Source organism: Stegostoma tigrinum, chromosome 3 (genome assembly GCF_030684315.1).
Source record: "Stegostoma tigrinum isolate sSteTig4 chromosome 3, sSteTig4.hap1, whole genome shotgun sequence".
Lineage (NCBI taxonomy): Eukaryota > Metazoa > Chordata > Chondrichthyes > Orectolobiformes > Stegostomatidae > Stegostoma > Stegostoma tigrinum.
In genome coordinates, this window is record NC_081356.1 from 132357225 (window position 1) to 132501403 (window position 144179).

General features: G+C 44.3%; 2 protein-coding genes across 4 annotated transcripts in view; one reads left to right on the forward strand and one right to left on the reverse strand.

Moving 5' to 3' along the window:
- Positions 1-3347: 3347 nt before the first annotated feature.
- si:ch73-337l15.2 (glutathione hydrolase 6) lies at positions 3348-56004 on the forward strand. The gene is made up of 4 exons (XM_048527799.2): positions 3348-3611; positions 36034-36299; positions 49903-50016; positions 53614-56004. Exons 1-4 carry the CDS (start codon positions 3520-3522, stop codon positions 54882-54884), a joined length of 1743 nt encoding a protein of 580 aa, XP_048383756.1. The 5' UTR covers positions 3348-3519; the 3' UTR covers positions 54885-56004.
- A 62411-nt stretch (positions 56005-118415) lies between these two features.
- Positions 118416-144179, reverse strand: part of tmem8b (transmembrane protein 8B) — a 126559-nt gene continuing 100795 nt past the window's right edge. For 2 of the 3 annotated variants that reach the window (XM_048527549.2, XM_059644924.1), the window contains 8 exons: positions 143609-144006; positions 137097-137193; positions 136104-136227; positions 133701-133843; positions 132355-132533; positions 130870-131016; positions 122039-122155; positions 118416-119057 (listed from right to left, as the gene is read on the reverse strand). In XM_048527549.2, the coding sequence (XP_048383506.1) occupies positions 118707-119057; positions 122039-122155; positions 130870-131016; positions 132355-132533; positions 133701-133843; positions 136104-136227; positions 137097-137193; positions 143609-144006 (1556 nt within the window). In that variant the 3' untranslated portion in view covers positions 118416-118706. The remainder of the gene's footprint in view (positions 119058-122038; positions 122156-130869; positions 131017-132354; positions 132534-133700; positions 133844-136103; positions 136228-137096; positions 137194-143608; positions 144007-144179) is intronic. The other variant, XM_048527550.2, reaches the window with a different exon arrangement.

The following is a 144179-nucleotide window of genomic DNA, read 5'->3' on the forward strand; positions in this document are numbered from 1 at the left end:
AGCTCCAACAATTTGCTCAGTGCCAAATGTTGATCTTGCCAAATACTTGTCCTGTGTGATGGCCTAGTGATATTATCACTGGACTATTAATCCAGGGATCCAGATAACATTCTGGGGATCTGAGTTCGAATCCCACCACTGCAGATAGTGGAATTTGAATTCAATAAAATATCTGGAATTAAGAATCTAATGATGACCATGAATCCATCGTTGATTGTTGGGGAAAACCCATCTGATTCACCATTGTCCTTTCTCTGAGGCACCAGGTAATAAAACCTTTCAGGAGTTGACACATTATTTAAGGGGTAATTACAAGCCTCCTCTAATTCTCAGATGCGATCGGTTTTAAGCAGCAATTTGATAACCAGAGCATCTGTATCAGGATTTTTAATGAGGTTAGTGTGACTGGCAGAAAAATTTGACTTTGGTTTCATCCTTAATGAGATGCTGAAAAACTGTTTGGAATGTGGAATTAATGATGTAACCATGCAAAAGCACCTACTAGCTGAAGCCCAACTGGACTTCAAATTGGTACCACAACTAACTTTATTATTGGAAAATGCAGCCAGTAGAGCATCTGAGTTGCAGGGTATTCAAATGGAAGTGGACACCCTCGCCAGGCCGACTTGAGCTCGGGTGCACCACTTAAGTAAAGGCAATTGCACAGCCTGGCTCAGGACATATCCTGAACAGAGGGACTCTAGTTCGGCCCACGGCAAAAACCCCAAGACATAATCAAGCCTCGGCCAAATAGTTAAAATTTTCTTCACGATCTGGGCCAGCAAACCATTGTAGTTGCTGCCGATATGTGATCTCGAGGCAGCAAAAGAGTTCCACTGGACCTAAATTTAGTAAAGAATCCTTGGGTCGGAATCCAGGAGAGTGCACACCGTAGAAAGCCCATCTACATCTGCTTAGCAACACCCAAATCTAAGCTAATAAAAATAAAACTCTAATTAAATGGTCACCCAGTTCTAATGAAGTTTGATACCGGTGCAGCCACTTCAGTGATCGCAGAACTAGTTCTTAACAAAATTCACTCTGAACTCCAACCATTAAGTTTGCCCAAGACCTCAGCTCGACAGAGAACTTATACCGGGGAACCGTTAATGATGAAGGGTGCAACTTTGATTCTGGCCCTTTATGAGAAGCAGCTGGTTCAGTTACCATAGATTGTAGTAAAAGGCTTGGGCCCAAGTTTGATGGAGAGAAATTGATTGACAAAGACTCATGTAGATTGGCTCAACATTTTTGATTAGAAAATGGCTGCCTGAGCAAAGTCCAAATTAAATACCTGGAGTGTTTTCATGAAGGCCCAGGGACTATAAAAGGGGCCAAGGCCACCTTGCATGTTGACCAGAAAGCAATTCCACGATTCTGCAAGGTCCACCCATTTGCCTTACGAGCATAAATCATGGCAGGAATCGGAAGGCTGGAAACAGGAGGAACCATCAAAACAGTCCAGTTTGCAGAATGGGACTGCACTGGTCATACTGATTGTGAAGCATAATGAGGGACTTTAAACAAACAGTAAACCGTTTTCCACAGCTGGATAAATACCTAATCCCTCTCAGCCTGTGCAGGGAATCATGCGACAGGATCCACCCTCTCCTTTTCCATCAGGGTCTCAACAACACTACGTGCTGACCACTTCCTGATGGACATGTGGTCAAAGCTGTTTTACCTTGTAAATTTCTTTATGAAGAACAGGTGATACAGAATGGTGCATTCTGTAGCAATGAGACCAGTCTCATCCTTTGCAACACTGGGGACAGATAGAATCTCAGCACAGAGCAACTCTTGGTATTTGTGTGCCGAAGGTCTGCACATAGCTTGCTGCAGCAGTGCACAAAGGTGGCCATCAGGACAAGGGGTCATTGGGTACGTTCTCCCCTCCGTTTCCCTTATCCGGAGTTTTGTACATGGAGTCCCTGCGGACAGCCCATCTTAGATCTCCAGATGGAGTGGAAGATGGCTCAAGTGACTGAAACAGCGCAGTTTTGGGGGATGGATCAGACTTACATCACGTACAACAACAGTGCCTCACACCTGATGTCAACATTTTTGCCCACAATGGTGAGGGAGCGGGGCTCCCAAAAGACCAGTTTCTGCTTCACTTTAGCAATGCGCTCCTCCCAAGATTTTGCCTATGCCCCGCCCCCTCTGAACCATATTCCCAGCCCCTTCAGGTAATTTTTCCTGACAGTGAAAGAATAAAGGATTGGTCAGAACAAAAAAAAACTGCAGATGCCAGAATCCAGGTAGACAAACAGGAGGCTGGAAGAACACAACAGGCCAGGCAGCATCTGGAGGAAAGCAGCAGTCAGGCCCAGTTCCCAAAGAACATTGCCTCAGTCTTGCCTTGATTTTTACCTTGCCTCCCCAGGCCAGTTTGAACTGGTTGTGGATGCTCATGAGTCAGCACATTGACAGTGGATCCAGCCAGAAAACAGCGACATTGTCCATGTAAAGGGAGGCTTTGATTTGCAGGCATCCACTGCTTGGGATAATCGACCCTCTCAGGCTCCAAATCTGTTTGGGAAGCTTTCTGATTGTTACCCATTGTTTGAGACTACACTAATGATGCTGGTATAGAGCAGTTGGATCCATTGCCGATACCCTGCCCAAAGCCTATTTTGGAATGCACGTCCTACATGTACATGTGCGATATCCTTCTCTTGGTCAAAGCTGATGAGACAGGCATCCACCTTCCCCACCCCCTTGCCCTACACGTGGGCTATCGTATCCCTGAGGACTGTGAGGCTTTCAGAGGTCCATCCTACATTGTACTGCACAGGTTTGGTCTGGGTGAATCACTGATCCCAGAGCTGTAATCTGCATTCAGCAATGGGATTGGTTGCCAATTTCTAATTTCACCCCTCTTCCCCTTCTGCTTGTAGAAAAGATGATGATACTTTTACTCATGAATTTACACGCAGTACCTGACAGAAGCATGCTGTTGTACACTTCCAACAGGTCCTGGCCAATTAAGTCCCACAGGCTTGAGGGGCTGAATGGCATACTCCTGTTCCTATATTTTTAGGTCTCCTAGCAGCTCTCTGAAAATGGCCAAGCAAGCCACTCAGTTCAGGGGCAGTTAGGGATGGGGATTAAATGCCCGCCTGGGCAGTGGATGCCCACATCCTACGGATGGATAAAGAGGGTTGGATACAGCTGGTGGCTCTTCACTTGTTCCCTGTTGCTGTTGTGGTGAGGCCATACAGTATTCAGGTTGCGGGGTGGATGTCACACTGTATTCAGAATTCGGGCAAGTGGTGTGAGTTGGGTATTCAGATTCCGGGGCCGGCGATTTTGTGTGATATTCAGATGCTGGGGCGACTTGTCCCTTTGCCGTCCGCTGCCTGTCGCAGGTGTGGCCTGACTCACCTGTCGCCGCCTGGCAGTTTCCTGAATTGGCCAAGGCCCGGAAAAAGACAAAAAAAAAGGGCAAGTGAGCGGATTGAGACCCCCAGGGAAGGGGTCTGAGGGGGTGGCAGCGACCAGGGACCACCCGTCAAGATGATTTCGGCCTCCGGGGCCCGTTACCAGAGGGTCCAGGCCGAGGACTGGAGTGAAGAAGAGGAGGAAAAAGTCACCGTCTACTTGCACTCGTAAGTTTGAGTCTCTCAAATAACAGTACAGTCTGCTCAAAAGAAAAGTAGGAGAAAATGTTTTGGGTGCATTGCTTTCTATAAATGTTAAACTAACACCATACTTGCATCAACAAATAATAATGCATAATATTTCCTGAACACCATCGTGTTTAAAGTCTAGTATCGCACAGATGATTTTTGGACTGAGAGACGTAAGGTGGATGGTGGTGGCTGTGGAGGAGGTGACAGGTGCTATGGCTGCGGACAGAGTGAGAGGAAGTGAAAGAGGGACTTATATGTGGAGAGAAAGGCTGATTACAATGTGCCTGTTTGAGGCTGAGCAAGTGATGTTTATTTGCTGTTTAACCTAAGAAAATGCATGGAGTTCATTCCAGTCATAATTGTCAGATTTTTGAACAGAGACTTCTTCCAATAAATTTAAATCAATAAATGTCAGCTCGGCTCCTTCCGATTGAAGACATTGGGACTGTTTGCTTTGGAGAGAAGAATGTGGAGAGGAGATTTGACAGAGTTTTTCAAAATCATAAGCAAGTTGGATACAGTAGTCTGGAGGAAGCTGTTCCCGCTCATTTAAGGGAACAAAAATGAGACAGATTCAAAGTGATGTGCAAAAATAGCAATGGTGATAATAAGGTAAAAAATCATTTTCTCACACCAAGTAGTTAGGGTCTGGAATGCACTGCCTGAAAATGTGGTGAAGGCAGGTTCAATTGAGGCATTCAAGAGGGCATTGGATGATTATTTGGATAAAAATTATGTTTAGGGATGAGGAGAAAAGCCAGGAGATTGGTACTAAGGCAGGCGATGGGCACTCTCTGTGCTTGAAAGTCCTGTGAATGTCTGATCTCGTTCTGGGATCTATTCATCATAAATGAGCAAAAACATATTATGCATAGATTTCAAGTAAAAGACATAGTAATGTGCTGTATCTACACAATCCTCGGTATTCATGCCATCTTATTTAGTTTAAGAAGCAAAGCATAAAACCATAAAAATGATACAGCATTATTCATCCCATCTTGTCCATGCCCATGCCAACCCAGATACACCCAGTGCCCTATTTAATGCTATCGTCCTGCACATGGCCCATAGCTGTGCAGCTTACAGCATTTAAGGTGCAGATCCAGCTACTTTGTAAGAAGAGTTAAGGGTCTCTATACCTCCATCACCAAGAAAGAAACCCTGAAAGAAAATCCGAAGAAATGCATTATTACGTGACAGCATCATCCAAGAAATTAATTGAGGAGGATGTCAAAGGAGCCCCTGAATAAAATCAATATTTACTCCTCAAGAATATTTTTCAGACTGTTGGCCTGTGGCCAAGACTGTGCTACAAGATCCAGTGCTGATCTACTGTTTTTTGGCATTTATATAATAATGATTTGTATGTAAATTTAGGAGGTATGGTTCGTAAGTTTCCAGATGACACCAAAATAAGTGTTGTGGTAGACAATGAAGAAAGTTGTTTCAGAATACCATGGGGCCTTGATCAGCTGGGCCAATGGGACATGGCAGATGGAGTTTAATTTAGATAAACATGAGGTATTGCACTTTGGTCAAGCAAATCAAAGCAGGACTTATAGTAAATAGCATGGCCTTGGAGAGTATTACCAAACAAAGAGACCGAGGGATGGAGGTTCATAGTTTCTTGAAAGTGGAATCAAAAGGTAGACAGCCTGGTGAAGGTGTTTTGCACGCTTGCCTTTGTTAGTCAGTGCATTGAGTATAAGAGTTGGGAGGTCATATTGCAGTAGTGCAGGACATTGATTAGGCCACTTGTAGGATACTGCATACAATTCTGCTCTCCTTGCTAAAGGAAAGATTTTATTAACTTGAGTGGGTAGAGAAAAGATTGATAAGGATAGTGCAGGGATTGGATGTTGTGAGCTGAACGGAGAGGCTGCGTAGGCTGGGACCTTTTTCACTGTAACGTTGGAGGTTTGTAAAATCATGAGAAGCATGGAAAGTGTGAATAGCCAAGATCTTTTTCCCAGGGCAGGGGAGTTCAAAACTAGAGGGTATGTTGAGTGGGGAAAGCTATAAGTGGGATCTGAGGAGCAGCGTTTTTATGCAGAGGGTGGTATATGTATGGAATGAGCTGCCAGTGGAAGTGGTGGAGGCAGGTACAGTTACAACATTTGAAAGGCATCTGAATGGGTACAGGAATAAGAATTGTTTGGCGGGATATGAGCCATACACTGGCAAATGGGACTGGATTAATTTATAATATCTGGTCGTATGGACAGGCGCACTAAAGCTTGGGGCAGTCACCACCAAGGCGCGGTGGGGAAAGACCACCATGTAAGACCCCTCGGCCGGAATGTAGCAGGGGCCCTATTCAGTAACTGGGCCTAGCTGGCGCCTTCCCCAACTGGTCAGGGGGCTAACTGGGACTGCGCGGAGAGACACCGCCGGTGTTTTGTTTTCCTTTAGTTGGTGTACGTACCCCCAGGGTAACCCGGAGCAGCTAGCATAACTGGGTGAGTGTGCAAATGTGTTTTTTTTTGTATTTTCTACGAATAAAGTATAATTTTTTAAAATTAAAAAGATCTGGTTGTATGGACAGGCTGGACTGAAGGGTCTGTTTCTGTGCTGTATGACTCTATAATGTGTGTGAAAGAGCTCCGCTGCTGATTTGAATATTGCTGAAAAAAAAGACATGTTTATTGGGAGAGAAGCAAGAAATTTCAAAGGGGGCAACAAGCTACACTCCATGAGGAAAAGGATGCCTGTTGTTTGGGCAATTGGACTTTTGCCGTGGCATTGCACCTGGGATGTGTGGGATATAACTTCCCAGGTGCATTCTTCCTGAATACAAGACAAAGAGCAATTTTTCAGCCCTGTTCCTCTCATCTTCCTATTCTCTCATCTCGTCTGTCCTTGCTCTTTATCTGCTCTCTTAACAGTCTGCTGTGAAATGGACTAAGTGAGCTAACCAATGCTTGCCCAGCATTGTGGTGGGAAGCTGATGAAGGGATACAGAGGGAGTGGTCATTTGGTAAATCTGCAAAAACTGTGGGTGCAGCTCGAACCCTGTGGTGTTTGAGGACAAGGGAGGAGGGAAATCAGGCAGGAGCCAAACTGTAGTCTTGGCTGTCTTGCTGGAGGCTAAGAATAGGTAGGGAGTGCTGGGTCACCAATACAAAGGTGACCATGGAAACAATTATAAAGTTACAAATAAATATAACTTTTACAACCTTGTAAAAACTTAACTGGAGATCAGATTGGAATGACAGCTGAGGTATCAATGGCAGATGCGCAATACTGCCACCTACCTTGGAGGTCAAATACTGCAGGACTCAGGAAGGATAAAAATGAAGGAAACAGAACGTGAGTATGCCATTCAGCCCCTTGAGACTGCTCTGTCATTCAATCAGATCTGTGGCTTAACTCCATATGCCTGCCTTGTGTCCATATCCCTTGATAGCCTTGCTTAATAAAAAAATGTCTATCTCATATTAAAATTTAACTACTGAATTAACATCACCTGCTATTTGAGGAAGAGTATTCAGAACCTCCACTACATTAATTTAATGTGTAGAAGTGCTTCCTGACATTTCTTCTGAATGGCCTGGCTCTCATTCTTGGAGTATTACCCCTGGCTGTAGAATCTTCATCCAGTTGAAATCATTTACCTTTATCTCCCCAGTCTTACCCTGTTAATATCCTGAAGATCTTGATTAGATCATCCCTCAACCATCTAAATTCTAGAGGATAAAGGCCCAATTTACCTAATCTCTTCTCATAATGTAACCTCTGCAGTATTTGGTATCATCCTTGCAGACCTGTGCTGAACTCCTTCCAGGGCCAAAACATCCTAAGATGTGGTGCCCAGATCTGCTCACGCTGTTCTAAGTGGGGTCTAAGTAGGGTTTTTGTATAACTGCAGCATAGCATCTGCATCCATTTCTCTAGCCCTTTAGATATGCAGGCCAACATTTCATTAGCCTTTTTGACAATTTTCAGCACCTGTTTATGGCATTTTAAAGAGCTGCGCACCAGAACCCCCAAACCATATTGGGCATCCGCTGCATTTAAGGGAAAAAGTCTAGAAGATAGTAGTAGTTTTTGTTTATTCATTCATGGGATATGCGTGTTGCTGGCTGGGTCTTTGAGACCTCATTCCTACATTACTTTGGTTGGCCAATAAAATAAGGTCCCATCTCCCTCTTCAGTGAATGCAAAATATAACAATTCAGAAGTCCAAAGATGTGCAGGCTAGGTGGATTCGCCATACTAAATTGCCCATTGTGTTCAGAGGGTGTGTGGGTTATGGGGGGATGGGTCTGGGTGGGATGCTTCAAGGGGCGGTGTGGACTTGTTGGGCCAAAGGGCCTGTTTCCACGCTGTGGGGAATCTAGAAGAAAAGCAAAGACATGGTGTCCTCACAAACATTTATTAGTCAACCAGCATTAATCGTCATTTATTTCATTATAGACAATAGACAATAGGTGCAGGAGTAGGCCATTCGGCCCTTTGAGCCAGCACCACTAATTTGCATGAACATGGTAATGTAACTTGTGCTAACTGTTCTTCCCAATGTTCTGGCAATGTCTGTGCTTCAGGAGTACTTCATTGCTTATGAAATTCTTTGCGAGGCCATTCACAGCCTAAGCGCAGCCAAAGTGTCAGTTTGTTTTTAACAGCACTTTTGTGATCAGACAGTCAGACTCTAACACTTTATACAGCTGCCTTGCAAATTAATCTGCTGTGTTACTATGTCCCAATACTTACACCTCTCCTGTGAATAGATAGTTGCAACATTTATTCTATATTTATACATAAAGCCTCATGGCTCCTGTATTAGTCACATTTTGATGCATAATAAGTGCCACTTAAATCACCCAATTTTATTTTGATAAATCTGTAAGCTGCCTGATGAAATGGATTAAAGAGCATTTTACTAATTATGTTGGTTTAAGAGCGTTCATTACCATTTCTGGAAGTGCCAGGAGCCTCTTGAGTTTATCTAGCATGGATTATTAATAGCCTCTGAGAGCATCTAGATTCATAAAATGTCTAATCTTTATAAGTCTATTTGAAAATTGTCTTGAAGGTGCTCACAATTTCCTCCGTAAAACACTCGAAACCTCCTGATGTATCAAGTTCTTTTGTCTCATTCATTTTGTCATGCAATTCCTATTGTGACTGGGTGTCACAGTCTTTGCATTCCCTGTGCTTTGATTTTAAGATATATGGTACCATTACACTCATCTGTTTCACCTCCCCACACTAGATGGCATTGCTCTTATTCCAAGGTCCATCTTCCAAGATTGTATTCTAGGATTTGTCATCTATTTGTGTGACTTCCTTGTAAAGTAAGCCTCATTTTAAATCGCCAGAGTTTTCTTCTTCCAGTAGCTTGCAATGCGACTCTATTGAGAAAGAATTCCAGTCTGACCTCTGACTTGATCTTAACAATGCTTGGAGTATTACCCCTGGTTCTAGAATCTTCAACCAGTTGAAATCATTTACCTTTATCTGCCCAGTCTTTCCCTGCTAATATCCCGAGCCATCATATTTGAACGATTTTGCAACGACACTGAAGCAGCAGAGTTACACATTACACCATTGTATGTAATAATGTTAACATGCTCAGGGGCAAATGACCATAAGAAGCTTCCGATGCGCAAAGTACAGAAGGAGGCTCCCTGGCCCATTGTGTCCATAGTGGTTCTGTGTAAGAGCAACTCCGTTAGATGCACTCCATGTGTTTTGTCAATAAATGTGAAGAACATTTTCCCTTCAGATAATTATCCAATTCCTTTTAAAGGTATCAATTGAATTGGCCTTCATCATAGTTTCAGGCAGTGCATACCAGATCCTAACCATTAACATAAAAGAGTTTCTTCATGTCAAAGTTGCTCCTTTTGCCAGTTTCTGTCCATCTGCTCTTCCCATAACTCTCATCATTTTGAATGCCTACGTCATCTTTTCTTAACGGTGAACATCTCCAGCTTCACCAATATCAATACAATCGATTCCCTCAGCTCTGAAACCATTCTTGTTAACTTTTTCTGGGTTCCTGTTCTTTTAGCATGTGGTGCTCCGAGTTGGATGCAATGCTCAGCAAAAACCGATCTAGAGTTTTATACCATGCATGATGAAAGTAGGCGAGATTATATTCACTAGGCATGACTCCTCTCCATTTGTAACCAAAGGTTGTGATGGGAACCTTTATGTTTTCAGAACTGTAGGAAGGAGGTATATCGCAAAACCTGCCCCACCGTCATTTATCAGATCTGAATAAATGGCTCATGGGCTGCACTGAGATCGGAAAGGTGAGAAGGTGTTTTTGTTTTTTTTTAAAAATTCATTCACACACAGGACATGAGCATTGCTGGCTGAATCAGCATTTATTGTCCATCCCTACTTGACCCTTGAGAAGCTCATGAACTGCTTCTTGAGCCACTATGGACCACGTACTCTAGGTAACAGTGATGTTAAAGAGGGAATTCCAGGATCTTGCCTTTCAAGATGGTAGTGGTTCAAAGTTTGGAACGTGCTGTCTAAGGAGTCATATTGAGTTTCTGCGGTCATTGATGAAGCAACTGAAGATGGATGGATCAAGGACACTACCTGAGCAACCCTTCCAGAGATGTCCAGGACCTGAGATGACTGGCCTCCAACAACACAAACAACCGTTTTCCTATTTGCCAGATATAACTCCCAACAGCAGAAAGTTTTGGCCCTGAGTGCTATGCCTGCAGTTTGGTTACAGCTGCTTGATTCCACACTTGGTGAAGTTCAGCTTGATGTCAACGACTGTCACTCTCATCACACCTCTGGAATTCAGTTGTTTTGTCTATGTTTGAACCAGAGCTGTAGTCAGGTCAGGAGTTGAGTGGGCCTGGCAGAACCCAAACTAGCCACCAGCGAACAGGTTAATAAAATGTGAGGCTGGATGAACACAGCAGGCCAAGCAGCATCTCAGGAGCACAAAAGCTGACGTTTCGGGCCTAGACCCTTCATCACCACCCTCTGATGAAGGGTCTAGGCCCGAAACGTCAGCTTTTGTGCTCCTGAGATGCTGCTTGGCCTGCTGTGTTCATCCAGCCTCACATTTTATTATCTTGGAATCTCCAGCATCTGCAGTCCCCATTATCTCTGATACCAGCGAACAGGTTATTGCTGGGCTTGATTGCACTATTGATGACACGTCCAACACTTTCCCGATGATGGAGAGTAGACTGATGGGATGGTGATTGATAGGAAACAAAAATGGAAGTTGCTGGAAAAGCTCAGCAGGTCTGGCAGCATCTGCGATGAAAATATCAGAGATAATGTTTCAGGTTCGGTGACCCTTCCTCAGAATTGATGGTAGCTGGGAAAACACCGGTTTACATGCAGAAAATAGGGTGGGGGATGGAGTAGGGAATAAACAATAAGATAGAGCCCAGTGAGAGAGAGAAGAGTAGTTGGATAGACTAAAGAGGCGATAATGATCTGGCTAGGAATGTGAATAGTTGTTAATGGAGACTGTTAATGACTAACAGCAGGTAGTGGATAATGGCAGGCTATGTGAGAACAAGGCCTCGTGTGTGGGGATACGGCTAGGACATGGGAGAGTTTAGGCCCTAAAATAATTGAACTCGGTATTGAGTCCAGAGGGTTGCAAGGTCCCCGAGTGGAAGATGAGGTGTTGTTCTTCAAGCTTGTGTTGAGCTTTGCTGGAACACTGCGGCAAGCCAGAGACAGAGATGTTGGCCAGGGAGCAGGTTGTTGTGTTAATGTGGCAGGCAAGAGGTAGCTCAGGGTCTTTTTTGCATAATGTTCTGCAAAGTGGTCACCCAGTCTACACTTTGTTTCCACATTGTAGAGGAGACCACACTGTGAGCAGTGAGTGCAGTAGATTTGATTCTGCGAAGTGCGGATGAACTGTTGCTTCACCTGGAAGGTATGTTTGTGCCCTTGGATAATGGGGAGGGAGGAGGTAAATGGGCAGGTGTTGCACTTTCACTGGTTACAGAGGAAGGTGCTGTGGAAATGTGGAGGGGTGTTGGGTGTGAAGGAAGTGTGGACCAGGGCATCCCGGAGAGAATGGTCCCTGTGGAATGCAGACAAGGTGGGGGAGGGGAATATGTGTCTGGTGGTGGCATCTCGCTAGAGGTGGCAGAAATGGTGTCTGATGGTCTTCTGGATGTGGATGCTGGTGGGATGGTAGGTAAGGATAAGGGGAACCCTAGCGCTGTTGCGGGAGAGAAGACAAGGGGTGACGGCAGAAGTGTGGGAGATGGGTCGGACCTGGTTGAGGGCCCTGTCAACAACGGAGCTGGAGAATCCTCAGTTGAGAAAGAAGATGAACATTTTGGAGGCTCCCTTGTTGAAGTTGGCTTCGTCTGAACATACGCAATGAAGACGGAGAAACTGAGAGAATGGGATGGAGTCTTTACAGGAAGTGGGGTGTGAGGATGTATAGCCCAGATAGCTGTGGGAGTCAGTGGGTTTGTAATGGATATTAGTGGCCAGTTTATCCCCAGAAATGGAAACAGAGATGTTGAGGAAGGGAAGGGAGGAGTCAGAGATAGACCATGTGAAAGTGAGGGAAGAGTGGAAATTGAAAGCAAAATCAATGAACTTTTCCAATTCTGGACGAGAGAGGAAGGCAGCACCAATTATATCAACAATATTCCAGAGAAAAAGTTGTGGGTGGTGGCTGGAATAGGACTGGAACAAGGAATGTTCCACATACCCAACGAAGAGACAGGCATAACTGGGGTCCAAACAAACATGTTTCAAGAAAGGGTCACTGGACCCGAAACATTAACTCTGTTTTTTCCTTCACAGATGCTGCCAGGCCTGCTGAGCTTCTCCAGCAACTTTGTTTTTTTTCCTGATTTCCATCCACACTTTTTTCGTTTTTTTTATATAACTGGAGCCGACGCGGGTAACCATGGCCACCCCCCTGACCTGATCTGCTGCTAATTGACTCAGTTGGATTGTCCTGCTTTTCATGCAGAGAGATGTAGATAAGCTGCAGAACTGGGCTGAGAGGTGGCAAATGGAGTTTAATGCAGACAAGTGTGAGGTGATGCACTTTGGTAGGAGTAACCAGAAGGCAAAGTACAGGGCTAATGGTAAGATTCTTAGCAGTGTAGATGAGCAGAGAGATCTCGGTGTCCATGTACACAGATCCTTGAAAGTTGCCACCCAGGTTGACTGGGCTGTTAAGAAGGCATACAGTATTTTAGCTTTTATTAATAGAGGGATCGAGTTCCAGAACCAAGAGGTTATGGTGAAGCTGTACAAAACTCTGGTGCAGCCGCACTTGGAGTATTGCGTACAGTTCTGGTCACCGCATTATAAGAAGGATGTGGAAGCTTTGGAAAGGGTGCAGAGGAGGTTTCCTAGGATGTTGCCTGGTATGGAGGGAAGGTCTTACGAGGAAAGGCTGAGGAACTTGAGGCTGTTTTCATTAGAGAGGAGAAGGTTGAGAGGTGACTTAATTGAAACATATAAAATAATCAGAGGGTTAGATAGGGTGGATAGGGAGATCCTTTTTCCTAGAATGGTGACGGTGAGCACGAGGGGGCATAGCTTTAAATTGAGAGGTGAAAGATATAGGACAGATGTCAGAGGTAGTTTCTTTACTCAGAGAGTAGTAAGGGAATGGAACGCTTTGCCCGCAACGTTAGTGGATTTGCCAACTTTAGGTACATTTAAGTCATCATTGGACAAGCGTATAGACGTACATGGAATAGTGTCGGTTAGATGGGCTTAAGATCGGTATGACAGGTCAGCACAACATCGAGGGCCGAAGGGCATGTACTGTGCTGTAATGTTCTATGTTCTATGTATAGGATATACCTGGGCAATTTTCCACATACTCGGGTAGACAATGACCTCTTTTCTTTCTCTTCTCCTTCTCCCAGTCTTGTCATTCTCCAAACTGTAGCCTCCTTTGCTATTGGATTTTACAATCAACTCGCCAAATGTGATGACAACAGTTTTGTTCTGTGCCATTTGATAGACTGAATGCAAAATCTTTCAATTACCAGTCTCATGTGCCATAGTACATAAAGGTAATGGTGTAACAGGGAATAGACTGAAATGTTACGGACAGCCCCTTCGGGGTGATGGGAAGCATTTCAATGCACACAGCCTGTTTGCTCCAAATTTGCCTCTGGTTCTTTTGCCATTCACCTTCAATCCATGTCCTACAGATACGTCTTGCCTCTGTAAATAGTCTGTCCTCATCTACTGCGCTAAAACTCTCCTTGATTTTGAACACCTCTTAAATCTCCACCTAGCCTTCACTGCTTTAAATAACAATAAATTATTTCTAAAAAAAGCAAAGAATTGTAAATAAAATTTACAATGTACTGAGCTTCAAGCACTGCTGGCAAATGACTGTCAAATTTAAAACCAGGGCTTCAGTGGTGGAGACAGCAAATATAAACTGAAATGTCTTTGCTTGGGAGGTTTACGGGATTATCTGAACCACTCAATTGGATTACTGCCTTGTAATTCACTGAGATATCTATTGTCCTTTGTGTAATGACATTTTTACTGCTGTATTCTGACTTGCCCATTTGCAAATATTTACATACCCTGTTCCATATCAAAAATCTAGTGGCTCCCCAGAGTTTAGAACCAAGGTTTACACCTGCTGTCCTCATCACACCCCAATGTTTTCTCAGTTACTCATTTTGGGCGAGCTGGGGGAATGTCAGTCAAGTCCATATCTCTGATTTTGTAAGTTGGCTTTGACAAAGGGTTGTTGAGCACTCCCTACTGAAGTAATGCTTATAATTTAAACTGGGGTTTGGTTGGTTGGTGGGTTGATATTATGAGGGATTTAAGTAGAGAGGATTAAATTTATTTCAGCTGGCAGGGATGTGTGAAATAAGTAGCTGTTTTTTAAAATTATCGTCCAGCTGCATTCTGCAGCTGTCTCTGTTTTTGATCATTTAAAGCATCTATTAAATTGTGACGTTGAGCACTTGGAATTAATACAGGAAGTCCGCTGATGTCATCTTCTAAAGGTTACATTGGATCCTGGGAGTGAACATCGAACCCAGAATTAAACCAGGCAATTTATAATTCATGCTCCCTTTTTCTGTGTCATCTGACAGGGCCATAATTTTGGCACAAATCTAATCAGTAAAAAGCTGTCAAATCCCAGTTGAAACATAGAAAATAATCAGAGGGTTAGATAGGGTGGATAGTGAGAGCCTTTTTTCTAGGATGGTGACGGCGAGCACGAGGGGGCATAGCTTTAAACTGAGGGGTGAAAGATATAGGACAGATGTCAGAGGTAGTTTCTTTACTCAGAGAGTAGTAAGGGAATGGAACGCTTTGCCTGCAATGGTAGTAGATTTGCCAACTTTAGGTACATTTAAGTCGTCATTGGACACGCATATGGACGTACATGGAATAGTGTAGGTTAGATGGGCTTGAGATCGGTATGACAGGTCGGCACAACATCGAGGGCTGAAGGGCCTGTACTGTGCTGTAATGTTCTATGTTTTATGTTCTTCCTTTCCTGTGCCAGTCAGTGAGGTGACCTGCTGTTTTGAAATCTGTGACACCCTTGTAAGAAGGTCATTCTTGGGACATTGCCAGGTCATGCCTCGAAATCTGTGCCATTGCCCTGACAAGCCTCCCAGAGACAGAAGCTTTGAGGCTTTTGACCACTTGGCATCTGCTTGACCAATTGAGAATAGATTGCCTCCACTCTGATTCAGTGGGTTCTGATCAGTTCAGTGAGCAATCTGGCACAGGTATATAAATAAAGAGGGTTTAGAGGGATATGGGACCAAATGCTGGCAAATTGAACCAGACATATTTAGAATATCTAGCCAGAGTGGACACGATGGACCGAGGGGTTTGTTTCCATGTTGTACATCTCTGTGACTCTAAGTGGGGCACCTGGTGTTTGAAGTATTGGATAGCTGTGGTGTTTGGAGGCTTGGCACTACTTCGATGCCTTACCTTTAGTAATTCCAGAGTCAGTGGAGATCATTTAACCTCTTCAGAAATGGTTTAAGGATATCGCTGAAGTGGCCCTGCTGTCCTCCCAGGAGTCTCTTGCCTCTACTGATATCAGAATAGAGCGTCTCCTTGAGTCCAGTTTCAGGCGTCTGAACTGCAAGGCCTGCCTGGGGAGAGCTGATTTTTGGGTAATTAGTACTTTACCACAGAACAAGGTATCATGGGAGAGGACGTTGTTGCTGGGCAACATTTTTCTTCTCACTGGGTTTGGAGTATCTTGCAAGGCCTCTGCTGATACTTCTCCAGGGCTTTAAGTGCTCACTAAAGGTTGTCTCCATCTTTAAAAAACATGGAAGTGCAGAGTATGGATTGAGGATTACTCTTTTAAAACCTTGACACCGTGTAGCCTTTTTGACCAGATTTAAGTTAGAGACTTGGAATAGGGGGGAGGAGAAACTTTTTTTTTCTCTCACAGAGCTGACAGACAGTGGAACTAGAAGTAAAGGCACAAAATACATCAACAGCAAAAATTAAATTGGAGAGGGCCATGAAGTAGCAGGTAAACGTAATTGAGATTTGAGAGGAAGGTGATTTTTAACATATTGGTTGGGCCAAATGGCAAGTTTCTAGTCTGTAGTTGACATGTTTTCAACATGTATTCATTCAATCCCTTGTAGGAAGTGGATGTCACTGGCTAGGCCAGCATTTATTGCCTATCCCGAGTTATCTTTCCAATGGTGGTGGTGAGCTGCCTTCTGGAACTGCTGATGTCCATATGCTGCAGGTTGACCCATATGCCCTAAGAGAGGGAATTCCAGGATTTTGAGCAACGCTGAAGGAATGGCATTATGTTTCCCAGTTGGGATAATGAGTGCTTGGAGGGGAACCTGCAGGTAATGGTGTTCCCATGAATCCGCTGCTCTTGTCTATCTAGATGGAAGTTGTTGGGAATTTGGAAGGTTCTCAAAGGAAATTTGCAGAAATTCTGCAGGGCATCTTGTAGATAGTACTCACCAATGCTACTGAGCTTCGGTGGTGGAGGGAGCGAAAGTTTGTGGATGTGGTACCAGTCAAGCAGCTGCTTTGTCCTGTATGGTGTCAAGCTTCTTGAGTGTTGCTGGAGCTGCACCCATCCAGGTAAATGTGCAATATTCATATTTCTAACAAAACATTAACCATTTATCCCACACATTTGCTCTGCTGGAGCTATTTGGAGAAGGGCATGGAAGGTGTCCCACAGTGTCCTGGATGTTTATCCTACATCCATCATCAGTGAATTGGATTATTTTGTCAATATTACCATGTTGGTTATGGATGTTTGCTGGCTGTAAATTAACTGCCACATTTCCTACCTACAACAGTAACTAACCTTCATAAAATACTTAATTCGCTGTGAAAAGCTTTGGAGTGTGAAGTGGTGAATTGTGTACATGTGAACAGATCTGTTTTCATCTTCCTCTTTGTATTTTCCCCAGTTTGGCTCTTTACCAATATGATGAGTTCAACAAAATTAAAACCAAAAGAACTGTGAATACTGTAAATCAGGAACAAAAACAAAGTTACTGGAAAAGCTCAGTAGGTCTGGCAGCATCTGTGAAGGGAAAAACAGAGTTAACGTTTCAGGTCGGGTGACCTTTCGTTAGTAGTTGAACAGTGAGTTGAACGCTGTTCTCTCAAAAGTCTGTCGACTTTTTTTCAAAAAAAGTTCCTGAAAAAATGATTTTGAATTTGTATTTATACAATACGTCCAGTCTTTTTTAAATGGTCAGAAAATCAATTTGGGTCGATGACTAAATACATCAGATCCAAGAAAGCATGTGACTACAATGGGATGCCTGTAAAACCTAGCTGTATTATTAGTGGATTGAATATTTATACTTTTGGGTTTATGGTAGGCCCAGCAAATACATTAAGATGACTAGATTAGTTTAGATTTTAGAACAGAAACTTTTCTATTCAGAAGGTAGAATATTTTCTCCCCAGAAGAAAATCAAATTCTCTCAGGGAACAAGCTATCTCGGCAGAAGTGATTTCTAGTCTGTGGAGCTTCTAAGCCAGGAGAGTTTGGATGGAAATCTTTAATTGGTTACAACTGAAAAAATTTGGGCCTTCAGAACTTGAGAATTTCATGTCAGCAGACTGCAAATGGAATCATAGTAAATAGTGTTAACAGTCCAAAGGAAAGAAACTGAATGCGTTAGTTTTAAAAAAGCATAAATAGGAGCGGTATTTCACTACAAGTGAATCTCTGTGAAGAAGTCTGTTCAAAAGCAGGTTGAAACTTTGTTTTCATGCTTATATTTAAGATCTTTGATCCTACAGCTTTGTTTATTTTTCCTTTGTTTGAAAAACATGTGTTCTGTTGTAACAGATGTTAACCAACTGTTAAAAAAAATTAAACCTATGATTTATCAAACCGTGTTCCATTCTGTGACCTGGCTTTTACATTGTCTGGTATTATCATCAGCTGGGATCATAGTGATGGCTGAGAGTAGATGGATGAGGAATTAGTTGACCAGATGAATATGTCCTAGTTTTGTGACCAGTCACACTTGCAAAATGATCCACATTTGTCAAGTAGATTCCAATTCTCAAGATTTGCTGGAACAGCTTGATTAAAGCCATTGGTTAGTTCTGGAGCAATACTGACTGGATGTTTTTGAGAGTCCTTAGCCTTTGTTATATCCATTTCATTGAACCCTCAATATCAGGGGAGGTGATCACCTGGTGGTATTATCGCTGGTCTGTCAATCCAGAGACTCAAATAATGTTCTGGGGACCTGGGTTCAAATCCCACCACGGCAGATAGTGAAATTTGAATTCAATAAATATCTGGAATTAAGAATCTAATGATGACCATGAATTCATTGTTGATTGTCAGAGAAAACCCCATCAGATTCACTAATGCTAAATTCACTAAACCTGGTTTAGCCTACATGTGATTCCAGCAATGTGGCTAACTCTTAACTGCCCTCTGGGTAGGCCATTTAGAACAGTGTTGAGGAAAAACTTCTTCACCCAGAGAGTGGTGGATATATGGAATGCTCTGCCCCAGAAGGCAGTGGAGGCTAACTCTCTGGATACTTTCAAGAAAGAAGTGGATAGAGCTCTTAAAGATAGTGGAATCAAGGGTTATGGGGATAAGGCAGGAACAGGATACTTATTGTGGATGATCAGCCATGATCATAATGAATGGTGGTGTTGGTTCAAAGGGCTGAATGGCCTACTCCAGCACCTATTGTCTGTCGTCTATTGTCTATTCTAAATATTGTGTTCAGTTCTGAGCACCTCATTTGAAGAAAGCTATGAAAGATCTCAAGGGAATGCAAAGGAGATATAATAGAACAGGAATGAGGGGAATGAGGGATTTCAGACACCAGGAAAAATTGGAGAAATTAGGCTTATTCTCCTTGGAGCAGAGAAGATTAACAGTTATCTTCATGCAGCGTTCGGCTCAAAAAATGAAACCAGATCAATAAGAATCGATTGTTAAGGATTAATTGGTCATGGCAATAAGCAGTTGAAGGTAAATACATGAAAAATTGGTTTAGTGTAAAAGCAGCCTATTTTGGCAGGAATTTGACTGCAAAATCAGGTGATGCTGTGGCTCAGTGGTTAGCACTGCTGCCTCACATTGCCAGGGACCCAGGTTTGATTCCACCCTCGGGCGATGGTCTGTGTTGAGTTTGCACGTTCTCCCTGCGTCTGTGTGGGCTTCCTCCGGGCACTCCGGTTTCCTCCCACAGTCCAAAGATTTGGAGGTTTGGTGGATTGGTCATGCTCATTTGCCTGTAGTGCTCAGGGATGTGTAGTTTAGGTGCATTACAGGGGAATGGGTCTGGGTGGGATGCTCTGAGGGTTGGTGTGGACTTGTTGGGCCGAAGGGCCAGTTTCCATACTGTAAAGATTCTATGATTCTATTAAGAAACCTTAAACAGAAATAGCTGGAAAAACTCAACAGGTCTGGCAGCATCTGTAGAGAGAAATCAGAGTTAACATTTCAGATCCAGTAATCCTCTTCAGAACAGATGGTAGCTAGGAAAAGGAAGTTTATGCAGAAGATGGGGTGAGGTCAGGGAGGAGAGTAAATGATAGGTGGAGTTGGAGCTCAGAAACAGAAAACCAGCTGACGAACAAAGTGGGTAAAGATCAGTCTGGGAGAATGAATAGCGGCTAATGGAGACCATTAGTAGCTGACAATGGATTGTGAGTAGTAGCAAGCCATGTAAAGACAAGAGTTGGGGTGTAAGGATATGGGAGATGGTATCTCAAGCCTTTCAGTGATGAATTTAGAGGGCCTCAGAGGTAGATCTGGAGAATGGGAATGCTGGGTAGTTGTTCTGGGATACGGTACAGACATGATGGGTTGAATGGACTCCTTCTGTATCGTAAATTCTGTGATTTCTTTTTCCTTTATTCATTCATGGGATGAGGGTGTCACTGACCAGGCAGCATTTATAGCCTGACTGTTTGAGGAGAAACAGATTCAAAATCAGACTTTTCTTTCAGGTCAGATCTTAAACCAAGATCTGATGTGCCCCCCAGATGACTAATTTTAAAGATCATGGGAGTTCTAATGGTGTATTAGACAGTATTTATCTCTAACCAATATTCTTAGAAAAAAGATAATCTTTGATTTTCTTCTTGCTGTTGGAGATACCTTGATGAGTTCCTGCAATTCCTACAAGACAACAAATAAAGTTGCCATAGTTCCATAGGTTGCTCTGTCATAACAGCGAGGTGAATGGTGGTGGTTTATCCTGAGGTTCAGCCAGCATCAGGCCAGGGGTGAGGTTGAGGAGGACACTCCTTCGTGCTAACGTTAGCCAGTGCATGAGTTGAACCCATGACGTTGTATTGCTCTGCATCACAACACAGCTGTCCAGCCAACTGAGCTATTTGATGTGACAGCTGTCATACTCCCAAAGTAATTAATGGGCTTTTTGCGATGTCCTAAGATCTCAACAGGTGCTATAAAATTGGAGGTCTGTCTGTCTTCCAGGACCAGAAACATTTTCTGCTAAATCTGGTTGAGGCTGAAGTGTAGTGCATAATCCTCCTTGGGCTACAATCGTTACGATATAATTACATCAGATAATGAGTATGTTGATATCGCATTAGGTTTGGCTGGGGTTCACTTTGTACTTGAACTTGTAGTTCTCACAGCTCCCAGCACGTGCTATTTCGGGTCAATGTCGCTATTCGGATAGGACAAATGGGTAGAGCTGATCTTGTTTCTTAAAGAAGAAATGTACACAGGGAATCTGTGTCTGTAAATAGAGCACAAAAACATTTAAAATATTTGCAAGGGCACCTGCAAGAGAGGAAAAGGGAATGAGAGAGACAACTGGTGTTGGGTTTAACCTGAGGGTGTTCATACCTCAGCTGAGGGAAGAGGTTGAGGAGGAGCAGAAAGCGAGAGTAAGAAATCTGATTTATAATGACTAGTGGGTAAGGTTGTGTATTTGGTTCCTAGATTCTTTCCTGTAGTTTTTTCAGATTAGATTCCCTGGAGTGTGGAAACAGGTCCTTCGGCCCAACAAGTCCACACTGCCCCTTGATGCATCCCACCCAGACCCATCCCCCTATAACCCACACTAACGGCAATTTAGCATGGCCAATCCACCTAGCCTGCACATCTTTGGACTGTGGGAGGAACCCGGAGCGCCCGGAGGAAACCCATGCAGACACGGGGAGAATGTACAAACTCCACACAGACAGTTGGCCAAGGCTGGAATCGAACCCAGGTCCCTGGCGCTGTGAGGCTGCAGTGCTAACCACTGAGCCACCGTGAAGGCAGGTTCAAAATGGCAGAAGAATTTGGACCCATGGACTACTCCTTCTGCAATATGTGGGAAATTAGTCTCCATGGTGACGATGAATGCTGGAAATCTTTTCAGCTCCAGCTCCTGATTTGCTGCATGAAATGGTTGGAACTGCGGATGGACTCACTATGGAGCATCCGAGAGGCTGAGAATGGTGTGGATAGCATGTTTAGCGAGCTAGTCACACCAACAGTAAGGGCTACCCTGACTGGAAAAATGTGGGTGACCACCAGGAAGATGACTAAGCATGGGCAGGTGAAGGCCCCTCAGAGGAAAACCAGATCAGTGGCACCGCGACTGGCGCTGTTGTACAGCAGGGAGGGTCGGAGTGTAGACGAGCAGTAGTGATGTGGGACTTTACAGTCAGGGGCGCAGATAGGCGTTTCTTTGGTATAACCAAGACACTGCTATGGTGTTACCTCCCTGGTGCCAGGATCAAGGATTTCTCTGAGCGGGCACAGGATATTCTGAAGGAAGGAGGAGGGTGAGCAGCCAGACGTGGTCCATATTGGTAGGAATGACATAGACAGGAAGAGAGATGAGGTCCTGTGAAGAAAGTTTAGAGAATTGGGGGAAAAAGGTGAAAAGCAGTACTTCTTGGGTTGTAATCTTTTTATTCTCTGTGCCACATGCTAGTGAGGCCAGAAATAGGAAGATGATGCAGTCGAATGTGTGGCTAAAGTGTTGGTGTAGGAAGGAGGGATTCAGATATCTGGATCAACGGATCCCTTCCAGGGCAGGTGGGACCTCTACAAGAGAATGAGTTGCACCTAAACTGGAGGGACACTAATATTTTGGCAGGGAGGTTTGCCAAGTGTCTCTGGAAGGTTTAAATTCGTGGTGAGGTGTGGGAACCAGACCAGTAGGTCAGCAGATGAAATGTTTGAAGAGATGGGTTAAATAAAGTAAGTCGAGTAGGAATGATGGGTGGGGCTAGGTTAATGAACATGGTGGAACTGGTGGTCTAAAGTGCATTTATTTTATTGCAAGGAGTATAACAGAAAAGGCGGATGAGCTCAGAGTATGAATTAATACATGAAATTATGGCATTATATCCATTACTGATTTTTGGTTGAGAGAACGACAGGACTGGCAGATCAATAAAACCATTGTCAATTGTGGAAATAACCCATCTGGTTCTATCATGTCCTTTCATGGAAGAGAATTGCCATCCTTACCTAGTCTGGACCTGTCTCCAGACCAACAGCAATATGGTTGACTTTTAACTGCCCTCTGGGATGGACAATAAATGCTGACCTAACCAGCAACACCCTCATCCTGTGAATTAATTAGAAAAAATGGTATAAGACTTTGGTCAGGCCATATTTGGAATACTGTGCGCTGTCTGGTTGTTACATTATGGGAAGGGTGTGGAGGCTTTAGAGAAGGTGCAGAAGAGGTTTACAAGGATATTGCCTGGATTGGAGTGTGTTAGCTATGAGGAGAGGTTGGAAAAGCTTGGATTGTTTTCCTTAGAACGTCAGAGGCTGAGGCTTGACCTGATAAAAGCATATAAAATTATGAGAGGTGTGGATAGGCAGATAGTCACACTTTTTTTTCCCAAAGTGGAAATATCAAATACTAGGGCACAGGTTTAAGGTGAGGGGAAGGCAAATTTTAAAGGAGATGTACAAGATATGTTTTCTTACACAGAGGAAGGCAGGAACATGCTGCCAGGGGAGGTGGTGGAAGCAGATATGATAGCAATGTTTAAGACAGACACATGAACAAGTGGAGAATGGAGGGATTTGGATCATGTGCAGGCAAATGGGATTGATTTAGAATAGCATCATGATCAGCACAGACATGGTGGGTCAAAGGGCCTGTTCCTGTGCTGTACTGTTCTGTTTTCCATGAGAGTCCTTCATGGTAATCTCAGCTGGTGCAGGAATTGAACTTATGTTGTGGGCGTCATTCTGCATTACAAACCAGCTGTCCAGCCAACTGACCTGATGGATCCCCTCTACGAAGTGCAACTATAATATTATGTACAATTCTGCTCATTACATTTTAAGGATGAATGTATTGTGCCGAACTAAAATTGAGGATGAACGATCTCCATCATGTGGTGAGGCTAGAGTAGTTCCCTGTAAGCGTAGTAAAGGCAGAAATCCTCATAATATTTAAAAAGTATTTAGATGTACACTTAGGATTCCAAGGCATACAAAGCTATGGGCCATGTTGGAAAATGGGATTAGAATAGCTAGGTGCTTGTTTTTGACCTGCTTAGACTTGGTCGGCCAAAGGGCCTTTTTCTGTGCAGTAGACTTATGTGATTTTGTGACTTTAAGTTGAAGCTGTTCTTCTTGGAGCAGAGAAGATAAATAAGTGATTGAATGGTGATAGGCAAGATCCTGAAAGTCTTTGAGGAAAAAGTAGAGGGAAAACTATTTCTTGTGATAGAAGAATCAGCAATGCATATTTAAGGTCAACAGCAAAGACATAGAGGAGATGTTAGAAATAATTGACGCAGGGAGTTAGTGTGATCTTGGATGCACTGTCAGAAAGAATGGAAGTAGATTTAGTTGTAACATTTGAAAAGGAATGAACAATTGAAGGTGAGATCTGGGACTAATTTAGAGAGGTCTTCCAAAGAGTCTTGAGTCGTTTGCACCTGCATACCAGGCTGCACAATCATTAAGAATTGACCTGTTTTTCCAGCGGCGATAGCATCACTGCAGGGCCCCACACAGCAATGATAACTCCACATTGCAAGTACTTTGGGTTGTTTTGCTCATTACAGGTGCTATAGAAATGCAGGTTTATGTTCATGAGTGTCACTTGCGCTGTATGGTTCGGTGACAGCGCATAGTGTAGTGTCACTTGCAGGAAAGTGGCCACTTGTCAACTTGTAGGAGCTAATGGGAGGACCTTGTGTTACGAACTAAAAACAGGCTTGAGAGAGTCATAACCTGGAGATTTCCACATGTAATGTATACCTCAACTTGTCACAGCTTGAACTGTCCCAGCCTTACCTTCAGCAATTGCTGGGAGCTGAGTGTTTGCAGTAGCGATTACGTGCATTGTAGTACTATAGTTACGCTCTAGTGATTGGTTTAAGTTCAGGAGAGATTAAATTCCAAATGTCCCTGAGCATTCCCTTATGACAGGATGGGGCAGGATGTGTGTAGTTGCCAGGGTGATTGGTTAATGTGAAATATGTGCTTAGGTGCAGTTCTCAAGTGTCACAGTAAACTGGGGTATATGACAGTTAGAAATAATTGCAGTTACAGGAGATATGTAAATATGAACGTGAGAAATAGGAGCTGGTGAAGACCGTTCAGTCCCTCAATCTACAAGATGCTGAAATCTGAATCAGTAACCGAAAATGCTGGAAATACTCAGACACCATGCGTGGAGTGAGAAACGTGGTTGATGGTTTAGATCAATCATACTTTGTCAGAGCTGGGCAAGTTAGAGATGCGTCAGGCCATAAGATTTAGAAGAAGAAGTCGGCCATTCAGACCATTGAATCTGCTCTCCCGTTCGATGAAATCATGCTTGATCTGATAATCCTCAATTCCAGTTTCCTGCCTTTTCCCCATAACCCTTGATTCCCTTTCTGATTAAAAACCCGTTGATTCCTACTTTGAATTTACATTTACTTAACGACCCAGCCTCGACAGCGCTCTGCAAAAAAGAATTCCACAGATTCAACACACCCTGAGAGAAGAAATACCTCCTCCTCGCTGTCTTAAATGTGAAAGCCCTTATTTTGAGATTCTACCCTCTGGTCCTAGACATTCACAAAAGGAAAAACAACCCTTCCACGTTTACCCTGTCAAGTCCCTAAGAATTTTGTATATTTCATATTCAATAAAGTCAATTTGTAGTTGCCCTGGAGAAGGTGGCAGTGAGCTACCACCTCGAACTCCTGCAGTCCTTTCATGTGCAGGAGCACTAACAATGCTGTGAGTGGGGAGTTACAGAGTTTTGACCCAGGATGGAGTGACCTATTCCTGTTCCTTAGGCCTCTTTTGGCACAATGGTTGTGACCCAGTCTGTGAGCCGGGAGGCGTGGATTGCTCTGGAGGTCATAGAGCCAAAGCTATATACAGCGTAGAAACAGGCCCTTCAGTCCAACATGTCCGTGCCAACCAGATATCCTAAATAAATCTAATCCTATTTGCCAGTATTTGGCCCATAGCCCTCAAAACCCTTCCTATTCAGATGCCCATCAGGATGCTTTTTAAATATACCAGGCTTCAACACTTCCTCTGGCAGTTCATTCCATATATGCACAGTATATACCATATATTCTCTCTGTGAAAAAAGTTGCCCCTTAGGTCCTTTTAAAATCTTTCCCCTCTCACCTTAAACCTATGCCCTCTGGTTTTGGACTCCCCCTCCCCAGGGAAAATACCTTGTCAATTTACTCTATCCATGCCCCTTATGATTTTATAAACCTTAATAAGATTGCCTATCAGCCTCCAACTCTGGTGAAAAACCTTAAGTCTTTTTCTTGAACCCTTTCAAGTTTAAGAACATCCTACCTATAGCAGGGAGAACAGAATTCCACTTCATAACATTCTGTATGATAACATCATTGAACAGTTTGATCAAGAATACCTATTCCTGTTCCTATCAGTCCTTTAGTTAGAGTGGGAGACAGTGAAATGATTTCTACCTGATTTCCTTCCTTTCCTTTCCTTGAAAACAAAATTGACTGACTCTTGATTTTGTATCTCTGCTTTCTGCACTGTTTCAGAGCAGTTATGTGTGACTGTAACCTCTTGCAACTCCGAGTGCTCTCCAGGGGGCACTGCAATTGGTCTGCTGGCCACAGGGTGACAGTTGTCGAACAAACTGGTGTCTATAGAGATAAATAAAGGCAGAAAACACAGCATCTGTGAAGAGAACAATATCAACAGCTGGTCTAAGTATGATGAAAAGCTTCCATCCAGAATGTTAACTTCCTTTAGTTACTAGCAGTTGCTTGGGTCAGCTGTAGTTTTGTAGGTAGCACTCTTGCCTCTGAGTCACAAACTCCATCTCCAGGACTTGAGCAGAAAAGCCAAGACAAATGCTGCAGTGCAGTACTTGTCACTGCTGTCTTTAGGGTGATCTGTTGAACTGGGTTCCAACTGCTAACTCTGGGAGATGTAAAATATTCCTTGGCACTATTTCAAAGTCCGTCAAGGGAGTTACCCTCGGTGTCTCAGTCGACATCACAAAAACAGATGCTGGCTGTTATTATGTTGTTTGTTTTGGGAGCTTTCTGTGCTCAAAGCGGCTGTGTTTCCTCAATTTGTAAGTGACTATGAACTACTTCATTGGTTTTTATAAATGTAAATCTTTTTCCTTGTCATCTGTGTAATGTCTGGCATTTCTTCATTGAGCTCATTGTCATACAGCATAGAAACGGGCCCTTCAGTCCATTATGTCTATGCTGACCAACTGCACTTACCCCAGTTGTCTGCACTTGGTCCGTAGCCTTCAGCAGCCTGGCATTTTAGGTGCTTATCTAGAGTTCCTCCTTGTGTTCTTTTATAGCGTTTACAAACTTCGCCAATGGGAAATGAACTCTGCTGTTATGACCAGGCTTGACTTAAGTGATTGTATTTCTAAGACTGAAGGTGATTTGGATAAGATGGTCAAAGTTAAATGCTAATCGAACCAACTGCTGTTAAAACCTCATCAGCACAGACTGAAATGATCAGGGTTTATTTGGTGAAGGCTAAAATTTTCAAAGTGGAGATGAAGACAGTTTGTTCAATTAAATGTTTGTATTTGCATTGTTGACTCATGCAAAGTAAAAGGAAAAGTTAGATTCATTGGTAAATAATAGATGGGGGTCTGTACATGAATAGGTCATTGAATAAACAGCCTCCAAACAGCGCAGAATGCCACACAGACTGTGCTGCCCATCACAATAGTCCTTAAGAAAAGGATGATAATAACATGCTAAGTCTTTAAATTCTGTTTGATTTCCTGCGCTCCACACTTTCATCTCTAGCTACCAGATAACAAGAAGGAACTCTGACATGGACTGTCTTTATCGGCTTGAACTTCACTTTCATTCAAGCTGCACTTCATTTCCTTGTTTCATGTATGTATTCTGAAAGCACAGTTTTGTTGACACCTAGTTTAATCCCACTGTCTCCTACTTGGAACTCCAACGCAGATCTCTGCAAATCCTTACTTGTCTTTCCCAGGTATCTGTGACCTTTTAAATCCCAAACATGGTGTTGCCCAGTTTACCTAGACTTCCCTTCTACTGTATTCAAACATGGCACTTATGTACTGATGCTTTGATTCTTTGATCCTTCAGAAAAGAACATAGCAACATAGAAACCAGTAGCAGGAGTAGGCCATTCGGCCCTTTGAGTCTGCTCCATCATTCGCTATGGTTATGGCTGATCATCCAACTGAGTACCCTGGTCCCACTTTCTCCCCTTACCATTAGAGCTCTTTAGCCCAAAGAATTATATCTATCTGCTTCTTGAAAGAATTCAGTGTTTTGGCCTCAAACACATTGTGTGGCAGAGAATTCCACAGGCTTACAACTGTCTGGATGAAGAAGTTTCTCCTTATCTCAGTCCTGTTTCTAGGCCTACTGCAGATCTTTAGAATGTGACCCCTGGTTCTAGATTCCCTGGTCATTGAATATTGTCCCAACCAATCCAGTCTCTTGCTGTACATCAGTCCTGCCATCCCAGGAATCATTCTGGTAAACCTTTGTTGCACTCCCTCCATAGCTAGAACATCCATCCTCAGATAAGGAGACCAAAACTACACACAATACTCCAGGTGTGTCTCACCAGGGTCCTGTACAGTTGCAGCAAGACGTACCATTACCTGTACTCGAGTCCTCTCATTATGAAGGCCAACATGCCATTTGCTTTCTTCACTGACTGTTGACCGACATGCCTCCTTTCCCAATCCATTGCCATTCAGATAATAATCTGCCTTCCTGCTTTTGCTATCAAGGTGGAAAGCCCTCACATTTATCCTCACATCATACAGCATTGGTCACGTATTTGTCCACTGTCTCAACTTGTCCAAATTGCGCCGAAGAATCTGCATCCTCCTGGCTGTTCACCACCAAATTTGTGTCATCTCTAAACTAGGAGATGTTGCATTTAGTTTCCTCATTTGGATCATTAATATATATTACAAGTAGCAGGAGTCTAAGCAGTAATCCATGAGGCTCCCCACTAGACACTGGCTGCCACCTGGGGGGAGAAAAGGCCTGCTTATTAGTGCTGTTTGTTTCCTGTCTGCCAACCAGTTCTCTATCCATATCAGTACACTACTCCCAATCACACAAGCCTTAATTTTACATATTAATCTTTTATGTGGGAGCTTGTTGACAGCCTTCTGAAGATCCAAATAAACCACATCCACTGGCTGCTCTTTATCAACTCTTAAAACCTCTCTGCATACTCTCAAAACATCAGTAGATTTGTCAGGCATGATTTCCCTTTTGTAAATCCATGCTGACTCTGTCTGACCCTATCATTGTTTTCCAAGTGCTCTGCTTTTATAATGGACTGCAGCATTTTTCTCCTGCTGATGGCAAGCTAACTAGTCAATAATTTCCTGCTTTCTCTCTCCCTCCAACTTTTAAATAGTGGGGTTACATTAGTTACCCTCCAACTCATCTGAACTGTTCTAGAATATGTGGAATCTTGAAAGATGACCACCAATGTTTCTAGGCCACTTCCTTAAGTACTCTGGGATGTAGATTATCAGGCTTTTAATCCTATCAATTTCCCCAACATCATTTGCCTATTAATAATGCTTTCCTGCAGTTCCTTCCTCTCACTAAACTCTGTGTTCCCCAAAATATGTGGGACTACATTTGTGGCCTACTTTGTGAAGACAGAACCAAAATGTGTATTTAATCACCTACCATCTTTGTTCTCCATTCTCACTTCCCCTGTTGTGATTGTAAGGGACTTATCTTTGTTTTCACATACCTATAGAAGTTTTTGCAATCCGACTTTGCATTTATGTCTTGGCCTGCTATCTATCAAAGATTTGTGAATATACAGTTCTAGGCCCTTCTGTCCTTCCAATCTCCTCTTCAGAGAGGTCAGAGACTAGACCTGGAGCAAGTGACTCACCTTCTGCCTCCCCAAAATCAGTACAAGGTGTAAGTCAGGAGTATGATAGTACATACTCCTAATAGTGACCATGTAAGCCACTGTCACTTGTTATAAAACCCCATCTGGTTCACTAATGGTTTTTTTAAGGATGTAAATCTGCTGTCCTTACCTGGCCTGGCCTGTGCAAGACTCCAGAACCATAGCAAATTTGGTTGACTCTTAACTGCCCTCTGGGACAATTAGGGATGTGTAATAAATGGGCAACAGCTTCCATATCCCATGAACAAATGAAAATAAAGCACTGCGGTTCTACCTACACCACACAAATGCAGTTATTTATAAAAGGAGCACCCCACGACCTTCTTGAGGGAAATTCAGGTTACACAGTAAATGCTAGTTTAGCCTGCAGTGCTCAAACCCTGTGAATGAATGAAGAAAAGTACCATTCATTTTATACTGGCTGTCTATGTTCCTTCATCCAGGGTACATCACTTGCACAGATGAACGAATTTAACTTAGCAAAATGCTTATATTACTGCAATAGTAATCCAGAGGCTGGTACTGATAATCCTCCAGAGACTTGAATTCAAATTTTATGGCAGCTTAAGGATTGAAATTCATTTAATTGAGTAGGCCTGAAATTAAAAATGTAATTATCAATAATCATGACTATACTTACTGGAATATCCTAACGTTACAGTGGGCTCACTGATTGCTTGAGGTGGGGGGAGGCGCCGTTTGTGGAATTTGCTATCCTTATATGGTCTAGCCCATGTGTGACTCCAGACACACAGCAATGTGCTTGATTCAACCATTTTCTGAAATTTCCTAACAAGCCACCATGTTGTCATTGAATGCACCTTCTGGAGAGCAGTAATGGATGGGCAATAAATGCAAACTGTCATTCACATTTTTAAAACAGAAGTTATTTTGCTTTTGGTTCGTGCGCTCATATTGCTTATTTTGAAGGGAAAATATTGATACCAAGCCGAGAAAGACCTCCGCTACTCCTCCTTGAAATGCTGGCATGGCATTTCACCAGCCTCCCAAAAGAGCTGTTGGAATCCCTGGACACGAAATGTCAACTTTTCCGCTCCCCTGCTGCTGCCTGGCCTGCTGTGTTCCTCCAGCTCCACACTCTGCTATCTCTGACTTCAGCATCGGCAGTTTGTACTATCTCGTAGTGTAACCCCCAACAGGATTCCCTCAGTATTGCACTGTGGCTCCCTCAATACCACATTGGGACTGTAAGTCTGGATTTTTGCTGAAAGCTCTGAACTTGCTTAGGCTTCTGATTAATACTGTTCAAACTTGGTGCAAAAAGTACAAAGGAGCCTGATCTTTCACCTAGTTCACAACTGAGGGGAATAAATGACAGCACATGATATAAGAAAAATTTATCTTCCATGACAGATCGTCAAACTGTCAGTGAACACACTCTGGGTGCACATTAATTTATACAAATGGCTTGCCTCATCAGATATATTTCAAGAGGACTATACTCTTGCAGTTCACCAATAATTTTGTCATTGGTCCAAGTATTTTGAAGAAATTTAATGGCAGATGTTCCCTTGACAAATCTGTAGTTGTTACATTGTAGTTGATAATCCAGGTTCCCTGACAAAATGTGATTACTTGAGTCTTGATTTGTACTGACTGCAGGGCTCCTCATGAGTGTTCTTGCTGAGTTCAGGGAAATGTGTGCGCTAGATAAGAGATCCCGGCCGAACAATGCACCTACTGGGGTCCAGTGCAGAGAAATGATTTAGTTTGCATAATGGCCATGAGCGATTCAAACCTAGCTCTCTAGATTTATGGCACTATTTTGATTAGATTTCTGCCATGTTCAGAAAGCTTCTTCACTTTGATAAAGGTACACATATAGATTTTAGCATGTACATGCTTCCGCGTATCGATTGTATATAAACTGCATAAACTGTTCAGTTAGGTTTCATCCTCCAAGAACAGAGTTCCCTACCTTTATTTTACCATTCGTCCCTGAGGTAGAAACTCATGAGATCACCCCTGCTTTGGAGGCTTGGAATGATAGAATCATGCTGTGCAGAAGAGGCCCTTCAGCCCATCAAGTCTGTACCCACCCTTCTAGCAATAGTTCCATAGTCTCAAGTTCTCAATCTCAGCTGCCAATCACAGACCAGCGCTGAGGGACTACTGCAGTGTTAGAGGCGCTGTTTTCCAGGTAATGCATTAAACTAAGGCTACTTCTGCAACCGCCCCCCCCCCCCCCCCCCCCCCCCCCCCCGCGAACCTCTGGTAAATGATCCTGTGGTATCGTCTCCAAGAAAAGCAGAGGGTTTCTCAGTTAAATTTATGATCTGATCTATCCTTCACCCAAAGGTCACTAAGTGTGCCTTCTTTCTCAGTCTATGCTATTAGATCTCATTTCCATTTGTGGTACAGATTTGCAACAGAGACGACATGTCAAACTTACTCTATTGGCTCGGGAATGTTCTGAGAGACACAATATCAATTAAAGGGAGGTGGTGGCACAGTAATAGTGTCACTGGACTAGTCATCCAGAATCCCAGGTTAATGTTCTGGGGGCTGTGGGTTCAAATCCCACTATGGCAGATGGTGAAATTTGAAATCAATGGGAGCAAAATCTGGAAAAAAACCAGCTCACATAAACAGAATCAATTGTTGTAAAATCCCATCTGGTTCACTAATGTGCTTTAGGGAAGGAAGTACACTATCCTTATCTGCTCTGGATTACATGTGACATCTGGGCAGTTAGGGATGACAAACAGCGACTGGCCTGGCCAGCGATGCCTGTACCCTGTGAATAAATTCAAGAAAAAGTTTGTTTTTCTTCCCTCAGCTCTCACCTCTTTCTTACTTTGAGATTGTTTCCCTTTGTCCCAGATATTACACTTCTCTCTGAACTGCATGGCAGCCGCTCAGAGGTTCAGCATACACTCATTGGCATGCCAAAACCATTTGAGTATAGACTTTTGGTTTTGGAGGTCACTCTCTCTGAGGTCTATGCAGCAAACACGTTACCTCGAACTCCACTGGGTGGGGTATTGTACTTAATGTAGAGACCTAGTTTTCAAAAGTGGTTCCAGTGAAAGACTTAAAGAATGCATGCTGTTGGATGTAATTTTAAAAAAAAATCTACATTATACCCCCCCACAGAATGTGAGTGTGAATGACTCGTCAGCGTTTTCTCCACCTAAAACTGCGACAGTCCACTTGATGTGGCTATGCCCTCAGTGCCATTCAGAAGAGAAATCCAGAATATTGATCTTGCAACAACGAAGTAATGTCAAATAGTGAGTGACTTGGATGGATCTTGCAGTTAGTGGTTTCCTACGTATCTGCTACCCTTGATCTTCTAATTAGTTGAGATTGTGGATTTGGAAGGTGCTGTACAAGGAGCTTTAGTGAATTTCTGCAGTGTTTCTTGTAAATAGTACACACAGTTGGTGGAAGGAGTGAATATTTGTGGATATGGTTCCAATCAAGTGTTCTGCTTTGTTCTGGATAGTGACAAGCTTCTGGAGTGTTGTTGAAGCTGCATCCACATCTAAACAAGTGGGGAGTATTCCATCACACTCCTGACTTGTGCCTTGTAGATGGTAGTTAGGCTGTGTGGAATCTGATCTACTTGCCACAGAATTCCGAGGTTCTGGCCTGTTCTTGTAGACAATGTCATTTTATGACTGGTCCAGGTCGGTGTTTGGTGGATGTTAATACCCAGAAAGTTGACTGTGGGGAATTGAGCCAAGGCATGCTACTTAGCTGGAGTACTGTGTCCTGTGTTGTAATGCTTGCAGAAGGATGTGAAGGCTTTCAGTAAAGTGCAAGAAAAGTTCATGCAAATGTTTTAAGGAATAGGAAACTTCGCTTGTGAAGATAGATTGTAGACATTAGGACTGTAGAAGACAGGAAGCATCCAAAAGGGAATTAGACTGTTAACTGAAAATGAAGAATGTGTCAGAATACAAGGAGAAGAAAGGAGAATGGCACAGAGTAAATTGCTCATTTGGAAAGTTGGTGTAGATACAGTGGACTGAATGACCCCCTTCTGGAAAGCAACATTAATGATTAGATGGTAAGATGTAGGAACAAAAGTGGGCAATTCATCACATCTGCTCTGTCAGTCAATGAGATCATGGGGTTAATCTGACAATCCGCAGAATCTAAGGATTCTTGGAAGGTTCCCACAGCTATTTCTGCAGCTTTTTTTCCATATCCTAGGATGTATCCCGTCAGGTCCAGGGGACTTGTTGATCTTTAGTCCCTATTGGTTCCTTGAGCACTTTTTCTCCTGTGATAGTTAGTGTATTTATTTCCTATCTCTGTTTACATAGTATCTTTGAAATGCTATCTGTATTAAATATTTTCCTGAAAAGTCTGATGCAAAGTATTTATTCAATACCCTTGTTATTTCCTGATTTCCCCATTTATTATTTTTTCCAGTCTCATTCTCTACAGGTCTGTGTTCTTTTTGGGCCCTCTCTTCCTTTTTATGTATTCAAGAAGCTCTTGCTCTCTGTCTTGATTTTACTTGCAAGTTTCCTCTCAAATTTTATAGAGTTGTACAGCACGGAAACAAACCTTTCAGTCCAGCTCATCCATGCTGACCAGTTTCTCAAACTAAACTCATTCCACTTGACCGTGCTTGGCCCATATCCCTCTAAAGCTTTCCTATTCATGTACCTATCCAAATGCCTTTTAAATTTTGTAAGTGTACTTGCCTCTATCACTTTGTTTGGCAGGTCATTCTACAAGACAGCTGCCATTTATGTGATAAAAATTGTCCCTTGGGTGCGTTTTAAATCTTACTCCTCACAGCTTTAAATTATGCCCTCTAAGTTTGAACTCCCCTACTCTCGGGAAAAAACCATAAGACCATAAGACATAGGAGTGGAAGTAAGGCCATTCGGCCCATCGAGTCCACTCTGCCATTTAATCATGGCTGATGGGCATTTCAACTCCACTTCCCTGCACTCTCCCCAGAGCCCTTGATTCCTTGTGAGATCAAGAATTTATCGATCTCTGCTTTGAAGACATTTAACGTCCCAGCCTCCTCTGCGCTCAGTGGCAATGAATTCCAGAGGCCCACCACTCTCTCTGGCTGAAGAAATGTCTCCTCATTTCCATTTTAAATTTACCCCCTCTAATTCTAAGGCTGTGGCCACGGGTTCTAGTCTCCCCAGCTAACAGAAACAATCTCCCAGCGTCCACCCTTTCTAAGCCATGCATTATCTTGTAAGTTTCTATTAGGTCTCCCCTCAACCTTCTAAACTCTAATGAATACAATCCCAGGATCCTCAGCCATTCATCGTATATTAAACCTACCATTCCAGGGATCATCCGTGTGAATCTCCGCTGGACACACTCCAGCGCCAGTATGTCCTTTCTGAGGCATGGGGCCCAAAATTGGACACAGTATTCTAAATGGGGCCTAACTAGAGCTTTATAAAGTCTCAGAAGCACATCACTTTGCTTTTCACCTTGTCCATGCTCTTCATGATTTTAGAAATCTTTATAAGGTCTCCTACACTCTAGGGAAGAATATCCCAGCCTTTCCAGCCTCTTCCTATAACTCAAACCCTGCAGTCCAGGTAACATCCTTATGAATCTTTTCTGTACCTTTTCCACTTTAATGCTATCCTTCCTATAGCATGGTGACCAGAACTGCACGGTCTACTCCAGAAATAGTCTCACCAACTTCAAAATGATATCCCAACTTCTAAACTCACCAGTGTGCCAAACCCCATCTTGACCACGCTGTCTACCTGCGATTCCACTTTCAAGGAACTGTGCAGCTGCACCCCTAGGCCTCTTTGTTTGGTGACACACCCCAGGGTCCAACCTTTAACCATATGAGTCCTGTCCTGGTGTGCCTTACCAAAATGCAACATCCCACATTTATCTAAATTAAACTCCATCTGCCACTCATCGGCCCGTTGGCCCAACTGTTCCAGGTACCATTGTATTCTGAGGTAATCTTCTTCACTGCCCACTACACCACCTATTTTGGATGGCGTCTGCAAGCTTACTAAGCATGCCTCTTATATTCACACCTAAATCATTTATGTAAAGGATGAAAAGCAGTATATTGTAGTATCCTGCCTTATCCTTGATGTCAGGAACATTTGTAACATGCCACCTATAAGACTGAGGCTGAATGAAATAAACAAAACTCAGTGTTGCCAGTGTTTGAGCACTGAAATTGGCCTGAATCCTAACAGCAAGGATAAGGTTTTCATGGTGCAAATAGCAGCCCAGAGCTGGAAGAAAGGAACAAAGTGTAATCACTTCAAGGCTCTATCTCACTTCACACATTTTCTTAAAGTGAAAAAAAACTCTTATGCAGTGAGTCGTTGTGACCTCTAGTACATTGCCTGAAAGGGCGGTGGAAGCAAGTTCAATAATTTCAAAGGTATTTCAATTCAGCATGTGAATCAGAAGGGAAAGATGTGCAAGGGGAAAGAATGTCGAGGATGCTTCCAGACACTAACACGATGGGCTGAATAGAAGTCTTCTGTGATATCTGAATCTATTTCCCTTGCCCACTCCTTCCCTCCCCATCCCAAATAAATTGGGCTTGAATGCAACAAGAGTTTTCTCTGTTTTTAGGGCATCAGCGCGCTCCTTACTTTCTCGTCAGAAGCGGGAGTCCTGCGTCCGTATTAGTGCGTCGATGGTGTTGCTTGGCATTGGCCTTTATTTTGGGTTCCAAGTTTTAAGTTACGGCAGCGTGGAGTTTCCTGGGAAAGGCAGCAGTTCCAAAGATGAGAAAGTTCATCGTGGGGAAGGCCACCATTACCATGGCAACAAGGGGGCTCCTGCTCATCACCACGAACGTGGAGTCTATCACCATGCCGCTGTGATTTCTGATTCAGGTCAGTGAAGAGATTCTCCACCCTTCACTTTAAAGCCGTTCCTGCTCACTACTTGCTCGTTCACGCTGGCTGCCATGACCTGAGGATCTCTCAGGCTATGATCCTACAGTGAATGCAATGAAGGCCAATGAACAAAAAGTGCTACATTTTTGCAAGGATTGGCGGTTAGCTTATGAAGGAAGATTTGATGTAGGCCCAGCTTTTCTGTTGGACTTTAGAAGAATGAAAAAACACATAAGACCCTGAGCAAAATTGACTGGATAAGCTCAGAAGAGGTGTCTCCCCTTGTGAGAAAGACTAGATCTCAGGGACACAGTTTGAAAATAAAAGGTTTTCAATTTAAAATTGCGTGGAGGAGTTTGTTGTCCCCTCTGAGGGTAGATGAGAACATGGAATCGAAGATGCGGTCAGATCAGTTATTATCTCATTGAATAACGGAGGGGTAAACTAGCTTAACCCTGCTCCCTACCTTGTATGTTCATATGGTTCTGCTGGCTGAAATTAGTAAATGAGTGTTTTAAAGGTCTTGGTGTGCTCTTGCTGTGCTCTTCCACGTCTTCCCTGTGCTGATCATCTCAGGGTTAATGGGTCACTGGCGAGGAGTTGCAAAATCAGTAACTTCGTTGAATGTCCTTGATTAAAGCCATTAAGCAGGCGAAAACTCGAGTAATTAATCCGCAGAACCATGAAATTGAATTACTTGCAGTCTTGAACACCCTGACAGTTGGTTCACTTCAGGGTCTTTGCTTCAGTTTTAGTTTTGCTGGATGAAGACATTGTTATGACACCTCAACTCTCAAGTGTGACAGGATGTACACACTTTTTATTTTGCACACTGCCAATATTTAATATATAGATCAGTAGTGAACAAAACACCATCCTCTATTACATAACATACATTTTATGAAGAAGGCTCAAAGGGTTGAATTCTGAGCACCAATCGTATAGATTTGGCTAGAATTCTCCTGAAAATAAAAGATTAATGGATGCTGTAATTGAGGTATTTAAAAGAATTAGGGGAATTGATAAGGTGGAAAAAGATAAACTATTTCCTCTGGTATTGGAATCACGAGCAAGGCAACATAATCCTAAAATTAGAGTTTGACCATTCAGGGTAATGTCAGCATGCACCTTTTTTTAAAATTCATTTGTAGGATGTGAGCATCGCTGGCTGGGCCAGCATTTCTTGCCCATCCCTAGTTGCCCTTGAGAAGGCGGTGGTGAGCTGCTTTCTTGAACCAGTGCAGTCCTCCTACTTGTGTTGACCCACAATGCTATTAGGGAGGGAATTCCAGGATTTTGACCCAGCGGCAGTGAAAGAACGGTGATGTATTTCCAAGTCAGGATGGTGAGTGACTTGGAGGGCAACTTGCAGGTGGTGGTATTCCCAAATGTCTGATGCCCTTTTACTTCTGGATGGAAGTGATTGTGGATTTAGAATGTGCTACCTGGAGATCTTAGGTGAATTTCTACAGCGCATTTTGTAGATAGTACACACTGCTGCTACTGAGCGTGGGTGGTGGAGGGAGTGAATGCTTGTGGATATAATGCCAGTCAAGCAGGCTGCTTTGTCCTGGATGGTGTCAAGCTTCTTGAGTGTTGTTGGGGCTGCACTCATCCAGGCAAATGGGGAGTATTCCATCATGCTCCTGACTTGTGCCTTGTAAAAGGCGGACAGGCTTTGAGGAGTCAGGAGGTGAGTTATTCACTGCAGTATTCCTAGCTTCTGGCCTGCTTTTGTAGCCGCTGTGTTAATGTGGGGAGCCCAGTTGAGTTTTTGGTCATTGGTAACCCCCAGGATGTTGATTGTGGGGATTTCAGTGACGTTAACACCATTGAATGTCAAAGGATGTTGGTTAGATTGTCTCCATCTCTTATTGGTTATCGTCATAGCCTGGCATTTGTGTGGCACGAATGTCACTTGCCATGTGTCAGCACAAGCCTGGATATTGTCCAGATCTTGTTGCATGTGAACATGGACTACTTCAGTACTTGAGGAGTCATGAATGGTGCTGAATATTGCACGATCATTGACAAATATCCCCCATTTCTGACCTTATGATGGAGGGAAGGTCATTAATGAAGCAGCTGAGGATTGTTGGGCCTAGGAGACTACCCTAAGGAACTCATCCACAAAGAGTAATGGAAATCTGCAACAGTGTTTGTGAAAAGGCTTTGGATCCTAGAGATCAGTTGGAACTTTCAAGACTGGATAGTTAGATGAGGGCGTCACCATTAAGGTGTGAGGAGGGCAGATGTTGTATATAAGATAATAACTTATGGAGCAGACTCTGGGCTGCACCTGTTCTCCAGTTCTTTGAGAATGTCACTCAGATGGGTCTTTCTCATCATCATAAGTTCAAGAACAATCCAGACATTTGGTTCAGGTAGGATATTTAAGAAATATTTATATGAGCACTTGCAACATCATAACATACATATTATCAAGTGCAGTAAAATAGGTTTAGAAGCTTAATTTCTGACCTGCTGTTGTAGCCACTGTTTCTGTTGCAAGTCCAGTTGAGTTTCTGGTCAAATGTAACCCCAAGGATGTTGACAGTGGAGGGTTCGGTGATGATAACACCATTGAATGTAAAGGGATGCTGGTTAGATTGTCTCTTAACAACAATGATTGTTACTTGGCATTTGTGTGGTGTGAATGTTATGTACCATTTGTCAGCCTTAGCCTGGACATTGCCTGGATTTGAACATGGTCTGCTTCACTATCTGAGGAGTCATGGATGGTACTGAACATTGTGCAATCATTGGAGAATATCCCCAGTCTGGCTGTATGATGGAGAGAGTTCACTGAGGAAGTAGCTGAAGATGGCTGTGCCAAGGACACTACCCTGAGGAACTCCTGCAACGATATCTTGGAGGTGAGATGATAGACCTCCAACAACCACGACCATCTTCCTATGCGCCAGGTATGAGTCCGACCAGGGTATAATTTGCCCCTTGCCGATAAGCTTTGATTTCAGTTATGCCAGGGTTCCTTGATTCATACTCAGTCAAATATGGCCTTGGTGTCATGGCCTGTCAGTCTCACCTCACCTCTGGAATTCAGCTCTTTTGTCCATGCTTGAACCAAGGCTGTAATGAGGTCAGGAGTTAAATGGCCCTGGCAGAACCTAAGATAACAAGGTATGGAGCTGGATGAACACAGCAGGTCAAGCAGTATCTTTGGAGCAGGAAAGCTAGTGTCCAATAAAGCTGAGTAGAATTGTGAGTTCAGGTTGTGGATCCTACGAAGAATAAAAAACAGGAGAGGTCCTGCTCCTAAGATGCTGCTTGGCCTGCTGTGTTCATCCAGCTCCACACCTTGCTATCTCAGATTCTCCAGCATCTGCAGTTCCTATTATCTCTGGCAGAACCTAAATTGGGTGTCGCTGAGCAGGTTATTGTTGAGCAGGTGTTGCTTGATAGCACTGTTTCTGACGCCTTCCATCACTTTACTGATGATCAAGAGTAGACTGATTTGGGTGGTAATCGGCCATGTTGGATTTGTCCTACTTTTTGAGTACAGGATGTACCTGGATAATTTTCCATATTGTCAGGTAGATGCCAGTGTTGTAACTTTGCTGGAAAAGCTTGGCATGGAGATCATAAGTTCTGGAGCACAAGCTTTCATTACTATTGCCAGAATGTCAAGTATGTATTTCCCTCTTGTTGGTTCCCTTACCACAAGCTGCAGACCCAGTTGAGCAGCTATGTCCTTTAGGACCCAACCAGCTCAATCAGTAGTACTGCTGCTGAGCCATTCTTGATGATGGACATTGAAATCCCCCACCCAGAGTACATCTTTTTTGCAGTGGAGAGCGGCGTGAGCCGGGCGGATGTGAGGTCAGGGCAGAGAGGCAGTTGGGAAGGTAAGTGAGTGCTATTTAAGCACTTAACTCAAAGCCAGCGGGTCTTTTTTGCAGTGGAGTGCTATTTAAGTAGGTGTGTTCTCAGCCCCAGGTCCTACACGGTAGGGCCTCCCTCCCACCCTCCTCCTCTAACCTAATTAAAAGTCCACAGACTCACAGCAAACACACAAGGGCTGAGGGAAGTGCCTGGTGAGTAAAGTGCGAGTTTTTGGTGAAGAGGCTCAGTGAGGAGATTACGCCACTGTTGAAGAGGGTGAAGGCATGACTGCCAAGCTCATTCAGTGTGCTGCATGCATGATGTGGGAGGTCAGGGACACTGATGTTGTTTCTGGCTCCTATAGCTGTGCTCAGTGTGTACACATTCAGCTTCTGAAGGAGGTTGTTGCAGCACTGAAGAAAGAACTAGAAGACCTCAGGCTCATCCGAGAGAACGAGAATTTTCTGGACAGGACCTTCAACGAGGTCACTACACCTAGGATACCTGAAGAGAGAAGGAGGATGCCGATGACAAAGGAAGACATGAATGAAGTACAAGAGACCCCAGGGGAAGCACCTATTGTAAACAGGCTGACTGTCTTGGAAACTGCCGAGACAGACGACACTGCCAGTCCGAGAGGTGGACAGGTCTGCGAGTCAAAAATTGCTGTAGAGGCAGAGCCGAGAAGTCAGACATCATGGGGAGCTGTGGTAATAGGGGACTCCATTGTGAGAGGGACTGACAGGGGTTTCTGTGGCAACAGGCAGGATTTGAGGATGGTGTGTTGCCTTCCTGGTGCCAGGATCCAGGACGTCACTGATAGAGTGCAGAGAATCCTCGAGGGTGAAGGTGAAGACCCAGAGGTGATGGTGCATGTCGGCACTAATGACGTCGGGAAGAAAAGGAGGAGCATTCTACAGCGGGACTTCAGAGAACTCAGAAGAAGGCTGAAAAGCAGGAATTCCAGGGTGGTTATCTCTGGTTTGCTTCCAGTTCCTCGGGCTGGATAGGGCAGGAACAGAGAGATAATGGACCTGAACGTGTGGCTGAGGGACTGGTGTCAGAAGCAAGGATTTAAATTCTTGAATCACTGGGGTATATTTTGGGGTAAGAATAAATTGTACAGGAGGGACGGTTTGCATCTTAATAATTGGGGGACCAGCTTTCTGGCAAGCAGGTTTGCCACTGCAACACAGGTGTGTTTAAACAAAGTAATGGGGGGGAGGGGCCAAACTGGAAATTTAAGAATGAAGTTAAAGGGAAAGTGAGAATAAGAGAGGTTAAGAAGGACAACAGAATCAACAGAGCAGAAAACTCAAGAAGGGATCTTACAGTATGGCCAAGTGAAATAGGGATTGATAGGAAGGGTGAGGCGAGAAACAAATTAAAAATATTATATATGAACGCATGAAGCATAAGAAATAATGTGGATGAGCTTGAGGCTCAGTTGGAAGTTGGCAGGTATGATGTTGTGGGGATAACTGAGACGTGGCTTCAAGTGGACAGGGCCTGGGAAATGAATATTCAAGGCTATACGTGCTATTGAAAGGACAGACTGGTGGGCAGAGGGGGTGGGGTAGCCCTGTTGGTGAGGAATGATATTCGGTCCCTTGCGAGGGGGGACATAGAGTCAGGAGATGTAGAGTCAGTATGGATAGAGCTGAGAAATTCTAAGGGTAGAAAGACCCTAATGGGAGTTATCTACAGGCCCCCAAACAGTAGTCAGGAGGTAGGGTGCAGGTTGAATCAAGAGGTGAAATTGGCCTGTCACAAAGGTTTCACTACAGTTGTTATGGGAGATTTCAACATGCAGGTAGATTGGGAGAATCAGGATGGTACTGGACCCCGAAGAAAGGGAGTTTGTGGAGTGCTTCTGAGATGGATTCTTAGAACAGCTTGTACTGGACTCTACCAGGGAGGAGGTAATTCTGGATCTGGTGTTGTGCAGTGAACCGGATTTGATTAGGGACCTCAAAGTAAAGGAGCCATTAGGAGGTAGTGACCATAATATGACAAGTTTTAATCTGCAGTTTGAGAGGGAGAAGGGAGAATTGGAAGTGTCAGTATTGCAGTTGAATAAAGGGAACTATGGAGCTATGAGGGAGGAGCTGGCCAAAGTTCAGTGGCACAATACCCTCCCAGGGATGGCAGTGGAACAACAATAGCAGGTATTTCTGGATATAATGCAGAAGGTGCAGGATCAGTTCATTCCAAAGAGGAAGAAAGATCCTAAGGGGAGGCGGGGGCAGCCGTGGCTGACGAGGGAAGTTAAGGACAGTATAAAAATAAAAGAGAAGTATAACATAGCAAAGATGAATGGGAAGCCGGAGGACTGGGAAGCTTTTAAAGAGCAACAGCAGATAACTAAAAAGGCAATACACAGAGAAAAAATGAGCTACGAAGGAAAACTGGCCAAAAATATAAAGGAGGATAGTAAAAGCTTTTTTAGGTATGTGAAAAGAAAAAAAATTGTTACGACTAAAATTGGGCCCTTGAAGTCAGAAACGGGTGAATTTATTATGGGGAACAAGGAAATGGCAGATGAGTTGAATAGGTACTTTGGATCTGTCTTCACTAGGGAAGACACAAGCAATCTCCCAGATGCAGTAGTGGCTGAAGGACCGAGGGTAATGGACGAACTGAAGGGTATTTAAATGAGGTGGGAAATGGTGTTGGATAGATTGTTAGGTCTGAAGGCTGATAAGTCCCCGGGACCTGATGGTCTGCATCCCAGGGTACTTAAGGAGGTGGCTCTAGAAATTGTGGACGCGTTGGTAATTATTTTCCAATGTTCTATAGATTCAGGATCAGTTCCTGTGGATTGGAGGGTGGCAAATGCTGTCCCACTTTTCAAGAAAGGCGGGAGAGAGAAAACAGGAAATTACAGATCGGTTAGCCTGACGTCAGTGGTGGGAAAGATGCTGGAGTCAATTATAAAAGATGAAATTACGACTCATTTGGATAGCAGTAACAGAATAGGTCAGAGTCAGCATGGATTTACGAAGGGGAAATCGTGCTTGACTAATCTTCTGGAATTTTTTGAGGATGTATCTATGAAGATGGATAAGGGAGAGCCAGTGGATGTAGTGTACCTGGACTTTCAGAAAGCCTTTGATAAAGTCCCGCATAGGAGATTGGTGAACAAAATTAGGTCACATGGTATTGGGGGCAAAATACTGAGTTGGATTGAAAATTGGCTGGCTGACAGGAAGCAAAGAGTAGTGATAAACGGGTCCCTTTCGGAATGGCAGGCAGTGACCAGTGGGGTACCACAAGGTTTGGTGCTGGGACCGCAGCTGTTTACGATATATATTAATGATATAGACGAAGGCATTAGAAGTAATATTAGCAAATTTGCTGATGACACAAAGTTGGGTGGCAGTGTGAAATGTGAGGAGGATGTTATTAGAATACAGGGTGACTTGGACAGGCTAGGCGAGTGGACAGATGCATGGCAGATGCAGTTTAATGTGGATAAATGTGTGGTTATACACTTTGGTGGCAAGAACAGGAAGGCAGATTACTATCTCAATGGAGTCAAGTTAGGTAAAGGGGAAGCACAACGAGATCTAGGTGTTCTTGTACATCAGTCAATGAAAGCAAGCATGCAGGTACAGCAGACAGTGAAGAAAGCTAATAGCATGCTGGCCTTCATCACAAGAGGAATTGAGTATAGGAGCAAAGAGGTCCTTTTCCAGCTGTACAGGGCCCTGGTGAGACCACATCTGGAGTATTGTGTGCAGTTTTGGTCTCCCAATTTGAGGAAGGACATTCTTGCTATTGAGGGAGTGCAACGTAGGTTCACAAGGTCAATTCCTGGAATGGTGGGACTATCATATGTTGAAAGATTGGAGCGACTGGGCTTGTATACTCTTGAGTTTAGAAGGATGGGAGGGGATCTGATTGAGACGTATAAGATTATTAAGGGATTGGACACTGTGGAGGCAGGAAGCATGTTTCCGCTAATGGGTGAGTCCAGAACCAGAGGACATAGTTTAAAAATAAGGGGTAGGCCATTTAGAACAGAGTTGAGGAAAAACTTCTTCACCCAGAGAGTGGTGGATGTATGGAATGCTCTGGCCCAGAAGGCAGTGGAGGCCAACTCTCTGGATGTTTTCAAGAAAGAGATAGATAGAGCTCTTAAAGATAGTGGAATCAAGGGTTATGGGGATAAGGCAGAAACAGGATATTGATTGTGGATGATCAGCCATGATCATAATGAATGGTGGTGCTGCCTCGAAGGGCCGAATGGCCTACTCCAGCACCTATTGTCTGTTGTCTATTGTCTATCTTGTGCCCTTGCCAACTTCAGTGCTTCACCCAAGTGTTGTTCAACATTGAGGAATACTGATTCATCAGCCAAGAGAGGATGGTACATCTTTGACCTGAAGCCATGAGACGTCATGGGGTCCAGAGTCAATGTTGAGGACTCCCACAGCAACTCCTTTCTGACTATATACCACCGTGTCATCACCTCTGCCAGGCCTGTCCTACCAGTAGTACGACAGGGTATATCCAGAAATGGTGGTGTCTGGGACATTGTCTGTAAGATATGATTCTGTGAGGTATGACTTTGTTAGGCTGTTTCTTGACTGCTCTGTGAGATGGCTTTCCCAATTTTGGCACAGATGTTAGTGAGGAAGATTTTGCAGAATCGACAGGGCTGTTTCTGCCATTGTCTTTTCTGATGCCTCGGTTGGTGCTAGGTGATCTGCCTCGTCTCACTACTTTGTTGATACTTCATAGCAATTGATACAACTGAGAGGAAGGACAGTTTTTCAGATTTCAGAGGGCAGTTGAGAATCAACAATGTTACTGAGAGCCTGGAGTCATATGTAGGATAGTGCATTTTCTTCCCTGAAGGACATTAATGACCAAATTTTTCTGATGATCAATATTATATTCTCAATTTATTTCAGATGTTTCTCGTTTAGTTAAAATTCCACTGCCTGCCGTGATGGATTTCGAACCTGGGTTCTCAGACATCAGCTGAGTTTCTGGGTTAATAGTTCAGCAGTAATACCATCACCTTCCTAAATCTGATCTGATTATGGCCTTAAATTCCCTTTCCTGCCTACTCTCATTTTTTTCCCCTTTGACCCCTTAGACAATTAAAAATCTATCTACCTGTGCCTAAAATAATATTCACTGTCTTCACTGCTGTTTAGGAAGAGGCTTCTCAGAGTTATGGCTATCTAAGCAATCAAACCTTGATCCCACTCTTCTACTCCCAATTTTTGTGATTCCAGTTTTGAGAATACTGAGCAAGCAAGCCTTTACTAAGACCTGGCTTCATATATCATGATAATTTGAAGAATAGAATACATGGAACAAGGAAATGAATGGCAGGGTTCCAGGCTTGAATCGAAAGCTAAAAAAAATCCTTATTTTTTGATCAAAAAAGGAGTCCAAGGTTACAGGGAACAGGAAACAAGAGTTAAGGCTGCAGTGAGCTCAACCCTGATCTTATTGAATGTTGGAGCAGGTTTTATGGGCCAATTGGCCTACTCCTGGTCCTGTTTCATGTGGCTAGAGGAAGTAAAGGACTGAAATGACAGTGGGGTCTGTCAAGACTGAATTTTGAGCCATTGTGCTGAAGACATGCAGCTCTGCAGTGGGCAGCAGTGACGTAGTGGTAATGTCACTGATCTCATAGTCCAGAATCACAGGCCAATGTTCTGGAAGCAGGGGTTTGGATCCCACTGTGGCAGATGATGAAATCTAAATTTGTAAGAGACCATACGTTTTATTTTTGGGACTACAAGCTGAAATGGAAGTTGAACTGCTGCAACTGAACAAACATTCAGAGCCTACAAATAGCAAATTTGGATCCTCTCTCTCTGACACTGTTTGGTCAAAGACATTAAAACCAAGAAGGCTTTAGAGAGAGAAGTCTAAAACAAGAGAAGACCTAGGTCAAACTGATCAACTGTGAAATCGAAGAAAGACTGTCACCCTACAGACGACTGAGAAAATAACTTTGCATCTTTTTGAGATAGCAGGAACTGCAGATGCTGGAGAATCTAAGATAATAAGGTACATCTGTTGTCTGGATGCTGATCGGAAATCCTGTCTTTTGCTTTTGTTGGAGTTAACTGTTAGAATAAAAAGTTAATTTCTATGGAACTTGGTACAAATTGCTCTTGTCCAGAGCAGCAGTCAATCAGGCTATTTGGTCGTCTAAGTTATCTCATTTATGATTTTATACATTTTTGGACTGCCTGTGGGACATTTGATAATGCTTCCCAGTTAAGTGGGATTAATTATTTAATTGGAAATTAAGTGACAAATTCATTTGAAGTATTTGATTAAAAGGTTAGTCTAATGGTAGCCACATAACCACTATCGATTGTCAAAGCAAAATCTAGTTCACTCATGGGGAAGGGAAGGAAATTTGCCATCCTTACCTGCTTTGGTGTCTGTTACTCCAGACCTGCACTGGCTGATTCCCTTTGGAGAAATTAAGGATTGGCAACAAATGATGAGATAACAAGATGTAGAGCTGGATGAACACAGCAGGCCAAGCAGCATCATAGGAGCAGGAAAGCTGATGTTTTGGGTCTGGACCCTTCTTCAGAAAACATATGAAGGGTCTAGGCCCGAAACGTCAGCCTTCCTGCTTGTCTGATGCTGCTTGGCCTGCTGAGTTCATCCAGCTCTACTCCTTGTTATCTCAGATTCTCCAGCATCTGCAGTTCCTACTATCCTTGGCAATAAATGTTGGCTTAGACAGCAATACCCACATCCCATGAATAAATTTAGAAAAGAATGTCTGCATGGGGTGCACAGTGAAGTTGGTGTGGGTGAAATATTTCATAGCTGAGTAAAAGAGAATCCTTGCATTGATACAGCACCATTCACAGCCTCAGAAAGCCCTAAAGCATTTGCTACCTGTTAAAATCATGTTGAAGTGTGTCGCCACTTTTGCAGTATTAAACATGTGGTAACCAGACTCTGCACAGCAAACTCCCAGATATAGCAGTGAGTTAATGAGCAGATAATCTGCTCTTCAGTGTGACAGGTTAAAGGATAACTATTATCCAGTACACTGACTGAACCATCCCTGCTTATCTTCAAAATAGAATTCCACAATTGTTATGGAGCAGAAGGAGGTCAACTGCCTGCACCAGTTCTGTTACCAAATGCCTTTTCTCCACATCCCTGCACACTGCTTCCAATCTTGCCCTGGTCAATCCCAGCTGTCCAGCCTAAGGATCACAGGTTCTCTCAGTGCTGCATTGGCAGTGTCAGCAAAAATGGGTGCGGTTTATAGATGAAGTGAACAAAAATAGCAGATGTGATTTCGAGGGAAAGCTCTCGGGGAAAGTTATAAAAAATAATTATTGCAGCTCTTCAGGACTAATCCTATTAAAGAGCATTTTAAGAGGTCGCATTTTGGCGAAACCTCGGTCAAAGCCAATAAAACAGGCTGGAGAAAAGATAATTGTGAGAAGATACTAAATAAGTCAAGACGTAGCGATTTTGTGCTGTGAAGCTTGGCTTTTCAATCACCCTGTTACTCATCAGTGAAGAATCAAGCTGTGGAAACTTCCTGAAATCATGACAAACGAATCGCTAGATAGTTAACGAGTTGGAATGTGCCTGCGAATCTGCTTGAGGTCCACAACCATTCTTAATTATTGCTAATGTCACACTGCTGCCCATTAGGAAGTCAACGAAGTGCTGTGCCGTGATCAATTCAGTGTGTGAAATTCAAAAGCAAATTTTTGCTGTTACCCCAGCTCTTGATGTAGTGGAAAGCAAAAGAGGTGTTCACAGTCAGTGACATGTGATCCCTCAAAACCATCTGACATTGCCCACACCCTGCACAGTCCACAGTTAACACTAAGATCCACAAAGAGCATCTGATCTAACCTTGGACTCCAAAAACTGCAGAAACTTTATGGAGTGATAATGGGAACTGCAGATGCCGGAGAATCCAAGATAACAAAATGTGGAGCTGGATGAACACAACAGGCCAAGCAGCATCTCAGGAGCACAAAAGCTGACGTTTTGGGCCGAGACTCATCAGAGAGGGTCCCTCTGATGAAGGGTCTAGGCCCGAAATATCAGCTTTTGTGCTCCTGAGATGCGGCTTGGCCTGCTGTGTTTATCCAGCTCCACACTTTGTTATCTTGGAAACTTTATGGAGTATTGTGAGCCTATCCAGGTTCCAGCCCCTCAGACGCATCAGCTAATTTTGTTTTATTCATTCACTGGCTTCATTGGCATTTATTGCCCAGAGGGCAGCACGATGCTGTGGATCTGGAGTCACATGCAAGACAGGCCATGTAACAACAGCAAATTTCATACTGTAAACCTCATTAGTGAATCAAATAGGTTTCTCCTTAAATTGACTTTTTGTTCCAGATTTTTTTATTTACTCACATTCTGCCATCTGCTGTGATAGCATTCGAACCTGTGTCCTTAGACTAAATCTAGATTGATTACTTCGTAGTAATACCACTAGGCCATCACCTCCCCAATAATACAACCTAGGAGCTGCCAAACCTGGACATATTGCTGAAGGTTCGTCATGCGACATCTTCCAACTGCCCAACCCGGTGAAATAGAATCTTTTAATCCTTCTCAAATAATTTCATAAATTTTGAGATGATTTGTAGCTCAGGTTGAGGTTCAGGATGTGAATTTGCTCGCTGAGCTGGAAGGTTCGTCTTCAGACGTTTCGTCACCATTCTAGATAACATCATCAGTGAGCCTCCGATGAAGCGCTGGTGTTATGTCCCGCTTTCTATTTATCTGTTTAGGTTTCCTTGGGTTGGTGATGTCATTTCCTGCATTGGTGATGTCATTTCCTGTTCTTTTTCTCAAAGGGTGGTAGATGGGCACCAAATCAATGTCTTTGTTGATGGAGTTCCAGTTGGAATGCCATGCTTCTAGGAATTCTCATGCATGTCTCTGTTTGGCATGTCCTAGGATGGATGTGTTGTCCCAATCAAAGTAGTGTCCTTCCTCATCTGTATGTAACGATACTAGTGATAGTGGGTCATGTCTTTTTGTGGCTAGTTGATGTTCATGGCTAACTTTCTGCCTGTTTGTCCAATGTAGTGTTTGTTACAGTTCTTGCCACAAAAAGACATGGCCCACTATCACTAGTATCCTTACATACAGATGAGGAAGGACACCACTTTGATTGGGATAACACATCCATTCTAGGACAAGCCAAACAGAGACATGCACGAGAATTCCTAGAAGCATGGCATTCCAACCGGAAGTCCATCAACAAACACATAGATGTGGAGCCCATCTACCACCCTCTGAGAAAAAGAACAGGAAATGACATCACCAATGCAGGAAATGGCATCACCAACCCAAGGAAACCTAAACAGATAAATAGAAAGCGGGACATAACACCAGCGCTTCACCGGAGGCTCACTGATGATGTCACCTAGAACGGTGACGAAACGTCTGAAAACGAACCTTTCAGCTCAGCGAGCAAACTCACATCCAGAATTTCATAAATAACAGAAATGAAAAATAGATCATTTTTCACACTGTGTTATTCCACAGTGGTGAACTGGAGATTAAGCATCTTTTATTCACGAGATTCCAATAAGATGATCTATTGATTAGTTTGTAGGTGTGTAGTTATTGCAATTACTCCCTGCCAACCTTTTCTGTTTACTGTCTCCTTTAGGTCATAAATTCTAACCTGCAATAATGGTTATTTTTGGAATGCTCAGCAGAGTGCACCATACTAATTGAATGCCATCTGTTTCTTTCCTCCACACTGAAGAAATCTGTTCCAGCTTTGCGAAGGAGATCCTGATCGAAGGTGGGAATGCAGTCGATGCTGGAGTTTCAGCGATGCTGTGTTTGGGAGTGGTGCATCCACACAGTACCGGAATAGGTACATGAGGCTTAAGAAGGAGCCGATAATGGGCATTCTGGAGTTTCTAACTTGGGGAGTGTGTGGTGGGGGTCCTCGCGGTGCGTGAATATAGAAATGCTGATTACCTGAGCCTCTCTCTGATATCACACCTTAATGTGTCCATTCCTTAGTGTCTGCACTGACTGGAAATAGGCCCAGTTGGACCAGCTAGTTGATTTTATCCGAGGTGACAGTAAAGGTTATTAAAGCTAACTTCTGAATGAGCAATGTAAATTTGGCCAAAGGAACAGAATAGGCCATTCTGCCTGTGGACCGTGCCCTGCTATTCAATATGATCTTGGTTGCCTGATACATGTTCCTCAGCCTCATCCCCACAATCCTGCACGTTGTCAATAAAGAGAAATCTATCAAGCTTTATCTTAACCATCTCAAAGAATCAACTTTCATAGCACTCTGAGGTAGAGAATTTCAAAGATTCACAACTTACTGAATAAATTCAAATGCTCTCCTCATCTTGGTTTTGGGAAATGAACTTAGCGATAGGTGAGTAAAGTTTCACTTGGGGAATATTTCTGGAGTAGTGACCATGAGTTCTGCAGGGCTCCCTATTGGCTGCTTCACTGCATATGGAATAGATCAATGATTAAATGTAGGAATGGTGGGGATTCTGAGATGTTTGCAGGTGATGCACAAATTGGCTATTTCGGGGAGAAAGTAGGGGGAAGGAGAGAATCAGTGAGAAAAGGCCGAAGAGAGGAAGATGGCTGAGAATCATTTGTGGAATTTGACCGTTCAGCTTCATTGGAACTCTGCTAATGTCAAGATTAAATCTCTCACTCAGAAACTGGAAGACAGACACGTCCAGCAACTGAGCATTTACTAATGCTGCAGCAATTGTGAAGCGATGACTTTCACAGTCACTGAATGAAACACTATAAATTCACCTTTTAGCTTAGAAAAGAGATGACTGAGGGATGACCTGACAGTGCCAGAAAGTCATTCATAACACAGCAGGAAACCATTTGGCCCATCGAGTCAATGCTGGCTCTTTGAAGAGCAGTACGATACCATTCTTCCACTGTGAGCCCTGTACGTTTTAAGTGTCCATTCAGTTTCCTCTGATTATTCTGACTTCCACCACCTGCAAGACCTTGTTTGTTAACAGTGACTGCAGGAAAAACAATTTCCTTCTCATTTGCCCTGCATCTTTTGCCCATAACATTGAATCTGTATTCCCTTGTCTTTTAACCATCAACTCAGCGTGAACATAGAACATAGAACATTACAGTGTAGTACAGGCCCTTTGGCCCTCGATGGTTTCACAGGTTGTGCAACAATCTGAAGCCCATGTAACCTACTCTATTCCATTATCATCCGTAAGTTTATCCAGTGACCACTTAAATGCCCTTAAAGTTGGCGAGTCTACTGCTGTTGCAGGCAGGGCATTCCACGCCCTTACTACTCTCTGAGTAAAGAACCTACTCTCTGACATCTGTCTTATATCTATCACCCATCAATTTAAAGCTACGTCCCCTCGTGCTAGCCATCACCATCTGACGAAAAAGCCTGTCACCGACCACCTTATCTAATCCTCTGATCATCTTGTATGTCTCTATTAAGTCGCCTCTTAACCTTCTTCTCTCGAACGAAAACAGCCTCAAGTCCCTTAGCCTTTCCTCATAAGACCCTCCCTCCATACCAGGCAACATCCTGGTAAATCTCCCCTGCACCCTTTCCAATGCTTCCACATCCTTCCTATAATGCGGCGACCAGAACTGTACGCAATACTCCAAGTGTGGCCACACCAGATTTTTGTACAGCTGCAACATGACCTCATGGCTCCAAAGCTCAATCCTTCTGCCAGTAAAAACACAACGTATGCCTTCTTAACAACCCTATCAACCTGGGTGGCAGCTTTCAGGGATCTATTCACATGGACACCGAGATCTCTTTGCTCATCCACACTGCCAAGAATCTTACCATTAGCTCAGTACTCTGTATTCCTGTTACTCGTTCTAAAGTGAATCACTTCACACTTTTCAGGATTAAACTCTATTTGCCACCTCTCAGCCCAGCTCTGCAGCTTATCTGTGTCCCTCTGTAACCTGCAACATCCTTCCGCACTATCCACAGCTCCACCAACTTTAGTGTCATCTGCAAATTTACTAACCCATCCTTCTACGCCTTCATCCAGGTCATTTATAAAAATGACAAACAGCAGTGGCCCTAAAACAGATCCTTGTGGTACACCACTAGTAACTGAACTCCAGGATGAACATTTCCCATCAACCACCACTTTCTTACAGCTAGCCAATTTCTGATCCAAACCACTAAGTCACCCTCAATCCCATGCCTCCATATTTTCTGCAAGATCCTACCGTGGGGAACCTTATCAAATGCTTTACTGAAATCCGTCTACACCTCATCCACCTGTTCAGTCACCTTCTCAAAGAACTCAATAAGGTTTGTGAGGCACGACCTACCCTTGGGTGAAGAAATCTCTCCTCATCTCAATCTTAAAATGCATGTCTCTTATCCTTTAAAAACTGATAGATGAGAAATTTCTAGTTGTAAGGACTCTTTTCAGCTCCTACGGCCTCCTTTCATAAGTATTCTAAAGGCCTATGAGGTCATACGTTCAAGTCCCACCATGACAGCCAATGGAATTAGATTAATAATTCTAAAATTGTAAGCCAATCATAATACGAATGACTATTAAATGATCACTGGTTACTATAAAAACCCATCTCGTTCGCTAATGTCCTTTATGGAAGGAAACTGCCAACCTTACCTGGTCTGGCCTACGTGTGACTCTAGACCTATAGCAATGTGGTTGACTCTCAACTGCCCTCTTAAATCTGAAAAACTGGCCTCGTTCTGAGTTGTATCAATCGCTATGAAGCCTCAACAAAACACTGAAGTCAACCACGCCACACAAATCAAGGGAAACTTAGGAGTGGGCAATAAATGTTGGTTTTGCCACATCCTGTGAAAAATGCAATTTGTAAAGAATATCTTCTAGGTGCTCCAGCTTTTCCTCCGCACATTCCCAAGATGTGCAGACTAGGTGGATTAGCAGTGGTAAAAATGCAGGGTACAGGAAAAGGGTCTGAGTGAGATGCTCTTTGAAGGGTCATTGCAGACTTGATGGGCCAAGTGGCCTTGTTCTGCACTGGTGAGATTGTATGAGTTATGATTTTAAAGGGATCAACGTGTATGTGGAGGAACTGGAACAGGGTACTGAATTGATGATTAGCCACGATCATATTGAATGGTGCAGCAGGCTGGGATCCCGAATGGCCTACTCCTCCTATTTCCTGTGTTCCTGTTGAGGATAATTCTCCAGCTATCTTGCAGAATAAAAATTCTGGGATCATTCTGTCCAAATGGGAGGACAGACTTTGCTCAGTTTTCACGTGCAATATAGCATTTCCATGCAGGGCAGTAAGCTCTCAGGTGGCAGTGCAGCTTTCACACTTGAGTTTGTGAAATGGGGTATGAATCCATGATCCTCTGACCCTGAGGCAGGAGCTTTGCAAGCCCTGCAGATGTGAGCACTGTGGGTAACTTGCTCGCATGTGTCCAGTTTAATGAATTGTTGTATCTTTGCTGTAGGTGGAGCTATCTCGGCAGTGTTTCACAGCAAGGTGTTGGGGGTGACGAAGGTTCTAAATGCCTATCCTATGGACTCCCTGAAACTGAGCTTTGGTGTCCCATCGACCCTCCAGGGTCTCCGACTATTGCACCAAGAGTACGGCAGTCTGAGCTGGGCCAAGCTGTTCCAGCGGCCGGTGGAGCTGGCGAGAAAGGGCTTCCCCATTGATCGCATCCTGGCGGGGGCTGCGAAGGAGGTGGAGGTACAGGGGGGTGAGCTATGTCCACTCCTCTGCAACAGCGGACGCGGGCTGAAGGGAGCGGGGGTCAACACCACTAACTGGAAGCTGGCTGATGTCCTCGAGAGGGTCAGCACAGAGATGGAAGAAGCCTCCTTCCCAGAACCCCTTGCCCGGCAGCTAGCTGGAGACTTGCCGAGGAAGGGTCGGCAGGAATTCGTGCGGGCCGTCACGAGACAGGGAGCTAACCTGACTGAGCCTCTGGTGACCGAGCTTGACCGTTTCTTCCTGTACGCCGCTCCGCCTCCTGCCTCTGGGGGCACCCTGATGCAGATCGTGAAGGAGGCTGGGCGACTCAACCTGTCGCTTGCAAGCATTTCCAGTGCGGAAAACACGTCCATCACTTACCGGGATATTCTGGATGCAGCCCAGCGTGTTTACCAGAGCCGACCTGGTTTCCCGTCACCAGTTCCCTGGAGCCTTCAGAAACAGAGCGAGGACAAACTCTCCAACAAGACATCTCCAGCCGGCAGTCAGGTCGTGGTTATTGACCCCTCTGGTAATATGTTGGCAATGGTGGGCTCCCTGAATAGTGCATTCGGGGCAAGGTTCCTATCTCCTTCCACGGGAATCTTCCTCAGTGATTTCACCGGGAGAACAGACTCTGTCATCCATCATTGGGCCTGTCCAGCAGTGCTGACCTCTGTGGCCGGGGATGATCTCGTGGCTACGGCCAGTGCAGGAGGATCCTCTGTTCCATTTGCCGTTGCTCAAAAGGTGGTGAACAAAGTTTATTTCGAGAGGTCGACCAAAGAAGCGGTTTCTGGTCCATGCTTTTACCTGAACACTGGAGAGGGAGGCACTCTGCGTAAGCTGGTGTCTGGAGTGCTGAGAGATTCCAAAATTTATCGCCTCTTGTTACAGCAGGAGCCAGAGCTGGAGCTGGTTAATGAAACTGCAGGAGGTGTGACAGCCACAATGGTGGGAATCCACTTGGGCCACCTCAGTGCATTTGGACAGCCGCAAGAATGTCTTTATGCTGACGGTTATTAACACCATGGTATTCTTGTTCTGTTCATCTGCTTCCCTGCCCCTCCACCTGGTTTCTCCTAAATGATTTTGGGAGTCTTCAGTTACCCCTGTTTCACCTTAAATTCATTCCCACGTATCAGCCGTTCCTTGATTGGTACCTGCTCCCATCTTTGTATTAAATGGTCATTACTGGCTCGAATACATCATTAGTACTCTCCCCTCCAGTACAAAGGGGGTATGTTGTATTGGTCAGACATCTAGTCTTTCAAATTAGACATTAAACTAAGACCTGTCTGCTCTCTCAAGTAGATTTAAAAGCATCAGAGCAGTTGTAATGCTCAGGAGGGGGGAGTTCTACCCAGTGTCTAGCCAATATATAATCCTTAATCAATACCTACAACAGATTATCTGTTCCTTAATTCATTAATGTCTGTGGGAGCTTGCTGTGCATAAAGTGGCTGCTGCATTTCCAACACTTCAATGGAGACTTTACATGAGCTGCCCTGCATTGGTTGTAGAGCACTTTGGAACATGCTGAAGTTATATTAGGCGCTATAGAAATGTAAATCCGTCTTCTAACTTATGCATCATTCACTTTGAGAAAAGACTTATTGGATAAAACTAATTGTTGCTAATTGCACATTATCAGAATTGCATACAGCGATCTCACATTAATTAAAGATATATTCTTTTAATAAGAAAAGTGCAAGGTTTGAAAATGTGAACAACAGGAATACCACAAATAAACAACGCAGGGCTATCATCCATTCTGACTGAGGGTATCCAGCTTAAACAGTAACCTGCCTCTTCCTCTTTATGATGATTACTGACCTTTCATCTCTCAATATGTCATGCATTTCCCTGGTGGGAGATTGAAGGAACTCGCGGATTGAAGAGATTTGATTGCACTGCATTAAGCTGTGAGTCGCGCCTTTCGATGATACACCCACCGAACCTTATTCTGCATCGCCTGGAAGATCAGATTGCACTGAGGCCGAGAAGTACTAGTAAATGCATCCTTCTTGGATTTTCCCTGGAGGACATGAACAGGGAGTGAACTCATTGATCGCGACTGCTTTCAAATCCCACCTCCTTTCACAGATTGCATAAAGAGGATTGCATTAAAGTGTGAATAGAGATGTCTCAGTCAAAGTTTTGTTTTCTACATGCTCTTTGGGAGATGGCGTTGGCACTAATGTTTTTTTTGTAGTGGAATTTTGTTTTCAGTGTCCTGGTTCAAGATACAGATTGATTTGTGTTGTGTACTTTGAACCGTTATTGAACAGGAGCACAGGTAGTTGTTTTCCCAGGACCCAGTTAATGTCATCGAACGTTAATTACATATAACATCCAAGATTAATCACCTCAGCAGACTGTCAACGCTGTTTGTCTGAGCAGTTGTAACCACACTTCTGTTTTAAATTTTAAAAAGATTGCACTTCCCAAGCTGATGTCTGTTTTTCCCCTGGAGCTGTATATACTCGCAGCTAGCTTTTTCATTCAAGATACTATTGATGGCAGAGGAATTGAACAAATACTTTGCATCATCTTCTCAGTAGGGGGCACTAAGTAATCAAGGGGTAGTAGTGTGGAGGAAATAAGTGTAATACTACTCCTCAAGAAAAAGTGCAAGGAAAATTAATGGAATGAAAGGTTGCTATGTCCCCTGGATCTGATAGGAGGTATTCCAGGCCCAGGATACGAAATAAAGTAGCTCCAGTGAGGAGAAAAGATATAGGAGCAGAATTGGGCCATTCAGCCAATTGAGTCTGCTCCTCCATTTGATCAAAAAGATTTTTCTCAACCCCATTCTCTTGTGTTCTCACTATAACCCTTATTCTCCTTTCTAATCAAGAACCTATCTGTATCTTAAATACATTCAATGACTTGGCCTACACAGTCTTCTGTGACAATGGGTTCCACAGATTGATCACCCTCTGGGTGAAGAAATTCCTCATTTTAGTTCGAAAGGTTTATCCTTTCACTCTGACACTGTGCCCCCGGGTCCTAGTGTCTCCTACTCTTGAAGACATCTTTTCCACATTCAATCTATCCACTATTGCGTAAGTTTCAATGAGAACCCATCTTCATCCTTCTAAACACCATTGAGTACAGACCTAGAATCCTTAACCACTGCTCATATGACAAGCCCTTCACCCCTGGGGGATCATTCTTGCAAACATCTTCTGGACCCCTCCAATGCGAGGACATCCTGCCTAAGATATGGAGCCTAAACCTGCTCACAATAATCCAAATTCAGTCTGACCAGAGCCTTTACAGCCTCAGCAATACACCTCTACTCCTGTATTCTAGCCCTTTTGAAATGAATGCCAATAGTGCATTTGCATCCCTAACTGCCAGCTGAACCTCCATGTTAACCTTAAGAAGGTCCTGAATTAGGACTGCCAAGTCTCTCTGTGCTTCAGATTTCTTTTCCTCATTTAGAAAATAGTTTATGCCCCTATTCTTTCCTACCAAAGTGCACAACCTCACAGTTTCCCACATTGTCTCCCATCTGCAACTTTTTTGCCTGCTCTCCTAGGCTGTCCAAGTCCTGCTGTAGCTTCCCCACTTCCTTAACAGTACCTTCATAGAACATAATAGCACAGTACAGGCCCTTCAGCCTTCGATGTTGTGCTGACCTGTCATACCGATCTGAAGCCCATCTAACCTACACTATTCCATGTACATCCACATGCTTATCCAATGACAACTTAAATGTAGCTAAAGTTGGCGAATCTACTGCCGTTGCAGGCAAAGCGTTCCATTCCCTTACTACTCTCTGAGTAAAGAAACAACCTCTGACATCTGTCCTATATCTTTCACCCCTCAATTTAAAGCTATGCCCCCTCGTGCTCGCCGTCACCATCCTAGGAAAAAGGCTCTCCCTATCCACCCTATCTAACCTTCTGATTATTTTATATGTTTCAATTAAGTCCTCTCTCAACCTTCTTCGTTCTAATGAAAACAGCCTCAATTCCCTCAGCCTTTCCTCGTAAGACCTTCCCTCCATACCAGGCAACATCCTAGTAAATCTCCTCTGCACCCTTTCCAAAGCTTCCACATCCTTCTTATAATGCGGTGACCAGAACTGTACACAATACTCCAAGTGCGGCCGCACCAGAGTTTTGTACAGCTTCACCATAAGCTCTTGGTTCCGGAACTCGATCCCTCTATTAAGAAAAGCTAAAACACTGTATGCCTTCTTATCAGCCCTGTCAACCTGGGTGGCAACTTTCAAGGATCTGTGTACATGGACACGGAGATCTCTCTGCTCATCTACACTACTAAGAATCTTACCATTAGCCCAGTACTTTGCCTTCCGGTTACTCCTACCAAAGTGCATCACCTCACACTTGTCTGCATTAAACTCCATTTGCCACCTCTCAGCCCAGCTCTGCAGCTTATCTATGTCTGTCTGCAACCTACAGCATCCTTCGTCACTATCCGTAACTCCACCGACCTTAGTGTTGTCTGCAAATTTACTAACCCATCCTTCTATGCCCTCATCCAGGTCATTTATAAAAATGACAAACAACAGTGGACCCAACACCGACCCTTGCGGTATACCACTAGCAACTCCAGGATGAACATTTCCCATCAACTACCACCCTCTGTCTTCTTTCAGCCAGCCAATTTCCGATCCAAACTGCTATATCTCCCACAATTCCATTCCTCTGCATTTTGTACAATAGCCTACTATGGGGAACCTTATCGAACACCTTGCTGAAATTCATATACACCACATCAAACGGTTTACTCTCATCTACCTGTTTGGTCACCTCAAAGAACTCAATAAGGTTTGTGAGGCACGACCTACCCTTCACAAAACTGTGCTGACTATCCCTAATCAATTTATTCTTTTCTAGATGATTATAAATCCTATCCCTTATAACTTTTTCAAACACTTTACCAACAACTGAGGTAAGGCTCCCTGGTCTATAATTATCAGGGTTGTCTCTACTCCCCTTTTTGAACAGGGGAACCACATTTGCTATCCTCCAGTCGTCTGGCACTATTCCTGTAGACAATGACGAGTTAAAGATCAATGCCAAAGGCTTGGCAATCTCCTCCCCGGCTTCCCAGACGATCCTAGGATAAATCCCATCCGGCCCAGGGGACTTATCTATCTTCACGCTCCATAGGATTTCTAACACCTCTTCCTTGTGAACCTAAATCTCACCTAGTCTAGTAGCCTGTATCTCAGTATTCTCCTCGACAACGTTGTCATTTTCTTGAGTGAATACTGTTGAAAAATATTCATTTAGTGCTTCCCCTATCTCATCTGACTCCACACACAACTTCCCACTACTATCCTTGATTGGCCCTAATCTTACTTTCGTCATTCTTTTATTCCTTAAATATCTATAGAAAGCCTTAGGGTTTACCCTGATCCTATCCGCCAACAACTTCTCATGTCTCCTCCTGGCTCTTCTGACCTCTCTGTTTAGGTCTCTCCTGGCTACCTCAAGTGCGCTAACTGAGCCTTCACATCTCATCCTAACATAAGCCTTCTTCTTCCGCTTGACCAGAGATTCTGCCTCCTTCGTAAACCACGGCTCTCGTGCTCTACAGCTTCCTCCTGCTTGACAGGTACATACTTATCTAGGACATACAGGAGCTTTTCCTTGAATAAGCTCCACATTTCTAATGTTCCCATCCCCTGCAGTTTCCTTCCCCATCCTATGCTCCCTAAATCTTGCCTAATCTCATCGTAATTGCTTTTCCCTCAGCTATAACTCTTGCCCAGGGTATACACCTATCCCATGCCATCACTAAAGTAAACATAACAGAATTGTGATCGTTATCACCAAAGTGCCCACCTACTTCCAAATCTAACACCTGGCCGGGCTCATTACCCAGTACCAAATCTAATGTGGCTTTGCCCCTTGTTGGCCTATCTACATACTGCGTCAGGAAGTCCTCCTGCACACATTGGACGAAAACTGACCCATCTATAGTACTTGAACTATAGTGTTCCCAGTCAATATTTGGAAAGTTGAAGTCTCCCATGACCACTATCCTGTCTCTCTGACTCGTATCGAGAATCATCTTTGCTATCCTTTCCTCTACATCTCTGGAACTATTCGGAGGCCAAAAGAAAACTTCGCCTCAACACATCTTTTGTCATCTGTAAATTTAGCAACAATACCCCTGGTTCTTTCGTCTGGACTGTTAATGTCCAATGTGAATAGTTGTCCCAGTAGGGACTCCCGCAGAACTCCACTAGTCACTGGCTGCAACACTGAAAAAGACCCCTTTAACCCTACTCTCTGCCTACTGCCAGTCTGTCAATCCTCTATCCATGGCAGTACCACTACCCTAACACCATGGCTGCTTATTTAGCAACCTTCTGTGTGGTACCTTGTCAAAAGACTTCTGAAAATCCAATTAGATCATGTCCACTGGCTCTCCTTTGTCTAACTTGCTCATATCTCCTCAAAGAATTCCAACAGATTCGTTAGGCGTTACTTCCTCTAGATGAAGCCCTGCTGATTCCACCCCCCCCCCGCCTTTTTACCGTACACTTGCAAGTACTCCACAAACTTGTCCTTAATAATGGGTTCTAAAATCTTACCAATGACAAAGATCAGGCTAACTGTCCTACAATTTCCTGTCTGTGTCTCCCTTCCTTCTTAAATAGGGTTGTCACGTTAACCATGTCCCGACATCTGGGAGCATCCCTGATTCCAGTGATTCTTGAATGATCACCATCAATGCATGTACAATACCCTCAGCAATCTCCTTCAGAACTCTTGCGTTTATTATCATCTGCTGTATGTTGATTTATTTACCTTCATCATTTTTGCTTTCCCATCATGCTGTCCTCATTTTTAGCTGTCCAATGTCCTCTCTTGCCTCCCTCTTTTCGGAAATCTAAAATAAAATCTTGTAATCATGAAACACAGTGGATGCACTGGTAATAATCTTCTGAGAGCCTTTAGATTCTGGAAAAGTGCTGGAAGATTTGAAAACAGCCAATTTATCATGCTCGCACAAAAAGGGAAACGTGGAAGGTAACTACTAAGTCATAACTGTTCCAATTATAGGAACATCCCATAAACACACCCCTGGCAAAGGCAAATTCTGTAAAGTACATTGTCTCACAGGCAATTCTCCACTCCAGGAAGAAACCATTAAGAGAAACCTCTGAGATATAGAAGGGAGAGGTGTACTGCAGCTTCCAAACCCAGCTTCAACACCTCAGCAATTGCTACTGAAAAAAACTAAAGCTAAAAACCCTGGCTCTGTCGGGGCTTTAACCTATTTCAGCTGCTTCTATTGTTCCAACTTTAAAAACAAGCACAAGAGGGTCTCACAAGCTGTCTACTTCATTGGGTTCAAATAGATAGCTCATCACCTCTGTCTTAAAACCTGTCTTCAAAAATAAAGACAGAGTACACCTCTGAAAGCCATAAACCTCCAAATTAGTTAGACACTATTTTTCCTGAGCGATTCCACATTGACATGTCTGAAACAACCAACGTTTTGTTGTGCGACTATCAATTATACCCTGAGTAAGAGCTTCTGAAAGTTTCTCTATCAATGAATTTAAAGGGAGTGACTTTAAAACTAAGTACACAAAGATTCCTTAATTCACTTGATTTTCAGGCCCAGGTTGGTAGAACACACAGGTCAGATTTCTTTCCTTAACAAGGGCTACCACATATGACTGGTAATTGACTCTCGCTACATGTAAACAATTATTAACTATCAGCGTAAAACTCCACCGGTTAAAACTCTAAACTCTTATTGACTCTGCATGCACACAAATATAGAAGGGAATGGGTAGAGATAAAACCTGGAGAAAGCATTCTATAGCCACTGTTAACAAGAACTGTTGGATTGACCTTTGTTGATCAGAAGGCTTTTTCATGGCATTCCTTTCATGAATGCTCCCATTGATTTACAACAGGCACATGATAGCAGTTTTGCTTACAGAATATCTCTGATTTTCCAATGATGACTGGCCTCTAGTCCATAGACCAATTTTTGTCAATCACAGCTCCATCTATACACAGAACCACTTGGATCCTCAGTAGTTGCACCTGTTAGTGCTTGTTCAAACAGTTGTATAAACAATGCTTGCCATGAGTGTCAAGTCACTTATTTATCAACGCATACAATAATGATGGTTGCACCTCCATGCAAACCAAATACCAGCATTGCAACCAAAGATTATGTTATATTCTATTTACATCTTTCCCCTGCGGGTAGTACGATTCCTTTATATCCCCCACCCAAACACACCAGGTACTCATGTGTGCTCTAGGATGTGAATAAAATCATAAGGGCCATAAGGTAAAGACTTTTCTCTAGGGTAGGGGTGGTTAAAACTTCGAAAGTATATTTTTAAGGTGAGAGGAGAAAGATTTAAAAAAGAACCGAGGGACAGCTTTTTCATTTATGTTCCTGTGGAATGACCTGCCAGAGAAAGTGGGGCTAATTTAGTTTGGGAAACTTGGTCAGCATGGATGAGTTGGACCGAAGGGTCTGTTTCCATGCTGCATGTCTCTATGACTGTATGTAGGGGTCTTGGCAGCTACCAGGGTAGCGAGTACACACCTCTAGGCAATTCTAACAATGATCACAGATCACCTGAGCTGTAATCAAATGGTGCTCCTTCTTGTTGATGAATTTTGTAGCATTGTGATACTGCCCTCTCAGTGCCACGGGTGCACAGTTGATGGGCACTGTGTATTTGGGAGGACCCAGCCGTGCTTCTGAATCCCATTGACCCAGCTGCAGTGATGATAACTCCATTGAATATCAATGGGTGGTGATCAGTGTCTGGCACTTGTGTGGCGCCTATGTTAGTTACCAATTGTCAGCCCAAGCCTGGATAGTGTCCGTATATTGCTGCATTTGCAACTTCAATTACCCTGTGTTCAGCAGATGTGAATCTTGCATTTTCCCTCATCAAATTGTCACTGTCTCTGCTATTTTCCAGTTACATTTCATATCCAGTGAATGTTAAGTGATGGCAGGGAACACAGCTCAAGAGTGGGTACCATCAGCAACAGCCTGTACCCAGTCAGAAGGGAAGAATTGTTCTATCCCCTTTTACCTCATGTCACCCTATTAACCCATTCCATACAGACTGCTATGTGGAAACTCACCTCAATGAACCTCGCCTTTAACTTGCCTCCCCGAATGATGCACACCCCAGTCCGATAAAGTCCCCCTTTGAAACTATGTTGATCATCACCATTATTCATACTCCCCAGCACCCCTGCCCCTTTTCCCATACTCTCCAATGCTGTCTTGCATATTTCCTAATACCTTAAGATTCCCCCCTCCAACCCTATCACCTTCCTTGTCCCGTCCTCAATGCATGCAGTTGCTTTTCCACACTGGCTGTAACTGACACCCCTCTTGCCCCTCCTGAACAATCAGTGGACTGATCCCCTAGGCTGTATTTGCCCCAGACTACTGAACAACTTGGGCAAGTAGGTCCCAGACATAATAAAAACCAAAAGAATTGAGGATGCTATAAATCAGGAACACAAACAGAAGTTGCTGGAAAAGCTCAGCAGCATTTGTGAAGGAGAAAACAGAGTTAACGTTTTGGGTTCTGAGGAAAGGTCCCCAGACCTGAAATGTAGGCTCGGTTTTCTCCTTCACAGATGCCAGACCTGCTGAGCTTTTCCAGCAACTTTTGGGCCCAACACCTCAGGAAGGACATACTAGCCCTGGAGTGTGTCCAGCGGAGATTCACACGGATGATCCCTGGAATGGTAGGTTTAACATATGATGAACGGCTAAGGATCCTGGGATTGTACTCATTAGAGTTTAGAAGGTTGAGGGGAGATCTAATAGAAACTTACAAGATAATGTATGGTTTAGAAGGGGTGGACGCTAGGAAGTTGTTTCCGTTAGGTGGGGAGACTAGGACCCGTGGGCACAGCCTTAAAATTAGAGGGGGTAACTTTAAATCTGAAATGAGATGACATTTCTTCAGCCAGAGAGCGGTGGGCTTGTGGAATTCATTGCCGCAGAGTGCAGTGGAGGCCGGGACATTGGATGCCTTCAAGGCAGAGATCGACAAATTCTTGATCTCAAAAGGAATCAAGGGCTACGGGGAGAGTGCAGGGAAGTGGAGTTGAAATGTCCATCAGCCATGATTTAAATGGCGAAGTGGACTTGATGGGCTGAATGGCCTTACTTCCACTCCTATGTCTTATGGTCTTATGGTTTTTAGTCCCAGACATACTGACCAGAGCCCTGACTGCTCCCTGGCTGACAACATGGGGTTCTCTGACAGCTTGTAATGACATACAGGATTGATTTATCTGTGTGTCTGCATAGAAGGGCATGTCAATACAGCAGAACTGAGGGCCTTAAGGCTCTGGCAGAAGTGCCAATGGCATGAGTACAGCAAGCATGCAGGTAGACACTAAGTGAGCAGTCTTGAGATGCTGCCTGGTCCAATCTATGAGTTGGGTACATGTCCATGTTCAAAAAATATCCTTTCACCTTTCAATGCTAGTAGTTGGTGCACCTCTCAATGCATATCTGTACTTTGTCAGTTTTCCATGTAGTTTCCATTGGCAGGAGAGACTAGGACCCGAGGGCATAGCTTAGAGTAAATGGAAGACTCTTTAGAATTGAGATAAGGGGAAAATTCTTTAGCCAGAGTGTGGTGAAAAGATGGCACTCATCTCTAAAGTAGGCTGTTCTGGCCAGGTCGTTGAGTATGGTTAAGACAGTGACAGATTGGTTCTTGAGATAATGGGAACTGCAGATGCTGGAGAATTCAAGATAACAAAGTGTGGAGCTGGATGAACACAGCAGGCCAGTCAGCATCATAGGAGCACAAAAGCTGACGTTTTGGGCCTAGACCCTTCATCAGAAAAGGGTCTGGGCCCAAAACGTCAGCTTTTTTGCTCCTAAGATGCTGCTTGGCCTGCTGAGTTCATCCAGCTCCACACCTTGTTATCTATGATAGATTGATTCTTGATTGTCAAGGGGATCAAGGGTTATGGGGAGAAAGCAGGAGAAAAATGTTGAGAAACCTACCAGCTACGATTAAATGGCAGAGCAGACCCGATGGGTTGAATGGCTTAATTTCTGCTCCTATGTCCTATGGTCTACACCAGTTGCTGAAAGTAAGCATGCAGGTGTGGCAGGCCGTGAAGAAGGCAAATGACATGTGGGCTTTCATAGTGAGGATTCGAGTATAGGAGCAGGTATGTCTTTACAGGACCAAGTATGTCTTGCTGCAATTGTGCAGGACCTTGGTGAGACCACACTTTGAATACTGCTGAGATAGTAGGAACTGCAGCTGCTGGAGAATCCGAGATAACAAGGTGTAGAGCTGGATGAACGCAGTAGGCCAAGCAGCATCATAGGAGCAGGAACCCTGATGTTTCGGGACTAGATGGGTCTACACCTTGTTATCTTGGATTACTGGGTGCACTTTTACTCTCCTTGTCTGAGGAAGGATGTTCTGGCTCTGCAGGGTGTGCAGTAATGGTTTACCAGATTGATTCTTGGGATGGTAAGGCTGACATATGAAGAGAGACTGGATCAGTTAGGATTATATCACTGGATTTTAGAAGAAAGAGGTCAGATCTCATGGAACCCCTAAAATTCTAACAGTACTAGACAGAGTAGATGCAGAAAGGCTGTTCCTGATGACCAGGGAGTCCAAAACTAGGGTCATAAGAACATGAAATATAAGAACATGGAGCAGGAGTAGGCTGTTTGGCCCTTCGAGCCTGCTCCGCCATTCAATAAGATCATGGTTGATCCTTTTGTGGACTCAGATCCACTTACCTGCATTCTCACCGTATCCCTTAATTCCTTTATTGTTCAAAAAAAAATCTACCTTAGCTTTAAAAATGTTTACTGAAGTAGTGTCAACTGCTTCACTGGGCAAGGAATTCCATAGATTAACAACCCTCTGGGTGTAGAAGTTCCTTCTCAATTCAGTCCTAAAAATAGTCTAAGGATACAGGGTAGGCCATTTAGGACTGAGACGTGGAGAAATTTCTTCACTCAGAGGGTGGCCAACACATTGAATTATTTCAAGAGTTTAAATATAGTTCATAAAAACCAAAAGAACTGCAGATGCTGTAAATCAGGAACAAAAACAAAGTTGCTGGAAAAGCTCAGCAGCAGTTGTGGAGAAAGGGTCTCTGCTTTCTCCTTCACAGATGCTGCCAGACCTGCTGAGCTTTACCAGCAACTTTGTTTTTGTTCTTGCTTAAATATAGTTCATAGGGTTAAAGAGCTCAAAGGGAGTGGGAAGAAAGCTGGAATAGGGAACAGAGTTGGATGAAAACTGCAGATGCTAGAAATCAGAAAGAAAACCAGAAATTGCTGGTCATGTCCAGCAGGTCTGGCAGCGTTTGTGGAGAGAAATCAGAGTTAATGTTTTGGGTTCAGTGACCCTTCCTCAGACTTGCTTGGGTCTTTCCAACAATTTCTGCTGTGTTGGTTGATTAGCCATAATCATATTGAATGGTTTAGTGTGCTCGAAGGGCCAAATATCCTACTTCTGCTCCTATTTTCTATGTTTTTAAGTTTCTGTTGACAACTCTGCTGTTAAGCGAGAAACTGCCCTTGAATCCGAAAACATAGTTTAAAAAATGCACCAAGCTATACCTGATGTTGAGATAGGCCCCACCCAACTTCTCCTGTAATTCTGTGACTTCTTTTTTACAGTCCGTGTTGGCTGTTCAGGGCCCTCTAAGATTCTGCCCAAAGCATTTTTCTTTTAAAGTTTATAAATTTTTAATTTTATTCTTCTAAATATTTTAATTTTTACTGCTATAGTGGTTGATTAGCAGTAATTAACAATTATCATGTAATATTTCATTTAGGTTGGAGTGCAGCAGATGCAAACTGCATATAAATAAGAGTACTGTTAGCCTCACCTTTATTTTGATGGAAAATTATAGAACGTTATATTAAATATGCAACATCTAAAAAAACCTGGAGTTGAAACTTTTAAATATTTAATGCTTCTGCCTATTATCTCCAGCTTTCACTCAGGACTGAAAGATGGCAGAGTAAGAACATCAACTCTCACTTACTCACTTCAGTAAATTATAAATTAATAAACAGAAACACTTCCTTACAGCACAAAACTCTGAAATTACACAGGAGATCCATCAGTGTGTGGAAATAGATGGGTGAACATTTCATAACATCAGTGATGCAGATGGATTGAAGAAAGTTGGGACTGTTCTTAGGGAGAAGAAAGCTGAAGGAAGATCTGATAGTTGTTTGCAAAATCATGAGTGGGGCTGTACACAATAGATCAGGAGAAGCTCTTGTTAAAGGAACAAGAATGAGAGAGCATTGAATTAAAGTGATGTGAAAAAGCAAGTGTGATGTGAGAAATAATTTTTTCACACAGCGAATAATTAGGGTCTGCACTGCTTGGAGATGTGGTGGAGGTGAGTTTGTTGGAGGCATTCATGTAGGGCATTGGATGGTTATTTGGACAGAAATTTTGGGCAGGAATACGGGGAAAAGACAGGAGATTGGAGCTGGATAATAGAACAATGCAGACATAATGGGCTTCTCCTACATTGTAGCAATTCTGTGATTCTGCCCCTAATTTACTTTTTCTCAGTTTCTTCTAGGCAGCTAAAATTTTTGTGTTCTCATTTTTAATGCCTTTGAGGGGAAGATAGATCAGCCTATAAAGGGGAAGGGAGTCATATTTTCATTCATTCATGGAATGTGTGTGTCGCTGGCTGGGCCAACAACTGTTGCCTATCTGTAATTGTCAATAGGGCAGTTAAGAGTCAACTGCATGGCTGTGAGTGGGGAGCCACATGTAGGCCAGTAGAGAGAGGATGGCAGTTTTCTTCCCTAGAGGACATTAATGAACCAGTTATGTTGCTAAATTTTAATGCAGTAAGATGAGAGGAGGCTCATCCAGATTACAAACTCTGGCATGGATCAGATTATCCATCTTTGATCCACCTCCTGTGAAGGGTCTAGGCCCAAAGCGTCAGCTTTTCTGCTCCTAAGATGCTGCTTGGCCTGTTGTGTTCATCCAGCTCTACACTTTGTTATCTCGGATTCTTCAGCATCTGCAGTTCCCATTATCTCTCGGCTGAATGGTCTGGTTTTGTGCCATAAACACAATGTAACTCTGTGATGTTGGGATACAGCTCTTTTCTCAGCAACCAAAGCTAATGGGAGAGTGTGCAGGGTAAATAGTTTGGTGGGTGTGGTGCTGGAATGGTGCTGATGAATCACTTGCTGAAGCACGATGTGGGTTAGATAATCAGCAAATGGGTTTTCTGAAAGTCTTCAGTGAAATGACGACTAGGCACGGATGGATAAAGATCAGCCCGGTGAGACCACCACGAGCTAAGGTAGTGAATTAGAATCTGGAGCTCTTCAGAAAGCTGTCAAGGCTGGAGTGTCAATTGAAAATATAAAAATTGATGTTTATAGATTTTTATTTGGTCAAGTTATGGGAGGATATAAAATGAAGACAAGTAGATGGAGCTAAGATACAGAACAGCTGTGACCAAAGCATTTGGAAGAACAGGCTGAAAGAGCTAAATGACTTTTTCTCTTTCCTGTGTTCATATCCAGCTGGTTTTCCTGTGTATCCAAAAATGTTCAGTCAAATTTAGTACCTCGGCAGATACTGTAACTGAGAGCTATTGACTTCCAATTTACAGAAAACCTGAAAAGTTAGGTTGAGTTACCTTCACATACTTACAACAATTTCTGAATCGCATTCCACTGAATTGCATTTCCATGTTCCATTTATTTTAATTATTCATTGGAAGTTGCTATCTCTGGCTGGGCCGGCATTTATTGCTGTCTCTAGTTGCCCTTGCACTGATTGGCTCTCTAGGCCATTTCAGAGGGCAGTTGAGGGTCAGCCTCATTGCTGCAGGTCTGGAGACCAGTTGAGGTTGGCAGTTTCCTTCCCTAAAAGACACTAGTGAACCGAATGGGTCTTTCCTGATAACCAGCAATGAGTTTCATGGTAAAAGTCGAAAGAACTGCAGATGCTCTAAATCAGGAACAAAAACGGAAGTTGCTGGAAAAGCTCAACAGGTCTTGCTGCATCTAGAACATAGAACATAGAAAAGTACAGCACAGTACAGGCCCTTCGGCCCACGATGTTGTGCCAAGGAATAATCCTAATCCAAAAATAAAATAACCTAACCTACATTCCCCTCAATTCACTGCTGTCCATGTGCACGTCCAGCAGTCGCTTAAATGTCACTAATGACTCTGCTTCCACGACTACCACTGGCAAAGTATTCCATGCGCTCACAACTCTCTGGGTGAAGAATCTCCCTCTGACGTCTCCTCTATATCTTCCTACTAACACCTTAAAACTATGACCCCTCGTGGCAGTCAATCCTGCCCTGGGGAAAAGTCTCTGGCTATCGACTCTATCCATGCCTCTCATTACCTTGTACACCTCGACCAGGTCACCTCTCTTCCTCCTTCTCTCCAGAGAGAAAAATCCGAGCTCAGTCAACCTCTCCTCATAAGACAAGCCCTCCAGTCCAGGCAGCATCCTGGTAAACCTCCTTTGCACCCTTTCCAAAGCCTCCACATCTTTCCTATAATAGGAGGACCAGAACTGGACACAATATTCCAAGTGTGGTCTCACCAGGGTTTTGTAGAGCTGCAGCATCTGTGAAGAAAAAATCAGAGTTAACGTTTGGGTCCTGTGGAGGTAGGGCCAACAGACCTGAAACGTTAACTCTGATATTTTCTTCACTGGCACTCCCAGACCTGCTGAAATTTTCATGGTCATCAGTAGATTCTTAATTCCAGATTTTTAAAATTGAATTCAAATTCCATCATCTGCCATGGCAGCATTTGAGCCTGCATGTCCAGCACATTAGCTGGGTCTCTGGATTAGTAGTCTAGCAATAATACCACCAGGCCATCATTTTCCCTAAGTTGTAACCTACCCAGGTAGAGACCAGGTGCTGTAATGCAATTTCATTATTTTGGGCAGTGATATGTGATCTTGTATATTTATCATCTTTATGTTACAGGGGCTAGCATAAGAATCATAGCCCAATGGTAGTAGATTGCAAATACAACACCCCCCCCCCCCTCCATCATGTCGTTGCAGCAATGGATGTCATCTACCATCATCTTTTCCTAGGGGGAGGAAGAATAAGGTCATGCCTGAGCCTGGCCAAGCAAGTAATCAGCTGCGTGGCCTTGTTATACCTCAGTTAAGTGAATCCTCTTGAAATTAGGCTGTTCTGTTTGGGTTACCACAATCCAGAAAAAGTCATGGGCCATGAAATTGGACAGGCCCCAAATTCAGGATCTGGGATTGCAATGCAGGCAGTCTGCAGACTGATCGTCTTGATTTTCTGAAGAAGGGTCCCGACCTGAAACGTCAAGCTCTCCTGCTCCTCTGATGCGGCTTGGCCTGCTGCGTTCATCCAGCTTCACACCGTGTTATCTCAATGGCTGGAAAGGCTCAGCAGTTCTGGGGCAGCATTGCTGGAGAGAAATAAGAGGTAATGTTTCAGGTGTAATGATAATTCCTCAGAACTGATGGTAGCTAGGAAAAGGTTGGGTAATATGCAAAAGATAGAGTGGGGGGAAGGGGATAGGGAGTAAATGATAGGTGGAGATAGAGCCCAAAGAGAGAGAAGAACCATTGGACAGGCAAGGAAGTGTATAACGATAGGCCCGAGAGCATGAGTAACTATTTATAGACAATTGCTGGCTAATGAAGTGTAATAGCGGACTTTGTGATAACAAAGCCTGGTATATGGAGGCTGGGGTTAGCATGTGTAAAGGTGCATCAAGCCCTAAAATTGTTGAACTCAATATTAAGTCCAAAAGCCTTAAGTGTTCCCAAGGTGAAAATGAGGTGCTGTTCTTCTAGCTTGCGTTGAGTTTCACTGGAGAACTGCAGCAAGCCAGAGATGGAGATTCTGGCCAGGGTACGCAGTGGTGTGTTAAAGTGGCAGGCAACAGGAAGCTCAGGGTCTTTTTTGCAGACAGAACATAAGTGTTCTGTGAATACTCACCCAGTTTATTTCGGTCAGTTAGCAGTGGACAATAAATGCTGGCCTCACCAGCGACACCCACATCTCATGAATAAATAAAAAAAAAGCAAAGGGAAGTAGACGAAATGCAGAAAGGAAGAAGAATTGGAGGAGCACAGAATTTCTGGAGGACTGTAGCACTGCAGAGATTGCATTGCGAAGGAGGATGAATGCCTGAATGGATTTGAACATCGGGGTGAGAATTTTAACTTTGAGGGATTGGTGCACCAGTAGCTACCGGTCTTGAGCATGAGGTTGCTGGTTCAATGGGACAAAATGATACATTCGGCAGAGTTGTAGATAAACTCAATGGAAACAAATACAAGACATTGTAAGAAGATTCCTGATAGCACTGAAAGCACAGATGCAGAATTTAGATAATTTGAATTATTTAAGCAACGTACATAGCAGTTAGTTACCTAGAATTGACGTGTGTAACAGACTGTAGTTTCTTTCATTAGCTCACTCCATTACTTAGCCTTCTTTGGGTGTGCTGTGTTTCAGACACCGATGAACAAAAATGCTTGTTTTGTGCGCGTGCGTGCAAACAGCAATACAAATCTTGTCCTTTGAGTGTTGGCGATGGTGGGACGTAGGTTCCCACCTCAGTACCATATTTCTAATGACATGAGCACAATTTTGCAGCAATCCCTACCATTTAATGGGCAGCCTGCTTTCTGCAGCTGCATTCCCTGCTATATTCCCAAGGCAGCAACCTGATTCTTCTTTACTTTCCCGGAAGGAGAAACCAGTAAAACTGGCGAATGACACATGCTGGTCTGAATTGCGTACTTCAAAGTGAAGGATCAGTATATTCATTTCCTAGCTTTACTGCTTATTGACTGTTCTTTTCCCTCTGGTGCAGTTTAGAAACAACAATGACTTTTAGATCTCCCTGGGCCTGAATCCTGCAGCTCCCTCCCTGCATCACATGGACTGCAGTGGTTCTAGAAGGTAGCTCACTACCACTTTCTCCAGGGAGGTTAGGGATCGGGCCACAAATGCTGACCTCACAATGATGCTTTCCACCGTGAAGTTATTTTATGGAAGGGACTATGCCCTGTCGTGATTGCAGCATGGCCTACCCCACTGGTGCCACAATGTAACCTTCTCACTAGGAGAGTCAAACAAACCTGTGCAAGCATCCAGGTTTAATGAGAAACGGGGCAGTTGGGGAAGGTGGACTCTGAAATTCCTCTCCATGTTCCCTACTCAAATATGTTATAACACACTTCCAGGGCAGGTAGGGCTTGAATCCAGACCTCCTGGACCCGAAGGTTTGGTCACTACCATGGAGAAGATGGTGGAGTGCAGCCTTTGTGAATTATGGCAATCCTTCATATAGGTGGATCTATTCCAGGATTTTACCTGTTGACACTGAAGGAACGGCGACATATTTCCGAGTCAGGATGGTGAGTGTTTTGGAGCGGAATTTTCAGGGGGTGGTGTCCCCATGTATCTGCTGCCCTTGTCCTTCTGCATTTAGGAGGTGCTGTCTAAGAAGCCTAGCTGAGCGTTCCAGCTTGTCTTGTAGATAACACACAATGCTGCTATTGAGTGTCAGCAGTGGCGGGAGTGGATGCTTGTGGGCATGGAGCCAATCAAGCAGGCTGCTTTGTCCTAGTTGGTGTCAAGCTTCCTGTGTGCTGTTGGAGCTGCACCCATCCAGGCAAGTGGGGAGTATTCCATCACACTCCTGCCTTGTGCCTTGTAGATGGTGGACAGGCTTTGGGGAGTTGGGAAGTGTATTCCTAGCCTCAAACTAGCTCTTGTAGCCACAGTAGTTTTACATCCAGTCCAATTCAGTCTCTGGTCAATGATAACCTCCATGATGTTGATTTTGAGGAATTCAGTGATGGTGATGGCAATCTGTGCACTTACCTGTGTAGATAGGGTTGTGTTAGGTAGTAGTAGATAAACCCTCCAGGCCAATTTTTCAGCTGAGACATTGGGAAAGAAGAGCTCATCTGACTGCATCATTTTGAAAAGAATTTCAGTTCATGTTAAAGCTCCATCATGGTATTTTTACATGCTGCTGAAAATTTTAAAAAATAACAAAAATATGATCTATATTTGGGAATATGCAAGGGTATGGCAAGGTGGGTGTCATCCCATCACTGACATCGCAGAATCTAATCCTACAGCCTTTTGCACTCAATATTGATTTCAACAACTTTAGGACTTGGGCTCTCCCACATCCTTACCCCAGGCCCCACACACCAGGCCTTGTTATCACACAGACTGCTATTACACACAACCTGTTGTTAGCCACTTACAGTCCCCATTAATAGCTCAGAGATAGTAGGAACTGTCAATGCTGAAGGCTGAGATAACAAGGTGTAGAGCTGGATAAACACAGCACGCCAGGCAGCATCAGAGGAGCAGGAAAGCTGATACTTGAGGTCTGGACCCTTCTTCAGAAAATAAGAATTTCTGAAGCTGAATTTTTGAAGAAGGGGCCAGACCCGAAACACCAGCTTTCTTGTTCCTCTGATGCTGCCTGGCCTGCTGTGTTCATCTAGCTCTAGACCCCATTAATAGCTATTCGCCTTCCTATCTTGATTGTTATCCACTCCTTCATCTGCCCAACTGTTCTCTCTCTTTGGGCTCTATCCCCACCTATTGATTACACCTTACCCACTCCCAATCCTATCTTCTGTATAAAAACCAACATTTTCCTAGCTGCAAACCCAGAAATTGTTGGAAAGGCTGAGCAGGTCTGGCAGCATCTGATGGAGAGAAATCAGAGTTAACACTTCGAATCTGATATGACTCTCTGCCGAAACAGAAAGATATTGGAATAATATTGAAAAATATTAACCGTCACCGGACTTGAAACATTAACTCTGATTTATCTCCACATATGCTGCCAGACCCATTGAGCTATTGCAGCAATTGCTACGTTTGTTTCTGATTTGCACCATCCACAATTCTTTTGGTTTTTATTTTCCTAGCTACCATCAGTTCTCAGGAAGAGCCACTGGAACCAAAACGTTAACTCTGATTTGTCTCTACAGGTGCTGCCATAGCTGGTGAGCTTTGCCAGCAATTTCTGTTTTTGTTTCTGACTTCCAGCATCCACAGTCCTTTCAGTTTCTATTTAGTTCACCTGGAGTTTCTCACTTGGTCACAGAGCCCTCCTGACTTTGCTAGTTCTATTGCTTCATCCTTCTTAATGGTATTTTGTTTTATTAATTACCCATTTGCTTTAAAGAACAATGTATTGCTTGGAATTTTTCTTTTAAATTAGCATTTGTTTTTGTGCCAAACCTTATCTTTCCCAAAATTTGGTCTCTGATCACCTGAATGAGTGAACTATTAAATGTGTCTCCACCTGATGTGAAAAGAACAGTCCAGCTTTGAGTGTAGCCCGAGTTCCAATATAAACAAGAACTCTGCATCGAGTATACACTCTCTCCCTCTTCTCCTTTACAAGGCAAGATTTGAGTGAAATTGATTTCAAGCAGAAGACATCATGATGGGATTTAGCAGCTCTGTAATGTCCATTTAACCCTGTCTTTCTTTAATAAATTCAGTAATGCAGTAATGATTTGTAGCACTTTATTTTGAGTAAGTATCTGACATCAGTAGCTTGCAGGGACAATTAAGGTAGGTAGTGGTTTAAATTGTCTATCGTAAGGATTGCAGGCAGTGATTTCAATGATAATGGCTCTCATTGAGATTTAATTTCCTTGAAACTGTTCAAATCATCTGTCTGTATCTGAGCTGTAATAGATTCATACAGCTTGGTTAGTCATCAGCTGAAAGGGCAGTACTTACTTTATATTAAGTGTTGTAGATGATATGTATTTTTAGCACTTAGGACCATAGGAGGCTATTCAGTCCTTCAGTTGGTTCATGACCTTCACCTGCCTGTCTCGCTATATATCCCTTAACCCAACCTATCCAGCCTTTCTTTATCACTCAAACCTTCCATACCCAGCAACGTCCTGATAAATCTCTTCTGAATCTTTTCCAGCTTAATATCCTTCCTATAATTGAGTGACAATAACTGGACACAGTATTCCAGAAGAGGCCTCACCAATGTCCTGTACAACCTCAACATGGCTTCCCACAATCAAAGGACTCAGCATATTTTAATCACCCTGCCTGGAAGACCTGCTGTTCCTGCTATCCTAGAGCCACCTATAAACTTTATTTCATCACCCAACCCAGGGTGGAGATTTGATTCCCCAGTAAAGGGAAATATTGCCATATTCCACCATTCCCTTTGTATCACTCTCAGTTACTACCTTCTGTCCAATCGCAGACTCACTGTCCTCAGACCACCAGCAGCTCTGTTTGCTTTCATTATTGTTCTCATCTCCTGTGTGAACTCTTATTAAATGCCTTCTGGATGTGTGTAAACAACATTCATAGATTTTCCTCTCAGTGGTGAGGATTGATTGAATAAGTTGGGACTGTTCTCCTCAGAGAGAAGAAAGCTGAGAGAAGATTTGGTAGATGTTTTTCCAAACCATGAGCGGGCTGGATAGAGCAGATAAGAAAAAAAACTATTCCCACTCGTAAAATATAAAAGAACAAGAGGGCACAGATTTAAAGCAATTTGCAAACAAAGCCAAGGTGATGTGAGAGAAAATTTTTTCACATAGCAAGTCGTTAGGGTATGGAATGCACAGTCTGGAAATGTGATGAAGGGAGATCCAATTGATGCATTCAAGAGGGTATTGGATGATTATTTGGATAGCATTAATGTGCAAAGGTATGGAGAAAAGGCAAGAGATGAGCAGCAGGTAACAATGATTGTTTGAAGATCTGGTGCTGCCACAATGGGCCGAATGGCCTTTTTCGGTGCTGTAACAATTCCTTACTTCTCTGCCACCACTGGATCTCCTGATACAAGTTGCTACCTGTTTGTTCTGGTGACATATTGTGAACTGATCCTCAGATTTACCACAATTCCATTCGCAAGGAACGCCACTTCCCCTCCATATCCCAGAATATTGCCACATCATTCCGGATGTATTTGCCAATGGCTGTGTCCCTGGTTATATTTAAGAAAGTGATTAATGCATTTTAAACTATTAAGACATTTCAGGGATATAGAGAGAAAACAGGAATATGGTTTTGAGGTAGTGGATCAGCCACGATCATATTGAATGTAGGAGCAGGCTCAAAGGCCCTTCATGAACCATTGTTGACTCTAATTGGCCATATTATATATTCCTAATTACATCAAATATCATAGAATCATACAGAGCAGAAGAGGCCCTTTAAACCCATCCAACAAAAAAACTACCGTAGCTAGACACTATCCAGCACTAGTCCCATACCCATGAATGTTACAACATTTCAAATGCTCATCCATGTACTTTTTAAAGGCTGTGAGACTTCCTACCTCAAATACTCTCCCAGGTATTGCTTTCCAGATTCCCACCACCCCCTGGGTGAAAGAAAAATTCTTCAAGCCCCCTCTAAACCTCCTGCTTCCTGCCATCCTTTATAATTGACTGTAACATTTTCCTAAGGTGACACATATTTAGCTAACTGGCGAACAGTTACCTCTTTTTCCTGTGTCCTTTCCATTTTAAATAAAGGTGTTACTTTGACAGTTCTCCAATTCTCTGGCACGTATCCAGAACCTGTGGATTCTTGGAAGATTACTGACAACTGCATCACCATTATCTCTGTAGCTACTATAAATTCCTTTAAACTTTTTAAACTCAGCAGGTCTGACAGCATCTCTGCCGAATGAAACAACATTTGTGTTTCGGTCCAATATGACACTTCTTTGGAACTGGAGGGATGTTGAAGTTGGTGTTTTTTTAAATGCTGCTCATAGAGCACATGGAACAGATGGCAAGGGAGCTCAGAACAGAAGACAAAGGGAATGCTGATAGTGATAAAGGAGAGATAGAAATGTAAAATAGGTTGAGCTCCTCCAGCACATTCTGTTTTTATTTCTGAACTAATTGGCACGGCAGTTGCCAATTCAGGGCAGTGCTAAAAAAGAGAGAACAATACCCTGAACTCAAGCATTAAATAATTTAATACGCTTTATTAGATTTTTGTGCTGCCAGAACAATAGGAAATGAAATGTGACAGCAGTGTATGAAATATTTCCTTTGAGCACTCCTCCTTCCAAAGACCAGTTCAATATATAAATAAATATAGACAGAACCATGATATCAGGAGGCAGCTATTAAATAATAAATAAGTTCCATGGGATTCACGTGCTAATGAAATATTTTAAACATGTAGCACACCGCTGTATAAATATAAATCAAGAGAACTGAGGATGCTGGAAATCTGAAATAAAAACTGAAATTGCTGGAGAGTCATACCGCGCGGAAACAGACCCTTTGGTCCAAACTGTCCGTGTTGATCAAGTTTCCCAAACTAAATTTGTCCCACTTGCCTGCATTTGGCCCATATCCCTCTAAACCTTTCCTTTTCATGTACCGAGACAAATGTCTTTTAAATGTTGTAGCTGTACCTGCACCTACCGCTTCCTCTGGCAGTTCGTTCCACATTCAACCCCTCAGGTTCCTTTTAAATCTTTCTACTCTTACCTTTAAAATGTATCTGCTAGTTTTGAACTCACCCACCTCATGAGAGACATAAATAATGCAATTCACATTATCTATGCCCCTCATAATGTTATAAACCTCTGTAAGGTCACTCCTCAGCCTCATTTGCACCCAAGAGTATTGTACCAGTCTATCCAGCCTTTCCTTATAACTCAAACACTCCAGTCCCGGCAATGTCCTGGTAAATCTTTTCTCTCCAAATTAATAATATTCTTCCTACTGCAGGGTAACCAGAAGTGTACTCAGTACTCCAGGCGTGGCCTCACCAATGACCTGTACAACCTCAACATGACATCCCAACTCCTACACTTGTTGGTCTGAGCAATGAAGGCAAGAGTGTCAAATACTTTCTTCACCACTCTATCTACCTGTGATGCAACTTTCAAAAGAACTATGTGCCTGAACCTCCAGGACTCTCTGTTTGACAACACTACCAGGGCCCTACTGTGAACTGTGTATGTCCTGTCCTTGTTCATTTTACCAAAATGCAATACTTCACACTTATCCAAATTAAGCTCCATCTGCCATTACTTAGCCCGTTGACCCAATCTATCAAAGTAATTTTAGACTTCATTGTCACTTATACCACCAATTTTGGTTCCATCTGCAGAATTCCCAACCATGCCTCCTATATTCATGTCTAAATCTTCAGAAAGGTTTGAAGAAGGCTCCCTGGACTCGAAATGTTACCTCTGTTTTCTCTCTACAGATGTTGCTAGGCCTGCTAAATCTCTCCAACAAATTCTGTTTTAGTGACTGTGTAAATGTACTTCATTTCAGGAAACCACTCTCAGTGCCCAGTTTTTTGTAAATACATAAGGAAAAGGGCATAACTGGAGGACTGGGTAAGAAATAATTCATTAGATTAATTCTACATTAATTCCTACATTGCAATAGTGACGACAGTTATAAAGTTCTTCATTGACTGTAAAGTGCTTTGGGACAACATTTAAAGATGCTATGTAAATGCAATGTCTTTCATGTCCTACAGGCACAGCATCACCTCAGGATATACATGAAATTAACTTTCAATGATTGTTTCAATGTATTGGTGCACAATTAAATAGTTAATGGAATGTGCTTGATGTAAAGAAAACTATGTCTATCCAGCTTAAATTTATTAAAATAAATAACATAAATAATTAATAACTTTTCACACATCAGTCCCTAAGTGGCTCTAAGGCTCACTGGCTCTAAGTGGTTAGTACTTGCTACTATTTTGGCACCAAGATGATTCATGAATTTTCCTGATCCAATCTGGAAGTGATTGATGTATTCTCCCAATCCAATCATTGAAATGATTCTTGATCAGTAAGTGATTAATTACATCTCCCAATCAAATTAATAAACAACAAATGAATTCTCCCAAAATATTGGACTGGATTGGAAAATTCATGAATGATTTATAGATGGGATTGGGAGAAGTCATTAGTTATTCACAGATTGAATTGCGGGAATTATTCATCATTCGTGTCTTCGATTGTGATACCAATCCAATATGTGAATGATTAATTAATTCATCCAATTCAATCTGTGAATAATTAATGAACTCTCCCAGAAAAAAATCAGTAAAACAGTCAAATAATTCCTGCAATCCAATCACTGAATGATCAATGAATTCTCCCAATCCAATTTATCGATCTTTAATGAATTTCATAATCCATCCCTAAATGTTTACTAAAATCTCCCAAACTAATCATGAAACGATGAAAGAATTCCCATAATCTACTCATAAATTAATTAATTTGATCAATCCAGTCTGTAAATGATTAATCAAATCTCTCAGATACAGTCAGTTATCTATTTGTGAATTTGTTATTTTCCATCAGGAATTGATTAGTTCTTCCAACAACAACAGTAACTTATTTGTAAATTCTACCAAACCTATCCTTAATGATTAATGATAACCCAGAATCCAATTAATGAATGATTATTGAATTATTCCAATCTGACTTGGAATTAAATAATTAGTTCAGTCATTCTGGGCAGAATCTTGTGTCCCAAAGAGAGAGGGAATGTTACTCAGTTAGATCATGCGCAAGTCCCTGTATATTTTTGCCTCAGACATTAGATTCTGAGTGGAAGCCTGTGTTTGGCCACCAATTGAGGTCTTTAATCGTCCAGTTAAGGAGAATTTAAGGGTCTCAATCCTTTGCCAGTGAGACTAACCAGCATCATATGAGGCTATCACCTGTGCCCTTCACAGCAGGAGGGGCAGCGGTTTGCCTTAGACCGAATTAGCTAGACAGGACAGGCCTGTATCGTCTGGAGTTTGAAGAGTCAGAGATGAGTGAATTGAAACATACAAGATCCCAAGAGGACTTGGCTGGGTGGATGTTGAAAGGATGTTTCCTCTTTGGCAAAAATCTAGAATTAGGGGTTTTAGTTTAAAAATAAGGGAGCGGGGGGGGGGGCGCCCATATAAAACAGAGATGAGGAAACATTTTTATTTTTTCAGAGGATTATGCGTTTTTGGAATTCCCTTCCTCAAAAAAAGGCACCGAATGCAGAATCTTTTAAAATATCTTTTAAGGCAAATGTAGTTAGACTCTTGATTGTTAAGATGATGAAAGATTACCAGGGATTTGCTGGAATAAAGAGATAAGGTTAAAATCAGATCAGCAGTAATGTTATTGAATGGCAGAGCAGACTCGAAAGGCCAAGTGATCCTGATCCTTGTGTGGATGTTTACATGTTTGCTGATGGGTTTCAGGGAAGATCCTTGATCAAAGACAAATGTGTGTGTCCATTTTGAGGACTGGAAATCAGGTTGGCGGGTGCTCACCAAGAATACCTTTCCTTCCCAGCCTCCCTTCCCCATCCCCAGAAGTCGTCTGCCCCACACACACATCACTTACCTTATACTGTCATCCTCCACAATCCTATGCGTCCTGCCCAATAGACATGTGCTCCTTCCTGAGTGGGATATCCTATTCCCTGGGGGCTTGTATCCAAGCGAATGATACTGTTTGCAAATACCTGATTATCACTAGATTTTCTTTATAGGTTTTGGGTTTTCTTGTAGCTGACAAGGCCATATCTAATTGCCTACATGCTGTATGTCTAGAGTCATTTGGTGGCCTGAGAATGGCCGGTTTCTTTTCATAAAGGGCATCAGTGAAGCAGATGGGAATTTCTTTCTTTAAAATTCTCCATTTCTTTATTATTCCATTGTGGAAGGACTGTTATTCCGAACTTTTTATTTCTTGATTTCTTTTCCCCTAGTTTATTGCTGTGAATTTGTGCTTTTGAAGGTTTGTAAGGCTGGAATTTTACCTTTTTTTCCCAAGAATTTGCTGGAGAATCCGTACCAAGATGCCTTTGTAAATCTAAGATGGTGCATGAAGGTGGCAACTTATACTGTTTTTCCCTGTGCTCCTGTGAGTGCATGTGATAGTAAAGCTTATTCATTTAATTCTATTTTCCAAAGAATCGTCATGACACACTGGGGTAGCTTAGTGGAAGTCTAGCCCTGCTACTTGCAGAGATTACACAGAATTTAGCATAAATTTGCAAAATCCCCAAAACAACTGGGTTTTCAGACTCACATTGATGGAAAGCATGGACCAGGTTTCTGAACTCGACAAAACAAAATAATCATATATCACAAGTCGTTAGATGCTGGTGTTGCAAATTTGGATAGAAAACTTGTGGATTGGAAAGCAGGACATTAGAATTTGGTGTTTGTAAAATATTGATGTTTATAAAATGATGGGGGCGGGTACAGAAGCAGTGTATGTTCACTTTAAAAGATGATGTGCATTTTCTATGCTTAGAGATTCAAAGTGGATGTCTGTGAGCAGCAGCAGCTTGTAAGTTTGCAGATACACAGAGCACTCGAACTGAAACATTTGTACCAAAAATGCTATACTGTCAGCAGGCAAAGCAGCATTTTTACCAAGACAACAAGCCGTTGGATTTAGCTTAGTAATTTAAACCAGGCCCTTATATACTAAAAGGCAATTAAATTTAAATTTGATGGTTTTGACAATGTAGGACCAATCCTATTGTAAGAAATTGATATGTCATCAAGGGTATAAAAGTTGAGGGCATTTGGAAAATCGAGAGAAAGCCAACTGTCATCAGCCACAAGAACAACTCTCAGCTCTGAAAGAAAGAATCGCTGGTTCTCACAGAAATCTCTAAGCCTTAGAGTAAGCTCCATTTAAATTAAAGGCACTGCGGCACTCTTAGCTAATATTCCTGATACAGCAGATCAGCAGAGAAGGCACAGAGCATTCTCAAAGTTATTCCCAGGCTGTATTTTCAAGGGACTAAGTTTTAACTTTTTAAAATTATTTTGGTTTATACAAATGGGACTTATGTTTATTAGAACAGCATGCCATTAGAATTGTGTTTTATTCAGGAATAGTTAGTAGTTAGAGGGAAACTGCTCAGCTTGTTAATAGTTTAGTTAATTTGTTCACTGTTAGATAAATAAATTGTTGATAATAGAGTGAGTGTCAGGAGTTCATTTCATTTAATCGCTCCTTTATAACAGATTGGGGGTGAGAGGCAGGTTACACCACTTTTCACACTTCTTTTAACAGGTTATAGGGTAAGATGAGCTTCTCTGCTTCAGATTTAGTTATCGGAAAGAGGTCAACTTCTGTTTTAAACAAATAAACTAAACAAATAAATTAAATTTAAGTAAACTGTATGAATTAAATCTCTAAACTCCTTATAAATGACAAACCCCCGTCCACACACATACACACATACACATGCACATACACATATACACATGCGTGCGTACATACATGCACATACATACATATGCATACATGTGTGTATTATAATACACATACACAAGCACATAAACACATGCATATTAAAATACACACATGCATTTACGCACACCCATACACATGCACATATACGCATACACACACGCACAGAGACACACACACGCACGGACACACGCAGGCACATGCGGATACACGCACATACATGCACGGATGCATACATGCACAGATGCTAATACACACATGTGGATACAAACATGCATGCATAAACACACACACACACATAAGCATACATACACATGAACAAACGTATGCGGCTACATGCTCGCATTCATACACCTCGTACACACATGCACGCACACACACATACATGTGCATACACACACGATTACACACACATATGCACATGTACACACACATAGCCATGCATATACACAGACACACACACACACACATACATACACGCTCACATGCATATACATACAGGCTTATATACACACAAATGCACGCATAAACACACATACAAATACATGTGGATACAAACTCACATGTATGCATACACACACGCACAAACACACACGCATACTTGGCATACACATACGCGGATACATACACACATGCATATACACATACACGGATATACACTCATGCATGCACACACACAGGTACACACACGTGCGCATGCACACAAAAACAAAGTATGGCAGAGCAAAAATTGAGGAAACAGTTCAATAGTTTTTGTTCATAAGATCTTTTGGCTTTTGGCACGTGTGTGTACCTGTGTGTGTGCATGCATGAGTGTATATCTGTGTATGTGTATATGCATGTGTGTATGTATCCGCGTATGTGTATGCCAAGTATGCGTGTGTGTTTGTGCGTGTGTGTGTATGCATACATGTGAGTTTGTATCCACATGTATTTGTATGTGTGTTTATGCGTGCATTTGTGTGTATATAAGCTTGTATGTATATGCATGTGAGCGTGTATGTATGTGTGTGTGCTTTTGATCTTGCTTATCTGAAGGTTTCTGCTGGGCCTTCCTTTCTCCAAATCATTACACTGGTTTGCAAGAGGCACAGGGTGGCTGGTTCACTTATAAAAGGTCTCTAACTTTTCCAGTTCAGAGTTACAGCTTGCACTGACCGCTGAAGGAAAGATAAGCTGGTTCTCATCTGGTTTAAAGTAGTTCACTGCAGGGAACTGAGAGGGAGTTTCTGACTGCTACAAAGCTGCTGGTTTCTCTTCTGAGCCAAACTAGCTTCTCTCTGTCTTGCTCACAGCCCAAGCTGTTCAGCTCCCTGCAGAGGAACTTTGTCATTGATAATTTGGTCCATAGTCCACAATTCAATCAGTTCCTCTTGTAAACAATGGCTCCAGTTTGTCTGCACATTTCTGTACAGCTACACAGAGTTCACAATATTTATCAAATTGCTTAATTTCAAAACATGCAGCTATGCTTATTAATCCCTAGATTTAATATGGTTCTTTCTCATTTCAGTACACAGGTTTTAAAAAAACAGAAAAAGTAAAATGTTCAATGGTCACCAATACTGGGGCTTGGTTTCGATTCCAGATTTATCAATTGAATCAAACTTTCACCAGGATTTGAACCAGTGCCCCAGAACATTAGCCTAGCCTCTGCATTACGACCCAGTCATAACACCACTATGCCACCATCACCCATTACTGTTAATATGCCTTGATTTAAGATTCTCGATGTGGCTGTCCCATCAGCTGATGAAACTCCCACCTCCTCCACAAGATCTTTCCCTCATGATTGCACGAATTCTCCCAGTCACCCCTCCAAATGGCCAGTGAATCCTTTCAATCCAATCTTGAAATATTTAATGCATTCTCCCAGTCCAGCCAGTAAATAATTGATGAATTCTCCCAATCCAGGCAGTCAATAATTAATGAAGCCAACAAATCTAGCCTTGAAATAAATAATACATTTTCCAAATGCAATCACCGAATGATTAGTGAAATTTCCCAGCCTGTTCTCGAAATGATAAATGGATTCTTAAAATCTGATTGCTCAAGATTTAATTAATTCATCCAATCCAGTTTCTAAATGCTTGATATATGCTCCTAATCCAGTCACTAAATAATTAATGAACCCCTTATTCCAACTTTTAGGCTGTAATTTATATCACACGACTCTAATCTGTAAATAAGTAATGATATTATCAATCTATAAATTATCCTGAATTTCCTGCAGGAAAAGTCTTTCATAGAACATAACATAGAACATAACAGCACAGTACAGGCCCTTCAGCCCTCCATGTTGTGCTGACCTGTCATACTGAACTCAAGCCCATCTAACCTACACTATTCCATGTACGTCCATATGCTTGTCCAGTGATGACTTAAATGTACCTAAAGTTGGCGAATCTACAACCGTTGCAGGCAAAGCGTTCCATTCCCTTACTACTCTCTGAGTAAAGAAACTACCTCTGACATCTGTCCTGTATCTTTCACCCCTCAATTTAAAGCTATGCCCCCTCGCGCTCGCTGTCACCATCCTAGGAAAAAGGCTCTCCCTATCTACCCTATCTAACCCTCTGATTATTTTATATGTTTCAATTAAGTCACCTCTCAACCTTCTTCTCTCTAATGAAAACAGCCTCAAGTCCCTCAGCCTTTCCTCATAAGACCTTCTGTCCATACTAGGCAACATCCTAGTAAATCTCCTCTGCACCCTTTCCAAAGCTTCCACATCCTTATAATGCGGTGACCAGAACTGTACACAATACCCCAAGTGCGGCCGCACCAGAGTTTTGTACAGCTTCACCATAACATAGAACATAGAACATAGAACAGTACAGCACAGAACAGGCCCTTCAGCCCACAATGTTGTGCCGACCATTGATCCTCATGTATGCACCCTCAAATTTCTGTGACCATATACATGTCCAGCAGTCTCTTAAATGACCCCAATGACCTTGCTTCCACAACTGCTGCTGGCAACGCATTCCATGCTCTCACAACTCTCTGCGTAAAGAACCTGCCTCTGACATCCCCTCTATACTTTTCACCAACCAGCTTGAAACTATGACCCCTCGTGCTAGCCATTTCTGCCCTGGGAAATAGTCTCTGGCTATCAACTCTATCTATGCCTCTCATTATCTTGTATACCTCAATTAGGTCCCCTCTCCTCCTCCTTTTCTCCAATGAAAAGAGACCGAGCTCAGTCAACCTCTCTTCATAAGATAAGCCCTCCAGTCCAGGCAGCATCCTGGTAAACCTCCTCTGAACCCTCTCCAAAGCATCCACATCTTTCCTATAATAGGGCGCCCAGAACTGGACGCAGTATTCCAAGTGCGGTCTAACCAAAGTTTTATAGAGCTGCAACAAGATCTCACGACTCTTAAACTCAATCCCCCTGTTAATGAAAGCCAAAACACCATATGCTTTCTTAACAACCCTGTCCACTTGGGTGGCCATTTTAAGGGATCTATGTATCTGCACACCAAGATCCCTCTGTTCCTCCACGCTGCCAAGAATCCTATCCTTAATCCTGTACTCAGCTTTCAAATTCGACCTTCCAAAATGCATCACCTCGCATTTATCCAGGTTGAACTCCATCTGCCACCTCTCAGCCCATCTCTGCATCCTGTCAATGTCCCGCTGCAGCCTACAACAGCCCTCTACACTGTCAACGACACCTCCGACCTTTGTGTCGTCTGCAAACTTGCTGACCCATCCTTCAATTCCCTCGTCCAAGTCATTAATAAAAATTACAAACAGTAGAGGCCCAAGGACAGAGCCATGTGGAACCCCACTCACCACTGACTTCCAGGCAGAATATTTTCCTTCTACTACCACTCGCTGTCTTCTGTTGGCCAGCCAATTCTGTATCCAAGCAGCTAAGTTCCCCTGTATCCCATTCCTCCTGACCTTCTGAATGAGCCTACCATGGGGAACCTTATCAAATGCCTTACTGAAGTCCATATACACCACATCCACAGCTCGACCCTCATCAACTTTTCTAGTCACATCCTCAAAAAACTCGATAAGGTTTGTAAGGCATGACCTACCCCTCACAAAGCCTTGTTGACTGTATTTGATCAAGCCATGCTCTTCCAGATGGTCATAAATCTTATCCCTCGGAATCCTTTCTAACACCTTGCAGACGACAGACGTGAGACTTACCGGTCTATAATTGCCGGGGATTTCCCTATTTCCTTTCTTGAAGAGAGGAATTACATTTGCCTCTCTCCAGTCCTCAGGTACGACTCCAGTGGAGAGCGAGGATGCAAAGATCTTCGCAAGTGGCGAAGCAATTGCATTTCTCGCTTCCCAAAGCAGCCAAGGACAAATCTGATCCGGGCCTGGCGACTTGTCAATCTGAATGTTTGACAAAATTTTCAGCACATCAGCTTCGTCTATCTCTATCCATTCCAGCATGCACACCTGCTCTTCAAAGGTTTCATTCACTACAAAGTTGGTTTCTTTCGTAAAGACAGAAGCAAAAAACTCATTTAGGGCTTCCCCTACCTCCTCAGGCTCCACACACAAGTTCCCTATGCTATCCCTGATCGGCCCTACTCTTTCTTTGACCATTCTCTTATTCCTCACGTAAGTGTAAAATGCCTTTGTGTTTTCCCGGATTCCTTCTGCCAAGCCTTTCTCGTGCCCCCTCCTGGCTCTCCTCAGACCATTTTTGAGCTCCTTCCTTGCCTGCATGTAATCCTCTCTAGCTGAACTTGACCCTAGCTTCCTCCACCTTATGTAAGCTACCTTCTTCCTTTTCACTAGAAGCTCCACCGCTCTCGTCATCCAAGGTTCCTTAATCTTACCCCTTCTTGCCTGTCTCAGAGGGACATATTTACTCATCACTCCCAACAACTGTTCCTTAAACCGTCTCCACATGTCTATAGTTCCCTTACCATGGAACAACTGCTCCCAGTCCATGCTTCCTAACTCATGTCTAATCGCATCATAGTTTCCTCTTCCCCAATTAAATATCCTCCCATTCTGCCTAATCCTCTCCTTCTCCATAGCTATGTAGAATGAGAGAGTGTTATGGTCACTATCACCAAAATGCTCTCCCACCACAAGATCTGATACCTGCCCCGGCTCGTTTCCGAGCACCAAGTCTAGAATGGCCTCTCCCCTCGTCGGCCTATCAACGTACTGCGTTAGGAAACCCTCCTGAACACACCTTACAAAAACAGCTCCATTCAAATCTTCTGCTCGAAGGAGGTTCCAATCAATATTAGGAAAGTTAAAGTCACCCATTACAACAACCCTACTGCGTCCACACTTTTCCAAAATCTGTCGACCTATGCTTTCTTCAATCTCCCTGCTGCTATTGGGGGGCCTGTAGTAAACCCCTAACGAGGTGACTACTCCCTTGCTGTTCCTAATTTCCACCCATACTGACTCGGTAGGCAGATCTTCCTCGACAATGGAAGCTTCTGTAGCTGTGATACCCTCTCTGATTAGTAGTGCTACACCCCCTCCTCTTTTTCCCCCCTCCCTATTCTTTTTAAATGTTCTAAACCCTGGAAGATCCAGCAACCATTCCTGCCCATGAGAAACCCATGTCTCTGTTATGGCCACAACATCATAGCACCAGGTACTGATCCATGCTCTAAGTTCATCACTTTTATTCCTGATACTCCTTGCATTAAAGCAAACACACTTTAACCGATCCCTTGGTTCCTTCCCAGGAAAATCCTTCCCACTAGCTGGTCTACCTCTTGCTACTGCCTCACCTGCATCAAAGCTCACCTCTGGTATACAGCTCAGGTTCCCACCCCCCTGCCATACTAGTTTAAACCCTCTCGAACTACTCGAGCAAACCTTCCACCCAGGACATTGGTCCCCTTCCAGTTCAGATGCAACCCGTCCTTCTTGTACAGGTCCCACCTTCCCCAGAAGGCATCCCAATTATCAACATATCTGAAGCCCTCCCTCCTACACCAGCTGCGTAGCCACGTGTTCAGCTGCGCCCGCTCCCTGTTCCTCACCTCGCTATCTCGTGGCACCGGTATTAAACCAGAGAACACTACTCTGTTCGTCCTGCTCTGCAGCTTCCATCCTAACTCCCTGAAATCACTTTTTATATCCTCAAACCTATTTCTGGCTATATCATTTGTGCCAATATGTAACACGATTTCTGGCTGTTCGCCCTCCCCTTTTAGAACTTTATACACCCGATCGGAGACGTCCCGGACCCTGGCACCAGGGAGGCAACATACCTTCCGGGAATCCCGATCTTGCCCACAAAATCTCCTGTCGATTCCCCTAACTATCGAGTCCCCTACCACGAGTACTTTTCTATTCCGCCCCCTTCCCTTCTTTGCCACAGTGTCAGGCTCAGTGCCAGAGAACTGACTACTGTGGCTTTCCTCTGGTAGGTCATCCCCCCCAACAGTATCCAAAACGGTATACTTATTGCTGAGGGGAATGCCCACAGGGGATCTCTGCACTGTCTGTCTGTCCCCTTTCCTCCCCCTAACTGTAACCCATCTATCCTCATCCTGAGCCTTAGGAGTGACCAACTCCCGGTAACTCCTCTCAATTACCCCCTCTGCCTCCCGAATGATCCGTAGTTCATCCAGCTCCAGCTCCATTTCCCTAACACGGTTTTCAAGGAGCTGTAGCTGGGTGCACTTCCCGCAGATGTAGCCAGCGGAGACGTGTGCCACATCTCCCAACTGGCACATTCTGCAGGAGGAGCAAGCAACTGCCCTAGCATCCATACCCCACTTATCTGAACACCCACTCAATACAAAACCAGAAAGCTTACTTCAAGTAATAATAACAAATTAATAACAAACTTTCCTTGTTCAGTTGGTGACTGCAGGCATGCCTCCATTGGTAGACCTCTTTTCATCCTGAAATCCTGTGAAATTCAGGTCCCACTCCAGACTTGGTTCCTGACTCTATAAGTGCCGAGGAGATGCTGCAATGTTGGAGGTACCATTTTTCAGATGAGAGATGAAATCAAGGACTGAAGTAAAAGTCATGGACTGTGGAGGCTGTAAATTTGTGACAGACTCAGAACATTGGAGAAACTCAGCAGGTCTGGCAGCTTCTACGGAAAGAGACGCAGAGTTAACTTTGCGAGTCATAATAATCTTTGGAATAGCGAAAGAGGGGTACTTTTTCTGTGCTGCAAATGGGCTCTTCTTGTGTGACAAGATGCCCTTCAGGGGAGCATTTACATTAATCAGGCACTTTTACAGTACAGGTATCATTGTGCGTAGGAACATGAGATGTGGACTATTCAGCCCATCAAGTCTGTTCTGCCAAACAACGAGATCGTGGCTGATCTAATAATCTTTAACCTTGCTTTCCTACCTTTTCTCTATAAACCTTGGGTCTTTTACTCATTAAAAATCTGTCCACCTCAGCCTTGACTATAATGAATGACTCAGCCTTGACAGCCCTCTGTGGTAAAGAATTCCATAGATTCACCACTGTCTAAGGGGGGAAAAGTACCTCTGCATCTGTCTTAAATGTGCGTCCCTTATTCTGAGATGATGCCCTCTGGCCCTAGACTCTCCCACAAGGGGAAATAACCTCTCCACTCTTAGCCTGTCAAGTCTCCTCCAAATCTCGTCTCTTTCAATAAGGTCATCTCTCATTTCTCTAAGCTCCGATGACTAGAGGCTCAACCTGCTCAACCTCTCCTCATAAGACAGTCCGTCTATACATGGTATCAGTGAACTTTATCTGGACTATCTCCAGTGGCAGCGTATCTTGTAAAATTCATGCAGTGTACCACTGTGTGGGGTGCAAATGATTGTCACATTATCTGAACTATGTCATGGTCATTGCAGATTTAACATAAACCAGGGGTGATTTCATAGGCTGCACAAGGGCATGGAACTGCATCCCTCTCATCTTGAATTGTAAGTACTTACCAACATGCATTTATTCTAATGATGCCTTTCTTGAGTGATGTGGGGTGGAAAGGAGAAGGTCAGTGCTCACTCAATTCAGCATCGCCTCATTGTGACCTGACTGTCGCTGTGTTCATAAGGTCACGATGTGAAAGATATGCGTGCAGGTGTTCCATAGCCGTCCTTGTCAGAGTGTTCATTGTCCCACAGTATGGAGGACAATGGTAAGCAGTTTGTGAGTGCTGTGATCATTGACTGCTCACATTTACCAAGGATCCGTTCTGTTTCTTGTACTCCCCACGCTGGTTCATTGCAAGCCAGGCCAATATTTACAACTATGGCAAGGGTTATTGTCGGACCACTGTAGAGACCAGGCCTCATAAAGACTAGATCGACTGGTTCTTTGATCTCTGGAATTTCGAAGAATAAGGGGGATTTCACGGAAACAGAAAAAATCCTCGTGGGACTGGACAGGCTAGATGTGGGGAGAATGCTTCCAATATTGAGGAAGACCAGAACAAAGGGTCACAGTCTAAGAATAAGGGGGTAAACCATTCAGGACTTGAGATGAGGAAAAATTTCTTCACTCAGAGACCTGTCAACCTGTGGAATTCCTTCCCACAGAAAGCTGGTGGGGCCAGCTCACTACATATATTCAAGAGGGAGTTGGACGTGGCTCTTGCAGTTATAGAGTATGGAGAGAAAGCGGGAACAGGGAACTGACTTGGATGATCAGCCATGATCATATTAAATGATAGAGCAGGCTTGAAGGGCCAAATGGCCCAATCCTGATCCTATTTTTCTACTTTTCTTCCAAGGAGCCACTGGGGACCTCAACCATCCACCCACAAATGTAGCAAATCAGTTACTGAGACAATTTGTACCAGACGGCACGGTGGCTCAGTGGTTAGCACTGCAGCCTCACAGTGCCAGGGACCTGGGTTCGATTCCCATCTCAGGCAACTGTCTGTGTGGAGTTTGCACATTCTTCCCGTGTCTGCATGGGTTTTCTCCGGGTGCTCCAGTTTCCTCCCACAGTCCAAAGATGTGCAGGCTGGTTGGATAGGCCATGCTAAATTGCCCATAGTGTTCAGGGGTGTGTGGGTTGTAGGGGGATGGGTCTGGGTGGGATGCTTCAAGGAGTGGTGTGGACTTGTTGGGCCGAAGGGCCTGTTTCCACACTGTAGGAAATCTAATCTAATCTAATCTAACGAGACCATCTTGTTTCCCTGGGACAGGATCAGTGCTGTAGGTTTCACCAACATAACTGGCTTCCCCGAGGGGTAGGTGCTCCAGACTAGAAACAGACCATGCAGAGATGGTCATTTCATAAAGCAGCTGATCTCAACAATAGAAAAGGCTTCCATTCCATTAATGTATAAGTCATCTGTGATCATACCACATCTTAGAAATCTGTGCCAGGTACCCTGGGAACTACCATGATACCTTGATCCTTGAGAACTCTCCTGTTCCTGTTTTAAGGGTTAGGTTTTTATGAGAATGGTTACCAGGAGATAAGGTCTCCTCTCTGCGCCCATGCCTAACGACTCTTTTACAGAACCCCTATCTGGGGCTAGACTCCAGACAGTGTGTGCCACACAATGCCACATGCTGAGCTCCACACAACTGGAGTGGTCATAGAGAGCGTGTGACAGACCCTGAAGAGCCTGGAGAGCAGCAGCGCTTTTGTGAGGAGGAAGGTGAAGACATTGAGCAGGAGGGACATCACCTTCTTCAATATGCGGGGGCATTGGGTGCTACAAGTCAGACAGGAGTTGGCTGAGCCCCAGTTCCAGTAGGTGACAGCTTGATGCAGTGATCACTCTTTGACTGTAAATTTCTTGCTGCTGGAAAGGTAAGCAGTTCCTGTCTTGTTTGTGATTGCTGTTCCAAGCTGGTGAAGGGCAATTCTGGACCGAAAGTGCTAGACCGGATGTACAACTAGGATTAAAAAAAATGGCACTAGTGCCAGTGATCCGACGATATCCAGGCAGTGTCAGGAATGCCACCTGAGATGAATGGGACAATATGATGGCCAGGATGCTACAGGGGCAAGGTGCATCGGTAATGAGAGAGAGATAATGGGAACTGCAGATGCTGGAGAATCCGAGATAACAAAGTGTGGAACTGGATGAACACAGCAGGCCAAGCAGCATCTTAGGAGCACAAAAGCTGACATTTCGGGCCTAGACCCTTCATCAGAAAAGCATCTTCCAGGATGCCTAACCTGAAGAAGTTACCCTCCTCCCCTTTTCTGATGAAGGGTCTAGGCCCAAAATGTCAGCTTTTGTGATCCTAAGATGTTGCTTGGCCTGCTGTGTTCATCCAGCCCTACACTTTGTTATCTTGCATCGGTAGTGAGATGAGTTAGGGAAGATGGAACGAGAAAACTCACTGGACCTTCTGGGGAGAAACCCTCCCTGAAACTCACCAAAAATGATACTTAGCTGTTTTTTGGTGAGATTCAGTTACCATTTCAACATTGCACTGCACCCATATAATGACCACACTATTTAACAGTAATAGCGCCGATTCGCAAATAAATTTGCAGCATGAATAAAAACTGAAAGAACTGTGGATGCTGTAAATCGGGAACAAAAACAAAGTTGCTGGAAAAGCTCAACAGGTCTGGCAGCATCTGTGAAGAAAAAAATCAGAGTTAACGGACCCGAAATGTTAACTCTGTGTTTTCCTTCACAGATGCTGCCAGACCTGTTGAGCTTTACCAGCAACTTTGTTTTTGTTGCAGAATGATTAAGATTGTTGCTCCTGGATCTTGCAACTATTTGAAAATTTAATGTTAAACATCTTTGCAGTCTGGGTACCTCCCTCTTGCTTGGATTGAATTTCAGCGCAACATGTGCAGTCGCCTTTTTTGTATTCAGTTGGGACCGTCTCCCCTTCTGTGCTTCCTCCACCTAATGCTAGTGTTGGCCATCGACGCAACATTTGTGAAAGTGAGGGCGTTGTTCAAGCTGGAGAGAGCGAAGACATGAATTTTTGTTCTCAGGTGTTTTATTTTGTTAAACAACATGATGGGCTACCTCATCAGCTCAGATGTACCAACATGACATTGTTTAAGTACAGCAGTGTGCAGTGTTTGATGAAGGCAGTCCACCACAGCCTTCTCTAGAGTGATAAGGATGTACAATAAAAGCTAGTTTAGCCAGCAACACCCACATCCCATGATGAATATGTTCAGATTCAATTAAATCAATTGCTTGATGCTATTTCAATGCTGGATGTGGGAAAAATCCAGCAATGGAACAGTTCTGTTTAATGGATGGATTTCTGAATCACCCTGTTTTCTATCATCTGCTGTATCGCCCCACTCCAGGGAGAAGGGCAGACTCTGCAAAATGAAATTCCAACAGCTTTAACCGATACGCTTTTCAAAAAAAAATCCCTCATGCCTCTTCTCAAATTCAGGTTTGATTTAGCAAATCCTTCCTTATCAAACAATAAACATTTCAGCTTGCGTTCATAAATATACAGCATTTAAATCCAAGCACTTAAGTCTGTACCTCTGAAATTTTAATTTGTATCAATTCTGAATTTTGAAAGTCTTTAATTATTAAGGAAACAGGTAATTTGAAAGCTACAGTTCCTTTCCAGAATCCGCAAAAATGACTGGCATTTGCGTAGCGCCTATATTGGCCCAGGTCATTTCAAATCACTAGTGTGGTCAATGTTGTAATGTACAGAATTCAGCGGCCAACTTACACACATCAACCTCTCTCAAACAGCAATGTAACAATGACCAAATAATCTGTTTCAATGGCATGGAAGCCATTAGAGTGAGGTGATGGCCTAGTGGTATTATCAAGAGGCTGTCAATTCAGAGACCCAGGTAATATTGTGGGGATGCTGTGGTTGATTTGCTCACCAATCTGGTTCATTGTTCTGCAGACGTTTCATTACCCTGCTGGGTAACATCATCAGTGCAGCCTCCAATGACGCTTCGGTGTGTTTTCCTGCCTGGTATTTAAATTCTAGAGTCTGTTTGGAATTTGTTACCTCAATCAGTTTTTCTTCACAGTGGAGTGTATATAGAACTAACAGCAGAAGCAATGATGCAGAGAATTGAAAACATGGACCTTCCTCAGGTCCAACCCAAACTATGGATCCGTTATGTGGACAACACTTTCGTCATTATCAAACTAGAGGAGACACACCGACTAATGACACTCTCCCTAGCACCAAATTCACCAGGGAAGGGGAAAAGAACAAACAAGTTCCCATCCCTGGATGTCACGGTAGAATGCCGAGAATGGCGAATTCCTGATGAAGGTACACAGAAAGGCCACACGCATGGATCAAGTCGTGAATTTCAACAGCAACCGCCCCAACGCTCACACATGGAGTTGCGTAAAAATACTATTTAAGCGAGTGACAACAAGCTGCACAAACCTGGGACTACGCCAAAACAAAGATGAATATCTCTAGCAAGTATTTAAGGGCAATGGATACTCAAAGAGCTGGGTCTGACGATCATATGAGCAACAGGAGGATGCAGTACACCCTGACACACTCATCACGTTACCGTACATCAAGGACATATCCAAATTAACCACAAGACTCCTACGCCACTGGACATCACAGTGGCACACAAACCCATGTCAACCCGACACCAACTGCTAACTCGAATCAAAGACTCCCTACGCCCCAGGGACAGAACCAACACAATATACAAGATCCCATGCAAAGACTGCAACAAACATTACAGACATGAAGGAAACTGGCCACACGAGCACATGAACACCAACTAGCAACAAAAAGACACGACCAGTACTCACTCATCTCCATTCACACAGATAAGGAGAACAACCCGTTCAATTGGGACAACACCAGGATACTGGGACAGGCCAAATAGGGACAAGCAGGGGAATTCCTAGAGGCCTGGTGGTCCACCAAGAAGTCCATCAACAAACATACAGCACTAGACCTTATATATACACCACTGTGAAAGAAAGAGAAAAAGACAGGAATGAGGTAATCAAATCCAATGACCCCAGAGTTTAAATACCAGGCGGGAAAATACAATGGCGCTTTATTGGAGTCTGCGCTGATGATGTTACCCAGCAGGGTAACGAAACATCTGCGAACTGATACACCAGCTCAGCAAGCGAACCAATCACAGCATATACAACCCAAGCTATAAATCTACTTCAGAACCTTAAATATTCTGGGGACCTGGGCTCACTTCCTGCCCTGGTAGGCAGTGGAATTTGAATTAAATACAAATCTGGAATAAAGAGTCTAATGATGACCATAAATCCAATATTGATTGCATTGAAAACCCATTAGGAAAGTGCCATCCTTCCCTGGTCTGGCCTACATGTGAGTCCAGACCCGCAGCAATGTGGTTGACTCTGAACTGCTGCCTGGGCAATTAGTGATGCCCTCATCCTGTGAATGATTTTTTTTTAACAATCTGCTCGTCTCCCCTGTGGCCTGTTTATTACCATCAATCTGTATCCCTCTGGTCGCTGCCAGCCTTCCAATGGAGTTTTCCTATTTACTCTGGCAAAACCTCCATTGTAATTTTGAACAGCTCTGTCAGATTTCCCCATAAGTTTCTGTATTAAGAACATAGGACTATACTGCTCAGCTCATCAGGCTTTTCTTTTCATTCCCCCCAGGATCTGGACATTGCTAACTGGGACAACTAGCATTTATTGCCCATCCTAAATTACCCTTGAGAAGGGGCTGGCAAACTGCTTTCTTGAACCGCTGTAGCCCACACGCTGTACGTTGACCCACAATGCCCTTAGGGAGAGACTTCCAGGATTTTGACCCAGCAACACTGAAGAAATGTTGAGGTATTACTGAGTCAAGATGGTGAGTGGCTCGGAGGAGAATGTGCAGGGGGTGGTGTTCCCAAATGCCTTCTGTCCTTGTCCTTCTAGATGGAAGTGGTCATGGGTTTGGAAGGTGCTGTCTGAGGAACTCTGGGAGTGGAAGGGGTGGATGTGGTGCCAGTCAATGGGCTGCTGTGTCTTGGATGGTGTCAAGCTTCTTGAGCATTGCTAGAGCTGAGCGTATCCGAACAAGTGGGGAGTATTCCATCACACATTTGACCTGTGTGTTGTCGATGGTGGACAGGCTTTGGGAAGTCAGGAGGTGAGTTATTCACTGCCTCTGACATGTACTTGTAGCGACTGTGTTTACATGGTTAGTCCAACTGAGCTTCTGGTCAATGGTAACTGCCAAGGATGTTGATATTGGGGGATTCAGCAATGGTAACAACATTGAATGTCAAGAAGCTGTGGTTAGATTGTCTATTATTGAAGGTGATCAATGCCTGGCATTTGTGGGGCACAAATATTACTTGCCACTTTTCAGACCAAACACAGGTATTGGCCAGATCTTGTTGTGTTTGGACACGGACTGCTCCACTATTCAATAAAAACAGACAGAATAGGAACAGGAGTAGGCCATTCAGTCCATCAAGCCTGTCCTGCCATTCAGCATAATAATGGCTACTCTCATCAATTCCTCTTTCATGCCAGCTTCTCATAACCCTCAACTCCCCAATATTTCATAGAACATAGATCATAGAACACTACAGCGCAGTACAGGCCCTTCGGCCCTTGACATTGCACCGACCTGTGAAACCAATCTGAAGCCCATCTATTCTACACTGTTCCACTATCATCCATATGTTTATCCAATAACCATTTAAGTGCCCTTAAAGTTGACGAGTCTACTACTGTTGCAGGCAGGGCATTCCACATCCTTACTGCTCTCTGACATCTGTCCTATATCTACCCCCTCAATTTAAAGCTATGTCCCCTTGTGCTAGCCATCACCATCTGACGAAAAAGGCTTCCATTGTCCACCCTATCAAATCCTCTGATCATCTTGTATGTCTCTATTAAGTCACCTCTTAGCCTTCTTGTCTCTAACAAAAACAGCCTCAAGTCCCTCAGCCTTTCCTCAAAAGACCCTCCCTCCATACCAAGCAATATTCTGGTAAATCTCCTCTGCACCCTTTCCAATGCTTCCACACCCTTACTATAATACAGTACGCAATACTCCGCACCAGAGTTTTGTACAGCTGCAACATGACCTCATGGCCCCGAAACTCAATCCTTCTACCAATAAAACCTAACATACCGTACGCCTCCGTAACATCCCTATCAAGCTGGGTGGCAACTTTCAGGGATTTATGCACATGGACACCGAGATCCCTCTGCTTGTCCACACTACCAAGAATCTTACATTAGCTCAGTATCTGCATTCCTGTTACTCCTTCCAAAGTGAATCACCTCACACTTTTCTGCATCAAACTCCATTTGCCACCTCTCAGCCCATCTCTGTAGCTTATCTATGTCCCTCTGTAACCTGCAACATCCTTCCACACTATCCACAACTCCACCGACTTTAGTGTCATCCGCAAATTTACTAACCCTCCTTCTACATCCTCATCCAGGACATTTATAAAAATGACAAACAGCAGTGGCCCCAAAACAGATCCTTGAGGTACACCACTAGTAACTGAACTCCAGGATGAATATTTCCCATCAATCAACACCCTCTGTCTTCTTACAGCTAGCCAATTTCTGATCCAAACCGCTAAATCACCTCAATCCCATGCCTCCATGTTTTCTGCAACAGCCTACTGTGGGGAACCTTATCAAACACTTTGCTGAAATCCATATACATCACATCGATTGCTTTACCCTCATCCAACTGTTTGGTTACCTTCTCAAAGAACTCAATAAGGTTTGTGAGGCACGACCTACCCTTCACAAAACCATTTTGGCTATCCCTAATCAAATTATTTCTTTCTAGATGATTATAAATCCTATCTCTTATAATCCTTTCCAAAACTTTACCCATAACTGAAGTAAGGCTCACTAGTCTATAATTACCAGAGTTGTCTGTATTCCCTTTCTTGAACAAGGGGACAGCATTTCCTACCCTCCAGTCTTCTGGCACTATTCCTGTGGACAATGATGACATAAAGATCAAAGCCAAAGGCTCTGCAATCTCCTCCCTAGCTTCCCAGAGAATCCTAGAATAAATTCCTTCCGGCCCAGGGGACTTATCTATTTTCAAACTTTCCAGAATTGCTAACACCTCCTCCTTCTGAATCTCAATCCTGTCTAGTCTAATAGCCTGTATCTCAGTATTCTCCTCAACAACATTGTCTTTTTCCTGTGTGAATACTGACAAAAAATATTCATTTAGCGCCTCTCCTATCTCTTCAGACTCCAAGCACAACTTCCCACTACTGTCCTTGATTGGCCCTAATCTTACTCCAGTCATTCTTTTATTCCTGACATACCTGTAGAAAGCTTCAGGGCTTTTCAAAAACCTTTCCACATTGTCTATAACTATTTCAGTGATCTAGCCGGCAGAACTCTCTGGGGTACAGGATTGCAAACAAGAAATTCCTTCCTCTCTGTTTTAAATCTATCCCCTCCATTCTGTAATTGTGTTCCTGATGTCACGAGTGGAAACAACTTCTCACGTCTATCCTGCCAAGTCCCCTCAGAATCTTAGATAACAAAGTGTGAGGCTGGATGAACACAGCAGGCCCAGCAGCATCTCAGGAGCACAAAAGCTGACGTTTCGGGCCTAGACCCTTCATCAGAGAGGGGGATGGGGTGAGGGTTCTGGAATAAATAGGGAGAGAGGGGGAGGCGGACCGAAGATGGAGAGAAAAGAAGATAGATAGAGAGGAGAGCGTAGATGAGGAGGTAGGGAGGGGATAGGTCAGTCCAGGGAAGATGGACAGGTCAAGGAGGTGGGATGAGGTGGTAGGTAGGAAATGGAGGTGAGGCTTGAGGTGGGAGGAAGAGATGGGTGAAAGGAAGAACAGGTTCGGGAAGCAGAGACAGGCTGGACTGGTTTTGGGATGCAGTGGGGGGAGGGGACGAGCTGGGCTGGTTTTGTGATACAGTCGGGAGAGGAGGGGAAGAAGTGGGCTGGTTTTGGGATGCAGTGGGGGAAGGGGAAATTTTGAAGCTTGTGAAGTCCACATTGATGCCATTGGGCTGCAGGGTTCCCAAGCGGAATATGAGTTGCTGTTCCTGCAACCTTCGGGTGGCATCATTGTGGCACTGCAGGAGGCCCATGATGGACATGTCGTCTGAGGAATGAGAGGGGGAGTTGACATGGTTCGCGACTGGGAGGTGCAGTTGTTTGTTGCGAACTGAGCGGAGGTGTTCTGCAAAGCCGTCCCCAAGCCTCCGTTTGGTTTCCCCAATGTAGAGAAAGCCACACCAGGTGCAATGGATACAAAATACCACATTGGCAGATGTGCAGGTGAACATCTGCTTGATATGGAAGGTCACCTTGGGGCCTGGGATGGGGGTGAGAGAGGAGGTGTGGGGGCAAGTGTAGCACTTCCTGCGGTTGCAGGGGAAGGTGCCGGGTGAGGTGGGGTTTGAGGGGGGTGTGGAGCGGACAAGGGAGTCGCGGAGAGAGTGGCCTCTCTGGAAGGCAGACAAGGGTGGGGATGGAAAAATGGCTTGGGTGGTGGGATCGGATTGTAGATGGAGGAAGTGTCGGACGATGATACGTTGTATCATATTGTATGATATTGTATCCATTGCACCCGGTGTGGCTTCCTTTACATTGGGGAAACCAAACGGAGGCTTGGGGACTGCTTTGCAGAACCCTTCGCTGGGTTTGCAATAAACAACTGCACCTCCCAGTTGCAAACCATTTCCACTCCCCCTCCCATTCTTTAGACGACATGTCCATCATGGGCCTCCTGCAGTGCCACAATGATGCCACCCGAAGGTTGCAAGAACAGCAACTCATATTCCGCTTGGGAACCCTGCAGCCCAATGGCATCAATGTGGACTTCACAAGCTTCAAAATCTCCCCTTCCCCCACTGCATCCCAAAACCAGCCCAGTTCTTCCCCTCCTCCCCCCACTGCATCCCAAAACCAGCCCAGCCTGTCTCTGCTTCCCTAACCTGTTCTTCCTCTCACCCATCCCTTCCTCCCAACTCAAGCCCCACCTCCATTTCCGCCTCCCCCTTTCTCCCTATTTATTCCAGTTCCCTCTCCCCATCCCCGTCTCTGATGAAGAGTCTAGGCCTGAAACGTCAGCTTTTGTGCTCCTGAGATGCTGCTTGGCCTGCTGTGTTCATCCAGCTCCACACTTTGTTGTCTTGGATTCTCCAGCATCTGCAGTTCCCATTATCTCTCCCCTCAGAATCTTGTACGTTTCAACAAGAGCATGCCTCGTGATTTTAAACTCTGACCAATGAGACCTAACCTTTTTTATAAGTCAGCCCCATCATCTTAAGATTCATTGATCAAACTGTACACTGTAGTCCTGGTACATCCGCACCGACATTCTGAATATTTGTAACAAGACAGCCCTGTCCACAGCCTTCGAGTAAAGGGAAGATCTTTTAGAACAGAGATAAGGAGAAACTTCTTCGGCCAGAGAGTGGTGAATCTATTAAATTCATGGCCATAGAGGGCTGTGGAGGCCAGGTCAGCGAGTATATTAAGAAAGAGATAGATAGTTTCTTGACCCTGTCTCTGCCATTTGTGGGGAGGAGAGTTCCAAAACTCATGTGCACTGAGAGAAAATATCCTCTTCGTCTCTGTCTCAAATGGGATCAAGTGTTTTGGGAGAAAGCGAGAGAATGGGGTTGAGAAACTTATCAGCCATGATTGAATGGCAGAGCAGAGTCGATGGGCTGAATGGCCTAATTTCTGCTTCTATGTCTTACGGTTTTTAAACTCCAAACCCCTTGTAAAAAATGTCAAATTTCCAATTGTCTTCTCAATTACTAGCTGCATCTGCCTGTTAACAGTTTGTGTTTCATGTAAAAAAACATGCAAATTCCTCCATGCTGCACTTTATTTGGGAGTCTCTCTCCATTTAAATGGTAGTCTGCTTGTGATTCCTCCCACCAAAGTGTATGACTTCGCATTTTCATACATTAAACTGTATCTGCCAAGATTTTGCACTCGCTCAACCTACCTCTAGCCCCTTTCATATTCTTCATGTCCTCCTCCAAACATGCCCACCTACCTATTTATCCTCCTCACAACATGCCCACCTACCTATTTATGCATCATTAATAAGTTTGGATACATTACACTTTGCCCTCTCCTCTTTCTCGGTTATTAATACGGGTGGCAAATAATTGAAGTTCCAGATCTGATCCCTGGCACTCCACTTGTTATATCTTTCCAGCCTGCAAAAGATCCATTGATCTGACTGTCTTTTGTGTTAACAAATCCTCAAACCTTGCTAATACATCATTCCCAATATCCTGAGCTTCTATTTTGTGCTATGGCACCTTTATCGCATGCTTTCTGGGAATTGAAATGCACTTCATTTACCAACATCATTTTGCAAACTCTGCCTATCGTATCCTCAAAGAACTCAAGCAAATGTGTCAAATATTTTTCTGAAGAAGAGTCTAGAAACATCAGCTTTGCTGATCCTCTGATGCTGGTTGGCCTGCTGTGTTCATCCAGCTCTACACCTTGTTATTTCTGTTGTGTCAAATATGATTTCCCTTTCACAAAACCATCAGTTCCAAAGAAGAGCCAAACCAGATTCAAAATATTAACTGTCTCTCTCTCCATACCTACTGCCATACCTGCTGAGTTTATCCAGCAATTTCTGTGTTTAGTTGCATTCAGCTTTCCTAAATGTGTTTGTATGATATACCAAAAGCCAGGATATGATCAGCATAGTCATTATCTCTCTAGCTAGCTTTTTTTTGTTTCCTGTTTCAACATCTAGACTGCTGGGTGAACAATTGGCCTGGATTCTATTTCCCAGATAGCTGACACCTTAGAATGAATGGAACTGCGCGACGTACAAATATTCAATGACCCTGCCTCTGCCACTCTGTCGGCAAGAGAGTTCCAAATCTCATGTGCACTGAGAGAAAATATCCTCTTCACCTCTGTCTCAAATGGGATCTCCTCGATGTCTAACCTATACCATCTCCTCATCAATGTGAATCTTATAAATAATTTAAATCAACTTATTCAGAGACACCATGACGCATCTCTGTTGAAGTGAGACTCGTACACAGACCTCTTGGTTTAGAGGCAGGGACACTGCCACAAGAGCCGTGTGCAGAATTTTATACATTTGGAAATGGTTTGAGTTAGTTATGGTGATATGGCTGACTTTACAGAGATATTTATGCTTCTTTATAAGTGTAGGAAAAGCAGCTCTCTGGAAATATTTGAGACTGCTTGAGATTATTGATCATCAAGAGAAACAGTGTTAAGTGGAAATATACTTTATGAGTAATCCCTGAATGTTTGAAGGAGAGATGTTATTGCTTTGGGCTTTCATTGCTCTGTATTGGTGCACTTCATACATTAACATTGTTCATTTGAGACAGTTAGGGAGCAGACGGTTTGCATGGAAGTCCCTGACACAAGAAATTCTGCCCAAGGAACTCAGGATTGGTCAGGTGGTTAGGGAAGGACAGTTAAACAGGTATTAATTTTGTGTAAAATAGATGTTAGTGGATAAAATGCAAGTAAATGTTTGAAATGCATGTTTACATTTGAGGATGTTGTGAAAAAACTGATCATTGAATATTGAATTGTTTGGACACTTTCAGTATTAAACAGGGTTTTGTCAAGAGTTGAGACCAACAATTTAATTTGGGTTGTAAATCATCGGCTGTTTGCAGGAAGGTCAAATGACTTTGGAGAAAGTTTTCAAATAGATTAGAGATGGATTCATGGCCCTTCATTACTGGAAAACCTGGTTCTGAAGACTATGAAGACTTCTGAAGAAGGGTCAAGGCTCGAAACGTCAGCTTTCCTGCTCCTCTTCTGCTTGGCCTGCTGTGTTCATTCAGCTCTACACTTTGCTATCTCTGAAGACTATGGGTGCCTCTATGCTAATGATTTCCCAGCAGCCCTTTCTAGACTTAGTTTTCAGTTTCAGAGACTCAGGTAGTCAGATGGGGAATGACATCCTTGAGGCTTTCAGTAAAAGCAAGTTTGTGTCTCCCTCTCGGTCTGTCTGTCTGTCTCTCTCTCTCTCCTTCCTGTCAGGAGTAGTTCCAGGGAATCTGGCCTAGTTTCCAAATATCAATTTTTCTGACTACCGGTAAAGCCATTTGTGGAACCAGCTTAGTTTCTGCCCATATTGAAGCCCTTGTTTGGAAAAGACACTTCATCAGTCTACATATACCAGTATTTTGATTTTTGCCAACAGGAAACCTGAGAAGTCATCACATTCTATACTTTGTTTTATGATTCTTGGCTCGGTTATTTTTTGTAACCTTTGCCCTTTTCAAAATAAAACTCATTCTGCAGAGAATGTTGTCTGTTTGCATTTTGTGAGCGTTTCCGTGCTTTACATTAAGGAAATATATTTATGTTCTGGATTTTAGATTAGACATTAACCAATGTTTTATGATAATAAAATGTGAGGCTGGATGAACACAGCAGGCCAAGCAGCATCTCAGGAGCACAAAAGCTGACGTTTCAGGCCTAGACCCCTCATCAGAGAGGGGGATGGGGAGAGGGAACTGGAATAAATAGGGAGAGAGGGGGAGGCGGACCGAAGATGGAGAGTAAAGAAGATAGGTGGAGAGAGTATAGGTGGGGAGGTAGGGAGGGGATAGGTCAGTCCAGGGAAGACGGACAGGTCAAGGAGGTGGGATGAGGTAAGTAGGTAGCTGGGGGTGCGGCTTGGGGTGGGAGGAAGGGATGGGTGAGAGGAAGAACCGGTTAGGGAGGCAGAGACAGGTTGGACTGGTTTTGGGATGCAGTGGGTGGGGGGGAAGAGCTGGGCTGGTTGTGTGGTGCAGTGGGGGGAGGGGATGAACTGGGCTGGTTTAGGGATGCAGTAGGGGAAGGGGAGATTTTGAAACTGGTGAAGGCCACATTGATACCATGCAACCCTGCAGCCATATGGTATCAATGTGGACTTCACCAGTTTCAAAATCTCCCCTTCCCCTACTGAATCCCTAAACCAGCCCAGTTCATCCCCTCCCCCCACTGCACCACACAACCAGCCCAGCTCTTCCTCCCCACCCACTGCATCCCAAAACCAGTCCAACCTGTCTCTGCCTCCCTAACCGGTTCTTCCTCTCACCCATCCCTTCCTCCCACCCCAAGCCGCACCCCCAGCTACCTACTAACCTCATCCCACCTCCTTGACCTGTCCGTCTTCCCTGGACTGACCTATCCCCTCCCTACCTCCCCACCTACACTCTCTCCACCTATCTTCTTTACTCTCCATCTTCGGTCCGCCTCCCCCCCTCTCCCTATTTATTCCAGTTCCCTCCCCCCATCCCCCTCTCTGATGAAGGGTCTAGGCCCGAAACGTCAGCTTTTGTGCTCCTGAGATGCTGCTTGGCCTGCTGTGTTCATCCAGCCTCACATTTTATTATCTTGGAATCTCCAGCATCTGCAGTTCCCATTATCTCAGATCAGACAGCATTACAGGAGCAAATCAATGTTTTGGGCTAAAACCCTTTGTCAGGACTTGGGAGGGGGTTGGAAGCCCAGAAATAAATAGAGGGAGGGGGGATGGTGACAAGTAGATGTAGGTAAGGTATTACAGTGATTGGTCTGTAGGAAGGATGGAGCGGATAGGTGAGGAGGAAGATGGACAGGTTGGGACAGGGCAGGAAGGGGGGCATGGGATAAGGTTGGGAGTGCTGGGACTTGGAAACTGGTGAAGTCCATATTCAGGCCCTCGTGCTGTAAGCTCCCTTTCCCGCTCCAACTCCCCTGGTGACATGTCCATCCTTGGCCCTCTCCCACTGTCAGAGTGAGGCCAAATGTAAACTAGCCGAATAACACCTAATATTTCACCTTGGGTGTTTATAGCAAAATGGCCTGAATATTGACTTCACCAGCTTCAAAATCTCTCCACCTCCAGTCTTATCCCATGTTTCGCCTTCCTGATCTGATCTAACCTGTCCCACTGACTAACCACCCCTTACCTGCATCCACTTATAATGATCCCACCCACATTTCCCCAGCTCTACCTCCCTCCCTTTATTTTTCTCTGGGCTCTCCTCCCCCTCCCCAGTCCTAATGAAGAGGTTTGGCCTGAAACATTGGCTTTCCTGCACCTTGGATCCTGTCTGACCCGCTGTGCTTTACCAGCTCCACATTTATTGACTCTCAGGCTTCCAGTATCTGCAGTCTTTACTGTCTCCTAGTCATTTAGAAACAATTAGCCATTTGGATGATTGAATTAGCTGTTAATAGTGCAATTGATAGATTAGTGTGACTTGATTATCAAAGAATTCCTCCTGTCACAGTCATAACATTAGTGAGGATGAGGGCAAACCTGTTTATGTAGAAGTATCCAATGTAAGAGACAATGGGAACTGCAGATGCTGGCGAATCCGAGATAACAAAGTGTGGAGCTGGATGAACACAGCAGCCAAGCAGCATCTCAGGAGCAGGAAAAGCTGACGTTTTGGTGATGAAGGGTCCAGGCCCGAAACGTCAGCTTTTCATGTTCCTGAGATGCTGCTTGGGCTGCTGTGTTCATCCAGCTCTACACCTTGTTATCTCCAATGAAAGAGGCTGGATCTGTGAGAAAATCAGATTGCATTGCACCTCCTTTAAGGATATGCCTTGCGCCTTCATTCTCTATATTTTACCTGTTAGCTTCCACCCTGACAAGTCCTCTCAAACATGTTTTATGTTAATCTTCTTACAATTGAATAATTTTGTTTGATTATGTTTTAACAGCTTCTCTGATGCTTGTTATGTCAGCTGTGGTCACGTTATGATCACTGACACCTACACCTTCACTGGCCAAAGTTTTGTGGATTCACACATTCACATTACCCATGTGATCCAGCTGACACCGTGAACCAGTACACAAGTACTGAATTTAAGTACAAAAACCCCTGGATGAGTGGGAAGGCTGGTCTTCTGCCATTATTGGTACACTGTCATTCTGCAAGAGCCCTGCAATGTCATGTGTGTCCCCCCCTCGCCACTTGCACTACCACCACAGAATTGGATTACATCCCCAGCAGCCTTCCTCTGGTCTCAGCGCGTGACCTTAGTTCTCCCCAGTTTACTGAAGTGGAACCTCAAATTCTGCCAGGACTTATAGAATCATAGAATTCCTACAGTGCAGAAAGAGACCATTCAGCCCGTTGAGTTTGCATTGATTCCCCCCCGAGGATAATCCCACCGAGACCCAACCACCCCGCCCCACCCCTGTAACTCTGCATTTCCCAAGGCTGGTCTACCTAGCCTGCACATCCCTGGACACTATGAGCAATTTAGCATGGCCAAACCATCAGCAGTATTCTCACCTATTTCCCTTAAAACTCTTGGCTGAAAGTGGTGATGTGTTGGCTCAGTGGTTAGGACTGCTGCTTCACAGCACTAGGAACCTGGGTTCAATTCCACCCTCAAATAATTGTGCGGAGTTTACACATTCTCCCCATGCTCTCTGTGGGTTTCCTCTGGGTGCTCTGGTTTCGTCCCACAATCCAAAGATGTGCAGGTTAGGTGAGTGCTAAACTGCCCATAGTGTCGGAGGATGTGCGGGCTGGGTGGGTTAGCCATTGGAAATTCAAAGATAGGGTCTGGGTGGGATGCTCTTTGGAAGATTGGTGTATGTTTGATGGGCTGAGTAGCCTGCTTCCACACTGCAGGGACTCCATGATTAAAAAAAAACAATGTGGGTCTGGAGGCTCCCCATTCCTTCTTGAGTTATTCTAACTGGTTAAGAAGGTTAATGTGGAGCATGTGGAGCATCACACTATCAGAGATTTGATGGGCTGAATAGCCTTTTCTATGCTATAAATTATAACTTAACTCAATGTATGTTTATGCATCAATGCGTGCGTGTGTGCACATACATATGTGTACATTGTTTGTGCTTACATTCCTGTGTGTGTGTGTGTGTGTGTGTGTGTGTGTGTGTGTGTGTGTGTGTGTGTGTGTGTGTGTGTGTGTGTGTATAGAGTTTCCTCCTGGTACTCTGATTTCCTCCTGCAGTCCAAACATACGGCCATGGGAACGTGGGGATAGGGTGGGGGGGTGCTGGGCCTGGGTGGGATGTTCTTCAGAGGTTTGGTGTGGACTCGATGGGCTGAATGGCCTGCTTCCACACTGTAGTGGGGATTCTAATGGTGGAGCAGGGCTCAGGCCCCTTTCTAATTCGTGTTCTTAAAATGTAAATATGTGTCTGTGAGGGAGAGATAAGAATATTATCATCATTGAGTGACACTTTATGTTTCAAAGAGACAGTGATTAGAAAGCATGGTCAGAGAGAGAATCCTAATGTGTATTTATGTATCAAAAACATTTCCTGACCAAAAGCAATTGAAATCAGCTAATTACCTCACCTGGGTTTACATTGGCAGTTACAAAAACCCCTTATCTTGTTCGAGCAGAGATTGTAAATCTCCTATGAGTCAGAGAGAGGGAGATACACAAGGAATGGTGTAAATCGATAGACAGACTGGTTCATAATTAATGTCTGCCTTCTGATTTTATTTTAAAACGTAAGTTGACAGAACAACTGGTAAGAGTGAGGAAGATTAAGAATATCAGGATTGATAACAGAGAAAGGGAAGGATCAGCTCAAAGAAATGATGCTTCAATCAAAAGAGAAGATGCTGGTTTAATGATGATATCACTGACCTAGAGGGCCAAACTAATTCTTTGGGGGACAACAAAGTGTGAGGCTGGATGAACACAGCAAGCCCAGCAGCATCTCAGGAGCACAAAAGCTGACGTTTCGGGCCTAGACCCTTCATCAGAGAGGGGGATGGGGAGAGGGAACTGGAATAAATAGGGAGAGAGGGGGAGGTGGACCGAAGATGGAGAGAAAAGAAGATAGGTGGAGAGAGTATAGGTGGGGAGGTAGGGAGGGGATAGGTCAGTCCAGGGAAGACGGACAGGTCAAGGAGGTGGGATGAGGTTAGCAGGTAGATGGGGGTGAGGCTTGGGGTGGGAGGAAGGGATGGGTGAGAGGAAGAACAGGTTAGGGAGGCGGAGACAGGTTGGACTGGTTTTGGGATGCAGTGGGTGGAGTGGAAGAGCTGGGCTGGTTGTGTGGTGCAGTGGGGGGAGAGGAAGAACTGGGCTGGTTTAGGGATGCAGTTGGGGAAGGGGAGATTTTGAAACTGGTGAAGTCCACATTGATACCATTAGGCTGCAGGGTTCCCAGGCGGAAGATGAGTTGCTGTTCCTGCAACCTTCGGGTGGCATCATTGTGGCACTGCAGGAGGCCCATAATGGACATGTCATCTAAAGAATGGGAGGGGGAGTGGAAATGGTTTGCGACTGGGAGGTGCAGTAGTTTGTTGCGAACTGAGCGGAGGTGTTCTGCAAAGCGGTCTCCAAGCCTCCGCTCAGTTCGCAACAAACTACTGCACCTCCCAGTCGCAAACCATTTCCACTCCCCCTCCCATTCTTTAGATGACATGTCCATTATGGGCCTCCTGCAGTGCCACAATGATGCCACCCGAAGGTTGCAGGAACAGCAACTCATCTTCCGCCTGGGAACCCTGCAGCCTAATGGTATCAATGTGGACTTCACCAGTTTCAAAATCTCCCCTTCCCCAACTGCATCCCTAAACCAGCCCAGTTCTTCCTCTCCCCCCACTGCACCACACAACCAGCCCAGCTCTTCCACTCCACCCACTGCATCCCAAAACCAGTCCAACCTGTCTCTGCCTCCCCAACCTGTTCTTCCTCTCACCCATCCCTTCCTCCCACCCCAAGCCGCACCCCCATCTACCTACTAACCTCATCCCACCTCCTTGACCTGTCCGTCTTCCCTGGACTGACCTATCCCCTCCCTACCTCCCCACCTATACTCTCTCCACCTATCTTCTTTTCTCTCCATCTTCGGTCCACCTCCCCCTCTCTCCCTATTTATTCCAGAACCCTCACCCCATCCCCCTCTCTGATGAAGGGTCTAGGTCCGAAATGTCAGCTTTTGTGCTCCTGAGATGCTGCTTGGCCTGCTGTGTTCATCCAGCCTCACATTTTGTTGTCTTGGATTCTCCAGCATCTGCAGTTCCCATTATCTCTAATTCTTTGGGGTATTTGGGTTCAAATCCCAAAGTAGAGCTTATATTTCACAGTTACTATGCTCTAAACTTTTAAACAGATATGCTCAGGATGTCATCACTGTGTCAGAGCATGTGATGTGAGGCCATGAAGGTTTCATACTCCATCATAACTGGGGCTATATGAAGCATGACAAGCTAATGGAAATGTGCTGTTTTATGTAATCACATACAAATAGTAATCAAATCACACAAATGGAAATCACCAGATCAGTTGCTAATTTTAAATCCAAGAGAGATATGTTTTTGTTAAGCAGAGGCATTAGTTGATACATGCCAAGAGGTAGGTGTCTAAAATTAGGCCACAGATCAGCCATGATTTCACTGAATGGGGGAACAGGTTTGAGGAGCTGAATGGCCTATTCCTGTTCCTATATTCATATTAGCCCAGACACTACAATACCTGTGACTGTAACATTTGTATATATCGAGAACTATAATAAACATCTGTTGAATCTTTCATAGAACATAGAACATAGAACAGTACAGCACAGAACAGGCCCTTCAGCCCACAATGTTGTGCCGACCATTGATCCTCATGTATGCACCCTCAAATTTCTGTGACCATATGCATGTCTAGCAGTCTCTTAAATGACCCCAATGACCTTGCTTCCACAACTGCTGCTGGCAACACATTCCATGCTCTCACAACTCTTTGTGTAAAGAACCCGTCTCTGACATCCCCTCGATACTTTCCTCCAACCAGCTTAAAACTATGACCCCTCGTGCTAGCCATTTCTGCCCTGGGAAATAGTCCCTGGCTATCAACTCTATCTATGCCTCTCATTATCTTGTATACCTCAATTAGGTCCCCTCTCCTCCTCCTTTTCTCCAATGAAAAGAGACCGAGCTCAGTCAACCTCTCTTCATAAGATAAGCCCTCCAGTCCAGGCAGCATCCTGGTAAACCTCCTCTGAACCCTCTCCAAAGCATCCACATCTTTCCTATAATAGGGCGCCCAGAACTGGACGCAGTATTCCAAGTGCGGTCTAACCAAAGTTTTATAGAGCTGCAACAAGATCTCACGACTCTTAAACTCAATCCCCCTGTTAATGAAAGCCAAAACACCATATGCTTTCTTAACAACCCTGTCCACTTGGGTGGCCATTTTAAGGGATCTATGTATCTGCACACCAAGATCCCTCTGTTCCTCCACACTGCCAAGAATCCTATCCTTAATCCTGTACTCAGCTTTCAAATTCGACCTTCCAAAATCACCTCGCATTTATCCAGGTTGAACTCCATCTGCCACTTCTCAGCCCATCTCTGCATCCTGTCAATGACCCGCTGCAGCCTACAACAGCCCTCTATACTGTCAACGACACCTCCAACCTTTGTGTCGTCTGCAAATTTGCTGACCCATCCTTCAATCCCCTCATCCAAGTCATTAATAAAAATTACAAACAGTAGAGGTCCAAGGACAGAGCCATGTGGAACCCCACTCACCACTGACTTCCAGGCAGAATATTTTCCTTCTACTACCACTCGCTGTCTTCTGTTGGCCAGCCAGTTCTGTATCCAAGCAGCTAAGTTCCCCTGTATCCCATTCCTCCTGACCTTCTGAATGAGCCTACCATGGGGAACCTTATCAAATGCCTTACTGAGGTCCATATACACCACATCCACAGCTCGACCCTCATCAACTTTTCTAGTCACATCCTCAAAAAACTCGACAAGGTTTGTGAGGCATGACCTACCCCTCACAAAGCCACGTTGACTGTATTTGATCAAACCATGCTCTTCCAGATGGTCATAAATCCTATCCCTCAGAATCCTTTCTAACACCTTGCAGACGACAGACGTGAGACTTACTGGTCTGTAATTGCCGGGGATTTCCCTATTTCCTTTCTTGAAGAGAGGAATTACATTTGCCTCTCTCCAGTCCTCAGGTACGACTCCAGTGGAGAGCGAGGATGCAAAGATTTCAATACCACATTACCGCATTTAGATCTTACAGGAGCAAAAGTAAACATTGCTGTAGCACGCCTGGATACCTATTGGAGGCAAAGCCCACACGATTTTAAATGAGGAAATCTGGAATTGGAAACCAGTCTCAGTAAGAATGATTGTGAACTTACCATCGATTGTTCTAAAATTTGATTCACTAATATCCTTTAGGACCAGAATCTGTCATCCTGCTGGAGAACAAAGAAAATTACAGCACAGGAACAGGCCCTTCGGTCCATCCAAGCCTGCGCCAATCCAGATCCTCTATCTAAACCTGTCGCCTATTTTCCAAGGATCTGTATCCCTCTGCTCCCTGCCCATTCATTTATCTGTCTCGATACATCTTAAATGATGCTATCATGCCCGCCTCTACCATCGCCGCTGGCAACGCGTTCCAGGCGCCCATCACCCTCTGTGTAAAGAACTTTCCACGCATATCTCCCTTAAACTTTCCTCCTCTCACTTTGAACTCATGACCCCCAGTAATTGAGCCCCCCACTCTGGGAAAAAGCTTCTTGCTATCCACTCTTTCCATACCCCTCATGATTTTGTAGACCTCAATCAGGTCAACCCTCAACCTCCATCTTTCCAGTGTAAATAATCCTAATCTACTCAACCTCTCTTCATAGCTAGCTCCATACCAGGCAACATCCTGGAGAACCTCCTCTGCACCCTCTCTAAAGCATCCACATCCTTTTGGTAATGTGGTGACCGGAACTGTATGCAGTACTCCAAATGTGGTTGAACCAAAGTCCTGTACAACTGTAACATGCCCTGCCAACTCTTCTACTCAATAGCCTGTCCAATGAATGAAAGCATGCCATATGCTTCTTGATCACCCTATCCACCTGCATGGCCACCTTCAGAGTACAATGGACTTGAACACCCAGATCTCTCTCTGCATCAATTTTCCCCAGGGCTTTCCCATTTACCATATAGTTTGTTCCTGAATCGGATTTTCCAAAATGCATCACCTCACATTTGCCTGGATTGAACTCCATCTGCCATTTCTCCTCTCAACTCTCCAATCTATTTATATTCTGCTGCATTCTCCAACAGTCCCCTTCACTATCTGCTGCTCCACCAATCTTAGTGTCATCTGCAAACTTGCTAATCAGACCATCTATACCTTCCTCCAGATCATTTATAGATATCACAAACAACAGTGGTCCCAACTTGGATCCCTGTGGAACACCACTGGTCACAGTTCTCTATTTTGAAAAACTCCCTTCCACTACAACTCTTTGTCTCCTGTTGCCTAGCTAGTTCTCTATTCATCTAGCTAGTACACTCTGGACCCCATGTGACTTTACTTTCTCCATCAGCCTACCATGGGGAACATTATCAAACACCTTACTGAAGTCCATGTATAGGACGTTCAAAGTCCTTCCCTCATCTATCAACTTTGTCACTTCCTCAAAGAAGTTTCCTGGCCTGGCTTCAGTTTTGGAACAGTGTGGGTGGTTTTTAATTGCCCTTTGATATGGCCTCAGCAAGCCAGTCAGTTCATGGGTAATTTATGATGAGCAGCAAACACTCAAATCCCATGAAAGTATCAAAAAAAATCGCAAGTTAAGAGATAGGTGTAATGATGATCTGGAGGGAAATTGGTCAGAAGGGGAGAAGGTAGGATGATGTTCAAGAGAAAAAGAGACTTGCCAAGGATAAGAGGATGGGATGTGGAGGAGAGATTGTGAGTGAATGTGAAGAAAATCGAATGAGGGTCATACCTTCCCCATGACTCTCACTCCAAGTACCATCCACCCACCCACCACATGTCTCACCTTGAAAGGGAAGGTAGAGAGGAGGATCAATAGTTAACAGGAGAAGTTGAAGAAATGAGACACAGAGCTGAAGAGAAAGAACTGAAATAGCAATGTTGAAGCCAGCAGGGAAGATCTCACCACGTGTAATGCCAGTACATTGCTGAGGAATAGCTTCTGTTTGCACACTGTGCCAACCTTTTCCACTTAAAATGCATAAGTTGCTGTTTGTAACAGCAGCTGCTTCCATGAACCTGTCCAATTCCACCCCCCTCCAGCCTGTTCAATCTTTCCAGAAAGTTCTAACCACACAGCTCTGGTTTCATTCTTGTGATTCTGTTGTACCACTTCTCCAATGGCTCCATATCCTTCATATAAAACAGGGAGGGACCAGAATTTCACACAGTCCTCTGATCTAAAGGAGGTTCCACTTAATCAGTTCATGTCAAGATGGAACCTTGAGCTCCACAGCATTAAATAAATCTTTGTTTCAGTATTTGATGAAAAGTTATCCATGTGAGTGAAATATACTCCCATAGCTTCACTGTAGATTTGTCAACTCTGATGGATATATATACCCAAAGTCTTCATTACATGACACCCTCCTTCTCCAAATGTCCCACTGTTCATTTTCCCTCACTGGACTACTCCTGAGGACCTCTTTCCATGCTGTTAAAAACCCTGAATCTATGACTTAATTATTTGATATGCCTCAACAACTGCTGTGACTGCATGCACAAGTGTATTTTTTCCTTTATTCATTAACGGGATGAGAGCATCGCCGGCTAGGCTAGCATTTATTGTCTGTCCCTAATTGCCCGCAGGGCAGTTCAGAGTCAACCACATTGCTGTGGAATCACATGTAGGCCAGGCCAGGTAAGGATGGCAATTTCTTTTCCTAAAGGATATTAGTGAACCAGTTGGGTTTTTCCAACAATCAGCCATGGATTCACGTCACAAATAGACTCTCAATTTCAGATATTTATTGAGTTCAAATGCCACCATCTGCCATGGCAGGATTCGAACCCTGGTCCCCAGAACATTATTTGGATCTCTGGGTTAATATCACCAGTAACTATCTGTTTGGGAGGAGTGTTTCTGGTTATGCAAACTTAGGAATATGTGTTAGCCAGAGACACAGTGGGAACTCTAAGTTCTTCATCAAACATTGCCAGAGGATCTTTAACTCTCAATATAACAGCATATCTGAAGAATAGTACAACAAGTAGGAATTTTACAACTCTAATTTGTACCTGATCAGATCACAAGCATACCTTTTCTATTCGTGCATGGATGTAGGAACCCCAATATTTATTGCCCATCAATAACTGCCCTTGAGAAGGTGAGCTGTCTTCTTGAACCTCAGCTATCTATTTGGGCACTTCCACAATGTCGTTAGGGAAGGAGATCCAAGATTTTGATCCAGCGACACTAAAGGAATGGCGATATATTTTCAAGTCAGGATGGTGAGTGGTTTGGAAGAGAACTTGCAGGTAATGTGTTCCCATGTACCTGCCACCCTTGTCCTTCCCAATGGGAGAGGCTGAGGATTCGGAAGGCTCCTGTTGAGTTGCTTCAGTGTCTCTTGCAGATGTTGCAGACTACTGCTACTGAGCGTTGGTGATGGAGGGAATGATGATTGAAGATGATGGATGGCAAGCAGAAATGTGCAACACCAGTGAACATGAATGTCCAAGATCATTACGCACAGTTCCACAGTGCGCTACACCACACAAGCAGCTGTGACTGGACTCAGTTCCTATTTTTGTCAGTTTACTGAAGGCTATAGCGAAAGGACATTGATCACATCAGACACATAAGTCCAGACGGGAAAGAAAGATGCAGAAACAAGTTAAGCCAGATTCAAAATGACAAGAGCTTTCAGAAGATGACATGACTGATCATCACGTCAAAACCTATTTAAAGTTTTTTGAATAAAATTGCTTTGTCGGTTCCCACTTTAGCAAGAAAGGAAATTCCATCAACAGGATCAAGGCAGTTTGTCTCCGGCAATTCCTGTACTTCCAGTTCACTCTCTAATCGAGGACTGATTGAGAAAGCAAAGGGGATCCCATCCAACCACTCCGATCAGCAATGGAAACTTGCCAGAAGTCATCTGATGATTTGAATGTGATGAAACAAATGTAGTTCCCTCATCCAGATCAGTGACATTTTCTGTGGGTTCTGCTCATGTAATTGGGAGGAATCAGTGACTAGTGGGGTACAGTAAGGATCAGTGCCAACTATTCGCAATATACATTAATGACCTAGATGAGGGAACCAAATGCAACATTTCAAAGTTTGCTGACCACACAAAACTGGGCAGTATTCAGAATTCTGACGATCCAAGGAAGCTTCAAGGTGATTTAGACAAGCTGAGTGAGTGGGCAAATATATGGAAGATAGAGTATAATGTGGCTAAATGTAATGTTGCACACTTCAGTGTGTAAAACAGAAAGGAAGAGTATTATTTAAGTTGAGATATATTGGGAAGTGTGGGTGTAATAAGGGATCAGGTGTCTTTGTACACCAGTCAGTGAAAATAGTTAGGAAGGTACTTTATTGCCAGAGGGTCTGAGTTCAAAAATTGGGATGTTTTACTTCAGTTATACAGGGCATAAGTGAGACTTGAGTATTGTGTACAGTTTTGGTCTTTCTACTGAAGAAAGCATACACATCTTAGAAGGAGTGCAGCAGAGGTTCACTAGGTTGGCACCAGAGATAGGAGGACCCTGTTGTTTGGGGAGAGATCAGTTTGACTGGGTCTGTATTCACTGGAGGATGAGAGGGGATCTGATTAGAGCGTATAGAATTCCAACAGGTTTGGACAGGCTGGATGCAGGGAGGATGTTTCACCAAGTTGGGGAGTTTAGATCAAGAGGGTAGATTTAGGATTGAGATGAGGAAAGATTTCTTGACTTATAGGGCAGCGAGTGTAAGGAATTCTCATTCACAGAATGTTGCAGAGGTTAAATCACTAAATATGTTCAAGAAAGAGACAGATACATATCGACATTTTGAAGGGATATGGGGAGAAAACAGGAATATGACATTGTGATAAAGGGTCAACTATGATCGTCTTGAATGGTGGAGCAGGCTGGAAAGGCCGAGTGACCAATACCTGCTCCTAGTTTCTATGTGGCCATTCAGCCCCTCAGTCCTGCTGTCCAATTCAATTAAATCATGGCAATGACATACCTCAGCTCCATTCACCCTTCTTTGTCCCATATCCTCTAAAGCCATTCTCGACAAAAATCTATCAATCACAGTCTAATTGAAAACGCCTGCCAGCATCTCGATATTTTGGGATGTGTGTTCCAGATTCCCAGCCTCCTGCAGAGTGAAGAAGTGCTTTCTGGTTTCACCCTGAATGAACTAGGTTGAATTTAAACTTGGGGGTTGTCTTGTTCTTCTACCCCTCCCCCTGCCCCTCAGCACAAATTGGCTTTCTCCAGTCTCCCCAATCAAAGTCCTTTAATATTTTCCATCAGACCTCACCCATGAGCTTCTAAAGCTCAGGGGAATTGGACCAGGTTCATATAAACTGTCCTGACCATTTAAACCTTGCGACCCCAGTACCACCTCGGTGAATCTAATCACACAAGCCAGAGGTACAGGGAAAAACAGAAGTTTTAACAAACTTTTTCTTTGCTTGACAATGCAGAAGTTGAATATTGCTAAAAGGAGAGAGTCAGACAAAGAAAGGCAAAACTTTTCATCAGGACAAAACACAAGAATACCAAATTTGTAACAGTCACATTAATTTATACTGCAGGACCAAAAGTGGCTGATGAGTTAACTTTTTGACTTGCTGAGAAAGTAACAGGAAATTATAGCCTACCCTAAAGGCTTGAGGTCAATCCTCTTTGCTCCAGGGTGAGTAACCTCATCATCTCCGATATAACCTGGTAACTAAAATTCTTCATCCCTGGAACCTTTCTAGCAAATGTCCTCTGTATGTACTCAAGGATGATCACATTCTTCCCAAAGGGTGGTGACCTGAAAAATGGATGCAACACTCTAAGTCAAAAACTTCGCTAGTGTCAACCTGATTAAACTTATATTGTGAAGACTTCAATCAACCAATCCCCTCAGTCCTCTCTTTTCGATAGTAAGAAGTCCCAGCTTGTGCAACCTTTCCTGCTAGGCATGACCTCTCAATCCTGATATCATCTGATCGTGAGATATGATGGTAGGTGATCGATCCTCTTGCTCATGAGTCATGCAGCCAGCGAGTCACGGAACTGTACAACACAGAAACAGACCCTTTGGTTCAAATTGTCCACACCCACCAGATACCCTGAAATAATCTAGTCCCGTTTGCCAGCATTTGGCTCATATCCCTCTAAACCCTTTCTATTCATATACCCATCCAGACTCTTTTTAAATGTTGTAACTGTGCCAGCCTCCACCACTTCCTCTGGCAGCTCATTCTACGCACGCACTACCCTTTCCATGAAAAGGTTTCCCATTCGGTCTATTTTAAGTTTTTCCTCCTCACCCTCAACCTTTATCTTTGGATTGTCACACCCCAGGAAAAAGACCTTGGCTATTAGAGCCATAGAATAATACAGCATGGAAACAGGCCCTTCGGCCAAACTGGTCCATGCTAACCATGGTTCCCACTAACCTAGTTCCAGTTGCCTGCATTTGGTCCATACCCCTCTAAACCCCTCCAATCCATGTACCAAATGCTTTTAAAAATGTTGCTATTGTACCTGCCTCAATCATTTTCTCATTCCATGCACACACCACTCTCTGTGTGAAGTTGCCCCTCAGGTTCTATCTAAATCTTTTCCCTCTCACCTTAAACCTGTGCCATCTACTTTTCAGTTCCCCATCCCTGGAAAAGGGATGCATTAATCCTATCTATGCCCCTCATGATTTTATGCATCTCAGTAAGGTCACCCCTCATTCTCCTACATTCCAAGGAATAAAGTCCTATCCTGGCCGGCCCTTCCCTGTTAGTCAGGCCTACTAGTCCTGGCAATGTCCTCATAAACCTTCTTTGCACACTTTCCAGTTTCCTATAACAGGGTGAGCAAAATTTTATTCAATAGTCTGAGTGTGGCCTCACCAAAGACTGTAACATAATATCCCAACTCTGAAACTCAGTACCTCGACCGATGAAAGCCAGCATGCTAAATGCCTTCTTCACCAGCCTGTCTACCTGTGACACCGTTTTCAAGGAACAATGTACTTGCACTCCTAGACTCCTCTGTTCCACAAAACTCCTCAGGACCTTACCATTTACTGTGCAAGTCCTACCTTGGCTTGACTTTCCAAAGTGAAACACCTCACCCTTATCTGTATTGAATTGCATTTTCCAGTCCTCAGCCCCACTACCCCATCTGATCAAGATCCTTCTGTAATTTATGATAACCTTTCTTACCATCAACAATACCTCTTGTTCACCCTATTCATGCCCCTCATGATTTTATAAACTTCTGTAAGGTCACCCTTCAGCCTCTGACGCTCCAGGAATAAAGCTCCAGCCTATTCATCCTCTCTCTATGGTACAAACCCTCCAACTCCCGCACCATTCTTGTAAATTTTTTAGAGCGAGCCTCACACATTTTTGAAACAAAAAATGTGAATTCAGAATTTTTTAATGCAATTTTATTGAGACACTAATGGGGGAGCCCTCTTGTCCCCATCCTTGCATTTCAAATAGTTCTGGAGGGGTCGCGAGTGGGGAGGTGAGAACACACGAGGACATTCCATTGACAGAACAGAAAGGTTCTGGAGCTGCCCAGTCTCAGTTTTGTTTTATGTACAGAGCACCTGTTCATGTTTCCCTCTCTCTCTCTGTTCTCTCTTCTCTCCCAGTTGTTCATCAAGGTTGTGGTGCAGGTTGGTGTGTAGTGAGAGAGAGTGAGAGAGAGAATGCTTGTCATTTTACTGCAGGTCCAACTCCCAGGAACATCAGCTGCTGCAAATGCTGTTCACAGACACTAGGCCTGGATCAACCAGTCCCATCTCCTCATGCTCATTGACACAGAGACGATATCCGCAGCCCCTCTTCCTTGGCAGAGGGACCACTCCTTTGGCCCCAGCCCCTCCCTGGGGTCTGGTGGTGGGGGGCAGCAGGAAGCCAACACTGCCAGCGATCAGCATGTGCCAGATGCTGTGGATGTAGAAGTAGTTCTCCTCGGTCTCCACGAAGGCATACAGTGCCACAGCAAACGTGGCAATGACTGTGCCAGGGAAGAGGTAGAAAACCCAGCGCTTCCAGGTGGGAGGGTAACAGTGACGTCTCCGGATTGTACGTACAGTCTGCGACAGAAAGGGAAGCAGAATGTTACGGAGGTAAGCCATAATTTTATCAGGTCTATCACTTGAGGTGTTGAGTATTAAGGCGAATCTTTATCATGAGTGGTGGGGCATAGTACGGTACGTCTCAAGTCTTGCTGAAAAGACAGACACGTCCCTGAAGCTTTTCACCTTGCCACCCCATCAGGACCATTGCAAGAATACCACATTTCAAACAATTTATCCTACTGGAGCCTAGGGTGCTGATCGGTTGGAAAATCAATTCTGATTGGCTGAGGCATGGCCACAGAGTAAGTGACAGGGAATTATAGACTCCCCAAGCTCCTGGGTCAATCCAAAGGACAAAAGGCTCCATTTGTTTGCACTTGCTCCAGCGGTAGGAATTGTAGAAATTTGGTATTCTTGCATTAGTCCTGATGAGTACTTATTTAATTCCTTCATGGGATGCAGGTACGACTAGATAGACCAGTATCTATTGTCTAGCCCCAGTTGCTCAGAGGGCAGTTAAGAGTCAAGCACATTGTTATGTGTTTGGAGTCACATGTTGGCCAATCTAGGTAAGGATGGCAGATTTCCTTCCCCAAAGGACATTTGTGAACCAGATAGACTGGCACAACGATTGACAATGGTTACATGGCCACCATTGGACTAGTTTTTTTTAGTGTAAAATTTCACCAATTGCTGTAGAAGCATTCAAAACCACATCCACAGCACATTAGCCTCAGGCTCTACAATTAATAGTCAACCGACAGCACCACTATGCCATCACCACCAGCAAGACAAGGCCACAGCACGTCAGCCACATCTCTGTCTTTGCAGCAACATTCAGATTCCGTATCAGCGAGTGATTGTGTGCGGTAAATCGTTTTAACACCCAGTGTCAGCTGAGGTGTTACGTTCTGAGTGCCACACTTTCAAAAGCGTTGCCATGGCTATGCAGATGGCGCACAGAAGATTTCCTGTCGTGGTGCCAGCTCCTCAGTTATGTGGAGAGACTGAGAAAACTGGAGCTATCCCCCTTACAGCAGGAAAAATTAATGGGAGCTTCGATTGAGGTTTCAGTCATCTCGGGTTTTGATAAGGGTAGACGCGGAGGAGACATTTTCCACCCAAAGGAATCACTGTAACTGGAGATTTAAAATAATTGGCCAGAAAGTCAGAGGGAAGACGGGGAGAATTTCTTTTTTGATTCCAATTCTGAACCAGAAATTACAAAATTCTTGATGTCAATGATATGCTTTTGAATCGTAGTCCCTACTGTATTGTAGACAAAGGCAACAGCCAATTTACACACAGGCAGCTCCCACAAACTGTACCTTGAAAATCAGATCATCCTGTGATTGAATGATGTTGTTTCTGTGATAACTAGTGAACACTCTTCCTCAAGTTTGCATTGTGCCACCTGAGATGGGCAGGTGGGGCATCCATTTAATACCTTATACAAGAGAAGGCACATCTGACAATGAAGCTCCATCCTGGTACAGGCACTGGGGGAGGCAGCTCAGTTCTAGTCTCTGGGATGAGACTACAGATCCACCAATTTAGAGACACAGAGACAAGAATACGAGCCTTCGGACCACATCCAACACCATGGAGTTGCACAGTACCGAAACAGACTCTGTCTTGCCCATGCCGACCAGATATCCAAATTAATCTAACCCCATTTGCCAGCATTTGGTCCATATTCCTCGAACAACTTTCTGTCCATATGCCTGTGCAGATACCTTTTAAATGTTGTAACTGTACCAGCCTTGACCACTCCTTCGGCATCTCTTTCCATATATGCCCTATCCTCTTGTGAGAAAATGTCCCTTTTCAGGTCCCTTTTAAATATTTCCCCTCTCACCTTAAACCAATGTTCTCTAGTTTTGGATCCCTTGTCCTGAGAAAAAAAGATTTTGGCTGTTCACCCTATCCATGCCCTTCATGACTTTATAAATATCACCCCCAGTCTCCGATGCTCCAGGGAAAATAGTCCCAACCGATTCAGCGTCTCCTTACACCTCAAACCCTCCAAACTCAAGTTGGCTATCGACACAATCTGGCTGACGAATTAGACCAGAGCCACTCAAAAATATTTCTGATGCTTCCCACAAACACAGATTTGTGTTTAATAAAATCAAACTCCGGTGGATTGCAGAGATTTGAAATTAAAGCAGAAATTGCTGAATATGCTCTAAATAAGGATTGATTTAAGGAATTGTCACAGACTGGGTGGGTCGAAGGGCCTGTTCCTGTGCTGTAGTGTATGGTATATTGTATAGGTCTGACACATCTGTGGAGAGAGAGAGAAAGAGACAACATTTTGAGTCTGGCGTGGCAAGACTTTAGCCTGAAACATTACCTGTGTTTCTCTCTCCACAGATGCTGCCAGAGCTGCTGAGTTTCTCAAGAAATTTAGGTTTGCACTTCAGACTTGTAATTCACTGACTGAGGTTTGATAGAGGTTTACAAAATCATGAGGTCCGTGACTGTTCCAGCTCGTCAAAGGGCAAAGAATGAGAGGGCGTTGATGTAAAGTCATGCGCAAACAAAGCAAGGGTGATGTGAGAAAAAGAACTTCCCCACACTGCAAGTGGTGAGGCTCCGGAATGCACTGCCTGGAAGTGCGGCAAAGGGAGATTCAGGATGTGAGTTTGCTCGCTGAGCTGGAAGGTTAGTTTTCAGACGTTTCGTCACCATTCTAGGTAACATCATCAGTGAGACTCCGGTGAAGCGCTGGTGTTATGTCCCGCTTTCTATTTATCTGGTTAGGTTTTAGGTTTTAGGGAGATTCAATTTAGGAGACCACTGGATGATTATTTGGATAGGAATGGTTGGCGGGGGTACAGGGAAAAGGCAGGAGATTGGCACTAGGGGTTGGAATCCGTGCAGGCACAGTGGGCCAAACCACCTCCTTTTGCATCGTAACAATTCTGAGATGCTACAAACTGGTTACAGCCAATGCGGCGTACACATAAAAGGATGGACATTGTTCTCCATACCCAGGCAATGGCCATGATGCCGAGAGCAAAGAGGCTTGGTCCCAGAAGATTCCACAGTCCATGCCGGTCCAACTGCAAGGCCATTGACAGCAACATGGCTCCCAGCAAGTACAAGATCTGTCAAAGTGCAAAGGTCAAGTGTCAGCAGGACAGTTATATGACAAAGTAGACCATTGATGGCAGATATTTTAATTGTTCATTTTAATTTTCAACTGCTTTCAGTAAGAAATAATTTACTCTTGCTTCGTTGGTCAGAACACATAGCCAATCATCTTGGAGTACGTTTCGCAGATATCAAGGGCTTCAGAACAAAGGCTGAGGGTGAGGTCCATGCAATGGGATCGGAGAATCAGAGGGTGGTTACAGTACAGCAGGGAGCTGTTTGGACCACTGTGTCCATTGCAGCTCTCTGCAAGAGCACCGCAGCCTTCTTTTTATTCATCTGCATGCAGGACGTGGGCGTTGTTGGCTGGCCTGCAGTTACTGCCCGTCCCTAGTTACCCTACAGGAGCTGGCGGTGAGCTGCCTTCTTCAGCTCGCGCAGTCCACATGCTGTGGGTAGACCCACAATACCACTAGACAGGAAATTTCAGGATTCTGACCCAGTGATATTGAAGGAATGGTGATGTATTTCCAAGCCATGATGGTGGGTGGTTTGGAGGGGAACTTACAGGGGGTAGTGTTCCCATGTATCTGCTGCCCTTGTCCTTCGAAGTGGTTGTGGGTTTGGAAGGTGCTGTCTGAGGGTCTTTGGTGAATTTCTGCAGTGCATCTTGCAGATGGTACACACTGCTGCTACTGAGTGTCGGTGGTGGAGGGAGTGGATCCTTGTGGATGTGATGCCAATAAAGCGGGCTGCTTTGTCCTGGATGGTGTTAAGCTTCTTGACTGTTTTTGGAGCTATAGTCATCCAGGCAAGTGGGGAATATTCCACTGCAATCTTCATTTATGTCTGACAGATGGTGGGAGAGACTTTGGGGGAGTCAGGAGGTGAGTTACTTGCTGCAGTATTCCTGGCCTCTGACCTGCACTTGTAGCAACAGTGTTTAAGTGGTTAATCCAGTTCCATTTCTGGACAACGGTAACCCCCAGGATATTGATAACTTCAGTCCCCTGCCCTTTCCCAGCAACCTGCAAGTTCTTCTCTCTTCACATAATTATCAAATTCACTCCCAGTTGAATCTGCCTCAGACACATCTTGTAGCACACAGATACAGATCAGCCATGATCCATTTAAGTCATGGAACAGGCTCAGGGGGATGAAAGGCCTAATCCAGTTCCCTTGTCCTTCCAGCAGGCAATTTCTGCCAAGCAGTGAATTAAGGATTTCTCTGAATCAGGGATACCCTGCACTCAGAAGCTACATTTATCCACTTCCGACCTGCTGCACTCACACAAGGTAAGGCCAGTACCACCACATAACAGCTTGGATTTGACCCGCTCTGTTCCAGACAGCCTCACAGTGAATGGCACAGATTGCAGTGTTTCCTGGTGGTGAGCCCGGGTCAGAAAACACAAGGCCTTTCTCTGGCCAATGATAGTCTCTGCGAATAGGTGAGAAGGAAAGTAACAGCTTGCATTTATGTAGCACCTTCCATGACCACAGGCTGCCCCGGTATGTTTCACAATCAATGAAGCACAATGTGAGAAAATGTGGCAATCGGTACACAGCAAGATCCCATAAATAGTGAATTGATTATATGTTTTAAATTTATTTTCTTGTCAGATGAAAGAAGGCCAGGTGGTAAGGCCAACCTCTGTTGCCCATCCCTAATTGCTGTTGAGCTGAGTGGCTTGTGAGGCCATTTCAGGGGGCAATTCAGAGACAGCAACATTGCTGTGGGTCTGGAGTCACAAACAATGCAGAAGCAAGAATAGGTCATTCGGTCCTTTGAGCCTGCTCTACTATTCAGTATGATCATGGCCGAACACCCAACTCAGTTCCCTTTCCTGCTTTCTCCCCATATCCTTCAATCCCTTCAGCTCTGGGAAATATATCTAACTTCTTCTTGAAAAAAGATCAGGGAAGGATAGAAAATTTCTTTCCTTGAAGGACATTAGTGAACCAGATGGGTTGTTACAGCAATCAATGGTAGGATGAAAATAGCAGTGAGGGGAGAAACCAACTACGGTTAACCAACGAGGTTAAGGATAACATCAAGTCGAAAGAAAACATACTCAATGTGGAAAAGGTTTGTAGTAAGCCAAGAGGTGTGAAACTTTTAAAAAACAATAAAAGATGACCATTAAAACAAAAAGAGGGAGGAGAAAATCTTCGAGGGTAAACTGGCGAGTAATATCAAGATGGACAGTAAGAGCTTCCTGGAATATATCAAAAGGAAGAGGGAGGCCAAAGTGGGCATTGGCTCCTAAGAGAATAAGGCTGGGGAAATAAGAATGGGGAACCAAAAAATGACAGAGGAATTGAAGAAATACTTTGCGTCAGTCTTCACAGTAGAGACACCAACAGCATTCCAAAATACTGAAATATTCAAAAAGCAAAAAGAGGAAAAGAACTGAATACGATGAGTATCACAAGAGGAAAAGTGACTGGGAAACTGGGGCTAATGGGAAATCTCCTGGACCTGACGCGCTGCATCCTTGGCAAAAAGAAGTAGATCAGAGTGTGGATGCACTGGTAGTAATCTTTCTTAAGACCATAGGATACAGGTCAGTCAACCAAATCAGTCCATCGAGTCTGCCCTACAGTTTCATCATGGCTGATATGTTTCTCAACCCCATTCTCCTGCCTTTTCCCCATAACCCTTGATCACCTTATCAATCAAGAACCTATCTATGTCTGTCTCAAATATACTCACTGACTTGACCTCCACAGCCTTCTGCAGCAATAAGCTCCACAGATTCCCCACCCTCTGGCGGAAGAAATTCTTCATCTCATTTCTAAAGGGTCATCCCTTGACTCTGAGGTTGTACCCTGAGGTCTTAGTCTCTTTTACTGGTGAAAACATCTTCTCCACCTCCACCCTATCCAGGCCTCTCAGTATTCTGTAAGTATCAACGAGATCCCTCCTCATCCTTCTAAACACCGAGTTTAAAGTCAGAGTCCTCAACCGATCCTCAGATGAAAAGTCCATCATCCCCGAGATCACATCCTCTGGACCCCCTCCTATGCTAGCCCACTGGGGGCCCAAACTATTTACAATATGCCAAATGTGGTCTGACCATAGCCTCATACAGCCTCAACAGTGCAGCATATCTCTGCTGTTGTGTTCTCACCCTCTTAAAATGAATGCTTACATTGCATTTAACTTGCTAACCACCAACCGAACTTGATGTTAACCTTAACAGGATCCTGAACAAGAACTTCTAAGTGCCTTTGTGCTGCAGATTTCTGAAGCCTTCCGCATTTAGAAAACAGTCTATGCTTTTATTCTTCCCCATCAAAGTGCATAATCCAACACTTTCCCAAATTGCATTCCATTGGCCACTTCTTTGCCTACTCTCCTTGCCTTTACAGTCCTTCCAGAGCCTTCCCCCTTTTTCAACACTACCTGCATCTGCACCTGTCTTTGGGCCTCTGCAAACTTAGCAACAGAGCCCTCAGTTCCTTCCTTCAGATGTTAATATGTAACGTGAACAGTAGTAGTCCCAACATGGACCCCTGGAGGCTCAGTGGCTGTAGCTACCATCCTGTAAAAGAACTCTATATTGCCACTCTCTGCCTTCTGCTGGTCCTTTATATATGCCAGCACCTTGCCCCTAACACCATGAGTCCTATTTAGCAGCCTCCTGTGCGGCACCCTGTCCCTTTGCTCTGGAAATCCAATTAGATCATATCCACTGACCCTCCTTTGTCTAACTTGGCCATTACGTCCTCAAATAATCCTTACAGACTTGTCAGGCATGACCTCCCTTTGATGACAGATGGCACAATGGTTAGCACTGTTGCCTCATAGCGCCAGTGACCCAGGTTTGAGTCTACACTCTGGCAACTATCTATGTGGAGTTTGCATGTTCTCCACGTGTCTCTGTGGGTTTCCTCCGGGTGGTCTAGTTTCCTCCCACAGTCCAAGGTCTGCAGTTTAGGTGGATTGGCCTTGCTAAATTGCCTCGTAGTGTCCAGGAATGTATAGGCTAGGTGCATTAGCCACAGAAAATATAGGGTAAGGGGGATGGGTCTGGGTGGGACGCTTTTCAGAGGTCTGATCTGGGCTGAATGGCCTATTTCCACACTTTCGGGATTCAGTAGAAGCTATGGTGACTTTTCACCCCATCTTAACCAGACGTGTAACATCAGGCATTTTCCAGTTCTCTGGGACCCTCCCAGACTCCAGTGATTCCTGAAATATCACTACCAGTGCCTCTACAGCCTCCTCAGCTATCTCCTCAGAGTATGGTCCACCTGGCCTGGCTGATTTATCCACCTTCAGACCTTTCAACGTCCCCAGCACCTTCTCCTTAGTGATGGCCACTACCTTCACCTCTGCCCCCTGACTCTCTTGAAGTTCTGGTATGCTGCAGCTTCCACTATGGAAACTGATGCAGAGTACGTATTCAGTTCCTCTGCCATTTCCCGGGTCCCCATTACTACTTCTCCAGCCTCATTTTCCAGCGGTCCAATGCCCACTCTTGCCTCTCTATTAGCTTTTTTGATGTCTAATAAAAAAACTCATGCAATCTTTCATATTATTGTGAACAATTTTGATCCCCTTATCTCAGGAAAGATGCATATTTCTAATCAACCTGTTCAAAGGTATTATTTCACACCTCTGGAGCAGGTGGGAATTGAAACTGGGCCTCCTGGCTCAGTTGCAGGGACACTGCCAGTGCCCCAGAAGATCTGAGGAGAGATAAACAGGAATTGGAGGCAGTTCAGAGAAGGTTCATTAGGTTAATCTTGGATATGGAGGGACTGTCTTATGACGAGAGGTTGAGTATGTTGGGCCTGTATTCATTGGAGTTTAGAAGATTGAGAGGCAACTTTATTGAAACATATAAGATTCTGAGAGGACTTGACAGGGTAGATGTGGAAAGGTTGGTTCCCCTTGTGGGAGAGTCTGGGACCAGACAGCATAATCTAAGAATTAAGAGTGAGCGATGAAGAGGAAGTTAATCTCCCAGAGGATAATAAATCCGTGGGATTCTTTCTTGCTGAGTGCTATAGAGGCTGAGTTATTAGGGATATTCAAGTCTGAGGCAGGCAGATTTTTAATCTGTAACAATTATGGGGAAAAGGCAGGAGAGTGGAGTTGAAGATTATCAAATCAGCTGTGATCTCATTGAAATGTGGAGAAAGCATGATGGGCTGAATGGCCATCGAACCCTGTGTCACAATATTAGCCTCTGGATGACTTTCCCTGTGATATTACAACAGCACAATCATCTTCTTTTGTTCTCAAAGAGATGGCAGAAGATGAGCAATCCAGCAACTGATTGATGCTCTGGGGCCATGGGTTCGAATCTCATCGCAGAAGATGGTGAAACCTGACTTCAATTAATAAATCTGGAATTAAAAGCTAATCAAATGGTGACCATTTAACCATCATCAATTGTTGTGAAAATCCATTTGGTTCACTAATGCCTGCTAGGGAAGGAGCTTGCTGTCCTTACCTGGCCTACATGTGACTCCAGACCCACAGCAATGTGGTTGACTATTAACTAGCTTCTGAAATGACTGACAGAGAGACTCAGTTCAAGTACAGCTAGGGAAGAGCAATAAATTCTAGTTATGATAACAATGCCCATATCTAATAATAACTCCTTTGAGAGAGAGATACTGACTGGGAAGCCAGGAGAACTTTCCTTTGTCCAGAAATGGCTGTGGGATCTTCATTTCTGGCCCCATTAGAAGTGAACAACGTTTGAGAATATGTTGGAGTGCAATTCCTACAATGGGATTACTCCTCTGTCAGATACGTTATGAGTTACATACAATGTGAAGCTTCTTCTACTCTGGAAAGTAAAGCTTTCTGTAATCGTTTAAACTGAAAGTAAGGCTCTCTCTACTCTTAAACTGAAAGTAAAACATCCCATACTTGTTTAAAATGAAAGTAAAGCTCTCTCTACTTTTTAAACTGTAAGTAAAGTTTGCTCTGCTCTTCTAAACTGAAAGTGAAGCTCCCTGTACACTGTCCCCACTAAACATACACAGGACAGGTACAGCACAGGGTTAGACACAGAGTAAACCTCCCTCTATACTATCCCCACTAAGCACACACAGCACAGGTTAGATACAGGGTAGCCCTCCCTCTATACTATCCCCACTAAACACACACAGCACAGGTTAGATACAGGGTAACCCTCCCTCTATACTGTTGCCCGTCAAATACTCCCAGGAGAGGAACTTCACGGTTAGAGATAAAATAATCTGAAGATGCTGGAATCCAAGGTAGGCAAACAGGAGGCTGGAAGAACACAGCAAGCCAGGCAGCGTCTGGAGAAAAGGAGCAGACAATGTTTTGAGTACTACCCTTCAAGCAGGGGGATTGAGTTTAAGAGTAGTGAGATCTTGTTGCAGCTCTATAAAACTTTGGTTAGACCGCACTTGGAATACTGTGTCCAGTTCCGGTCGCCCTATTATAGGAAAGATGTGGATGCTTTGGAGAGGGTTCAGAGGAGGTTTACCAGGATGCTGCCTGGACTGGAGGGCTTATCTTATGAAGAGAGGTTGACTGAGCTCGGACTTTTTTCATTGGAGAAAAGGAGGAGGAGAGGGGACCTAACTGAGGTGTACAAGATAATGAGAGGCATAGATAGAGTTGATAGCCAGAGACTATGTCCCAGGGCAGAAATGGCTAGCACGAGGGGTCATAGTTTTAAGCTGGTTGGAGGAAAGTATAGAGGGGATGTCAGAGGCGGGTTCTTTACACAGAGAGTTGTGAGAGCATGGAATGTGTTGCCAGCAGCAGTTGTGGAAGCAAGGTCATTGGGGTCATTTAAGAAACTGCTGGACATGCATATGGTCACAGAAATTTGAGGGTGCATACATGAGGATCAATGGTCGGCACAACATCGTGGGCTGAAGGGCCTGTTCTGTGCTGTACTGTTCTATGTTCTATGTTCTTAAAGTCCTGAAGAAGGGTAATACCCAAAACGTTGCCTGCTCCTTTCCTCCAGATGCTGCCTGGCTTGCTAGGAACAGCACGGGGTTGGCTACAGAGTAAAGCTCTCTCTACACTCTCCCCATCAAACACTCGCAGGACAGGGGCAGCACAAGGTTAGATACAGAGTAAAGCTCTCTCTACACTGTCCCCATCAAACAGTCCCAGGACAGTGTCAGCACAGGGTTAGAAACAGAGTAAAGCTCTCTCTACACTGTCCCCATCAAACAGTCCCAGGACAGTGTCAGCACAGGGTTAGATACAGTGTAAAGCTCTCTTTATACTCTTCCCCTACCAAACTGTCCTACTGTGAATGCAGATTCTGGAGATTCCGAGATAACAAAATGTGGAGCAGGATGAACACAGCAGGCTCATAGGAGCTCGCTGCTTGGCCTGCTGTGTTCATCCAGCTCTACACTTTGTTATCTCTACTGTGAATCTGTGCTGTTTTAATGGGTTTTCAGATGAGTCCTTCCCAGATTGTGTCTGTGTCTGGCGTTAGCTGGACAATTTGGTAGTTTCACAGGCCCTGTTACTGACTTTAACTGTTCTTCCAAGTTTTTATTTAATTAGCTGTAACTTAAATGCCTGTGATGAATTTTGAACTTGTATCCACAGGTCCCTCATTCTGATTTGTGAATTATTGGTGCATTTACATAACCAAGCTGCTGCCATTTCTAATTATGCTGATGCTGTGCTAACTGGGTCAGTTCTACCTTCACTCTGGGAATATCCTAACTCAGTTCACATGGAACACATGGAGACTGGAGGAACTTCAGGATTGGAATCTGGAATCTAGAAAGAGAAAACTTGCTGATGAAACCATTACACCATCAGATCTAAGAATAACAAAGTGTGAAGCTGGATAAACACAGCAGGCCAAGCAGCATCTTAGGAGCACAAAACCTGACGTTTCGGGCCTAGACCCTTCATCCAAAGGGTCTAGGCCCGAAATGTCAGCTTTTGTGCTCCTAAGATGCTGCTTGGCCTTCTGTGTTCATCCAGCTCCACACTTTGTTATCTTGGATTCTCCAGCATCTGCAGTTCCCGTTATCTCTGAACACCATCAGATCTGTTCACTAGTAGGAGCTGAATGATGGGCCAATTCCTGAATATCCAATGTGTATGAAATGGCAGACCAACATTATTCATAATCATCCAGGGGTACTTTCAATGAAATTAAAATGCTGTTAATACGCTGACATGGAAACATATCGCTGTTACTTCAGAGTCGCTGGGAGAAAATCCTGGAATTCCTTCCCTATGGGCATTGTGGGTCTATCTACAGCACACGGACAGCAGCAGTTCAAGAAGGCAGCTCACCATCAGCTTCTCAAAGGGCAACTAGGAATGGGGCAATAAATGCTGGGCCCAGCCAGGGACGCCCACATCCCATTAACAAATTAAAATGAAGTTGATGCTTGACTCCTTTGAAATAAAATGAGTAAGTCCGAACGTGGGCAATGTTTGAGAGGGAGGGGTGACATTTGGCACGTTGGCCTCCCTGGGTCTGTCGTAGACTCATTGACAGAAACTGATCATGTGCACAGATGAGGGATGAGGATAAACCCCAGCCTTGTCCCGCAAAACAACAAACTAAGAAAATCCTGAGAGCAAACTTCTGGGAAAGTTGTCAGCGACATGTGCTTGATGTTTGTTCAGAAAGAGAGGGAAGAGAGGGAGACCACCGGTGAGGATGGGATGAACAGCAGGATGGTCCCTGATTGTTGTGAGATTGGGTCCATTAGGCCCATCAAGGTGGACACTAACCTGCTTGATGATTGGTTGCAGTCTCGCCATGGCAATAACCGTGACCCAGACAGACATCAGTGATCCAAGGAAGTCACAGAACTGCAGCACATCGTACTCCATGATACAGAAGACCACGATTCCAGGCTGGTCACATGCGTGGTAAAACTGTGGGGGGCAGAGGGAGGGGAGAAGGAGCAAGTGTCACCATACAGACAATCGGAAAAGGGGTGGAAGTTTCAGGAAGCCACTCACAGACAGAGGAGGACAGTCAGGTGGAGGGGCTGAAGTGTTTGCCCTTGTGAGGAATTAGGGGGAACTGTTTCAAATTAAGGAATAGGACATGCACAGGAATCTCTTACAGGGTCTTTGGAATTCTCTTTCTCCACCACCCTTAGAAGCTTGGTCAAGGAGTAGGTTCAAGATTGATTTCGACAGAGTTTTGATTGACAAAAGAGTCTAATGTTTTGGAGGAAAGGCAGGAAAGAGGTGTTTCATCGAGGAGCTGAATATTATTCAAATGGGCAAAATCTGGAGAAAGATACAGAATGGAAAGATTGGGATCAGGGATTGCACATCTAAGACAGAGTTGAAGAGGAATTTCTTCTCTCGAGGAGAGTGAATCTTTACCACAGAGAGTTGTTGGGGCTGGGTTACTAAGTGTATGCAAAGCTAAGAGAGACATATTTTTAATCAGGAAGGGAATCAAGGCTTATGGAGATAAAGTGGGAGAGACAGACAGATATCACTTCATACACACTGATGGTCAGAAAGGCTGTACACCAGACGCAGAGATGGAAGTGAGATAGACAGTGATGAATACATTTACGAAGTCTTCTTTCATACCATGACATCATGATACTGCAGGTACAGACCTTGAGCACTGAGGAGCTTTGGTGGGCCAGGTGAAGGCTCCTTCATCCTACAGACTCACTGCCAGAGGAGGAAGTATTCAATTGGGTAATCAATGGGGGCTTTTGGCTGGTAGGATGGTGAGGTTGTGGGAAGAGTTAATAATAGGATTGGAAGGGAGGGATCAGGGCAGAGATTGCAAGTCACGAGTGAGTCTACAAGAGTTCAGGGGATAAATAGTCATGGAGAAATGGAAAGTCAGGGCTTTAAGTTTTAGAAGTGAGGGGTTGAAGGTCAGAGGGTCAATGGAAGGTGTTGAAGGTCCCACAAACAAGAGTTGCTACAGGAATGTGTTCAGAGTGGGAGGGTCTCCTTTGTTAGATCACATGGGGCCTCGGCTCTGAGTGGAGATGGGTATCAGGATCGGGAGTTGGGATCGGGATCAGGAACCGTATGTGGTCTTGCACACTCCTAGTGACCCAGAGGCTCCGAGGGTGAATGGTCACCTTCCCAACCATCAGCTCAGGCCCAGCTGTGCTCTCTAAGCAAAGGTCAAAGATCAAACAGTTACCATCCTGCTTGGAGTGACCCTACCCACTGTCCTCAGCGAGATTGACCCATGGAGATTCTGACTGGGCAAATTCTGGCACTAACCGTCGAGAAGAACATGGTGAAAATGTAGACAGAGGCCTCCAGGAGATACTCGCTGCGTATCGCTATGGCGACAGGTGGGACGAACATGAGGTTGCTGAGGCACAGGAGGAGGGTGGAGAGGAGCTGAAAGCCATACGAGTAAGCCTCCAGGTTATCAGTGCAACCCCAGCCATTCCAACCTGTAACAGGACAAACTAGTCAGAGTAACAGACAGAGACCATTCAGCCTCTCCAGTTAATGCTGGCTCTTTCAAGGCAATCGTCACTCACCCTGCTCCTAACCAACCTGCAAATTTGTGTTCATACTGTATAAAATTGACACAGTTTATCTTTTGGAAAGTGGCTGTTGGGTCTCCTTTTGAGACACTGAATTCTAGATCATGACTCCTCGGTGTATAAAAGAATTTCTTCTCATCTCTCCTCTGCTGCCTTCGTCCATGACCAGAATCCAGCAGACCAGCTGCTCACGGTCTGGGTGGCCATCATCCTCAAACACAATGTTACAGAAACCCCATGACTGTGCCCTCTCCCCAAGCTCCTCTTACCCAACGTTCTGGGATCCACATCAGGAGGTTGTCTCAGTGACACTGTCATTCAGAATGGAGTTGCTATCCTTGACAGCTCAGCAGCGGGCACTATGTCCATCTCCAGGGTCTCTGGCCCCCAGACAAAACTCCTGCCAGCGTGTCAAGAACCTCAGGTTCTGGTCTCTTCCCTGTTCCTTATGGGATGTGGGCATCACTGGCTAAACCAGCATGCATTGCCCATTCCTAATTGCCCAGATGGTAGTTTAGAGTCACCACATTTCTGAGAGTCTGGAGTCACGCTTAGGCCAGGCCAGGTATAGACAGCAGATTTCCATCCCTGAAGGATGTTGGTGAACCAGATGCAATTGACAATGGTTACACAGTCACCATTAGGTCAGATCTTTGCTGAATCTAAGTTTCACCATCTGCTGGGGGATTGAACCCATGTCCCCAGAATGTTAACCTGAAGTTCTGGATTACTAATCCAGGTACATTACCACTGATTTGGGCAAGGTTCAAAGCGAGTTGACATGGATCTGTCACTAGCTGTGCGGCTGGCAGATTAAACCATCTCAATTTGCGACAGACCTTCACTCGGTTCCTGTCCCACCCTTCCTATTGTTAAAACCGAATACACTTCAAACTCTCCCCAGTTCTGGTGAAGGGTCATCAACATGCAATGTTAACTGCTTCTCTCTCTCCACACCTGCTGCCTGAGTGTTTCATTGTGCAGTGGATTGTGCAGTGACCCTCCTTCCTGGTTGAAGTTCTGACAAATAAACACAAGCACCCAGCCGGGCTGGAGCTAGCTACAGCTTACCTGCCTTACACTCACAAGCAGCGTACAAGTACTTGTTGGCACGCAGTAGCTTGCACTGCCCATATGTGCCGCATTCATTTATGCACGGAGTCAGGTACGTTCTCAGATACACCTCTGCTGTCACGTTGTTGCACTCTTCATACCTGCCAAAGCCAGAGATCGCTCCAGTTACAAAGAATTTCTGACTGGTTGCTGAGTTAGTACATGCTCAGTCACCACACCTTTGTTACAAGTCCACACTAGACGGGCTGAAGGGTCTTCTTGTGTGCTCTAACATTCTACGATTCTACAAGGACCCCTGTAAGTGAGATATGAAGATGGTGGATAGTGACCCTGACGACTGGGGGACAGTCAGTGATGGCTGGGACCTCTGGAGGGTGACTGGAAGGTCATTGGAACAGAAAGCTCAGCTGCTGAGAAGAGGGGCCCAGAGAAAACTGAGGCCAGAGCATCCTGCACCTTCACAGCTCAGAGTCTTCCTCTGCAGTAACTGAAGCAGAGACTGCTCTGTCAGAGTGTGGTTCCAAGATGATGCTCAACACAGTGACGTCCAAATCCCATGAGTGAATAAATTAAACTGAACATCACAAAACTGGATTATCGAAGCATCAGCATCTTGATGCTTCGGGAGCTTCTTGTGTGCAAATTTGGCCTCTGCATTCCTCACAGAGGCCACGTTTCTGTGGGTGTAATGCTGTCAGAGGCACTCACTGTTCCCAGCTCACTGCTACGTTCAGTGAATGAGTGAGTGATTACTGCTAAAAGTCCCTCACAGCTGATTTAGCAATCTCACTCCGCAACAGGCTAATTCTGGTTGAACCTTTCAGCACGAGTTCACATTCTCCCAACATCCCTTTTATTTTGTTTGTTGTAAATCGGAGCCTGATCCAGATTAAACTGCTTGGGTTTAGCCAGGATCTCTCTGATAAACAGGTTTCCAATTACTTTCAAATCAAATTGTATTTAATAAAAACTCCAGACATCAGCCTCTGGTTTATTCAGCCATTTCTGTTGTCATTAGCGAGATTTGGATGAGGACAAATCAAATTGTTCACAACTGGGCGACAAATAGTCTCTCTAGGTGATAGAGCAGGCCAGGACAGTAAGGAAAGAAGAAACAGAAAATGCTGCAAATACTCAGCTCGCTGAGAGCAAGAGTCATTTTGGCTCAAAACATTAACTCTCTTTTATTCGGTTACAGGAGCGGACATCGCTAGCTAGGTCAGCATTTATTGTTCCTCCCTAATTAAGGTAATTAAAGGTCAACCACATTGCTGTGGGCCTGGAGTCACATGTAGGCAAGACCAGGTAAGAATGACAGACTTCCTTGCCTGAAGGATATTAGTGAACCAGATGGGTTTTACTGACAATTGACGTTTTCTATGGAGGCATTTGAGGGGGACTAGACAAGCCAAGGAGGGAGATAGGGATAGAGGATGCCAATGTTAGATTCAATGGAAAAAATGGGGCAGGAACGTAGGATCATGGAATCCCTACAGTGTGGAAGCAGGCCATTCAGCCCATCAAGTCCACCCAACCCTGCAAAGACCATCTTACCCAGATCCGGCCCACTACCCTATCTGTGTAACCCTGCATCTCCCATGGCGAATGTACCCAGCCTGCACACTATGGAAAATTTAGCATGGCCAATCTACTGAGCCTGCACATCTTCGGACTGTGGGTGGAAACTGGCACGCCCAGAGGAAGCTCGCACAGACACAGAAAGAATGTGCAAAATCCACACTTACAGTCACCCGAGGGTGGAACTGAACCTGCGTCCCTGGCGCTGTGAGGCAGCAGTGCTAACCGCTGAACTACCATGCCAAGTAAAGCATAGGCGCCGGCATGGCCTGGTTGAGCGAAATAGCCTGTTTCCATGCTGCTTATCTGCTAATTGTATAGATTCCAAAAGCGAGTGGGCTGGTGTGGGTGAGAAAGGTTCAAAATCTAATTCATGATGCCAACTTTACTCATAGAGTGGCAAAAGTGTGAAATTCACAGGCACACCAAGTAGTCAAGGAGTGTACGGAATTTATGACTGAGGGAAAGGTAGGGAGAAAGAAGCAGGAGGATGTTTTGACAAATTGAGATGAATAGGAGGCTCGTGTGGAACTCAAAGACCAGTATTGTTCAGTTGGACTGAATGAGGAAATGTGGATTTGAACCCACAATCAGTTCAGCTTGCTAAATAGTGAAGCAATCCAGAGTGACCAAACAACCTAGTCCTGTTCCAAACTTGGGAGTGTGTTCATTTGTGTGTTTCTGTTCTGTAATTTAATGTGTTTCAGAGAAATAATATCCTCAGTCCTCAGGGACCTTCCCCATCACAGAATTCACAGCCCCTAAATTGAATTATTCCTCTGTACTAAGTGAACAATGTCCCATTTCAACAGGGAACCTTACCCATAGTCAGCTGAGCAGAGGGAACGTAGACTGATGTACCAATTTCCTGTCTGAGGGTAAGGGATACGCAGTCTAGTAACATTTGAGGTAGAGTTGACCAATAAGAGAAACCCTGTGGAAGTCTCTGGAACAGAAGATAAGATGGGAATGTTTCAGTACTGAGTGAGTTGAATAGCCTTTTCTTGTCTGGGAGTGGAATCTCCGTATTTATATCTCTTTTACAGAATTGCCCACACTCCAAGGAGTGTCCTTTGGGAATGGTGGGGGAGAGGCAGGCAGCTCCTGAGCGTGGGACACAGAGCCAGAGGGTATTACATTCCGAATGAGGTCCTTTGGCAATTGTGTCCATGCTGGTCAGCAAGCATCCATCTCTTCTAATCCCATTTTCCAGCACTTGGCCTGTCACCTTGGACGCAGTGGTGTCTCAAGTGCTTCATAGAATCCCTACAGTGCATTCAGCCTAACATGTCCACACCAACCCTCTGGGGAAGCATCCCACCCAGACCCACTACTCCTACCTTAACCCCATAACCCGAAAATCTCATGGCCAGTCCACCTAACCTGCACAATTTTGGATTGTGCGCAGAAACCAGAGTACATAGAGAAAACCACACAGATCCTGGTAGAATGTGCAAACTCCACACAGACAGCCATCTGAGGGTGGGATCCTGGTTCGATTTCTAGTCCCACGAGGTTGCACTGTTAATCACTGAGCCACTATGCCACCCTATGCTTGTAAAATAACTTGAGGGTTCCTCCCTCTACCACTCTTTCAGGAAGCGAGTTCCAGATTCCCACCACCCTCTCGGTGAAAAGTTTTTCCTTCAATTCCTTCTAATCCCCTAGAAGCATAGGAGCAAGGAACAGGAGTAGACCATTCAGCTCCTTGAGCCTGCTCTGGCACTCGATAGGATCATGATTGATTCTCTGTATCAATGCCACATCACTTAAAAAGCTGAACATTTAGCTCCCGCTGTTTTATTCCCTGTTTACCTGATTCACAACGGATTGAGGTGTTGTCTGATGATACTAAAGGCATTCCGTGATTCAAGCAGCCAATCACAGTCACATTCTCTCCTTTCACTGAGGACTGTGTTGAAAGGAAAGAGTGAGAGAAAGGTTAGTGGATACATGACTAAAAGAAAGATACTTCATTTCTGTTCCAGTTTTGGAAGTGTGCTTGTGGAGGGAACTGGGTCAATCCATCTTCATTGTAACCTTCAAGGTCCTGATTTCCCCTGTCCATCCATTCCCACCCACAGCCTCCAAGCTTTGGCTCTGAGCATCCCACTTCTATCTCCCCCACCAACACACCTCACATTCATTGTGTTCTCAGCCATTTTCAAAATATAAAACACACACAAATAAACCCTTCATGAGCTCTGATGGAACCTGAAACATTAATTCTCTGTTTCTCCTCGCAGATACTTCCTGACCTATTACGTTTTATTGCTATTTCTGTTCTTACTCAAGATTTCTAGCATCTACATAGCTCTAAATTGAGGGGTGATAGATATAGGACAGATGTCAGAGGTCGGTTCTTTACTCAGAGAGTGGAATGCCCTGCCTGCAATAGTAGTAGACTCGCCAACTTTAAGGGCATTTAAATGTTCATTGGATAAACATATGGATGATAATGGAATAGTGTAGAGTAGATGGACTTCAGATTGGTTTCACAGGTCGGAGCAACATCGAGGGCCGAAGGGCCTGTACTGCACTGTAATGTTCTACAGCACTTTTCTTCTGAGCTGAAATAGATCGCACTCTGTTGTAATTTCCAAGTCATTAATTCATGAAGGCAGGGTCGTAACATTAGGGTCAGTCCATTCTGGATAGGTGGCTTTTTAAAAATAAATCGTTCGTAGGCATGGGTGTCGCTGGCCGGGCCAGCATTTTTTGCCTGCCCTTCATTGCCTTTGGGAGGGTGATGGTGAGCAGCCTTCTTAAATCACTGCAGTCCATGTACTGTAGGTAGACCTACAACGCAATAAGCTCCTAATGAGGAGTCTCATAGAAATAGAGAGGGCTACAGAAGGTACAGGTGATTGGTCTGAGCAATGTTTCCAATCCTACCGTGTCAGGTGTTGAAATTTGAAAACGCAATAAAATTTGGAATGAATAGCTAGTCTAATGGTGACTATGTGACCACAGTCATAAAAGCCCAACTGTTACGCTCATGTGCTTCAGGGAAGGAAATCTGCCATCCTTACTGGTCTGACCTACATGTGACTCCAGATCCACATGGAATAACTGCCCTTTGAAAAATGAATACAGGTCAAGGGCAATTACTAATGAATCATAGAATCGCTACATAGTGGAAGCAGGCCATTCAGCCCATTGAGTTTACACTGACCGTCCAAACAGCATACTACCCGGCCTCACCCCTTACCCTATCCCTGAAACCCTGCATTTTCCATGGCTAACCCACCTCGCTTTCATATCTCTGAACGCTTCGGGCAATTTAGCATGGCCAATCCACCTAACCTGCACACGTTTGGACTGTGGGAAGTTATCTGCGCAGACACTGGGAGAACATGCAAACCCCACACAGACAATTGCTGAGCCTGGAATCGAACCCGGGTCCCGAGCATCCTGAGGCAGAAGTGCCAGCCACTGAGCCACAGTGCTGCCTTTTGGCCTGCCAATAACGCTCATTTTCCTGAAGGAAGAAAGGTCCAGGATTTTGACCCAGGATCAGATAATTATTTTAATTTGTTCATGAGATGCAGGCATTTCTGGCTAAACCAGCATTAAGAGCAGATAAGAATTAACCCTGTTGCTGAGCAAAAACTCCCTACCTATGTCCATGATACCACTCATGCCTTCCACCTCCTCCAGAACTTCCAATGCCCTGGTCTCCAACACCTCATTTTCATCACGGACGTCCAGTCCCTTTATACCTGCATTCCCCATGCAGATGGCCTGAAGGCCCTCTGCTTCTTCCTGTCCCACAGGCCCGATCAGTGCCCCTCCACCGACACCCTCATCCGCCTAGCCGAACTCGTCCGCATCCTCAAACACTTCTCTTTTGATACCTCCCACTTCCTACAGACAAAGGGGATGGCCATGGGTTCCCACATGGGCCCAAGCTATGCCTGCCTCTTTGTTGGTTACATGGAAAAATCCCTCTTCTGTACCTACACTGGCCCGAAACCCCACCTCTTCCTCCGTTACATTGATGACTGTATCGGTGCTGCCTCGTGCTCCCAAGAGGATCTCGAACAGTTCATCCACTTCACCAACACCTTCCACCCCAACCTTAAATTCACCTGAACCATCTCCAACACATCCCTCACCTTCCTGTACCTCTCTGTCTCCATCTCAGGCAACCACCTACAAACCGATGTCCATTTCAAGCCCACCGACTCCCACAGCTACCTGGAATACACCTCCTCCCACCCACCTTCCTGCAAAGATTCCATCCCCTTTTCCCAATTCCTTCACCTCTGCCGCATCTGCTCCCAGGATGAGGCATTCCTCACCTGTACATCCCAGATATCCTTGTTCTTCAAGGACCACAACTTCCCCTCCACAGTGGTCGAGAATGCCCTTGACCGTGTCTCCCGAAACTCATCCCTCACACCTCGCCCCTGCAATAACTGCCAAAAGAGAATCCCCCTAGTCCTCACATACCACCTTACCAACCTCCGGATATAACGCATCATCCTCCGACACTTCCGCCATCTACAATCCGACCCCACCACGAAAGACATTTTTCCATCCCCACCCCTGTCTGCATTCCGGAGAGACCACTCTCTCCGCGACTCCCTTGTTCGCTCCACACTTCCCTCCAACCCCACCACACCCAGCACCTTCCCCTGCAACCGCAGGAAATGCTACACTTGTCCCCACACCTCCTCCCTCACCTCCATCCCAGGCCCCAAGATGTCTTTCCACATCAAGCAGATGTTCACCTGCACATCCACCAATGCGGTATACTGCATCCGCTGTACACGGTGTGGCTTCCTCTACATTGGGGAAACCATGCGGAGGCTTGGGGACCGCTTTGCAGAACACCTCCGCTCGGTTCGCAATAAACAACTACACCTCCAAGTCATGAACCATTTCAACTCCCCCTCCCATTCCTCAGACGACATGTCCACCCTGCGCCTCCTGCAGTGTCACAATGATGCCACCCGAAGGTTGCAGGAACAGCAACTCATACTCCGCTTGGGAACCCTGCAGCCCAATGGTATCAATGTGGACTTCACAAGCTTCAAAATCTCCCCTCCCCCTACTGCATCCCAAAACCAGCCCAGCCCATCCCCGCCTCCCTAACCTCTCCTTCCTCTCACCTATCCCCTCCTCCCACCTCAAGTCACACCTCCATTTCCTACCTACCAACCTCATCCTGCCCCCTTGACATGTCCGTCCTTCCTGGACTGACCTATCCCCTCCCTACCTCCCCACGTATACTCCCCTCTCCACCTATCTTCTCCTCTCTCCATCTTCGGTCCGCGCCCCCCCCTCTCTCTCCCTATGTATTTCAGAATTCTCTCCCCATCCCCCTTTTCTGATGAAGGACCGAGGCCCGAAACATCAGCTTGTCTGCTCCTAAGATGCTGCTTGGCCTGCTGTGTTCATCCAGCTCCACACTTTGTTTCCTCAGAATATTAGCTGCATGCCTGGATTAACAGCTAATACCACTCAGCCCTCTCTGCCGTTTCAACCTGCTCAAACATCCAGAGCAGGTAGGACTTGGACCCAGATCTTTTGTCCCAGAGTCAGGGCCGCTTCCGCTGTGACACAGTAGTCTGTATGAGTTTCCTCCATGTGGTCAGGTTTCCTCCCACAGTCTGAAGATGTGCAGGTTAGACGGATTGGTCATGCTCAATTGCTCATAGTGTCCAGAGATACGCAGATGAGGGGGGTTAGCCATGGGAAATGTAGGCTTACAGGAATAGGGTAAGGCGTGGGTCTGGATGGTAGGTTCTGAGTTTAGGAAGTGCACCTGGAGTTAGGAAGCACACAAAGGCTGATGGAAATCCCAAACTCTCTGGCCCAAAAAGCTGGGGTTGGGAGCGTCAATTAAAAAGCATCAAAATGTGATGGACAGATTTTTTTTGTGAATAAGAGAATGAAGTGTTACAGAACTAAGATGGATCAAAGGGGTTAGGTACTGATCAGCCATGACCTGAAAGTATGGTGAAACATATTTGAGGGGCTGAATGGCCTCCTCTAGCCATTATACATCCAAAGAACTATGTCGGGACATACTAAGAGATGTAGATCGGATGCAATGTCTACAAAGTGTATTATCAGTTGGTACAAATGGATGCCTTTATTGTCAGCTTTTCATGTGTGCGTGGTTTGATTAAAGGAGCTAGTTCCATTAACATCTTTGTTTCTTGCCGTTAGAGCTTTTGGAGTGAACTGAATTGTTGTCACATGTTTTGATTAATCCTGGACAGCTTGGAGCTCAGAGGATGAAGCAACAGTTCTGGCAGCAGTCCACTTCCTCAAATAAGCGCAGCCAGCCCTCAGGCTGTTTCAGTCCAACATTAATCCACACAACATGTTCACAGAAAGCTACAACGCAGACTTCAAGCTAAACTTATCATCGCAGGCCTAAGGTAATAAATTAATTAGAGCCATCCCAGATCAGTCGGTAATGGACTAGCTGAAGGTTTAGTCTGCTTGCTGATTATTTCACATTGAGTTGAACAAGAAAAGGCCTGCAGCCTATATTCCCACCAATGTGAATTAAGTTCAGCGATCGCGACTCCAGTATTGAAAATATTACACAAACAGTGGGAGGCAATTCATCCTGTCCAATTTGTACTATCCTGCAATTACATCGTGGTCTGCTAAAATGAGAGTACTGACTTTAAAAACACAGAACATATCAAGAGCTAAATGTCAAAGTTATGGTCAGAAACTATGTTAGGTCCAATCCATTTTGTTCCTAAAATTGTGTCCCGCTGTTGATCAGGCTGCAGATGTCACAGCTTGAATTATAAAAGCAGTAAAAGCGAAAAATGTGTTATTTTCTGCCGACTCTGTGCTGTTCATTTACCTCAGCAAATAGTAATTAATTTCTGATCGACCCAATCTAACCCCTGACCCACAGGCAATATTTGACACACTTTGCTTAAAGGGCAAGGTCAGGCTTTGAGTCTCGCAACACAACACTGACATTCAAACACAATATCAGAAAGGATCAGTGGATAGATATACAGACACGAGAGACAGAGAGATAGCGGGAAATAGTATGAGAGCAAGAAATAAAACAAGCGAGACTGGGCTAGAGAGAGAAGTAGATAACAGAGAGAGATGGGCTTGTGAGGGAGAGAGAAAAAGTGAACAAAGCACAGAGAGGGAGAGACAGGAAGATGGAGGGAGAGAGGTACACACGTGCCCAGCAAAGGCATGTCCTGTTCATAACTTCAAACATATGGTGGGGAAGGTAAGATCAATTCAAAAGAATCAGAGATGAGATGGATAGATGCTTTGTGAGTAAGAGAATGAAGCAAGGTGTTTTGAAGGCGTTAGGTGGGTTAAAGTATTTTTCAACCCTGACCTGATAGAGTGGTGGAATAGGTTAGCAGGCTGAATGGCCAGCTTCAGGCCTTGTATAACTAAAGAACTAAGTAGAGGCACACTGAGAGATCGCGATCTGATACAACATGTACAAATTGTTTTATCAGTATAATTGGTATGGAAGCTTCTGGTACTTCTGTTTATTTCTTCAAATGGATGGAAACAAGCTGACAGGCTACCTCGGGTCAGGACACTTCTGATACACATGTGAAGTCGCTCAAGTAACTCAAACTTCCAGAAGCTCCTAAATGAATCACCCTGGGTGTGACCGTTCCCACACTATAGTGGGCATGTCTGCCTGGGACCCTTCCCGCACTGGAATGGACATGTCTGGCTGGGACCTTCCCCTCTCTGGAATAGCTTTCTCTGGCTGGGACCCTCCCTGCACTGAAATAGACATGTCCAGCTGGGATGCCCCTCATGAATGAACATGCCCAAGCCGAACCTCTTGGTGGAACTCACATCTGGCATGGCTCCAAACTTTGAATCAATGGACCTTCAGGTTCATGTCTCCAAGTTTGCAATGTAACAATCCAGAAAGTTAGTCACATGGTGGTGTGAAGGGGCCCCATCATCTATCTCCATTGTGTAGGAATGGCTTCAACCTTTAAACCATTCTGGGTGGACTATGGCCATTCAAGGGGCCAGAACAGGCTACAATCAAAATGCTTTGTTATCTGAGGGCTTGGGAGACCTGGGCATTCTGGGAAGAGCACCACTTCATAATATCAGCTGTAGTCCAAGGCAGTGAGAGATTGAAGTCTTTATAAATGTGGAGGTGGATGCATTTGAACAAATAGCCTGATTCCTGATACTCATGACAGCAAACCCACCAGAAAGCAGATGGCTCTTAACTGCCCTCTGAAAATACCAAGCAAACCACTCAGTTACATTCATAGTGACGCAGCACCACAGCCTTCTCAAGGGAAAATAGAAACGAAGGACTGAATAGAAGGAAAGCTTACAGTGTTTAGTTTAAGCTCCATATTCAGGACACCACCACTGTCTAGAACTGGAACCAGATTGATGACAAACACGGCCGGTCTGTCTGGAGGCACAGAGATGTTTGGGCCAAAAAATATGTAGAAATGGACAGAGAAAGTATCCAACTCATTCCTGAGGGTGGGGCGGATGGGCCAGCATTGGTTTTGCCCAGAAACTGCACCCCGTTGGCCCAGGAACTCCTGGGGTGGCTGCTCTGCTGAGCTTCTCTCCGAATCATTCAGTGCTGGGGGACCAAGTCCTGTGATGAGCAGGGTGTCAAGAATTGACGGACCTCTGGGAGAACCAAACGACTGAGGTATGTTGAGCTTTGGGGTGATCAACTCAGAAACACTCCTGGAGATGGCCGGTTTGGAGCAATCTGGAAGGAAGAGAAAGTGTTTTCTATTATCACAGCATTTACGGGGTAGGGTGGAGGAATGGGGGAGGGGTGGGGATCTGGCAGCTGGTGAAAGAGGATGTGGGGTGGGTGTGGGTTGGGAGAGTGGGTGGGGATTGAGGACGTGGGTGAGGGTGGGGAAGGTGAGTAGGGAT

Excerpts from the sequence above, each read along its gene's own strand:
- si:ch73-337l15.2 (XM_048527799.2), top strand. The coding sequence starts at position 3,520 with ATGATTTCGGCCTCCGGGGCCCGTTACCAGAGGGTCCAGGCCGAGGAC. Across the intron at positions 3,612-36,033 it reads GTCACCGTCTACTTGCACTC|GGCATCAGCGCGCTCCTTAC; the intron begins GTAAGTTTGAGT and ends CTCTGTTTTTAG. Across the intron at positions 36,300-49,902 it reads CGCTGTGATTTCTGATTCAG|AAATCTGTTCCAGCTTTGCG; the intron begins GTCAGTGAAGAG and ends TCCACACTGAAG.